At 45.2% G+C, this 143,580-nt stretch overlaps 5 protein-coding genes and 3 long non-coding RNA genes across 19 annotated transcripts; 3 read left to right on the top strand and 5 right to left on the bottom strand.

The window, feature by feature from the left end:
- Window positions 1-12,063: 12,063 nt before the first annotated feature.
- Window positions 12,064-17,866, bottom strand: LOC137349039 (uncharacterized). The gene is made up of 4 exons (XR_010969213.1): window positions 17,693-17,866; window positions 17,211-17,335; window positions 16,031-16,146; window positions 12,064-14,349 (listed from the first exon to the last, which is right to left on the bottom strand). It is a non-coding gene; the product is annotated as an uncharacterized lncRNA (long non-coding RNA).
- A 91-nt stretch (window positions 17,867-17,957) lies between these two features.
- LOC137348491 (uncharacterized) lies at window positions 17,958-28,642 on the top strand. Its single transcript, XR_010969116.1, has 3 exons — window positions 17,958-18,084; window positions 23,747-23,983; window positions 24,936-28,642. It is a non-coding gene; the product is annotated as an uncharacterized lncRNA (long non-coding RNA).
- Window positions 28,643-46,544: 17,902 nt separating this feature from the next.
- LOC137348608 (zinc finger protein 271-like) lies at window positions 46,545-117,776 on the bottom strand. The gene is made up of 7 exons (XM_068013890.1): window positions 117,528-117,776; window positions 116,936-116,992; window positions 116,398-116,535; window positions 115,440-116,215; window positions 88,462-88,499; window positions 87,735-88,377; window positions 46,545-49,351 (listed from the first exon to the last, which is right to left on the bottom strand). Exons 1-7 carry the CDS (start codon window positions 117,774-117,776, stop codon window positions 48,601-48,603), a joined length of 2,652 nt encoding a protein of 883 aa, XP_067869991.1. The 3' UTR covers window positions 46,545-48,600.
- Window positions 49,378-55,906, bottom strand: LOC137349038 (uncharacterized). The gene is made up of 3 exons (XR_010969212.1): window positions 55,749-55,906; window positions 54,834-54,949; window positions 49,378-49,826 (listed from the first exon to the last, which is right to left on the bottom strand). It is a non-coding gene; the product is annotated as an uncharacterized lncRNA (long non-coding RNA).
- On the top strand, window positions 55,961-61,073 carry LOC137349034 (zinc finger protein 271-like). Of its 7 annotated transcripts, none has more exons than XM_068014291.1 (4): window positions 55,961-56,014; window positions 57,034-57,119; window positions 58,510-58,591; window positions 59,349-61,073. In XM_068014291.1, exon 4 carries the CDS (start codon window positions 59,780-59,782, stop codon window positions 60,923-60,925), a length of 1,146 nt encoding a protein of 381 aa, XP_067870392.1. In that variant the 5' UTR covers window positions 55,961-56,014; window positions 57,034-57,119; window positions 58,510-58,591; window positions 59,349-59,779; the 3' UTR covers window positions 60,926-61,073. The 7 variants fall into 7 exon arrangements, with proteins under 7 accessions (XP_067870392.1, XP_067870395.1, XP_067870394.1 ...); XM_068014288.1 differs by lacking the exon at window positions 55,961-56,014 and adding an exon at window positions 56,195-56,265; XM_068014289.1 differs by lacking the exon at window positions 55,961-56,014 and adding an exon at window positions 56,217-56,577.
- Window positions 78,761-139,161, bottom strand: LOC137349037 (zinc finger protein 664-like). 6 transcript variants are annotated; one of them, XM_068014306.1, is made up of 5 exons: window positions 136,783-139,161; window positions 132,167-132,280; window positions 89,456-90,325; window positions 82,147-82,235; window positions 78,761-78,831 (listed from the first exon to the last, which is right to left on the bottom strand). In XM_068014306.1, the coding sequence occupies exon 1, from the start codon at window positions 138,159-138,161 to the stop codon at window positions 137,697-137,699; it is 465 nt and encodes a 154-aa protein (XP_067870407.1). In that variant the 5' UTR covers window positions 138,162-139,161; the 3' UTR covers window positions 78,761-78,831; window positions 82,147-82,235; window positions 89,456-90,325; window positions 132,167-132,280; window positions 136,783-137,696. The 6 variants fall into 6 exon arrangements, with proteins under 6 accessions (XP_067870407.1, XP_067870405.1, XP_067870410.1 ...); XM_068014304.1 differs by lacking the exon at window positions 78,761-78,831 and having other exon boundaries at window positions 81,946-82,235; XM_068014307.1 differs by lacking the exons at window positions 78,761-78,831; window positions 82,147-82,235; window positions 89,456-90,325 and adding an exon at window positions 116,185-116,535 and having other exon boundaries at window positions 136,783-138,489; window positions 138,980-139,161.
- LOC137348424 (zinc finger protein 79-like) lies at window positions 97,398-98,292 on the top strand. Its single transcript, XM_068013734.1, has 2 exons — window positions 97,398-97,535; window positions 97,585-98,292. The coding sequence occupies exons 1-2, from the start codon at window positions 97,398-97,400 to the stop codon at window positions 98,290-98,292; spliced, it is 846 nt and encodes a 281-aa protein (XP_067869835.1).
- On the bottom strand, window positions 123,117-131,164 carry LOC137348607 (gastrula zinc finger protein XlCGF71.1-like). Its single transcript, XM_068013889.1, has 4 exons — window positions 131,015-131,164; window positions 125,661-125,856; window positions 124,617-124,680; window positions 123,117-123,342 (listed from the first exon to the last, which is right to left on the bottom strand). Exons 1-4 carry the CDS (start codon window positions 131,162-131,164, stop codon window positions 123,117-123,119), a joined length of 636 nt encoding a protein of 211 aa, XP_067869990.1.
- Window positions 139,162-143,580: the final 4,419 nt, after the last annotated feature.

The following is a 143,580-nucleotide window of genomic DNA, read 5'->3' as shown; positions in this document are numbered from 1 at the left end:
GTTCTCTAGCTTTGGGGCAGGTGGGGGTGCTAACTGGTGTTTTATACAGTTCTAGCATAATCTCCCAAATACGAATAATGGAAAGAATCCCGTATGCCTTCTTGTCCACCTTATCTATCTGTCCTGCTACCTTCAGCGATCTGTGGACATGCACTCCAAGGTCTCTCTGTTCCTGTACGCTTTCCAGGATCCTACCACTCACTGTGCATTCTCTTGCCTTGTTTGTCCTCCCCAAATGCATTAACTCACACTTCTCTGGGTTGAATTCCATTTGCCAATTTTCTGCCCAGTTGACCAGTTCATTGATATTGTCCTGGAGCCTACAGCTTTATTCCTCACTGTCAACCACACGACCAATTTTTGTATCATCTGCAAACTTCTTAATAATGCTGCCCTACACTTAAGTCTAAATCACTGATATATACCACCAAAAGCAAGTGGCCTAGTGCTGAACCCTGTGGAAACCCAATTGGAAACAGACTTCCAGTCAGGATTCACTTCTGGATGCGATTAACAGCAGCAATAACAGCAGAATCCAATCACCGCAGTCACTTGTGAACTTGCTGGTGTCTCAGCAGTGTGTTTGAGTTAGCAAAACCTTTCCCACACACCAAGCAGGTGAACAGCCTCTCCCCGGTGTGAACTCGCTGGTGTGTCAACAGATTGCTTTTGCTTTTAAATCTCTTCTCACAGTAAGAACACTCAAAAGGTCTCTTATCAGTGTGAACAAGTTGATGTACAGTGAGGTGGGATGTCGATGTGAATCCCTTCCCACATATGGAGCAGGTGAACGGTCTCTCCCCTGTGTGAACTCGCTGGTGTATCAGAAGGTTGGATAATCGAGTGAATTCCTTCCCACACACGAAGCAGGTGAATGGTCTCTCCCTTGTGTGAACTCGCTGGTGTATCCGAAGATTGGATAATTGAGTGAATCCCTTTCCACACTCAGAGCAGGTGAACGGCCTCTCCCCTGTGTGAGTACGTTGGTGTTGCAGCAGCTCATTTTTACTTTTAAACCTCTTCTCACAGTCAGAACATTCAAAAGGTCTCTTATCTGTGTGAGTACGTTGGTGTCTCAGGATGTGGGACGACTGAGTAAATCCCTTTCCACACATGGTGCAGGTGAACGGCTTCTCCCCACTGTGAACTCGTTGGTGTCTCAGCAGGGTGGATGAATTCATGAATCCCTTTTCACAAATGGAGCAGGTGAATGGCCTCTCCCCAGTGTGAGTACGTTGGTGTTGCAGCAGGTCATGTTTACTTTTAAATCTCTTCTCACAGCAAGGACATTTAAAGGGTCTCTTATCTGTGTGAACAAATTGGTGTCTCAGGAGGTGGGTTGGCTGAGTGAATCCCTTCCCACACATGGAGCAGGTGAACGGCCTCTGCCCAGTGTGACTGCGTTGATGGGTTTCCAGCTGGGAAGGGTAATTGAATCCCTTCCCACAGTCCCCACATTTCCATAGTTTCTCCATGGTACGGGTATCCATGTGTCTCTCCAGATTGGATGATCAGTTGAAGCCTCAGCCACACACAGAACAAGTGTACAGTTCTTCGCCACTGTGAATGGTGCGATGCTTTTTCAGACTGTGTAACTGGTTAAAGCTCTTTCCACAGTCAGTGCACTGGAACACTCTCACTTGGGGGTGTGTGTCTCAGTGCTTTTCCAGTCACCCTGATGTTTGCAACCTTTTCCCACAGACAGAACAGTCAAACATTTCTCCTTCTACATTCAAAGGCTGATGAAATTCAGGTCCAGATGAATTGAGTGGCTCTGTCAGATCCTGATGTGATCTTTGGTTTGAGTTTCCTGCGTGCAAATCTACCCCTTCTAATTCCCTGTAAAAGGAGATTACATAGAATACACAGTATACAAACAGGCCATTCAGATGAACTAGTCCGTACAGGTGCTTATACAAACATGCAAAAGAAGAACAGGAGTAGACTGTCCACCCTTCGAGCCTGCTCTGCTAATCTACAAGATCATGGCTGACCTGTTTATGGATTCAGCTCCACTTTCCTGCCTGTCCCCGATACCCTTTGACTTCCTTGTTTGTCAAGAATCTGCATTCCTCTGCCTTAAAAACACTCAATGACCCTGCCTCCGCCGCTCTCCGGGGAAGAGAGTTCCACAGACTCACAACCCTCAGACAAAAAAAATTCTCCTAATCTCTGCCTTAAATGTGAGACCCCTTATTTTTAAATTGTGCCCCCTAGTTTTAGTCTCTCCCACAAGGGCAAACATCCTTTCAACATCCACCCTGTCAAATCCCTTCGGGATCTTATCTGTTTCAATAAGATCACTTCTCGACCTTCTGAACTCCAATGAATACAGATCCAATCTGTCCAACTTTTCCTCATATGATAACCCGCTCAGCCCAGGAATCAGTTGAGCGCACCTTCTCTGAACTGCTTCCAATGCAATCATATCCTTTCTTAAGTAAGGACACCAAAAGTATACACAATACTCTCGATGTGGTCTCACCAATGCTCTGTGCAACTGCAGCAAAATATCGCTACTTTTATATCCCATTCACCTCATGTATCTGATTCCCATTCCATCTACCTAATTTCAGCCTTTCAGCAGACCTTTTTATTCTCTTTTCTCTCATGTTTTCATCCAGTTTCCTTTTGAAAGCATCTCAACTATTTACCTCAATCACTTCCACATTCTACCCACTCTCTGTGAGTAAAGAAATCTCTCCTTATTTCCCGATTGGAATTATCAGTAACTGTATTCATGGCCCCTGGATTTGGATTCACTCACAAGTGGAAACATTCTCTCCACATCTACTCTGTCCAACCCATTGATAATTTTAAAGAGCTCTATCATGTCACCGCTAAGTCTTCTGTTTTCGGAATATAAAAGCTCCACCCTGTTCAATCTTTCCCAATCGCTGTAATCTCTCAGTTTACTGAATCCATCACTGTCCCTCACCAAGACTTGTACAGGATGGCGGCCAGTGACGCCGCTCCCCCGGGCCTGTGGCCTCTTATTCGGGGCCTCAGGCCTACCCCTGGTGTTTATAAAGCTTCCCAGCCCACCCAAGGCTCCAGTTCATCCCCTGCGCCCACAATCTCCTCCCGCCTCAGCCCGACTCTCACCCGTTGCAAAAGCGTCTCCAGCACTCCGATCAAAATGACACTGCGCCTGCGTGCTGGACTCCTGTATTGTGAATGGGGCAGGTTCACGTCCGCGCGGAATGGTGGGTAATCCGCCTGCTCAGAGTAGTCAGCCATCTTTGTAAGGGGAGACAAATAGGTCCGAGTCAACCAACAGAAAAGTTGATATATACTGCATAACATTTTGCCCATTAAGAACGGCAAATAATGTACATCCCAGCCTGCAGAAGATAATTCTATTTTTTTTTAACAAAACAAGCAATATGATTGGAAATTACAATATGATTGGAAATTACAGAGAGGTGCAAAAATTATAGGGTAGTTTTAATGGGGGACTTTAATTATCCAAATATAGACTGGGATAATAGTAGTGTAGAGCGCAGTGAAGGACACGAATTCCTCGATTGTGTTCAGGAAAATTTTCTACAACAACATGTTGCTAGTCCATCGAGAAAGGAGTCACTGCGAGACCTGGTTTTTGGGAAGGAGGTGGGCCAAGTGGATAAAGTACTAGTAGGAGAGCATTTAGGGGATAGTGATCATTGTATCATAAGGTTTAGGCTGACTATGGAAAAGGACAGAGAACAATCCAGGGTAAGAATAATTAACTGGGGGGAGGCCATCTTCATGGGGTAAGAATGGAGCTGGCGAGAATAAATTGGAGTCAAAAGCTGGCAGGAAAACTGGTAGATGAACAATGGGCTAGCTTCAAAGAGGAGATAGTTCGGGCACAGTCGAGGTATGGGGAAAAGCAGAGCAAACAAATCCAGAGCTCCCTGGATGACAAAAGAGGTCGAGATAAAGATAGAGAAGAAAAAGTGTGCTTATGACAGATGCCAGGTAGAAAATACTATCGAAAATCAGGCTGAATATAGAAGGTCCAGAGGGGAAGTGAAAAAGCAAATAAGAGAAGCAAAGAGAGAGAATGAGAAGAGACTGGCAGCTAGTATTACAGGAAATCCCAAAGTTTTCTATAAGCATATAAATACGAAAAGGGTGGTAGTAGGAGGAGTGGGGCCGATTAGAGACTAGAAAGGAGGTTTATACATGGAGGCAGAGGACATAGCTGAGATATTAAATGAATACTTTGCATGCAACCCAGGCAATGTTGCAAGAGGAGGTAAGTCAGACACTAGAGGGGTTTAAAATTGATAAAGAAGTATTAGTTAGGCTGTCTGTACTTAAAGTGGATAACACACCAGGACCAGATGAGATGCATCCAAGGATACTGAGAAAAGTGAGGGTGGAAATCGCAGAAGCGCTGGCCATGATTTTTCAGTCTTCCTTAGACTAAGGGGTGGTGCCAGAGGACTGGAGAATTGCAAACGTTACACTCTTGTTCAATAAAGGGTGTAAAGATAAGCCCAGCAACTACAGGCTGTCAGTTTAACTTCGGTGGTGGGAAAACTTCTGGAAAAAATAATGTGGAACAAAATCAATAGTCACATGGACAAATGCGAGTTAATTAAGGAAAGCCAGCATGGATTCCATTTAGGAAAATCATGTTTAACTAACTTGCTGGAGTATTTTGAGGAGGTAACAGAGAGGGTTGATGAGGGCAATGCTGTTGATGTGGTGTACATGGACTTTCAAAAAGTATTTGATACAGTGCCACACAACAGACTTGTGAGCTATAATAAAAGCAAAATACTGCAGATGCTGGAAATCTGAAACACAAACAAGAAATGCTGGAAATACTTAGCAGGTCTGGCAGCATCTGTGGAGAGAGAAGCAGAGTTAACATTTCAGGTCAGTGACCCTTCATCAGACTTGTGAGCAAACTTGTAGCTCATGGAAGAAAAGGGACAGTAGCAGCATGGATACGAAATTGGCTGAGTGACAGGAAACAAAAGATAGTGGTTAATGGATGGGCTGGTGGAACATTTGTAGAGGAGTTCCCCAGGGATCAGTGTTGGGACCCTTGCGTTTCCTGATACATATTAATGACCTAGACCTTAGTTTACAGGACACAATTTCAAAGTTTGCAGATGATAAGAAAATTGGAAGCATTGTAAACTGTGAGGAGGATAGTGTAGAACTTCAAAAGGACATAGACAAGTTGGTGGAATGGGCAGACAGGTGGCAGATGAAGTTCAATGCAGAGAAATGTGAGGTGATTCATTTTGGTAGGAAGAACACGAAGAAACAATATAGAATAAAGGGCACAATTCTAAAGGAGGTGCAGGAGCAGAGGGACCTAGGTGTATATGTGCATAAGTCATTGAAGGTGGCAGGACAGGTTGAGAGAGCAGTTAATAAAGCATACCGTATCCTGCGCTTTATTAATAGGGGCATAGAGTACAAGAGCGAGGAAGTTATGTTGAACTTGTATAAGACACTAGTTCGGCCTCAGCTGGAGTATTGTGTCCAATTCTGAGTGTCGCACTTGAGGAAAGACGTGAGGGTATTGGAGGGAGTACGAAGAGACTCACGAGAATGGTTCCAGGGATGAGGAATTTCAGTTATGAAGATAAGATTGGAAAAGTTAGGACTGTTTTCCTTGGAAAAGAGAAGGCCGAAAGGTGATTTGATAGACGTATTCAAAATCATGAGGGGTCCGAACAGAACAGATAGAGAGAAACTGTTCCCACTAGTGAAAAGATCGATAATGAGAGGGCACAGATTTAAAGTATTTGGTAAGGGAAGCAAAAGTGACATGAGGAAAAACTTTTTCACGCAGCGAATGGTTAAGGTCTGGAATGTGTTGCCTGAGAGTGTGGTGGAGACAGGTTCAATTGTAGCATTCAAAAGGGAACTAGACAGTTACATGAAAAGGAAGAATGTGCAGGGTTATGGGGAGAAGGCAGGGGAATGGGACTGAAGGAATTTCTCTTCGAGCGAGCCAATGCAGACACAATGGACCGAATGGCCTCTTTCTGCACTGTAACAATTCTGTGATTCTGTGTTCTTCTCAGGAGGGCGGCACAGTGGCGCAGTGGTTAGCACTGCAGCCTCACAGCTCCAGGGACCCGGGTTCGATTCTGGGTACTGCCTGTGTGGAGTTTGCAAGTTCTCTCTGTGTCTGCGTGGGTTTTCCCCAGGTGCTCTGGTTTCCTCCCACAGCCAAAGACTTGCAGGTGATAGGTAAATTGGCCATTGTAAATTGCCCCTAGTGTAGGTAGGTGATAGGGAATAAGGGATTACTGTAGGGTTAGCATAAATGGGTGGTTGTTGGTCGGCACAGACTTGGTGGGCCGAAGGGCCTGTTTCAGTGCTGTATCTCTAAATAAAAAAATAAATAAATAAAAAGTTGTGTCCATTTTTCTGTGGGGCAGTGTCGCTTCATTTCGCCTGACTGAATGGCACTGCTGCAGTTTTGCCCCGAACAAAGGTGGCAACGATGGGGCAGGGTTATCAAAACCCAAAACAAAAAACAAAGTGACTCCTGGCAACGCAGCGGCGCACTGGTGTTGTCAGAGCACTTTTTGAGTACAGGAGCAACGATGTCTTACTGCAGCTATACAGGGCCTTGGTGAGACCACATCTGGAGTATTGTGTGCTGTTTTGGTCTCCTTATCTGACGTTCATGCAATGGAAGGAGTGCAAAGAAGATTTACTGAGTTGATTCCTGGGATGGCAGGATTGGCGTATGAGGAGAGATTGGGTCGACTAGGCCTATATTCACGAGAGTTTAGAAGAATGAAAGGGGATCTCACAGAAACCATTTTAACAGGGCTAGACAGGCTAGATGCAGGGAGGATGTTCCCGATGGCTGGGGAGTCCAGAAGCAGCAGTCAGTCTCAGGATACGGGGTATGTCGTTAGATACGAGATGAGAAGAAATTTCTTCACTCAGAGGATGGTGAACCTGTGCAATTCTCTACCGCAGAAGGCAGTGGAGGCCAAGTCATTAAATATATTCAAGAAGGAGATAGATATATTTCTTAATGCTAACGGGATCAAGAGATATGGGGAGAAAGCGTGAACAGGGTACTGAATTAGATGAGCAGCCATGATTTTTTTGAATGGCGGAACAGGCCCCGAAGGGTCGAATGGCCTACTCCTGCTCCAATTTTCTATGTTTTTCCGAACTGCGCACATGCGCGAACGGTCTACTGCGCTGAGATGCTGAGCATGCCCAGCCTACGTCTTGCCTTGCCAGCAAAACGCTAACTGGCGCATGTGCAGAAAAACACTCCCCACCCCCCCACCACCCCCGGTCACCTACATCAGGCCGCTCGCTACTCGCTCCCTCCCCCCTCCCCACCCTCCGTCCGCTCGCTCCTCCCACCCCCTCGCTCCCACTCTCCTGCCCCTCGTTTCCCCAACCCCCCCCCCCCAAATCCCTCCAAGACACTAGCAGTCGGTCGCAGGCCACTTCCCTCCTCTTAGCCACTCGCTCCTCCGGGTGACTGGGCGATGATAAACAGACTGCGACAGGAAGGGACAGAGCAAACAAATCTAAGAGTAAGTCAACAGATAATGCTAGATGCCACTTAACACTAACCACACTGTAGGACGGGTATAAAGGAAGAAATAATGGCAGCTTGTCAGAAAGGTACAGCGATAATTATGAGGGATTTTAACCTACATATAGACTGGAAAAGTCAGATGGGCAGAGGTACCCCAGATGAAGAGTACATAGAATGTTTTCGGGATAATTTCTTGGAACAATATGGTCTGGAGCCAACCTGACAGCAGGCTATACTAGACCTGGTATTGTGCAATGAGATATGATTAATTAATGATCTCATAGTTAAGGCACCCCTAGGTATCCGTGATCATAATATGATTTAATTTTACTATCAGTTTGAAGGAGAGAAAAGTGAGTCCAAGACTAATAACCTATCAAGGCTCCTTAGACAGCACCTTCCAAATCCGTGATCTCTGCCATCTAGAAGGACAAGGGCAGCAAATGCATGGGAACACCACCACCTGCAAGTTCCCCTCCAAACCACACACCATCCTGATTTGGAACTTTATCACCGCTCCTTCACTGTCGTTGGGTCAAAATCCTGGAACTCCCTTCCGAACAGCACTATGGGTGTACCTACCCCACATGGACTGCAATGGTTCAAGAAGGCAGCTCACCACCACCTTCCCAAGGGAAATTTGAGATGGGTAATAAATGCTGGCCTAGCCAGGGACGCCCACACCCCATGAATAAAAACAAAATTATCACATTTCTGTTTGTGGGAACTTGAAATTGTTGCCATATTTCTGACATTTCAACAGTAACTACACTTGGCTGTAAAGCACTTTCGGATATCCTGTGTTTCTGAAAAGCGCTACAGAAATGCAAGGTTTTTGAATTTCTCCTTCATTTACAGACACTTCCTGAGAGTTTCCAGCATTTCGTGTTACTCCCAGAGTTTGTCGCTTATCTGTGCTTACCGGCCCGGGTGAACCCGGGAGCCACCTCCCCCTGGGTTTATTAACCCGCTCCCTCCACACCTCTTACCTGCCAACTCATAATGCCTGCGTGATTGACATGAGCTCCAGACCAATAGAAAGGGCTGGACGGGACTGGAGGACCGAGGTGGTGGTTGGTCCTCCAACCAGTGTTTGTAATGGGCGGGGCTGAGCCCAGATGTCCCTCATTGGCTGAAACTCTGCATCATTTTGAAACCTAATTTATCTCAAACTCCAGGAGTAAACTAGTCCTTTTTGTTGTGGCTTTAAACAGATGAAACCCTGTGGGTGTGGTGCAAACATTTCAACATTTGTTAGTGAAATGGATTCATTCAAGACAGACAGCAGGGATTATTTAAGTGAATAACACAGTTTAGTGAGAAAGGAAATGCAGTGGATGTTGTGTAGATGGATTGTCAAAAGGTGTTTGATAAGATGCTGGACAGGCAGCTTGTTGATAAAATTTAAACTCATGGTATTAAAGGGGAGTGGGACAGCGTGGATGGGAAGTTGGGTAAAGGGCAGAAAAGAGACAGTAGTGGTTAATGAATGTTCTTCAGACTGTCCCCAGGGTCAGTTTTGGGACCAATATAGAGAAATGATCTGGGCTTGTGCACATGGGGCATATGATCAAAATCTCCAGACAACTTTAAAATAGGGAACGTGGGGAACGGTGAAGAGGAATGTAAGTGACAGGTTAATAAATGGGGCAGGTAGATATCAGATTAAATTTAACACAGAGAAATATGAAGTGATACATTTTGAGAGTTATTAAAGATGAAATGAACACTAAATGGTAAAGGTTTAAAAGTAGTAGAGGAGCAGACCAGTAAAGAGCTGGAAGATTCTAGCTAAAACCTTATCTTATTAATTAGCAGACTGAGAGTCCAGTGTGAGCATCTTTAATACAGTATAAGAAATATAAGCTGAACAGATTCTCTGTCCTCTACTATATCTTATATTGATCCATCAATCAGAGTAAACATGAAAGTCCCACGTGTCCACAGTCACTTACATGAGGTCAGCCCACTGGATGGAACCTCGGGTTCCATGAGCTTGATTTCCAGTGTCTCCAGTCCCTTACAGCAGTATCCCCTCACTTGTATATCCTGTCGTGATCCAGTTGTGGATCCTGACTCTTGTTTGTCTTCTCTGCTGGCTTTTGGCAGGAAGTGAGGAAAAGACAGCTGGAATTTCTCTAATCTATGATTTACAAGGACACATTCCCTGGTTCCCAGCAACTTCAGTAACTTTATTATCCCTAAACTACCCTGCCTACTGTTAATTTTGTTATTTCTTACAGTTTCACAACTATAGATATAAACATCACACATTATATATTGCTCAATCTGGTTTAGGTTTATATTGTGGTTAGTAACAAACAAACCCAGTCCTTTCTCCTGATCTGATTACACTTTCCAATGAGTCGATTCTGTGGAATGGAATGTCTTATCAGTGTTGCCATGGTGACCTGGCTGCAGTGAGGCAGCTGTTTGAGTTTCTAACTCAGACTAAACTTCTCTATCCCAGAATACACATTATATCAGACATTTGATATCAATGTATTTTAGACACGTTACGTTCATATTTTCGAAACCTACAAGGGGTTCAGATACACAAACCTTTAAAACCGGATGGACAACTTGGTAAAGTGGTTAAAAAGCACAACGGGATCCTAGGCTTTATAATTAGGGGTGTAGAGTACAAAAGGACAGAGGTCACGTAAACCTATACAAATCATTGGTTAGGCGGCAGTTGGAATATTGGGTGAAGTTTTGGGATCTTACACCAGGAAGGACGTCAAGACCATGGAGAGGGTGCAGAAGAGATTCACTGAGATGATACCAGGGAAGAGAGGCTTTAGTTATCAGGAGAGATTGGAGAAATTAGGGCTCTTTTCATTAGAACAAAGGGTCATTGGAGATCTGAGGGAGAGGTCCAAAACTTCATCAGGTAAATGAGGAAAATGTATTCCCAGTAGTCGGTGAGTCAGTAACTAGAGGACCTCAATTTCAAATCATCACCAAAAGGTGCAGACACAGGGATGAAATATCGAGCAGACTGTACAAAAATGTTCCAGACACTCACTGTCCCTCCAGATCTGTGACCGAGGAGAAACTGATGGGTTTATCTCATCTTTAGTTTATAGTGATGGATGTCAGCGTCAGGGAAATAGAAATGGGAAATTCTGAGTACCTGGTGTCTGCTCGAAGCATTCTCCAGTCAGATACACATTGGGCTGTATACAGAGTAAAGCTCCCTCTACACTGTCGCATCAAACACTCCCACGGCAAGTACACCACAGGTTAGATACAAACGTGGGACTAGAAGGTTCTTATTTTGGCTTTGAGACCTATGCCAGCTGTTGGTAAATCAGATAATGCTCCCTGTTTTATATTGGGGCCTGGGACTGCAATTTGTTTATGTGAAGCCCATGTTGCCCCACCGTTTATTAACCCACTCCCTCCAGCCTCCTCTATCCTGTTCCATTTCTCGCACGTTTGCTCTCACCCTTTCCCCATCTCCCAGAAGCACTATAGGGTTCCCCTTGTCCTCACCTTCCACCCTACCAGCATCCACATTCAACACATCATCCTCCATAATTTCCCTCAACTCCAGCGTGATGCCACCATTAGACACATTCCCCCTCCCCTTTCAGCATTCTGGTGAGACCCGTTCCCTCCACAATACCCTGGTCCAAACCTCTATCATGTCCAGCACAAAGGGTAGAGACAAGGCAAGAGAGAAAGGCATGAATATGGGAAAAGATAAACAGACTGCAACAGGAAGGGACAGTAAGTACAAATTGAACAGTAAATCACTAGATAAAGGCTAGAGGTTACGAAAGTAATAAAAAGGACAAAACTAAAAGCTCTGTATCTGAATGCACGTTGAATTCGAAACAAAACAGATGAACTGAAAGCGCAAATGGAAATAAATAAGTTCGATCTGATAGCCATTACAGAGACAGGACTGCAGAAAACATCCTGCAGTTCCTTCTTTATCTGGAGATCAAATGTCTGTTGAAAATTGTACAGCAGTTAACAAGCTCCTGTGAACTCCTCCACCTGCCATTTTAATGCAGGTTTTGACCAAGTCATTTCAAATGAGTTTATTTTAAATGAGTTAATGACTGCCTGAAAACGGTAGACTCAGGACGGTCGCACAAACATGTTAAATCTTCATAGAATCAGAACCACGGTCATTTTCAGACTGGAAACTTGGCATTTTACTTTCAATCAGGAACAGATCACAGTTTTACACCAATCTCTGGTTTGACAGCACGTTTCCAGCATTCACCTGTTGTTCTTCCTGACTCTAAACACAGTTGTAAAGGAGCCTTCTGTTCCGTGCCCAGGAGCTCTGAACCATGAATGAGCGCGGCTGGGACACATTTCTTCCACACCCCAGGATTAACCAGTATCGGGACTTTGCTGTCAGTGAAGAGAGTCCAGAAAGACCAAAGTGCCATTTGTTCCTCTCAGTGTGACCCTGAAGGACTGTGTCCAGGCTGAAGTTCTGTTCCTGCCGTACGATCCTCCCCCAAAATTGTTCTTTGAGCTCCAGCTGGATGATGCAAGACACTCAGGTGGGAAAGACAAAAATCAACAACACTGTGTTTAAAACAAAGCTGATTTATTTCAAATCTATCCAAAATATTAAACTTCAGCCCAGGTAGAGAGGTAATTAACATCAGGGGAAACAAACCCCAACTGTCAGAACAGGAACATAGAAAACTAGCAGCACAGGAGGCCATTCGGCCCATCATTTCTGTGTTGGCCAAAAAAGAACTTTCCAGCTCTTGCTCCTTGGCCCTGTAGGTTTTATTCATTCGTGGCATATGGGTGTCACTGGCTATTTATTGCCCATCCCTAATTGCCCTTGAGAAGGTGGTGGTGAGACGCTTTCTTGAACCGCTGCAGTCCTTGGGGTGTAGGTACACCCACAGTGCTGTTACGAAGAGTGTTCCAGGATTTTGACCCAGCGACAGTGAAAGAACAGTGATATAGTTCCAAGTCAGGAGCTGTGTGGCTTGGAGGGGAACTTGCAGGTGGTGGTGTTCCCATGCATCAGCTGCCCTTGTCCTTCTAGATGGTAGAGGTCGTGGGTTTCGAAGGTGCTCTCGAAGGAGCCTTGGTGAGTTGCTGCAGTGCATCTTGTAGATGGTACATAGTGCTTGCTGCCACTGTGCATCGGTGCTGGAGGGAGTGAATGTTGAAAGTAGTGGTGAGGGTGCGAATCAAGCGGCCTGCTTTGTCCTGTGGGGAGGCAGTGGCGTGGTGGTAATATCACCGCACTAGTAATAGAGAGGACCAGGCTATTGGTCTGGGGACTGCATCCCACCACGGCAGATGGTGAAATTTGAATTCAATTCATAAATATGCAATTAAAAAGCTAGTCTAATGAAACTATCATCGATTGTTATTAAAAACCTATCTGGTTCACTAATGTCTTTTAGGTAAGGAAATCTGCTGCCCGTACCTGGTCTGGCCTACATGTGACTCCAGACCCACAGCAATGTGGTTGGCTCTTAAATGCCCTCTGAAATGGCCTAGCAAGCCACTCAGTTCAAGGGCAATTAGGGACGGGCAATAATGCTGGCCTAGCCAGCAACGCCCACAACCCATGAACAAATAATAAAAAAAGGATGGTATTGAGCTCGAGTGTTATTAGAGCTACACCCATCCAGCCAAGTGGAGAGTATTCCATCACACTCCTGACCTGTGCCTTGTAGATGGTGGACAGGCTTTGGGGAGTCAGGACATACCTGGGCAATTTTCCACATTGCCAGTGTTGTAGCTGTACTGGAACAACTTGGCTAGGGGTGCGGTAAGTTCTGGAGCACAAGTTTTCTTCATTATCAATCATATGACCCACTGCTGTTACCACCTGCAAACATCTTAATCAGAGCCCCTACATTTAAGTCTAAATCATTGATATATAACCAAAAAAGTAAGTGATCTGGTGCTGAACCCTGTGGAAACCCAACTGGAAAAAGGCTTCCGGTCAGAATTCAATTCTAGCTGTGAATAATAGCAGCAGAATCCAAACCATGCAGTCACTTGTGAACTTGCTGGCGTCTCAGCAGAATGGATGATCGATTAAATTCCTCTCCACAAATCGAGCAAGTGAACGGCTTGTCCCCAGTGTGAATGTGCTGATGAAGAATCAGCAGGAGGGATGAATTACTGAATCCCTTCTCACACACAGAGCAGGTGAACGTTCTCTCCCGAGTGAGAATTCGCTGGTGTGTCAGATGAAATGACTGAATGAATTCCTTCTTAGAAATGGAGCATGTGAATGGCTTCTCCCCTGTGTGAATTCGCTGGTATCTCAAAAGGTTCAGTGAGTCCCTTCTCACACTCAAAGCAGGTGAACAGTCTCTCCCCGGTGTGAACTTGCTGGTGTGTCAGCAGGTTGGACGCTTGATTAAATCCCTTTCCACAAATGGAAGAGGTGAATGGTCTGTCTCCAGTGTGACTGCGTCAATGAGTTTCCAGCAGTGATGGGCAACAGAATCCCTCCCACAGTCCCCACTTTTCCACGGTTTATCCGTGTTGCGAGCAACCTTGTGTCTCTCCAGGTTAGATATCAGCTGAAGCCTCGTCCACACACGGTTCTCCCCGCTGTGAATGGTGTGATGTTTTCACAGGCTGTGTAAATAGTTAAAACTCTTTCCAGTCACTACATTGGAACACTCTCACTCAGGGGTGTGCATCACGGTGCTTTTCCAGTCACACTGACGTTCAAAATCTTTTCCCACAGACAGAACAGACAAACATTTCTCCTTCCACATTCAAAGGCCGATGATATTCAGATCCTGACGTGACCTTTGGTTTGAGTTTGAGTCTGCAAATCCTCCCCTTCTAATCGCCTGTAAAAGGAGTTTACAAAAGTCATCACTGTCAGTATAGGATAGAAATTCAGAACAGACAAATCTAGTTTCTGTGGAACATTTTTTCCTCTCTTGTTCCCCCAAACCTGTAAATCCTCGTCCCGCACAGTCTCCCTCCTCCCTGTGCTGAAATCCAAACCCATCGCACTATACCAGGGAGGCGGTGGCATAGTGGTATTGTCACTGGACTAGTAACCACAGTACTGCTCTGGATTTGAATCCCACCACAGCAAAAGGAGGAATTTGAATTCAATAAATAAATCTGGAATTAAAAAGTTAGTCTAATGATAGCCATGAAACTATTGTCATAAAACCCATCAGGATCACTAATTCCCTTCAGTGGAGTCATTCTCACTGAATCATACCCACTTCTGCCCTTATGATGGAGAGAAGGTTATTGATGAAGCAGCTGACGAAGATTAGGCCTAGGACGCTACCCTGTCGAACTCCTGCAGTGATCTCCTGGAGCTGAGATAATTGACCTCCAACAACCACAACCATCTTGTGGTACGATTCCAACCAGCAGAGAGTTTTCCCAGGTTCCCATTAACTCCAGTTTTGCTCGGGCTCCTTGATACCATATTCGGTCAAATGCTGCCTTGATGTCAAGGGCAGTCACTCGCACCTCACCTCCAGTTCAGCTCTTTTGTCCATGTTTGAACTAAAACTGTCGTAAGGTCACGAGCTAAGTGGCCCTGGCGGATCTCAAGCTGTCAGTGAGCATGTTATTGTTGAACGATTGCTGCTTGATAGCACTGTCGACGACACCTTCCATCACTTTACTGATGATCAAGAGTAGACTGGGGCGGTAATTGGCCGGATTGGGCTTGTCCTGCCTTTTGCATACAGGACATACCTAGGCAATTTTCCACATTGCCAGGAAGATGCCAATTTTGTAGCTGTACTGGAACAGCTTGGCTAGGGGCGCGGCAAGTTCTGGAGCACAGGTCTTCAGTACTATTGCCCGAATGTTGTCAAGACCATAGCTTTTGCAGTATTCAGTGCCTTCAGTCGTTTCTTGATATCACGTGGAGTGAATCAAATTGGCTGAAGACTGGCATCTGTGATGCTGGGGACTTCACGAGGAGGCCGAGATGGGTCATCCATTCGGCACTCCTGGCTGAAGATTGTTGCAAATGCTTCAGCCTTATCTTTTGCACTGATGTGCAGTTAATTGTCCACCACTATTCACGATTGGATGTGGTAGGACTGCAGAGCTTAGATCTGATCCATTGGTTGTGGGATTGCTTAGCTCTGTCTTTTGCCTGCTCGGATCACTGCTTGTTCTGTAAAAGATCAGAAAAGTACCTCCTCCCTCACTATACCAAATTCCCACACTTAGCATTTTCCTGAGTTCAGCTCTCTGTCTCGCAGGACTCAGTCGAGCAGATCTTTGTGCTGCTTATTTTGAGTATTAGCAAAACCTCCTGTATTTATACTAGCTAGAATTCCAGAGACCCGAGACAGGCCGTGCTGACTAGGGAACCAGTTCTGACTAGCTACGTAAGTAACTAACTGTGCAGCTGACACCAGCAGGCAGCTATTTTACCATTGAATAAGACTGAAAGGAACTACAATTTAATGTTAAAATCAAGTTAAATGCAAAATGGAAACTTGACTAGATTTTAGAAAGAGATCAACCATTGAAATTTCCACTTACCAAATTCTCAAATTAAACACTCTGTCACACAGCACTCAGTCGTAGATATGCTGCATTAATCCAGAGCCTGTGAGTTCGAATCCTGCCATAGCAGTCTGAGAATTGAAAGTCAAAATCTAGAAATAAAAAAGCTGGTTGTCAGTAGAAGTGACCATGAAGCTGCTGGATTGCCTAAGAGCGTTCATTTATACAGCGCCTTTCCCGATGGGACATAGATAGGGTAGTTAGGAAGAAACATTTTCCCTTAGCGGAGGTGTCAATAAGTATGGCGCATAGATTTAAGGTAAGGGGAACGAGGATTAAAGGGGATATGCAAAAAAAAAAATTCACCCAGTGGGTGGTTGGAATCTGGAACGCATTGCCTGAAGAGGTGGTAGAGGCAGGAACCCTCACAACATTTAAGAAGTATTTAGCACTTGAAACGCCACAGCATACAAGGCTATGGGCCAAGTGCAGTAAAATGGGACTAGAATAGTTCGGTGCTTGATGGCTGGCTCAGACACAATGGGCTGAAGGGCCTGTTTCTGTGCTGTATAACTCTATGACCCTAGGGCGTTCCAAAATACTTTACAGCCAATTAAGCACCTTTATAATTTGTACTAAATCTAATAATGTAGGATAACAAGGTCCCACCAGCACCTTCTCAAGGGGTGACTAGGGACAGGGTAATGTGAGAAACGTAGCCCACTTGATAATAATTTACACCAAGTCAAACTCTGAAGAAGTAAGTTTATTTAACGTTCTTGCAAGATCGGGTGTCCTACAAGCAGGCACACCGATCAACATATTCAGTTCATGTTTATACAATACAAATCCATTTGTCCACGCCTTTATTTTACATTATTGGTTATAACGTATTATGACACTAACCTATCCTATGGTTGCTACAGTCTCCTCCTCTGTTTACTTCTCCCCCTACTCTAACTTTCTAGCCCCTAACTCTTGTTTTTGTTTTACCTTATTTGGCTCTCCATTATGTGTTTTAACTTGCAGCTGTCAACCTTTATCTTAGTGGGGCAGTTTCTTATTCACTACATCCTTTGTTCTAACTCTTGCTGTTTCTCTGTTATCTGCCTAAGCACAATTTTTAAGTGATGTACTGTCCCAAGGTCTGTACTTACATACCCTTATCAATTCTCTTTGTCAGTGATGTACTGTCCCAAGGTCTGTACTTACATACCTTATCAGTTCTCTTTGTCAGTGATGTACTGTCTTAAGGTCTCCACTTACAGACCCTTATCAGTTCTCTTTTTCAGTGATTTCATTATGTTGTGCACAAATGACTTCTTGGTAACTTTCCACAAGCTGTAGAAACAACATTTCAGTATTTCTTATTCTCACAGGTAATAAATACCAGCTTTACCAGCGATGCCCACATCCCAAGAATGAATTAGTAAAAACTTGCAGCCAGTCCTTTCCTCAAAGGGACTGGTGGAAAATCTGAAACCCACCCACTGGAGACACCAAAACCCATCCAAGCTCAGTAATTATCAACCAGGTTTTCTCCCACCCATTGCCTCCCCCTCAAAGGCTGTTACATTAAAGTTCCAGTGTTTTGGGTGGCCCCAGTCAGAGTGGTGTCCTCCCCAGTAGAGAAGCCAGGCCTGCCGGCTGCCACTCGAGCCCCAGGCTCTCCCCGCGGCCTTGCTCCTGGCCGCTCACCTGCTGCTGCTCAGCTCGAGCTGGATGGCCCACCTGTGCCGGCGCGCGCCGTTACCAAGCCCCGCCCCCGCAGCCATGGCAACGCCAGCAACCGTTTCCCGCTCAAACTTCTCGATGCGGAAAGAAATCCTCTAACATTCGCAATTTGCGCACGCGCAGCTGCCCCGGTCGGGGTGAAACGTTAAACCCGCCCCCATCTTTGTTCGGGGCAAATCTGCACGAACGCGATTAAAGCAGGAGAAATGAAGCATCGCAGCCCCACAGAAAGATGGACGCCACTCCCGAGAAGGATATTTCACAATGTTGCTTTTGTTTTGTAAAAAGAAGTATTTATCTTTTGCAAACTGTGGTGAATCTTATTTATAGTTCTTCTTGGTCGAAATATTATGCAGGTATATTTTAATTTTAGTGTTGATTTACTTGTTCCCATTCGTCTCTCTTTCCAAAGATGTCTGAAATCTCTGAACCTGCCTTTGGGGTTTTCAATGAAGGGTTGGTTGACATCCTTCCATCTACAGAAAGATGATGGACTCGCAGCAAACAGTACATTTAAGTGGGGTGTCTTCTCTTGGTTTATCTTTGCTGGTGGCTGTGAAGGCTAATCCTTAAGAGGCAGATTCTGCCACAAGTGCTGCAGGTGAAGCAAAATACTACAGATGCTGGAAATCTAAAATAAAAACAGACAATGCTGCAAATACTCAGCAGGTCAAGCAGCATCTGTGGAGAGAGAAGACCTGAAACGTTAACTCTGCTTCTCTCTCCACACATTCTGTCTGACCTGCTGAGTCATTCCAGCACTTTCTGTTTTTATTTTATATTGACGCTGTGAGTTGTTTTTGAAGTTGTCAAGCTGCTGCAGCATCGTGGTCGTGCACACCAGTCCACAGGATGTGTCGCCATTTCCCTCTTTCGCCAGCTAGTGACTCCCAGGTGCGATAGTCAACATTAGGGCCCTAATGTCACACTTGCAAACATCCTTGAAACAGAGATTTGGGCACCCCACTGGTTGTCTGGCCCTGGCTACCTCACCCGACAGAACGTCCTTGGATATGCAACTGTCGTTCATCCTGCAGACATGCTCGATCCACTATGTTTGATTAGTTTTTAGTTTTAGAGATACAGCACTGAAACAGGCCCTTCGGCCTACCGAGTCTGTGCCGACCATCAACCACCCATTTATACTAATCCTACACTAATTCCATATTCCTACCACACCCCCACCTGTCCCTATATTTCCCTACCACGTACCTATACTAGGGGCAATTGCTAATGGCCAATTTACCTATCAACCTGCAAGTCTTTGGCATGTGGGAGGAAAACGGAGCACCCGGAGGAAACCCACGCAAACACAGGGAGAACTTGCAAACTCCACACAGGCAGTACCCAGAATTGAACCCGGGTCACTGGAGCTGTGAGGCTGCGGTGCTAACCACTGCGCCACTGTGCCAACACACTTGGGAGTTCTACCTTTGAGAGGACTGTCATGTTTGTGATTTTGTCCTGCCAGGATATACCCATTAATGCACTGCAGACAAGAAGATGGAAATTATTGAGATTCTTTTCCCGGTAGCTGTAAGTTGCCCATGTTTCACAGCCATACAGCAGGATGCTGAGAACACAGGCCTTATAAATCATGAGCTTGGTCCTAAGGGTTAGCTTGGTGTTATTCCATGTGCATTTCGCAAAGGTGGTAGCTGCTTTCCCAATGCATGTATCAAACTCTGCATCAAGGGACTGATTGTCTGTCACCATGGACCCAAGCTAGCATAATTTTCTAACCACTTCCAATGGGATGTTATTTAGTGTGATCAGGGGCAGTGATGCAACACCTTGTCCATGACCACAGTTTTCTTGACCCTTATAGTCGAGGAGAACAAGTTATAAGCATGGGAGAGACAGTCCATAATTCTTGGTATCTGAGTTTCCGTGTGAGTGACTAGCACAGCATCATCAGCGTAGAGGAATTCTCTGATCAGGCAGAGACAGAAGAATTTATAATGGGGAATGAGGAAATGATAGAGAAACTAAACAAATCCTTTGTGTCTGTCTTCGAAAAATAGGAGGAGTAGGCCATTCGGCCCTTCGAGCCTGCACCGCCATTCAATATATAGATTCTGGAATGACTCCTGCAGATTAGAAGGTACAAAATGTAACTCCACTGTTTAAAAGAGGAGAGAGAGAGAAAATGGGGAACTACAGACCTGTTAGCCTGACATCAGTAGTAGGGAAAATACTAGAATCTATGATAAAGGATGTGATAACTGAGAAAACATTAGAAAATAATGGTAGAATTGGGCACAGTCAACATAGATTTATGAAAGGGAAATCATGTTTGACAAACGTGTTAGAGTTTTTTTGTGGATGTAACTAGCTGAAGAGATAAGTGAGAACAGTGGATGTTGTGCATTTGGATTTTCAGAAGGCTTTCGATAAGGTCCCACACAGGAGATTAGTAAGCAAAATTTGAGCACATGGGATTAGGGGTCTACTCCAAATGATTTGGGATATTATCAGTAAGTTTCCAGGACAAATCATGTTGAATCATAGAATGGTGACAGCACCGAAGGCGGCCATTTGGCCCATTGAATCTGTGCCGGCTCTCTCTAAGAGCAACTCACATAGTCCCACTCCTATGCCTTTTTCCTATAGCCCTGAAATTTTTTTCTGTTAGTGAAATTGTCCACTTCACTTTTGAAGGCCTCAATTGAATCTGCCCCCAACACACTCTCACGCAGTGCATTTCAGATCCTACTGACTGGCTGTGTAAAAAAGTTTATCCTCACATTGCCGTTGCTTCTTCTGCCAAACACCTTAAATCCGTGTCCTCCAGTTCTCCTGCCTTCCACCAAGAGGAACAGTTTCTCCCTCTCTACTCTGTCCAGACTCTTCATGATTATAAACAAATCTCCTCTCAACTTTCTCTTCTCCAAGGACAACAACCCCAGCTTCTCCACATGAAGTCCCTTATCACTGAAACCATTCTTGCAAACATTCAAAAGCGAGATTCTACAGGCATAGTGTAGGCATGTCCACACAAAATTAAAGGGTGGTATGGCCAAATCTAGAGCCCCCTGGTTATCTAGAAGCTTACAGGGTATGCTGAAACAGAAAAAGAAGGCTTATGACAATGACAAAACTCTTAATGCTTTAGAAAGCCTTGAGGAGTATAGAAAGTGCAGGGGTGAAGTAAAAAAGGAAATTAGAAAAGCAAAGAGAGGACATGAAAAAATATTGGCAGGTAAAATCAAGGAAAACGCAAAGATGTTTTATCAGTACATTAAGGGCAAGAGGATAACTAAAGAAAGGGTAGGACCTATCAGAGATGTACAAGGGAACTTGCAGGTGGATGCAGATGATGTGGGCAGGGTTCTGAATGAGATTTTTGCCTCTGTCTTCACAAAGGAGAGGGATGATGCAGACATTGTAATAAAAGAGGAGGCGTGTGAAATATTAGATACGATAAGCATAAGGAGAGAGGCAGTATTAGAGGGTCTGACATCCTTGAAAGTAGATAAATCTCCAGGGTCAGATGGCTTGCATCCCAGGTTGTTAAAGGAAGCCAGGGAGGAAATAGCGGATGCGCTGAGGATCATCTTTAAATCCTCACTGGATACGGGCAAGGTGCCAGAGGATTGGAGGGTATGTGAAGGTTATACCATTGTTTAAAAAGGGTGTGAGGGATAGGCCAAATAATTATAGGCCGGTCAGTCAAGCCTCGGTGGTGGGTAAATTATTAGAATCAATTCTGAGGGACAGGATAAACTGCCATTAGAAAGGCACGGACTGATCAGGGATAGTCAGCATGGATTTGTAAAGGGAAAGTCATGTCTTAATAACTTAATTGAATTCTTTGAGAAAGTAGCAAGAAGGATTGATGAGGGTAGTGCAGTCGATGTAGTCTACATAAATTTTAGTAAGGCATTTGACAAGATCCCGCATGGCAGACTGGTCAGTAAAATTAAAGCCCATGGGATACAGAGAAATGTGGCAGGTGGGATCCAAAATTGACTCAGTGAGAGGAAGCAAAGGGTAGTAGCGGACGGATGCTTTTGTGAATGGAAAGCTGTTTTCAGTGGTGTTCCACAGGGCTCAGTGTTGGGTTCCTTGCTGTTTGTGGTATATATTAATGATTTGGACTTAAATGTGGGAGGCATGATGGGGAAATTTGCTGATGACACAAAATTTGGTTGTGTAGTTGATAGTGAAGAGGATAGCTGTAGACTCCAGATGATATCAATGGTTTGGTTGAATGGGCGGAAAAGTAAGGAGTCACTCGTCCTACATGATGAGGTTTTTTATCACAAGGTTGGCTCTAATTTGACTTGGGTCACACCTCTCTGCCTCAGAAAAGAATTAATTTTATTTATACATTAAATTGGGGACAAATTTCCATTTCTCGAGTCCTCGATATGTTACATAATTATTATTGGTGGCTGATGATACACCAGGATGTCCATCACCACCTGAACCTGTGTCTCATCTGTGCCCAGATGAATCCAGACCCACCAAAAGAAAGTTCTTAATGGTGAACGATTACCCGAGGAAACATTGCAGATTGATTAAAGTGGCCCATTACCCACAGTAAAAGGAGGGGTAGAAGCTTTGAAGCTTACCCAGCCTGTAAAAAATGCTGGAGTAACTACAGCTAAAATCTTGAGGGAACATATCTTTACCAGATGGGGTTTTCTGAAAAGAACAGAGAGTGATAATGGTTCTCATTTCACAGCAGAAGTAATACAACAGCTCTGTCGTCTTGTCAGTGTGGAACAACATTTCCACATCCTGACCACCCAGAGTCTAGTGGGATGGTCGAGCTCTTTAATCACTCTATAGAAACAGCACTGGACAAAGCTGTCAGGAAGGTCACTGCCTTGCCTGGTGCCTTAGTGACCATTCGCACTGCTCCTGTTCACTCCCCCGGTCACAGCCCATTGCAGCTCATGACAGGTCGGCAAATGCAGATTGTGCCCCCACCGGGGTCCCACACCCCATTCTTACTCGTCAGACTCACGGCCAGTTTCTCCAGAACCTCCAACAAACCTTAGCATTGTCCCTGCTACACGCAGTGGAGGAGATGGTGCTGCCCATCTCAACACCACCAGGGAAAACTACCCCACTCGTTACATTAACTGCTCAATGGGAGATGAAGTAATGTTACATTTTTTTTTGAAGGGGTAGGGCTGGGAGGTCAATTGGGAAAGTCCATACGATGTTCTGGATAAAATGGGAGAAATAAATCTTAAATTGACTATTGAGAAATGAGGGAAGGAGGCTCAATATCTGTGGTGCCAGGGAGATCAGTGTAAATTGTACAAAATGAAAAGATCAGGTAACTCGATGGAGAATAAAAACTGTGTTTGATTTTATCCAAATGGGACAAGATGTGGATGGCCATAGTGCTCCTGGACCGTGTCCAGGTTGACTATCTGTTCCTACCATATGATCTTCCCCCCCCCCCCACCCCCCCATAGTGCTCCTGGACCGTGTCCAGGTTGACTATCTGTTCCTACCATATGATCTTCCCCCCCCCCCCACACCGCTGATTGTCCTTTCTGAACTCCAGCGCAGGTGCTGCTATACACTGAGGTGGCAAACAAAAAAATCTGCAACATTGTGTTTCAAACAAAGCTGAATTATTTCAGATTTATTCTGAATAATAAACTCTAGCCCAATTTAGGGTGGCACAGTGGCGCAGTGGTTAGCACCGCAGCCTCACAGCTCCAGCGACCCGGGTTCAATTCTGGGTACTGCCTGTGTGGAGTTTGCAAGTTCTCCCTGTGTCTGCGTGGGTTTCCTCCGGGTGCTCTGGTTTCCTCCCACAGCCAAAGACTTGCAGTTGATAGGTAAATTGGCCATTATAAATTGCCCTTAGTATAGGTAGGTGGTAGGGGAATATAGGGACAGGTGAAGATGTGGTAGGAATATGGGATTAGTGTAGGATTAGTATAAATGGGTGGTTGATGGTCGGCACAGACTCGGTGGGCCGAAGGGCCTGTTTCAGTGCTGTATCTCTAAAATCAAAAAAAAAATTATGGATGTTATTAACGTCAACAGAAACAAACGGCAACTGACAGAATGAACATGATTCAGTTCTGGATGTGATTATCGGCAGCAATAACAGCAGAGTCCAATCCCTGCTGTCACATGTGAACTCACTGGTGTGGGATAACTGAGTGAATGCCCTCTGACACACGGAGCAAGTAAATGGCCTCTCCTCAGTGTGAATGGGCTGGTGTGCCAGCAGCTCATTTCTGCTTTGAATGCTCTTCTCGCAGTCAAAAGACTTGAAAGGTAAACTTGATGTGAACAAGCTTCTGTGCGAATTTTCATTAGTTTCATCCCAATAGGATCACGGGGGGGGGGTGGTGTAACATACTTGCGGGAGCAGTCCGCCAAACGCCCTGACGCCGAAAAGGCCCCGGCTGCATTTACCGGCGGTGGCGAGGCCTCGGTGCTGCCCATCCGCCCGCTTGGCGGCAGGGCTTTCATTTACAGATTTAAATCAATTCAAATGAAATGGACATAAACTCGCCTGGAGTTCGGAGTTGAGACACTTGTGGGGACGGGGGGGGGGGGGGGGGGGGGAGTGAAATTATCAGGGGGGGCGCGGGCAACGAGGAACACACTTTTTATTGGCTGTGGGGATGGTGGGAAGGGGTGAAAGGGCAAATGTGAGAAGGTTGAGGGGGGGAAATATGGATCAGGAATAAAATAAGTTTTCTGAAAATAGGGTAACAAAAATCCATTGTGGGGGTGGGGATTTAATTATTTATTAAAAGCAAATGAAAACGAATATCCCTGTAAGAATGTACATTTTTGCTCAGGGCTTGAAGCCCTTTAAAATTGGCGCTGGCGACTGCGCGGTGGTGCCGGACACCTTTGCCTGTGATGGAGCAGCCGCCCCGCCCTCTCCATTTAAATGAGCCCCCGTGCAAAATATCGTGGGAGCTCAGAGGCGGTGCTTCCGTGCGTGAAAGCCACTGACTTCATAGCGCGCCACACACAGGGGCTGGAGAACTGAACCCGGCCAGAGTAGAGGGAGGGAAAAAAACTGGCAGTGGAGGAAAGAGATGGTGCGATGGGTTTGGATTTCAGCACAGGGAGGAGGGAGAGTGTGTGGGACTGGGATTTACAGTTTTGGGGATAACAAGAGAGGAAAAAATGTTCCATAGAAACTAGAATTGTCTGTTCAGAATTTCTATCCTGCACTGACAGTGATGACTTTTGTAAACTCCTTTTACAGGGTATTGGAAGGGGAGGATTTACAGATGGGAAACTCAAAGCAAAGATCACATCAAGATCTGACAGAGCCACTCAATTGACTAGGACCTGAATATCATCAGCTTTTGAATGTGGAAGGAGTAATGTTCATCTGTTCTGTCTGTGGGAAAAGATTTCAAACATCAGTGTGACACACCCGAGTGAGAGTGTTCCAGTGCACTGACTGTGGAAAGAGCTTTAACCAGTTACAGAAGCTGAAAAAACGTTGCACCATTCACAGTGGGGAGCAACCGTACCCGTGTTCAATGTGGATAAGGCTTCAACAGATCATCAAACCTGGAGAGATACAAGGACAGCCACGCCATGGAGAAACCGTGGAAATGTGGGAACTGTAGGAAGAGATTCATCCAACCTGCTGACACACCAGCGAATTCACACTGTAGAGGCCATTCACCTGCTCTGTGTATGGGAAGGGATTCACTCGGTCATGTGATCTTCTGACACACCAACTTGTTCATTCTGATAACAAACCTTTTACATTTTCTGACTGTAAGAGATTTAAAAGAAAAAAAGGATCTTCTGAGAAACCAGCGAGTGCAAACTGGGGAGAGGCCGTTCACCTGCTGTGTCTGTGGCAAAGGATTCACTCAGTTATCTGCTCTGCTGAGACACCAAATGGTTCACAGTGATAAGAGACCGTTTAAATGCTCTGACTGTGAGAAAAGCTTTCAAACCAAAAGTGATCTTCTGACACACCAGGGCACTCACACTGGGGAGACGCCGTTCACCTGCTCCGTGTGTGGAAGAGATTCACGCAGTCAAAGCAGCTTTTGTCACACCAGCAAGTTTACTCTAATAAGAGGTCTTTTAAATGCTCTGACTGAGAAGAGTTTAAAAGCAGAAACCACCTGCTGAGACACCAGCAAGTTCACGCTGGGGAGAGGCTGTTCACCTGCTCCGTGTGTGGGAAGGGATTCACTCTGTCATCCAAACTGTTCAGACACTAGCGAGTTCCCAAGTGACTGCATGGGTTGGATTCTGCTGTTATTGCTGCTGTTAATCACATCCAGGACTGAACAGTGTTGATTCTGATAGTTGGTGTTTGTTTCTGCTGATGTTAATGATCCCTATAACTGGACTGGAGTTTAATATTCTGGATATATTTTGCCTAAATCAGCTTTCTTTCCAACACATTATGTCAACTATTTGATGTCCCCGAGATAAGAATCACAGAATGGTTACAGCGCAGGAGACTATTCGGCCCATCTTGTCCATGCCAGTTCTATGCAAGATCAACTTGCCTAGTCCCACTCCCCCACCTTTTCCCCATAGCCCTGCACATTTTTTTCTCTTTAGATAATTGTCCAATTCTCTTTTGAAGGCCTCGATTCAGTCAGCTTCCACCACACTCTCAGGCAGCACATTCCACTCGCTGTGTAAAATAGTGTTTTCTCATGTCGTTGTTGCTTCTTTTACCAATCACCTTAATTCGTTGTCCTCTGGTTCTTGATCCTTCTGCCAATGGGAACAGTTTTTCCCGATCTACTCTGTCCTGACCTCTCGTGATTTTGAACAACTCTATCAAATCTCCTCTTAACGGTCTCTTCTTTAAGGACAGCAGCCCCAGCTTCTCCAATCTATCCACGTAACTGAAGTTTCTCATCCCTGGAACCATTCTCGTGAATCTTTTCTTCATCCCCTCGAATGTCTTCACATCTTTCCTAATGTTTGGTGCGCAGAATTGGACCAGTATTCCAGTTGAGGCTTAAACAGTGTTGTATAAAGGTTCATCATCACTTCCTTGCTTTTTCTACTCCATGCCCCGATTTATAAAGCTCAGGATCTTGTATGCTTTGTACACCACTTTCTCAACCTGCCCAGCAACCTTTGTGCACATATAGCCCCAGATCCATCTACTCCTGCACCCCTTTTAGAATTGTACCCCTTTTGGTATATTACCTCTCCTCATTCTCCGCCCGCCCCCCACCCCCAAAACTGTATCACTTAGTACTTCTCTGCATTAACTTTCATTTGCCACGTGTCCACTAATTCCACCAGCCTCTTATATCCTCCTCACAGTTCACGATACTTCGAAGTTTTGTGTCATGCACACATTTGAAATTGTGCCGTGTACATTCAAGTCTAGGTCAATAATATATAGCAAGAAAAGCAGTCGGCCTAATACCAACCCCTGGGGAACCCAACTACATACCTTCTTCCATTCCGTAAAACAACCGTTTACCAGTAATTTCAGCCAACTTAGTATCCCTGCTGCTACTGTCCCTTTTATTCCATGCACTTTAACTTTGCTGACAAGCCTGTTATGTGGTACTTTATCAAATGCCTTTTGGAAGTCCATGTACACCACATTAACAGCATTACCCTCATCAACGCTCTCTGTTAACTCATCAAAAACTCAAGCAAATTAGTTAAAACACGATTTGCCCTTCAATCCGTGCTGGCTTTCCTTAGTTAATCACATTTGTCCATGTGCTGTTAATTTTATGCTGAACTATTGCTTCTAAATGCTTTCTCATCACAGAGTTAAACTGACAGGCCTGTAGTTGCTGGGCTTTTCCTTACACCCTTTTTTGAACAAGGCTGTATCATTTGCAATTCTCCAGTCCTCTGGCACCATCCATGTATCTAAGGAGGATTGGAAGATTATGACCAGTGCCTCTGCAATTTCGAGCCTTACTTCCCTCCATATCCTTGGATGCATCTCATCCAGTACTGTTGACTTATCAACTTTAAATATAACCAGCCTTTCTAAAACCTTGTCTTTATCAATTTTTAACCCATCTAGTGTCTCAACTACTTCTTCTTTCACTAAGACTTGGGCAACATTTTCTTTCTTGGTAAAGTCAGATAGAAAGACCTCATTTTGTACCTCAGCTATGCCCTCCACCTCCATGCATAAATCTCCTCTTTGGTCCCTAATCAGCCCCACTCCTATTACCACCCTTTTACTATTTATATGCCTATAGAAGACTTTTGTGTTCCCTTTTATCTTAGCTACCAGTCTCTTCTCATACTCTCTCTTTGCTGCTCTTGTTTCTTTTTTCATTTCCCTTCTGAACTTTCTAAATTCAGCCTGCTCTCAATTATATTATCCAACTGACATCTGTGATATGCACCATTTTTCTGCTTCATCTTACTCTCTATCTCTTTTGCCATCCAGGGAGCTCTGGATTTGTTTGTCCTACCTTTCCCACTTGTGGGAATGTACCTTGACTGAACCCGAACTATCTCTTTAAAAGCAGCCCATTGTTCAGTCACTGTTTTACCTGTTAATCCTTTATTCCACTTTACCTGGACCAGATCCATTCTCATCCCATTGAAGTTCATTATTTTTATTCTGGATTGCTCCTTGTCCTTTTACATAGCTAAGCTAAACCTTATGATACTATGATCACTATCCCCTAAATGTCCACTTCATCCACTTGATCCACCTCATTTCCCCAGAACCAGAGTTGGACTGGAAACATAGTGAGCAGAATATTCTCCTGAACAGACTTCAGAAACTCTTGCCCCTCTCTGCCCTTGACACTATTACTATCCCAGTCTATATTTGGGTAATTAAAGTTCCCCTATTAGAACTACTCCATGATGCTTCCACGTCTTGTAATTTCCTTGCAAATTTGTTCCTCTATATCATTCCCATTAGCTTGTGGGCTATAGAATACACTCAGCAGTGTAATGGTATCTCTTTTTTTTAGCTCTAATAAAATAGATTAAATGGATTAATTGAAATCCTGTTATTGACTGTTCCATTTTTTGGGCATTTTCTCATCTGTTAAAGACTTTTTTGCACATTTCCTGACATCAGGACAAAGCATTTTACAGTTAATGAAGTTCTTTTGAAGTGCAGCCACTGTTGTAATGCAGGAAATGCAGCAGCTAATTTGTGCACAGCAAGCTCCCACAGACAGCACTGTGTTAAGGCCCAGATAATCTGTTTTAGTGATGTTGATTGAGGGATATTTATTTACCAGGACTCTGGGAAGAACTCCTCCTGATCTTTGAAATAGCGTCAATGAATCTTTCATACCCATCAGATGAAAATCTCATCTGAAAGTTGGAACCTCTGACAGTGCAGTGCTCCCTCAGTACTGCATTAGAATATCAGCCGAGGCATAATGCTCAAACCTATAGATGTGGATCTGAAATCACAACGTACTGAATCAGCGATGAGAATGCTACAATGGAGCCATGACCAACACCTCATCATTACTCTAGTTTATGTTGGTCATTCTCAGGGACAAGTCTCAGCTCCCCATACATTCGATAGTGTCTCTGCTAGCCTTGGTATCCAGGGAAGGTATTGGTAACACACCCGGGTACCTGACCTGGGAGTGTTTGATGGAACAGTACAGAGGGAGTTTTACAATGTATATAACTAGTGCTGTGCCTGCTGTGGGAGTGTTTGATGGGACAGTGTAGAGGGAGATTTGCTCTGTATCTAACCTGTGCTGTAACTGACTGGAGAATGCTTCAAGCAGACACTCAGTGCTGAGAATATCCCATTCCCTGGTACTAACAGCCATCACCACAATGAGAATAACATAATAATAACACAATAAAGGTTTGTGTTTCTGAACCCCTTGTAGATTTAAGAGATATTAACATAACAGGTCGCCATGGCAACACTAATCAGACATTCCACAGAATCAATTGATTTGTAACTCTGATCAGATCAGCAGAAAGGACTGGGTCTGTCTGTTATTAAGCACAATATAAACCTAAACCAGAGTAGATTAGATGATAATGTGTGATATTCATACCTATAATTGTGAAACTATAAGAAATAACAGAATTAACAGTAGGCAGGGTAGTTTAGGGATAACGAGAAAATTACTGAAGAAAAGTAACTGCTGGGAACCAGGGAAAGTGTCCTTGTCAACCACAGATTAGAGAAATTCCAGCTGTCTTTTCCTCACTTCTTGCTAAAACGCAGCAGAGAAGACAAAGAAAGAATCAAGATTTCAGACATCAGTGAAAAGCACCGAGACACACACACCGGAGTGAGAGTCTTCCACAGAAAGAGCTTTAATCAGTTACACAGCCTGAAAAAAAGATCACACCGTTCACAACAGGGAAAAACTGCACACATGTTCTGTGTGGATGAGGCTTCAACTGATCATTCAACCTGGAGAGACATAAGGACACCTGCACCACAGCGAAACCGAGGAAATGGGACTGTGGGAAGGGATTTAATTACCTATCTGAGCTGGGAACTCATCAACGCAGTCACACTGGGGAGACGCCGTTCACCTGCTCCGTGCGAGGGAAAGGATTCACAGTTACTCAAGTTCCACGTACATGTGCGAGTTCATAATGGGGAGAGGGCATTCACCTGCTTCATATGTGGGAAGGGATTCACTCAGTTAGCCACCCTCCTGACACACCAGCAAGTTCACACTGATAAGCGACCTTTTAAATGTTGTGAATGTGAGAAGAGTTTTTAAAGCACAAATAGGCTGCTGACACACCAACACTTTCACACTGGGGAGAGGCCGTTCACCCGCTCCTTGTGTAGGAAGGGATTTACTCAGTCACAACACCAGCGAGTTGCCATGTGACTACAGGGGCTGGATTCTGCTGTTAATTACATCCTTTGTTTCTGCTAATGTTAATAAGCATTATGACTGAGCTGGAGTTTAATATTCTGGAGTTCCGATGAAGGGTCACTGACCCGAAACGTTAACTCTGCTTCTCTTTTCACAGATGCTGCCAGACCTGCTGAGTGATTCCAGCATTTCTTGCTTTTATTTCAGATTTCCAGCATCCGCAGTATTTTGCTTTTATTTTAATATTCTGGATCCCTTCAAATAAATCAGTTTTACAAGTAGTCGTTTGGTAGTACAGAACTTGAGAATTGCTGAAAATAGAGACATGTTGTTGAAGCTTTTCATCTTGCACTCATCAGGGCAATCCACAAGAATAATCAATGTAAGGGAAAACAATAACTTATACTGCATGAGAAGAGAGTGCTGATTGGTTGGCAAGTGAACTCTGGTAAAGGCATTGCCATGGAGAATGCACCAGTTTCTGGTGACTGACAGTTAACTGCCAAGCTTTGTTTAAAATGTAAACCAGGCAGCTTGACTCAGATTGGTCAAGGCATTGCCCCGAGGACTTTGTTTTTGTGTGTCAGTTTTTGTGTAAGCACACTGCATGTTAGGAACAGGAGTAGTCCATTCAGCTCATCGAGTCTGCCCACCATTCAATGTTATCATGGCCGATCGTCCACATATTGTGTTCTATATTTCTCCAAGAGGAGACTAATTGATGTCCTGTTACTGACTTCCAGTTTTGGACCTTTTCTACTTTTGAGCTCTGGATTATTTCAGTTGTCATACCTTCAGTTACTCATGGACGTGTCCCAGCTCCCAGACCTTCCAAAGTGCCTCTCCTAGCCTTGGGACCCAGGGAAGGTATCAGGGACACACCTAGGATCACTAAGTACAAAACCCAGTGTGTTAATCACTTTCGGCTACTGGACTTAGCCCGTGTCCCACAGCATCTCTCTCACCTTCAATGGGTGGATAGAGCATCACACCTGCAAACCTACTCAGGAAATATATTTAACAGGAGCCTGCAGGCTGATGAGACTCTGTTAAGCTGCCAGTGTGCTGCTGTACTGCTCTGTACTTTACCTGTAATGGAAAATGACTGAACCTTTGTCCCAGTGTAACCTTTGCTGCTCTGAAATGTGGGTGTAGATTAATGAGCCTCACATCCTTGCTCATGTCTGCTGTAATCGTTTAGAAAGGGGATGTGTAAAGAGATGGTCTTTGTACAGAGATGTGAAACAAGGAAACGGTATCTCTGTGTGATAGTGGCACAGTCTTGTGCTCACTGTCAGAGCAAGGCACAGATATCATTGTGGTTCTGGCTTGAGCAGGAGCAGATCACAAATGTAGTGAACAAGTTAAATATGAATATCACCAGTGTCGCTGCTGTTCGTTGGATCAAACCTGAGGAGGAGAGAGCTCTGAATCCAAGATCTAAGCTCTGCAGTCCTGCCACATCCAGTCATGAATGGTGATGGACAGATAAACAACTAACTGGAGGAGGTGGCTCCACAAATAGTCCCATCCTCAATGGCTTAGATCTGATCTGTTGGTTGTGGGGTCACTTAACTCTGGCTTATCGCATGCTGCTTCCACTGTTTGGCACGCAAGTAGTCCTGGGTTGTAGCTTCACCAGGTTGACACCTCATTTTAAGGCATGCCCGTGCTGCTCTTGGCATGCCCTCATGCACTCTTCAATGAACCAGGGTTGGTCCCCTGGCTTGATGGTAATGATAGAGTGGGGGATATGAAGTTACAGATTGTGGTTGAATACAATTCTGCTGCTGCTGATGGCCCACAGTGCCACGTGGATGACCTGTTTTGTGTTGCTAAATCTGTTTGAAATCTATCTCATTTAGCATGGTGGTGGTGCCACATCACCCAATGGAGGGTATCCTCAATGTGAAGACGGGACTTCATCTCCACAAGGACTGTGCAGTGGTTACTCCTACCAATACTGTCATGGACAGATGCGTCTGTGGCAGGCAGATTGGTGAGAGTGAGGTCAAGTATGTTTTCCCTCTTGTTCGTTCCCTCACCATCTGCCGCAGACCCAGTCTAGCAGCTATGTCCTTTCGGACTCTGCCAGCTCGGTCAGTAGTGGTGCTACCGAGCCACTCTTGGTGATGGACATTGAAGTCCCCCCAGCCAGAGCACATTCTGCGCCCTTGCCACCCTCAGTGCCTCCTCCAAGTGCTGTTCAACATGGAGGAGTATTGATTCATCAGCTGAGGAGGGGCAAGAGGTGGTAATCAGCAGGAGGTTTCCTTGCCCATGTTTGACCTGATGCCATGAGCCTTCGCGGGGTCTGGCGTTGATGTTGAGGACTCCCAGGGCAACTCCCTTCCGGCTGTATACCACTGTGCCGCCACCTCTGCTGGGTCTGTCCTGCCGGTGGGACAGGACATACTCGGGGATGGCGGTGTCTGGGACATTGCCTGTGAGGTATGATTCCGTGAGTATGACTGTGTCAGGCTGATGCTTGACTACTCTGTGGGATAGCTCTCTGCTTCACTTTCAGTCAGGAACAGATCACAGTTTTACACCAATCTCTGATTTGACAGCACGTTTCCAGCATTCACTGTTGTTCTTCCTGACTCTAAACACAATTGTTCAGGAGCCTTCTGTTCCATGCCAAAGAGCTCTGAACCACGGAAGAGAGTGGCTGGGACACATTTCTATTTGTGGACTTTACCCTCAGTGAAGAGAGTTGAGAAAGAACAAAGTACCGTTTGTCCCTTTCAGTGTGACCCTGAAGGACTGTGTCCAGGCTGAAGTTCTGTTAATGCCATACGATCCTCCCCCCAGATTGTCCTTTCTGAGCTCCAGCTGGGTGATGCTAAACACTCGGATGGGAAAGAGAAAAAATCTACACTGTACTTAAGACAAAGTTGATTTATTTCACATTTATTGGGAATATTAAACTCCAGCCTAGTTATTGGGGTTATTAACATTAGCAGAAACAAACTCCCATGTTCATTCAGTCCTGGATCTGATTAACATCAGCAATAACAGCAGAATCCAACTCCTGCTGTCGCATGTGAATGTGCCTGTGTTTCAGCAGATTGTTTGACTGAGTGAATCCCTTCCCACACACAGAGCAAGTGAACGGCCTCTCCCCAGTGTGACTGCGTTGGTGTGCCAGCAGATTCCACTTGCTTTTAAAGCGCTTCTCACAGTCAGGACATTTAAAAGGTCTCTGATCAGTGTGAACAAGTTGGTGTGTTGTGAGGTTGGATGACTGAGTGAATCCCTTCCCACACACAGAGCAGGTGAACGGTCTCTCCCCTGTGTGAACTCGCTGGTGTGTCTGTAGGTCAGAGGAATCAGCGAATCTTAGCTCACACTCAGTGCACGTAAACGGCCTCTCCCCAGTGTGAACGCGCTGGTGCCTCAGAAGGTGGGATGGCTGAGTGAATCCCTTCCCACACACAAAGCAGGTGAACGGCCTCTCCCCAGTGTGAGTGCTTTGGTGTCTCTGCAGATCCTTCTTACTTTTAAAACTTTTCTCACAGTCAGAACATTTAAACGGTCTGTTATCAGAATGAACCCGCTGGTGTGACAGGAGGTTTGATAAAACATTAAATCGTTTCTCACATTCAAGGCAGGTGAATGGCCTCTCTCCGGTATGAATTCGCTGGTGTGTCTGGAGACTGCATGACTGAGTGAATCCCTTCCCACACACAGAACAGGTGAACGGCCTCTCCCCAGTGTGACTGCGTTGATGAGTTTCCAGCTGGTATGGGTAACTGTATCCTTTCCCACAATCTCCGCATTTCCACGGTTTCTCCGTGGGCAGGGTGTCCTTGTGTCTCTCCAGGTTGGATGATCAGTTGAAACCTCGTCCACACACAGAACACTTGTATGGTTTCTCCCCGTTGTGAATGGTGTGATGTTTTTTCAGGCTGTGGAACTGGTTAAAGTTCTTTCCACAGTCAGTTCACTGGAACACCCTCACTCAGATGTGTGTGTATGTCTCAGTGCTTTTCCAGTCACATTGATGTTTGAAATCCTTTCCCACAGACAGAACAAACATTTTTCCTTCCACAGTTGAAGATCAATGATATTCAGGTCCTGATGAACTGAGTAACTCTGTCAGATTTTCATGTGATGTTTGGTTTGAGTCTGCACATTGTCCTCTTCTAATACCCTGTAAAAGGAGTTTACAAAAGTCATCACTGTAAGTACCTGATCAAAATTCAGAACTGCCAATTCTAGTTTCTGTGGAACGTTCTTTCATCTCTTGCGCCCCCAAAACTGTAAATACCCTGGGCTGAAAGCCAAACCCATCGCACCATCTGTACCATTTTTCCTATGATCGACTTTTCTCCCTCTCCTGAAGGTGCTGATACTGTTTGGGTTCAGTTCTTCAGTCACTGGTTCCCTCTCAATTTTCCTCTTAAGGTGCTGACTCTGTCTGGGTTCAGTTTCACACTCACTTGTTCCCCTCTCTCTCCTCCTCTGAAGGTACCGACTCTGTCTGCATGTATGTGCTCTCTCCCTCCTTCAACACTCTGGCCTTCCCTGTACACTGTAATATCTCCAAGTTTTACTGATGGTCACTCCCTGACCAGTTTCCATTTGCAGATGCTCCATAGAACTATAGAAAAAGTACGGCATAGAAGGAGGCCATTCAGCCCGCTGGCTGAAAGAAAAAACGAGCTGCCCAATCTATCCCACCTCCCAGAACCTGGTCCACAGTCTCGCAGGTTACAGCAGTTCAGTTGCAGATCCAGGTACCTTTTAAAATAATTGAGGGTTTCTGCCTCCACCATCGTTCCATACACCCACCACCCCTCTGGGTGAAAAATATTTTCCTCATGTCCCCTCTAATCCTTCTATCAATCACCTTAAATCTGTGCCCCCTGGTAATTGACCTCTCCTCTAGGGGAAACAGGTCCTTCCTGTCTTCTCTATCTGGGCCCCTCATTATTTTGTTCACCTCTGTTCAGTCACCCCTCAGCCTCCTCTGTTCCAAGGAAAACAACCCTAGCCTATCCAATCTTTCCTTATTGCTGCAACTTTCGAGCCCTGGCAACATTCTTGGAAATCTCCTCTGTACTCTCTCCAAAGCAATTATGTCCTTTCTGTAATGTGGTGGCCTGACCAGTCCCCATTTTTCTTCCATTTACAGATGCTCCTCGACGAGCCCCATTTCTCCTCCATTTATAGACGCTCCCTGCCTCTCGGATTTTGGAACAGTTTCTGTTCTCAGCTCTTTGTTGAGATTCAGGCCGGAGGGAAGCGGTGGAAGCCGCGGCTGGGGGTTGATCTTGTTGTTTGCTGTGATCTCGCTGTTTAGATTGCCTCCTGGCTCCGCACTCGGTCTGTCTGCAGCCTGTGAACCCCGGGCTTTCTTAACCCGGCTCCCTCTCACCTGCTGGAACCACGCTCCCAGTCGCAGGCCCTGCCGCCACGCATGCTCAGATCACACCGCTTACGCATCTGATTGACGGGAGCACCGGGCCAATAGAAAGAGGAGGGGCGGAACTGGAGGCCCGAGCAGGCGGTGAGTCCTCCAGCCATTCGGATTTTGCGACCGCCCCCCTAGTGGGCGGATCCCATAGCGGACCTCCAGCCCTGCCATTGGTCAGAAGCTGCCGTCAATCATCCGGGCATTGTGAGCTGCCTGGTGAGAAGTCGCTGGCGCAAGTGGGTTGATAACCAAGGGTGGGGAGCGGGGTTTACAAATACCGAGAGCAGCCCCAGGCCCGAATATTAAACACAGAGCATTATTCACTCTCCGTATCCGCCGCTTCCGGCTACTCTCTGACCTCAACCAGCACGAAAGGACCGAGAGCCTCCGCATGTGCGTGATACACCCGGTCACTCCGCGACAGATAGTGCAGTTTCTGAAGCGCACGGGATTATGGGCAATTTAGTAGCCATGAGAGATCGATGCTCAGTGAATCGTTCTGTGAATCTGGGGAAGTCACGAGATTCTGCTACCATAGGATTTGTATAATAAGAAAAAACAAGTTCCATCTCTTACCATAACGCACGATGTGATAATTGTTAGCTACACACACACTGTTTATCAGTAAGTCTGTAACAGACCAATTCTTCCTGTCTCCCCAATGCCTGTCCACCGTCTACAAGGCACAAGTGTGATGCAATACTGTCCACTTGCCTGGATGGATGCAGCTCCAATATGACGCAAGAAGCTCGACACCATCCAGGACAAAGCAGCTTGCTTGATTGGCACCCTATCCGCCACCGTTAACATTCACTCCCTCCACCACCGATGCACAGTGGCAGCAGTGTGTACCATCCACAAGATGCACTGCAGCAACTCACCAAGGCTCATTCGACAGCACCCTCCAAACTCACGACCTCTACCACCTAGAAAGACAAGGGCAGCAGATGCATGGAATCATCACCACCTGCAAGTCCCCCTCCAAGCCACACACCCCGCTGGCTTGCAGCGATATCATAATTCCTTTACTGCCACTGGGACTCTCTACCTTACAAATGAAAAAAAATACATCATTCATGAGATGTGAGCATCGCTGGCAAGGCCAGCACTTATTGCCCTTGAGAAGATAGTGGTGAGCCACCTACTGGAATTGCTGCAGTCCATGTGGGGTAGGTACAACAGTGCTGTTGAGAAGGGAGTTCCAGGATTTTGACCCAGCAACAGTCAAGGAACGTCGATATAGTTCCAAATCAGGATGGCGTGTGGCTTGGAGGGGAACCTGCAGGTGGTGGTTTTCCCATGCATCTGCTGCCCTTGTCCTTCTAGGTGGTAGAGGTCGTGGGTTTGGAAGATGCTGTCAAAGGAGTCTTGGTGAGTTGCTGCAGTGTATCTTGTAGATGGTACACACTGCCGCCACTGTGCATCGGTGGTGGAGGGAGTGAATGTTTGTAGATGGGGTGCCAATCAAGATGGGCTGCTTTGGCCTGGATGTTGTTCAGCTTCTTGAGTGCTGCTGGAGCTGCACCTATCCAGGCAAGTGGAGAGTATTGCATCACACTCCTGACTTGTGCCTTGTAGATGATGGACAGGAGGTGAGTTACTCGCCACAGGATTCCTAGTCACTGACCTGCTCTTTTAGCCATTGTTTTTATATGGCTACTCCAGTTCAGTTTCTGGTCAATGGTAACCCTCAGGATGTTGGTCGTGGCACAGAAAGAGGCCACTTGACCCACCATGGTGTGCTCCGGCTGAAAAACGAGCCACCCAGCCTAATCCCTCTTTCCAGCCTTTGGTCTATAGCCCTGCAGGTTAACGGCACTTGAGGTGTATATAAAGACATCTTTTAAATGAGTTGCGGGTTTCTGCCGCTGCTACCCTTTCAGGCAGTGAGTTCCAGACCCCTACAATCCTCTGGGTGTAAAAGTCTTTCCTCATCTCCCCTCTAATATTTCTACCAATCACTTTAAATCCATGCCTCCTAGTCACTGACCTCTCTGCTGAGGTAAGTACACCCTTCCTATCTACTCCATTCAGGTCCTTCACAATTTTGTGCATTTCAATCAAATCTCTCCTCAGCCTCCTCTGTTCCAAGGATCGTTAATCAATTTTTGATTTCAATGGAGAGGGTGCAGAGGATGTTGCCTCGACTGGAGCATTTCAGTTATGAAGACAGACTGGATAGGCTGGGGTTGTTTTTCTTGGAGTGGAGAAGGCTGAGAAGGGGCCTGATTGAGGTATACAAAATTATGAGGGGCATTGATAGGATAGATAGGAAGAAACTTTTTCCCTTAGCGGAGAGGTCAATAAGTAGGGGGCATAGATTTAAGGTAAAGGGCAGGAGGTTTATAAAGGAGTTGAGGAAGAATTTTTTCACCCAGAGGGTGGTTAGAATCTGGAACACACTGCCTGAAGGGGTGGTAGAGGCAAGAACACTCACAACATTCAAGAAGTATTTAGACGAGCACTTGAAACACCATAACATACAAGGCTACAGGCCAAGTGCAGGGAAAGGGGATTAGTTAGGATGCGTGCTTGATGGTCGGCGCAGGCGCGTTCTGTGCTGTAAAACTCTATGACTCGAAGGAGAACAACCCCAGCCTATCCAACCTTTCCTCATAGCTGCATTTTTCCACTCCTGGCAACATCCTTGTAAATCTCTTCTATACTCTTTCTAGTGCAATTACATCCTTTCTGTAATGAGGTGACCAGAACTGCACACAGTACTCAAGTTGTGGCCTAAACAATGGGTCATACAGTTCCAGCATAACCTCCCTGCTTTTGTATTCTATACCTCGGTGAATAAAGGAAAGGATTCCCTATGCCTTCTTAATCAGCTTGTCGACCTGTCCTTCAGGGATCTGTGGACATTCATTCCAAGGTCCCTCACTTCCACTACACCTCTCAGTATTCTCCCATTAATCGTGTATTCCTTTGCCTTGTTTGACCTCCCCAAATGCATCACCTCAAACTTTTCCAGATTAAATTCCATTTGCCACTTTTCTGCCCACCTGACCAGTTCACCAATATCTTCCTGCAGCCTCCAGCTATCCTCCTCGCTATCCACAACACAACCAATTTTTGTGCCGTCTGCAAACGTCTTGGTCATGCCCCTACATATTTATCCAAATCGTTAATATACACCACAAAAGGCAGGGGACCCAGTACTGAGCCCTGCTTAACTCCATTGGAAATAGCCCTCCAGTCGCAAAAATACCCATCAACAATTAACCTTTGTTTCCTGCCACTGAGACAATTTTGTACCCACCTTGCTACATTTCGCTGGATTCCATGGGCGTTTACTTTTTTAACCAGTCTGCCATGTGGGACCATGTCAAAAGTTTTGCTAAATTCCATGTAGACCACATCAACTGTACTACCCTCATCTATCTTCCTTATTACTTCTTCAAAAAAATTCAATCAAGTTGGTCAGACGAGATCTTCCCTTAACAAATTCATGCTCACTATCCTTGATTAATCCGTGCCCTTTTAAGTGACAGTTTATCCTGTCTCTCAGAATTGATTCCAAATGTTTGCCCAATACTGAGTTTAGGCTGACTGTCTGTAATTATTCTGTCTATCCCTCTCTCCCTTTTTAAACACAGGTACAACATTAGCAGTCCTGCATTTCTCTAGTACCACACCTGTATTCAGTGAGTACTGGAAAATGATGGACAGACCTTATGCTGTTTCCTCCATGGATTCTTTTAACAGCCTAGGATGCATTTCATCTCGCCCTGGTGATTTATCAACTTTCAAGGATGCTAATCCCATTACTACTTCCTCTCTCCTTATGTTTATCACATCCAATACTTCACACTCCACTTCCTTGACAACAATATCTGCATTGTCCCCCTATTTTGTGTAGACAGATGTAAAGTATTCCTTAAGCAGCATACCAACATCTTCCACCCTTACATGTAGGTTACCTTTTTGGTCTTTTATGGGCCCTACTCTTTCCTTAGTCCTCCTCTTACTTCTAATGTATTGATAAAACATCTTTGGGTTCACCTTGATTTTGCTTGCCAATATTCTTTCATGCCCTCTCTTAGCTTTCCTAATTTCCTTTTTGATTTCACCCCTCCACTTTTGATACTCCTCTCAGCTTTCTGTAGTATTGAGTTCTCGGTGTTGGACATAAGCTTTCCTTTTCTGCCTTATCTTACCCTGTAAGCTCCTTGACATCCATGGGGCTCTAGATTTGGCTATCCCACCCTTTTTCTTTGTGGGAACATGTTTACTCTGAACCCCTTGAATCTCCCCTTTGAATGCCTCCCACTGTTCTAACACTGATTTACCTTAAAGCAGCTGTTTCTAGTCCACGTTCGTTAAATCACTCGTCAGCTTAGTAAAATTGGCCTTGTCCTAATTGAGAACTGGCTCCATCTCTGTCCTTTTCCATAATTGTGTTAAAACTGACTGAATTATGATCACTACCACCAAAATGCTCTCTCACTGCCACTCTTTCCACCTGCGCATCTTCATTTCCTAAAACTAAGTCTAAAACTACACTCTCTCTTGTTGGACTTGCTACATACTGGCTAAAAAAGTTCTCCTAAATGCACCTCAAGAATTCTTCACCCTCAGTTCCTTTCACATTAAAACTGTCACAGTTAATATTGGGGTAATTAAAATTGCCTACTATTTCATGCCCTTCTCAGAGATTTGCCTACATATCTACTCTTCTATCTCCCTCTGACTGGTTGGGGGTCTATTGTACACTCCCAGCAGTGTGATTGTCCCTTTTTTGTTCCTTAGCTCAATCCTTGTGGCCTGATTTGATGAACTTTCCAACACATCATCCCTCCTTACAGCTGTACAGAGATGGTGTGAGTGACTGTAAAGCACAGAGCACTCCAAGCACAAACATTTAAAAAAAATTAAAAACCAAAACAGTGGGTAAGCATAGGGGAAACAAACTGAAAAACCTATTCACAGGAATCAGAGACCTTTTACATATAACGACTGAGAAGTGCTTTAAAAAAGGATCTGCTGAAACACCAATGCACACACTGGGGAGAGGCCATTCATCCGCTGTGGGCATAGGAGAGAATTCACTCAGTCATCCACCCTGCTGAAACACCAGCAACTTCACAAGTGACAGCGGGGATTGGATTCTGCTGTTATTGCTGTTGTTAACCACATCCAGAACTGAACCATGTTCATTCTGACATTTGGGGTTTATTTCTGCTGTTAATAACCCCTATAACTGGGCTGGAGTTTAATATTCTGATAACTCTCAAATTATTTAATGTTGATTCAAACATAATTTGTCAATCCTTAATTTCTCCAAGGGCAGCTCAGTGGTTAGCACCGCAGCCTCACAGCTCCAGCGACCCGGGTTCAGTTCTGGGTACTGCCTGTGCAGAGTTTGCAAGTTCTCCCTGTGACTGCGTGGGTTTTCGCCAGGTACTCCGGTTTCCTCCCACAGCCAAAGACTTGCAGGTTGATAGGTAAATTGGCCATTATAAATTGTCCCTAGTATAGGCAGGTGGTAGGGGAATTGAGGGAAGGTGGGGATGTGGTAGTAATATTGATTAATGTAGGATTAGTATAAATGGGTGGTTGATGGTCAGCACAGACTCGGTGGGCCGAAGGGCCTGTTTCAGTGCTGTATCTCTAAATAAATAAATAACGGTAGACTAATTGATGTCCTGTTACTGACTGTTCCATTTTGGGCCTTTTCTCCTTTCTAACTTGAGATTATTTCAGTTCTCATACCATTAGTTACTCTTATGGACAAGTCCCAGCTCCCCATACCTTCCAGAGTGCCTCTGCTAGCCTTGGGATCCAAAGAAGGTATCAGTAACACACCCGGGATAATGAACACAAAATCCAGTCTGTAAATCACTTTCAGCTACTAAATATAGCGTGCGTCCTAGCATCTTTCGCACCTTCGATGAATAAAGCATCACACCTGCAAATCGGGTTTAAATTTAAATCCACTCGGGAAATGTATTTAACAGAAGCCTTTTAGGTTAATGAGACTCTCTGAAGATGCCAATATTAGAAACCCACAACTAAACCTGTAGATAATTAGTTCAAATCATTTAATTCACTTGTTTAAAATTAAAGTGGGATTTATATTGTGGCAATTTTTACATATCCAGCTAAATTAACATTTTTGCTGCATAGAAGTCAGCCTTTTCCTCATACTTGTAGTAAGGAGATGGTGATATCACAAAAAGGGAAGATCAGGCTTTAAGTCAGTACCTGACTCGCACCACGATGAGTCTGATTTCCTTCCACTCTGGTTAATGTTGTTCTTATCCACCAACAGCTTCACGGACCCTGATTGGAAATGACTGGGAACATTGGTCCAACTGTGTTCTGTATGAAGTCACAGCCCTGGACTCATCTTGGGCGTTGTGTTGACCTTGGAGTAGTTGCTACTCTGTGTCTGAAGTGGAGAATCAATGTCAGTGTAATAGAAAACTGAGCGAGATAGACAGATAGAGAGAGACAGAAAGAAAGAGTGAGATAATCAGAGTGTGAGCCAGGCCGATGGAGAGAGAAAGACAAAGAGAGTGAGAGAGAGAGAAAGAGAGAAAAAGAGTGATAGACTGAATTTCAAAACTTGAGATGGATATATTTTTGTTGGGTAAGGTCATTAAAGGATATGGAACTGAACTGAGTAAATGTAGTTGAGATATTGATCAATCATGAGGTTGCTGAATGATGCAACAGCTCGAGGGGCTGAATGGCCTCCTGTCTTCCTCTATTTTATAGGATCAATGAGACTGATGCCCTGAAGCTCCTCTCAATACTGGGGCCTTCTATTCCTAACAGTTATGGAGCAAGGTGATATGATCCCACTGTAGATCACCAAAGCAAAAGAATCGAATTTACCGACCGGCCCAATAGATAAACCAAACTGACAAGATTTCACTCTTAAAAACTTTAACACTCAAACCAGGTACACTTAAAGATTACACATTAATTATCAGATGCAACAAAGGTAGATCTCTCAGATTTACTGGGCAGTCTGCTCAGCAAAGATGGCATCGAATAGTCAAAGTTCCTCAAAACCATGAACTTCTTCCAGTGGATTTCCAACTCCTGTCCTCCAAGATGCAAACACAGATGTATTGCCTTCTCGTCAATAGCGAGCGTTGCAGTCTTCCCTATGATGTTTCGGTCTTGTTATCTCAATGTCCTCAGTCCTGTCCACACGAGTTTTAATGGCGTGGTTCCACCCATAACTTTAAGTCACTGAAAACAGCTGTAGCGACTCATATTTACAAGGGTCAGTTCCCAAAAACAAGTCTTCCCTTTTTGTAGCCTGTCTTTTGAAAAACCAACAGCTTGTCTGGAAGAACAACAGCCTGCAGCTTGCTCCCATACTGCAGACCTGGGAACTGACCATTGACTAGCTCTGGTCACATGACTCTTTCATTTAACCTGGCTCTGACTACCCAGAACTCTGAAGCTTTTAGTTTCATTTTCCAGTAAATCACGGTCTCAAAAGAAAACAAGCTTTGACACCAAAGTCCTTGCGCCTAACAGTACATTCAACAAGTCAACTGTTCAGATAAAAGTCTACGCACGAAGGGTGGTCTAGACAGTACAACAACCTCCCCTTCATAGATACATGATCCCGACTGCAAGACGATAGTGAGTCCGGGGAGAATGATGTGTGGATATATTGTGTTGTCATTGTATTGATAATCCTCCCCTCAATAAACAAACCAGCCCCAGGAGTGAAATATGAAACATGAAATTTAATATGTATCAAACCAGATCTGGGATGGTCTTCCTCACACATGGCTGTCAAGATGGCCCAGGTTATTGGGGCTGGTGGAGCTGGACAAAGCCTAACCCAGCACCAACAGGACAGGACAGTCCCACTGGGAAGTGATATAAAGCTGAATTTACACTCACGTGTATCATTTTCATTGTTTAATTAATTTTACAATGAGACTCAGTGGATATTTCCTGTCAAGTTAGCTTTCTGCTGAAGGGAGGATAAAAGTTTTCATATCACTGACTACATCAATGTCACTATATCGGACAGTCCTGGAAAACGTTCCTGCAAATCCCTTTAACAGTACACTGATGAGCTTTACATGCCGAAATGTAAATGTACAAGGAGTTTATAGTATAATTTAGGTGGTGGGGGAGTTCTGTAATTATTAACCCATTTGAAAAGGGATCCTTCAACTTTGAGAATCACTGCTGTCGATTTATAACTCTATGTATTCACTGTAATTCTCTGTAACTCTACGTTACTATGTATCTGACACCTGATGTAGCTGGAAAAGCTTTTACTATTACCACAATTGTGCACCATCTCTTAGCTTCTCTAATGGCTGTTTTTGATCTCCTTCAATTGTGGGTGATATCTGTCCCTATTCTCCTGGAAACAGAATTCATCTTGCTCCAAACTGGGTTCAATGTAAGATAGTACGGGGAGTCAGGCATCATTCATCCTTATACCTACACTGGCAGGTAAAACCCGAGACAGTTCCTTAGTAAGGATTCCTCTGGTTCCTCACCATATATTTGTCAGGATACGGAAACTCAGCTTTCTTACAGTCCACTCCTGCAGGCCCCACTCTGAGCCTACAACCTTCAGCAGGTGGAGTTTCACAGCGAGAGTGATCCCAGAAAAACTGTTGGGATTGCACCTTCATGGATGTTCCGGGTCATTTATTTTTAGTTATCCTAGTGTCTAACACTCACACATCAATAAAACAGGGAATTCGTGGAAACACACTGCAGGTCCTTCTTTATCCAGAGAAAAATGTCAATTGGGTGATTGTCCCAGCAGTTAACAGGCTCCAGTAAACTCCTCTGTCTACTGTTTTAATGCAGGCTTTAATATATTTATTTTAAATGAGTTAACACTTGTCTTAAAAAGATGGACTGTCACATAAACATATTAAATCTTTGTAGAATAATTACCGCAGCCTTTTTCAGACTGGAAACTTAAACCTGCCATTTCACTTTCAGTCAGGAACAGGTCACAGTTTTACACCAATCTCCGATTTGACAGCACGTTTCAAGCATTCACTGTTGTTCTTCCTGACTCAACACTGTTGTAAAGGAGCCTTCTGTTCTGTGCCTCGGAGCTCTGAATCATGGAAGAGACCGGCTGGTCACATTTCTTACACACTCAGGATTAACCAGTATCGGGACTTTGCTGTCAGTGAAGAGAGTCCAGAAAGACCGAAGTGCCGTTTGTCCCTCTCAGTGTGATCCTGAAGGACTGTGTCCAGGCTGAAGTTCTGTTCCTGCCGTCCGATCCTTCCCCCAGATTGTCCTTTCTGAGCTCCAACCAGGTGATGTTAAACACTCAGGTGGGAAAGACAATGTGTTTAAACCAAAGCTGATTTATTTCAAATCTATCCAGAATATCAAACTGCAGACCAGTTAGAGGGGTAAATAACAGTAGAAACAAACACCCTCTGTCAAAATAGAAACATATGAAATTAATAGCACAGGAGGCCATTCAGCCCATTGTATCTGGACCAGCAGAGAAAGAGCTCTTCAGCCTAATCCCACTTTGCAGCTCTTGCTCTGTAGTCCTGCAGGTTACAGCACCTCAAGTGCATATCCAAGTGTTTTTATTTTAAATGTGATGAGAGTTTCTGCCTTGACCACCCTTTCGGTGAAACTATTTCTCCATTCCCCTCTAATACTTCTGTGAATTACTTTAAATCTATGTCCCTGTTATTAACCTCGCTAAGGGAGATAGGGTCCCCCCCCCCCCCCAAAATCCACTCTGTCTAGGCCCCTAAGGTTTATACACCTCAATTAATGTTTTAAAATCCATTCATGGGATGCAGGTGTAGCTGGCTAGGTCAGTTTTTATTGCCCATCCCTAATTGCCTTTTGAGACAGTGGTGGTGAGCCACCTTCTTAAACCGCTGCAGTCCTTGGGGTGTAGGTACACCCACAGTGCTGTTCGGAAAGGAGTCCCAGGATTTTGACCCAGCGACAGTGAAGGAACCCCAATATAGTTCCAAGTTAAGATGGTGTGTGGCTTGGAGGAGAACTTGCAGGTGGTGGCGTTCCCATGCAACAGCTGCCCTTATCCTTCTTAGGTGGTAGAGGTCATGGGTTTGGAAGCTGCTAAGGAGCCTTGGTGTGTTGCTGCAGTGTTTCTTGTAGAAAGTACGTCAGTGGTGGAGGGAGTGAATGTTTGTGGATGGAGTGCCAATCAAGTGGGCTGCTTCGTCCTGGATGGTGTCAAGTTTCTTGAGTGTAGTTGGAGCTGAACCCATCTAGGTAAGTGGAAAGTACTGCATTACACTTCTGACTTGTGCCTTGTAGATGGTGGACAGAATTTGGGGAGTCAGGATGTGTGTTATTCGCCAGAGGATTCCTTGCCTCTGACCTGCTCTTGTAGCCCTGGTGTTTATATTGCTACTCCTGTTCAGTTTCTGGTCAATGGTAACCCCCAGTGATTGTAATGCCATTGAATGTCAAGGAGAGATGGTTAGATTCTCTCTTGTTAGAGATGATCATTGCCTTGCATTTGTGTGCACGAATGTTCCTTGCCACTTACCAGTCCAAGCCTGAATATTGTCCAGGACTTGCTGCATTTGGGCACAGTCTGCTTCAGTATCTGAGGAGTCGTGCATGGTGCTGAACGTTGTGCAATCGTCAGCGAACATCCCCACTTCTGACCTTATGATAGAAGGAAGGTCATTGATGAAATAGCTGAAGATGGTTGGGCCGAGGACACTACCCTGAGGAACTCCTACACTGATGTCCTGGAGCTGAGATGATTGACCTACAACAACCACAAACATCTTCCTTTGCGCTAGGTATGACTCCAACTAGTGGAAGATTTTCCCCCGATTTCCATTAACTCCAGTTTGCTAGGGCTCCTTGATACCATGCTTGGTCAAATGTTGTCTTTATGTCAACAGCAGTCTCCTCTCAGCCTACTCTGTTCCAAAGAAAACAACCCCAGCCTAACCAATCTTTCCTCAAAGCTAAACCTCTCCAGTCCTGGCAACATCCTCACAAATCTCCTCTGTATCCTCTCTGGTGCGATCACATCTATCCTGTAATGCAGTGACTAAACTGTGTGAAGTACTCTCGCTGTGGTCTAGCTGGTGTTTTATTCAGGTCTTGCATAGCCTCCCTGCTCTTAAAACTCAGAAAATGTTGGAAATATTCAGCAGCTTTGGCAGCATCTGTAGAGAAAGAGTGTTAACATTTCAGGTCTGTGACCTCTCATCAAAGGAAATTGCTGAAAGTACTCCCTGCTCTTATATTCTATGCCTCAGCTAATAAAAAAATTCTTAAATCACCTTATCTTCCTTACCTGCTACCTTCAGGGATCCGTGGACATCCACTCCAAGGTCTCTCTGTTCCTCTACACTTCTCGGTATTCTGCCAGTAATATTGTATTCCCTTACCTTGTTAACCTTCCCCAAATGCATTACCTTACATTTTTCCAGATTGAACTCCATTTGCCTCTTTTCTGCTCACTTGACCCGTCCATTGATATCGTCCTGTAGTCTACGGCTTTCTTCCTATCAACCAGAAGGCTGCAAATGTCTTAATCATGACCCCTACATTGAAGTCTAAATCAATGATATATACGGACAGTGATATAGATATAATACTGAGCCATGTGGAACCCCACTGGAAACAGCCTTCCTGTCACAAAAGTACCTTTTGACCATTATCCTTTGCTTTCTGATGCTCCAGCTGACGACACTTCCTGCACATATGGTTGTCCAGGACACCAGAAGTGTCCTTGAGTTGCCACATGGAACAGATGTACACTCCACTGGACTGAGATGCCCTGCCATGCCTTTATTTATTAGACTATTAATTCTCAACTGGAATAAACTTAAGATTTAAATAAATTAAGATTCATCAGCTACTCACTGGTCAGCTGCTTCCTTTGTGCTGACGTCACTTTATTTTATTTGAGTTTAACAAATGTTTTACTTAACTCTTATCTATATACCTCAGATTTTAATTTACTGAAAACTTCAGAACCCTTTATTGCCACTATCCCTGGTTATTTAACTTTATCCCTTAAATCTGATTAATTGAACACTGACTGTAATTGTACAATAAATCAAATTGGCCTTAGTTGTATGCTAATTAATTGACTGAGTCTTACTTCATAGTTGATTAAATGCAGTGACCAGAACTGTACACAGGTCTCTAGCTGTTGGGGACGGGGTTGTCTAACTGGTGTTTTATACAGTTCTAGCATAACCTCCCTGCTCTTATACTCTCGGCCTCAGCTAATAAAGGAAAGTATCCCATATGCCTTCTTGACCACCTTACCCAGTTGTCCTGCTACCTTCAGGTATCTGTGGACATATACGCCATGGTCCTTCTGTGCCTCTACGCTTTTCAGCATCATCCAACCACTCACTGTGCATTCCCTTACCTTGTTTGTCTTCCCCAAATGCATTACCTCACACTTCTCCAGGTTGAATTCCATTTGCCACTTTTCTGTCCATCTGACCAGTTCATTGATATCTTCCTCCAGTCTCCAGCTTCCTTCTTCACTATCAACCACATGACCAATTTTTGTATCATCTGCAAACTTCTTAATAATGCTGCCCTACACTTAAGTCTAAATCACTGATATATACCACGAAAAGCAAGCAGCCTAGTGCTGAACCCTGTGGAAACCCAACTGGAGACCGTATTCCAGTCAGGATTCAGTTCTGGATGTAATTAACAACAGCAATAACAGCAGAATCCAATCCCTGCAGTCACTGGTGAACATGCTGGTGTCTCAGCAGTTTGTATGAATTAGCAAATCCCTTCCCACATGCAGAGCAGGTGAATGGCCTCTCCCCGTTGTGAACTTCCTGGTGTGTCACCAGACTTCCTTTACTTTTAAATGTCTTCTCACAGTCAGAACATTTAAAAGGTCTCTGATCAGTGTGAACAAGTTGGTGTTCACGGAGGTGGGATTTCGCTGTGAATCTCTTCCCGCACACTGAGCAGGTGAACGGCCTCTCCCCAGTGTGAATTTGCTGGTGACTCAGCAGATGCCTTTTACTTTTAAATTTCTTCTCACAGTCAGAACATTTAAAAGGTCTCTGATCAGTGTGAACAAGTTGGTGGGCAGCGAGGTAAGATGGTCGTGTGAATCCCTTCCCACACAAGGAGCAGATAAACGGCCTCTCCCCAGAATGAATAAGTTTGTGTTGCAGCAGCTCGTTTTTGCTTTTAAATTTCTTCTCACAGTCAGAACATTTAAAAGGTCTCTGATCAGAGTGAACAAGTTGGTGTGCAGTGAGGTAGGACGGTCGACTGAATCCCTTCCCACACACAGAGCAGGTGAACGGTCTCTCCCCAGTGTGAACTCGTTGGTGTCTCAGAAGCTCGGATGAATCAGTGAATCCCTTCCCACATTCAGTGCACGTGAACGGCTTCTCCCCAGTATGAAGCTGCCGGTGTCTCAGAAGGTGGGATAATCGAGTGAATTCTTTCCCACACTCAGAGCAGGTGAACGGTCTCTCCCCAGTGTGAATGCGCCGATGAATTTCCAGCTGGGAAGGGTAACTGAATCCCTTCCCACAGTCCCCACATTTCCATGGTTTTTCCGTGGCGCAGGTGTCCTTGTGTCTCTCCAGGTTGGACAATCAGATGAAACCTCGGCCACACACCAGAACACCTGTACAGTTTCTCCTTGCTGTGAATAGGGCAATGTTTTTTCAGGCTGTGTAAATGATTAAAGCTCTTTCCAGTCAGTGTGCTGGAAGACTCTCACTCAGGTGTGTGTGTATGTCTCGGTGCTTTTCCAGTCATACCGATGTTTGAAATCTTTTCCCGCAGATAAAACAGTCAAACATTTCTCCTTCCATATTCAAAGGACAATGATATTCAAAGGACAATGATATTCAGATCCTGAAGAATCGAGTGACTGTGTCAGATCTTGATGGAATGTTTGGTTTGAATTTCTCGTCTGCAAATCCTCCCTTTCTAAACCCTTTTAAAAGATGATATAGAATGACATAGAATACACAGTACACAAACAGGCCATTCAGTCCAATTACTCTGTACAGGTGCTTATACACCTCACATCTCTGCTCCCATTTCATCTACCTCATTTCAGCCTTTCAGCAGACCTTTCTATTCCCTTTGCTCTCATGTTTTCATCTAGTTTCCTTTTGAAAGCATCTCAACTATTTTCCTCAACCACTTCCACATTCTACCCACTCTGAGTAAAGAAATCTCTCCTTATTTCCCTGTTAGATTTATTAGTAACTGTATTCACAGCCCTTAGATTTGGATTCATTCACAAGTGGAAACATTCTCTTCATGTCCACTTTGTCCAGCCCATTGATAATTTTAAACAGCTTTATCACGTCACCGATAAGTCTTCTGTTTTCTGAATAAAAAAACTCCAACCTGTTCAATCTTTCCTGATGCATGTAACCTTTCAGTTTACAAAAGCCATCACTGTCAGGCCAAGATAGAAATTCAGAAGAGACAAATATTTCTCTTGCCACACCACCCACCCCGGCCCCCCCAACGTCCCCATAACCCTTGACTCCCTTGTCTTATCAAAAATCTGTCTACCTTAGCCTTGAATAAATTCAATGACTCAGCCTCTACTGCTTTCTGGGGAAAAGAATTCCACAGAATAACAACCCTCAGAGAAAAAAGTTTCTCCTCATCTCCGTCTTAAAAGGGAGACCACTCATTCTTAAATTGTGTCCCCTAGTTCTAGTCTCCTCCACAAGAGGAAACATCCTCCCGGTATCCACTCTATCAAGTGCCCCTCAGGATCTTATATGTTTCAATAAGATCATCTCTCATTCTTCTAAACTCCAATGGGTTTCGGCCCAACTGGTTCAACCTTTCTTCATAAGATAAGCTCTTCATCCCAGGAATGAGTTGATTGAACCTTCTCTGAACTGCTTCTAATGCAATTAAATCCTTTTACAAATAATGAGACCAAAACTATCCACACTACTCCAGATGTGGTCTCTCCAAGGTCCTGTACAGCTGCAGTAAAACTTCCCTACTTTTATATTCTATTCCCTTGCAATAAACACCAATATTCCATTTGCCTTCCCAATCACTTGCTGTACCTGCATACGAACATTGTGATTCATGTACCAGGACACCCAGATCCCTCGGTAGCGCAAAGTTCTGCAATCTCTCTCCATTTAAAGAGTATACTGCTTTTCTATTCCGGCCAAAGTTAACAAGTTCACATTTTCCCACATTATACTCCATCTACCAAATTTTTGCTCATGCATTTAACCCATCTATATCCCTTTGCAAACTCTTTCCTCCTCTTAACTTACTTTCCTTCTTATCTTGGTGTCATTGGCAAATTAAGCTACCATACATTCGGTCCCTTCATCCAAGCCACTGATGTAAATTGTAAATAGTTGAGGCCCCAGCACTGATCCCTGTGGCACTCCACTGGTTACAGCTTGCCAACCCGAAAGATGCATTTATTCCTTTTAGCCTGTGTCGGTGGGATATTAACCTGGGCCTCTGGATAACCAGTCCAGTGACATTACCACGATGCCACTGCCTCCCACCTACAGGAGTGGGATGGATTACTCTCCACTTGCCTGGATGAGTGTGGCTCCAACAACACTCAGGGAGCTTGACACCATCCAGGACAAGGCAGCCTGCTTGATCGGCACCCCACCCACCAACTTAAACATTCACTGCCTCCACCACCAACGCACAGTGGCTGCAGTGTGTACCATCTAAAAGATACACTGCAGGAATTCACCAACACCTCCTTCGACAGCACCTTCCAAATCAGTGACCTCTTCCATCTAGAAGGACAAAGGCAGCAGACCCATGCGAACATCTGCAAGATCCCCTCCAAGCCATACATCATCCTGACTTGGAAATCGCTGTTCCTTCACTGTCACTGGATCAAAATCCTGGATGTCCCTGTGGGTGTACCCGCACCAGATAACCTTTAACAATTCAAGGTAGTTCACCACCACCTTCTCAAGGGCAGATAGGGATGGGCAACAAATGCTGGCCTTGCCATCCATGCCCCACATCCCAAGAAATCAAGCAATTACAACAAAATCTCCTCTGCACCCTCTCAAGGACCTTCACATCCTTCCTAAAATGTGACTGGATTCAATACTCCAGTTGGGGCCTAGCCAGAGCTTTATCAAGGTTGAGCATAACTTCCCTGCTTTCATACTCAATGTTTCAATCTCTGAAGCCCACGATCCCATATGCATTACTAACTAACCTCTCACTATGTCCTTCTACCTTCAAAGATCTATGCATATGAACCCACAGGTCCCACTGTCCTGTACACTCTTTAGAACTGTGCCATTAAGTATATATGACCTCTCTCTGTTCCTTCTGCCAAAATGCATCACCTCACACTTCTCTGTATTAAATGCCATCTGCCACTTGTCTGCTCATTCTGCTCATCTAGCTATGTCTTGTTGCAGTCGACTGGTATCATCCTCAGTTTGCCAAACCTCCAAGTTTGGTACATTTGCCCCCAATACACTCTATGAATTCATCCTCCAGACTATCTTTGCCAATTTGATTAGTCCAATAAGATTAAAATTGCCTACGATTATTGCAATATCTTTCCTACAAGCCCCCATTATTTCTTGATTTATACTCTGTTTTACAGTGGAGCTACTGTTAGGGGGGCCATAAATGAGTCCCACCAGTGACTTCTTTCCTTTGCTATTTCTTATCTCCATCTTGATCGTCCGAGCCAAGATCATTTCTCACAACTGTACTGATCTCATCCTTTATTAACAGAGCTACTCCACTTCCTTTTCCTTTCTTCCTATCCTTTCAAAATGTCAAATACTCTTGAACATTTAGTTCCCAGCCTTGGTCACCTTGCAACCACATCTCTGAAATGGCTATCATATACAAATAGAAATAAATGGGTAGGGACGATATCAACTTATCCATCTTGTTATGAATGCTGCGTGCATTCAGATAAAGTGCCTTTAATTTTGTCTTTTTATCATTTTTCCCTACTCTGACCGTATTTTCTGGTGCACTCTCACTTTTGTCCGCTCTCTCCCTTCCTGTCACACTCTGATTATCATTGCCCGTATTGCTACCCTGCAATATTGCCTTGCCCTTTTTCGTTAACTTTGTAAATTTTCCCTCACTTGAACACTTCCCCCCCCCACCCCGCCCCCCCTATTTAGTTTAAAGCCCTCTCCACCGCCCTAGTATTACCATTTGCCAGGACACTGGTCCCAGCGCAGTTCATCTGAATGCTGTCACAATGGTACAGCTCCCTCTTTCCTCAGTACTGATGCCAGTGACCCATGAATTGAAACCCATTTCTCCCACACCAATCTTTGAGACATGCAATCAACTCTCTAATCTTATTTACCCAAAGGCAATTTGCTCATGGCTCAGGTAGTAATCCGGAGATTACCACCTTTGTGGCTCTACCTTTTTATTTAGGCCCTAGCTACTCATACTCCTTCAGAAGAACCTTTTTCTTAGTCTTACCTATGTCATTGGTACCCACATAGACCACGACAACTAGATCCTTCCCCTCCCACTCCAAGTTCCTTAGCACCGGGCGGGCAACACAGCGTTGAGGACTCATGCTCTACGCTGCAAAGAACAGTATCTATCCCCCTAACTATATTGTCCCCTACAACTATATTTCATTTTACTACCCCCCCGCCCCCCCACTTGAATGGTCCCCTGCAGCACGGTGCTGTAGTCAGTTTGCTGTCCCTGCTCTCGTCCACACAAGCTGCAAGAACCTTGAACCTGTTGGACATGTGCAAGGGCTGAGGCTCCTCCAGTGCTACTTCCTGGATCCCCATACTTACCTCACTCACAGTCACACCCTCCTGTTCCTGACCACGGAGCAAATCTGAAGTACAAAGTGTCCGGGTGACTTTCCCCATCGCTGTATCCGAATCTCGGATTCGAGCTCATCAACTCTGAGCCAAAGTTCCTCACGCTGCAGACACTTACTACAGATATGGTTGCAGTGGATCACACTGGTATTCACTAGCTCCCACATGCTACAGCTGCAACACATCACCTGCCCTGCCACGTCTGTTGTGTTTTATATAACTAATTAGGTTTCAAGGTTAGAAATATCAATAATAATTTGTAGCTTAATTTAATTAGTTAACATACAAATTTAATAAAATACTTTTATCTCGCCTGTACAAGTTTAAACTACTGACCCAGTTTAGAAAGGAGAAAAACCTTAAAACTCACAAACCAATCACCTACATGCTCCCTAATTAACGCCTCTGTGCTTGAGCTCTCAGGTCTCAGAGTCTCCAGCTCCCTCTCCTGGATCACTGCTTATTCTGTAAAAGACAGCATCTCCTCCCTCACTGCATCAATTCCCACACTTAGCAAATTCCCAAGTTCTGATGAAAGGTCACAGACATGAAATGTTAACTTTGCTTCTCTCTCCACAGATGCTGCCAGACCTGAGTAATTCCAGCATTTTTTATTTTTATCCCAAGTTCAGCACTCTGTCTCACAGTCAAGCAGAACTTTGTGCTGCTTACTTTATGCATGAGCAAAATCTCCTGTATTTATACTGCTAGAGTTCCACAGACCGGAGTCTAAGTAAGGGAAGCAAAAGTGACATGAAGAAAACTTTTTGACGCAGCAAGTGGTTGAGGTCTGGAATGTGCTGTCTGAGAACGTGGTGGAGGCAAGTTCAATTGAACCATTCAAAAGGGAATTAGACATTTATATGAAAAGGAAGGTGGTTCAGGATTATGGGGAGAAGGCAGGGGTACGTAAGTGAGGGAACTGCTTTTTCGGAGAGCCAGTGCGGACACGATGGGACGAATGGCCGCCTTCTGCACTGTAACGATTCTGTGAACTACCTAAGTAACTAATTGTGCAGCTGACACTAGCAGACAGCTTGTTTACCACTGACTAAGACGGAAAGGAAATACAATGTAAATGTTAAAGTCAAGTTAAATGCTCAATGCAAACGTCACTAGATTTTAGAAATTCCCACACTTACCAAATTCCCAAGTTAAACACTCTATCACGCAGCACTCAGTCGTGGTTCTGTTACATTAATCCTGAGGACGTGAGATCAAATCCTGCCATGGCGGTTTGAGAATTGGAAATCAAAATCTGGAATTAAAAAAGCTAGTTGTCAGTAGAAGTGACCATGAAACTGCTGGATTGCCTTAGAATGTTCATTTATACAGCACCTTACCTGACCTCAGGGTGTTCCAAAGCACTTTACAGCCGATTAAGCACCTTTAAAATGTGTACTCATTCTTATAATGTAGAATAATGTGGGCAGCCCAAGCTGCACACAGCAAGATCCCACAAACAGCAATGAGATAAAGGACCGGATAGTCCGCTTTTTCGCAATTAGCATAGAATTGGTTCATTAATGCCCCTCGACGGATGGAAACCTTCCGTCCTTACCCAGTCTGGGCCTGTATGTGACTGAACTCTTACACAAACATGGGTGACTATTAACTGCCCCTGAAGTGGCCGAACGAGCCACTCAGTCGTATGAAACCGGTTCAAGGAGGCGGCCGCCCACCACCAGCACCTTCTCAAGGGGTGACTAGGGACAGGGTAATAAATACCAGCTTTACCAGCGATGCCCACATCCCAAGAATGAATTAGTAAAAACTTGCAGCCAGTCCTTTCCTCAAAGGGACTGGTGGAAAATCTGAAGCCCACCCACTGGAGACACCAAAACCCATCCAAGCTCAGTAATTATCAACCAGGTTTTCTCGCACCCATTGCCTCCCCCTCAAAGGCTGTGACATTAAAGTCCCCGTGTTTCAGTGTTTTGGGTGACCCCAGTCAGAGTGGTGTCCTCCCCAGGAGAGAGCCGAGCCCGGGGCCTGCCGGCTGCCGCTTCCCACTCAAGCCCCAGGCTCTCTCCGCGGCCTTGCTCCTGGCCGCTCACCTGCTGCTGCTCAGCTCGAGCTCGATGGCCCACCTGTACCGGCGCGCGCCGTTACCAAGCCCCACCCCCCGCAGCCATGGCAACGTCAGCGATCGTTAACTGTCCAAAGTTCCTAAAACGAAAAAAATCGTCCGCGCGCCTCCAACCGCAGTTCGCACATGCGCACCGGGCTGAAACGTCTGACGTCCTCAGGAATTTGCAAACCCCGCCCCCATCGTCGTTATTCGGCGTAAATCCGCTTCACAGAAAGATATACGCCACGTTCTGTAAGATGTTTGATAATATTACTTATTTTGTAAAAACAAGCCCTTAGCCTTTCACATTTGGAGTGGACCTCATTTGTAGTTCTTCTTGGGCAAACATTACGCAAGTATATTTTAAATTTACTGTTGGTTAATGAGGAATGTGTTCTCAAACAGGAGCCCAGCGCGCAGGCGCAGTGCTGGACTGTATCTGGAGCATGCGCAGTGTCATATTGATCAGAGCTGTGCGAGAGCTGGAAACGCTTTTGCAGTGGGTGAGAGTCGGCGGGGCGCAGGGGAGGAAGAGAGTCGGCGGGTGGAGGCTTCAGATACAGCTGGTGTAGGCCGCAAGTCCCGAATAAGAACCTCCAGGCCCCGCGTTTGTAGCTCTGGGGCTTTTTCCTGGGAACAGGCCCAGGCCAATGGCCGCCATCTTGGCTCTGCGGGGAGCAGAGCGGAGATACAGTCCAGCACTGGCCTCCTGTTCTGTGAACAGGGCAGATTCCTTTCCTCAGGGAATTCTAGCAGCCGCAAGGGAAGGTTCAGAGACTTCGGCCATCTTTGTAAGGGATGGCTAAAGGGTATAAGTAAGACAACAGTAAAATGAAAATATACCTGCATAAATATTTGCCCAATGAATAACTACAAATGAGGTCCACACCAACTGGGAAGGAATAAAGACTTTTTTTACCAAAATAAAACAAATGTGCGGCCATCTTGGTGACGACACAGTAGGCGGGGCTTCAGGGTCCCAGCGACCAGGAGAGAAAATCATTGACTCATTGATTTGATTCTCACTCTGCACACAGGGGCTGGAGAACTGAACCCAGTCAGAGTGGAGGGAGGGAGAAAACTGGCAGTGGAGGAAAGAAATGGTGCAGATGTGTTTGGATTTCAGCACAGGGAGGAGGGAGTGTGTGTGGGACGGGGATTTACAGCTTCGGAAAAACAAGAAAGGAAAATGTTTCATAGAAACTAGAATTGTCTGTTCTGAATTTCTATCCTGCACCGACAGTGATAGCTTTTGTAAACGCCTTTTACAGGATATTGGAAAGGGAGGATTTGGGACAATGATTTTCTTCTCACTCTGCACACAGGGTGTTTCCCACCATCTCTCCTGAGGGTGCTGGTAAGTGCCAGGGTTACTGTTTGCATCCCACTGAATTGTAACAGAAGTGATGTGAAATTGTTGAACTCTGTCAAAACTCAAGTGTCAAATTGAAAGATGAGCTGCTGTTGAGCTTCATTAAAACAGTGTAGGAGACCAAAGGCGGAGTGGTGCGGAGAATTAAGATGACAGGTGACTAGATGCTCAGGGTCATGCTTGTGAACTGAATGGAGGTGTTCCTAAAGCAGTCACCTAATCTGTATTTGGTCACCCCAGGGTATAGGAGACCGCATCTTGGGCACTGAATACAGTATATTAAATTGAATTTTGTGCAAGTAAATTGCTGTTACGTTTTGAGGGAGTGTTTGGGGCCTTGGACATAGAACCATAAAAAAATTACAGCACAGAAGAAGGCCATTCAGCCCATTGTGTCTGCGCGGCCAAAAATAAAAACTAGCCGTCCAATCTAATCCACCTTCCAGCGCCTGGTCCGTACCCTTGCAGGTTGCAGCACTTCAGGTGCATGTCCAGGCACCTTTTAAATGAGTTGAGGGTTTCTGTCTCCATCACAGATCCGGGCAGCGAATTCCAGACACTCATCAACCTCTGGGTGAAAAAGTTTTACTTCATATCCCCTCTAATCCTTCTCCCTATCACTCAATCTGTGTCCCCGATAATTGACTTCTCCACTCAAGGAAACAGGTCCTTCCTCTCTATCTAGGCCGCTCATAATTTTGTACACCTCAATTAAGTCACCCCTCAGTCTCTTCTGTTCTAAGGAAAACAACCCTAGCTGATCCAATCTTTCCACAAAGCTGCAACTTAAGAAGGTGACAATTTGTGACAAAGCATCGGCGATAACATTGTTTTTCCCAAAATATGTACAATTTTCAAATGATAAAGCTGTAACAACAAACTCCATCTAAATATTCTAGCATTTCGGATTTTAAATTTTCTACAAATGTTAATGGGTTATGATCGGTGTATGTTAGTGTTTCTTTCTAGCCTTGGCGGACTATACTTCGAAATGTTTGAGAGCCAGCAAAAGTCCGAATGTTTCTTTTTCCACAGTGGAATACTTTTTTTTGATGGCAATTTAGTTTTCTTGAAAAGTACCCTACTAACTTCTCTATGCCTGATTTGTCATCCTGCAATATGACTGCACCAACCCAGGTTGCTAGCATCGATCATTATTTTAAAGTGTTTAGCAAAATTTGGAGCAGCCAACACTGGTTCATTAGTTAAGATTGCCTTTAGCTTTTCAAAAGCTGCCTGGCATTCATCTCACCATACTATTTTGTTTTTTTTTGTAGCAAATCGGTTAATGGAGCAGCTACAGTACTAAAGTTCCATACAAATTTTTTGTTAAAAAAAACGCACATCTCTAAAAACCTCACTATTTCCCATTTAGATTTAGGGATATGGAACTCTACTAAGGCCTGCACCTTTGCCGTTTTTGGCAATACTTGCCCTTGCCCCACTATGTGTCCGAGGTAAGTTACTCTTGCTTTTCTGAATTCCCTTTTTTCCAGATTTATCACTAAGTCTACTGCTTGTAATTGTTTAAACAGAATTTCTAGCTGGTTTAAGTGTTACAGTGAGAAGGAAGGAGTTAAAAGGCAAGTATTGCATCTCCTGTGCTTGCTTGGGAAGGGAAGTGGGTGTTGGATGTGTTAGAGGTTTGGACCAGGAGGAACGATCCCACCAATATGCTGAAAGGGGAGGGGAAGATGTCTTTGGTGGCTTCACACTGGAGGTAGGTAAAATGATGGAGAATGATGTGTTAAATGTGGAGGCTAGTGGGGTAGAAGGTGACCACAAGGGGAACCCGATCGTGCTTCTGCGGGACAGGTAAGGGGTGAGAGCAAAAGTGTGGGAAATGGAATGGAACAGGATATAGGAGGCTGGAGGGAGTGGGTTAATAAACCCTGGGTCAATATAGGCTTCACACACACCGAGTGTAGTCCCAGGCCCCAATATAAAATAGGGAACATTATCCAATTTACAGACACCTGGTGTAGGCCTCAAACCCTGAATAAGAACTTATTGGTCCCGTCTTTACACCAAGTGGTGTGACAGCTGTGGGGTTTCTCCCCGTGACAGGCCAGGGTTCACAGCCGCCATCTTTATAGGTGGAAATGTGCAGCAGGGTGCATGCGCTGCCATCCTGGGCCAGGAAGCAGGAGGAGAGAATGTTGTCAATTTCTATCCTGGACTGACAGTGATGGCTTTTGTAAACTCCTTTTACAGGGGCTTAGAAGGGAAGATTAAAGACGGGAAACACAAACCAAGCAGCAAATCAAGATCTGACAGAGTCACAGGATTCATCAGGACCTGAATATCAGATCTCTGTGGGAAAAGATTTCAAGCATCAGTGTGACTGGAAAAGCACCGAGACACACACACCTGAGTGAGAGTGTTCCAGTGCACTGACTGTGAAGAACATTAAACAGTTACACAGCCTGAAAAAACATCACACCTTTCACAACAGGGAGAAACCATACACGTGTTCTATGTGTGGCCAGGGTTTCAAGTGAGCTTCCAACCTGGAAAAACACGAGGACACCTACACCACAGAGAAACTTTGCAAATGTGGGGACTGTGGGAAGGGATTTGATTCCCCATCCCAGCTGGAAACTCATTGGCGCGGTCACACTGGGGAGAGACCATTCACCTGCTCCATGTGTGGGAAGGGATTCACTCGGTCTTCTGACCTTCCGAGACACCAACTTGTTCACTCTAATCAGAGACCTTTTGAATGTTCTCACTGCGAAAAGAGATTTAAAAGTGAAAAGGATCTACAGACACACCAGCGAGTTCACACTGGGGAGAGACCGTTCACCTGCTCTGTGTGTGGGAAGGGATTCACTCGGTCATCCTCTCTGCTGAAACACCAGCGAGTTCACACTGGGGAGAGGCCGTTCACCTGCTCTGTGTGTGGGAAAGGATTCACTCAGTCATCTGATCTGCTGACACACCAGCGAGTTCACACTGATGAGAGACCTTTTAACTGTTCTGACTGTGAGAAGAACTTTAAAAGCAGAAACGTGCTGCTGAAACACCAGCGTGTTCACACTGATGAGAGACCTTTTCCATGTTCTGACTGTGAGAAGAGCTTTAAAAGCAGAAATGAACTGCTGAGACACCAACGCATTCACACTGGGGAGAGGCCGTTCACCTGTGCTTTGTGCGGGAAAGGATTCACTCGGCATTCGAACCTGCTCGCACACCAGTGCACAGGAGAGAGGCCGTTTACCTGTTCTGACTGTGGAAAGGGATTCATTTATCCATCCATACTGCTGACACACCAACTTGTTCACACTGATCAGCGACCATTTAACTGTTCTGACTGTGAGAAGAGCTTTAAAAGTAGAAATGAGTTGCTGAAACACCAACGCACTCACACTGGGGAGAGACCGTTCACCTGCTCCGTGTGTGGGAAGAGATTCACGAATGCATCCCACCTGCTGACACACCGACTTGTTCACACCGGAGAGAGGCCATTTACCTGTTCTGACTGTGGGAAGGGATTCACTTATCAATCCACCCTGTTGTCACACCAACTTGTTCACACTGATCAGAGACCATTTAAATGTTCTCGCTGTGAGAAGAGCTTTAAAAGTAGAAATCATCTGCTGAGACACCAACGCACTCACACTGGGGAGAAGCCTTATACCTGTTCTAACCCTGAGAAGACATTAACCAAGTCATCCACCCTGCTGGGACACCAGGTTCACACCGTGCAGAGACCATTTACCTGCTCTGTGTGTGGGAAGGGATTCACTCAGTCATCAAACCTGCTGAGACACCAGCAAATTCACAAGTGACTGCAGGATTGGATTCTGCTGTTATTCGCATTCAGGACTGAAACATGTTCATTCTGATAGTTGATGTTTGTTTCTGCTGATAAACTCCAGCACAGTTATAGAGGTTAATATTCTGGATAAACGTCAAATAAATCAGCTTTATTTCCAACACAGTGTGTGGAGTATTTGTTTCCAGGAAAAGAGGAGACTAATTGAAATGCTGCTGTTGACTGTTCCATTTTGGGCCTTTTCTCCTCTGTTAAAGAAAGACTTGTATTTTTGTAGCTCCTTTCATGACATCAGGACGTCTCAAAACACTTTACAGCCAACGATGTTTCGAGGGAGCTTTACCCCAAATGGCCAAGTCCAGCTCCTATTTCTTATGTTTTCTGTATCTGACCCGTGCTGTACCTGCCCGGGGAGTGTTTGATGGGACAGTGTAGAGGGAGCTTTACTCTGGATCTAACCTGTTTTTTTTTTTCTTTTTTTTGAAGGAAGGCTTTACACCACAAGCCCCTTTTTTTTTTGCTTCGGAGGGCCTTTATTCCCCAGGCCCCTTTTATATATTTTATGTCGAGGGGGCCTTTATTACGTAGGCCCCATGGATCTAACCTGTGCTGTACCTGCCCTGGGTGTGTTTGATGGGATAGTGTAGAGGGGGCTTTACTCTGTATCTAACCCTTTTTTCTTTTTAAGGTGGCCTTTATGCCCCAGACCCCTTTTATTTTGTCGAGTGAGCCTTTATTCCTTTGGCCCCGTTTATACGCATTTTAAATAAATACCTTTATTTAAACGGATAAATAAAACAACTCAAATGAAAATACAATTCTCCACAACTATGATGCACTCCAGCCCCTGTAGTGCCCACCAGTGGCGGAAGGCCTTGAGCAAGCCAGCAGACATCTCATGCTCCCTTTCTAGGGAGACCTGGCCATGAATATAACCTCGGAAGTGGAGCAGGCAATCAGGGAAGATGGACCCACCCCCCCCCCCCCCCCCCCACCCCACCTAGGCCCACTGCATAGACCTGTGAACTGCCACCTTGGCGAGGCCCAGGAGCAGACCGATGAGGAGATCTTCCTCTCTGCCAACCCCCATTCACATTGGATGCCCAAAGATCAGGAATGTGAAGCTGAAGTGCAAACAAAACTTGAGGAGCAGACCCTTTTAAATACTCAGAGGGGCTGCAACCTTGTACACTCCACACAGACATGATATACGGACTCATCAGAAATTACAGGCAGCCTGAGAGTCCGTTAACCTACTTAAAAGTCTATTGCACAGGACTGCCCTGTGCAGTGCATGCCACCCTAATCCCTGATATAAAGGGGGAGGACTCCCACATAGAGAGACCTCCATGGGGATTCTCCTCGCTGGACGATGGCATAGACCGCCACACTGTGTCTGGGTGGCAGACGACAGCAAGGGAGGGAGTGTGGAGGAACAGCCCATACAGGAAACCACTCCACACACTGGAATGGCACAGAGGGCATTTCCGAGAGGCGGCTCAGGTCGTGTGGGACCGGCTGCTGCGGAGAGTTTCAAGTCCTGGATCTGATGAGCAGTGCCGACCGAGTGGGTGTCAGCTTGGTCTGGAGCACTCTGCCTGCCTGGGCCCCCTCAAGAACTGCAGTGAGGGGCGTTCCGGAGGCTTCAGCTACCCCTCCAGCTGTTAATTCATCCCCAGAGTCAGCTGCCTGGAGTCCTCACCGCCGCCGGCAGGGGAACGCCCTGACTGGAGGCGACCATGTTCCAGACTCTGAATAGATTACATCGAAAGACAGGCAACTCCCTCAGAGGCGTGGCCGGGGGTCGACAACATGTCCGTACACAGATGCCAATGTCCGTGATAAAATCTTTGAGGTCTGTGACTGGTAATTTCCGGGATGAGAAATTTCCCATTGGCTTCTTTCCAACTAGACCAACTTTAAAAAGAAAAAAAATCACAAGTGCCAGTTTCAGAGCTGACTGGTGCTGAGAGCAGAGACAGCGCCTCTGAACCTTGGGCAACTTGATGGTTTTCTGGTGGATTCCGATTTTTTTTTTTAAAAGCCTGCTGAAAACCCCAAACTTGTTTGAGGTTCAGAAACACAGTTTCTGTTCGAAGTACCTGTCACCAACCCTGAAGCTGCTCAGCTGAGAGTTCCCGTTCTCTCTAACTGCCAGAGAGAGGGAGGGGGTGGGGCGAGAGACAGAAAAATGGGGGACAGGGAGAAAGAGAGAAGGACGGGGAGAGAGCGGGAGACAAAGAGAGGGGGTGACAGGGAGAGAGAGAGACGGGGACAGAGAGAGGGCACAGACAGAGTAAAGGAGGAGAGGAGAGGGGAGGGGACAGAGTAGGGGGGAGGAGAGAGAGGGAGGCAGAACAGGAAAAGGGGGTACAGGGAGGGAGAAAGAGAGGGGACAGAGAGGGAGTGATAGGGGAGAGAGAGACAGGTGGATAGACAAGGAAAGAGAGAGGGCAGCAAGAGGGGGAGACAACACGGGAATACAGAGAGGGAGGTGGCGAGATAGGAGGGAGAGAGAGCGATCAAGATCACTCCTGACAGATGGGCATCTATCCGGAATACTCAGCATCGCTACATCAAGTATGTGAGCAAACATTGACTACTGTGCAAGCAGAAAAAATGCCAAGTATCTCACTAAATCAGTGTCAAACATAGTGAAGAGAGAGTAAGTCAATAAATTAGTCTTATTTAAAGCTTCTTGACTAAAATGCACATTTGTTATTTTGATTAATTGTAAAATAAAATTTTAATGCCTTTATCTTTCTGAAATTGTCTCACCAGCCCCTATGCAAGACAAAAATTGTAATGTGGCCCCCACGTGAAAAGGTTGGACACCCCTGCTTCAAGCTTTAAACCTTCTGATTTAAAATAACCTAGCTGCTAGGTTATTTTAAAACACAAGTTTAAAGGCTTGTGTTATGTAAACTCATTTTAAAATGGCAAAAGTCACTTAGGGAATGTCTCTATTTCTGCACTCTGGCTTGCATTACTTTCACCTGGGACACAAGCTCAGTGAGATGTTGAAAGCTGTTGGACTTTTATGTAAATGTTGCAATCCCGCTGCTATGCATTTGGAATTGCATTGTTCCAGAACTTGTATTGAGGGAAAAAGAGGCCAGGAGCCTCCAGAAGTCAGCAATGTAAGCTCATGAATACAATGGTATGGTGTAATGGGGCTGAGTGATATTGGCAAAACAGGATGCTGCTGACCCATATACCATAGTTAGTAAACACTGTATAATAGAGAGCTTTAATAAACCTCAATCTATGATGAACTAGTTCAGATTCCTTAAAAAAATCTATGCTGAATTTGCAGGTTTAAAAACTGTCAGGGAAGACATAGTAAAAATTTATTATGTTTCAATGGCCATGTCAGAAACAGTCATTAACTGATGTTTTTTGCTGCAAGTTGAATTAATGGACAAGTTTTACAAGTATGTCAAAGATCAGTTACTGCAATGTGCATCATTTACTATCCAGTTTGAGGGCAGATAACCTGAGTGGCCAATGTCATTTGGAAGTTGTCTGCATCATATAACTGCATTACATTAAAAGTGCTCCCTTGCTAACAGGTAAGAGATTTGGCTTGGACATAAATTGGTTAGGCTGGAGTACAATATTACAGGTAGTAACTAAACATTTTATAACTGAATAATACATGCAATAACAACCGCTCAACATTTTGCAGAAAAACTTTTTTGTTAATTATCTTGTCAGAGCTGAATCGCAATCGACAGTGATAGACTGAGATATAAGTGAATTTAAGAGAATTGCTTTATTGGAGGAACTGAAGGGCGCTCCTTATTTGTAATTGTGTTTATCTAATTTTGTCACCAGCTTTGGTGAGCAAAAGATATTTTGCCCATGAGAGATTCTGTTGTTTCTATATTTTAGAATCCAGGATCTGGTTTCAGAGCCTGTCAAGATGAATAAACACGTCTTGGCTACCTACCGTTAATCTCTCCGCCCCTTCATGTCCCACTCTGCTTTTCTGTTTTACATGACTCTTCTGAACTGTTATCTGCTTTAACCTATAAAATGCTCTTGATTTGGAGATCACTGCCCTTTTGTTGGCTGCCCTGTCTTCAGATACATATTACAAGCAGGTGGAGAAGTTGCACAAAGAGACCACAATGAGTCAAATTGTCTTGTGAAAACGGCAGTGAGAAATGGTCTGTCTGCCGATTGCTAATCTTTCTACTGTGTCACCTCAATAACCACAATAACAATCCTCCCCTTGAGTATCATGGTTAATTTGCACTCCTGACACTGTGTGTATCCACAGAGGTCATCCAATAAGGTCGATCCAACACCCGTGACATAATGCAGCTCGCTCTATTCTGTCAACAAAAGTAATTTGCATTGGCATTGCACAATATTTTTCTTGCTAGCAAACTAATACAGTTGTGTTGTTCTCCATTGATGTTTGTATGCTTAGCCACTTTATAGGGAGAAATGTGTTTTCAATAGACCTGTGCTTTGATGGCGTTAGATTGGCGATTGAAGAGGTTAAGCAGAATTAAACAATGCATGCAGAATTAAGAAATGTGAATTAGAAAGGCAGCCCAGCAGAATAAGTCAGGATTGGAGAAAGACAGATAAGCTGTTACAGGATTAGGCATTAAAGGATGATAGCCAGGATCTGTACAGACTTTACAATAAAGCAATTAAACGATGGAATGTTCTGACTGAATGTTCGGATGGAATGAAACAGAATAATAGACCCAGGCTGGAGACATCTGGAGTGGGTGCTGATAGGACTAATGGTATATTCATAAGTAGAAACAAGTTGGGAATTTGAAATACATCTCAGCTGAATTTAATGATCAGTTTTAGAATAGAATAGAACAAACAAGCTGATAGGACGGAGCTTAGGATAAGGGTGCGAATGCTGGAGCCGGGGGCCTCGAGGCCCTGTAATCAACCATGTCTGTGGAATGTTGGTATAAGGGGGAAACAGAGAGATAAAAGACAAACAGTTGATAACAGGTTGGAACCATCTGGTATGTGTATTGATAAGGCTGAGGAAGTGTGTTCATCAGAATGCGTAATCAATCAACATCGTTTTAATTGAAGTCTGTGATCAATCATATCAATCATCCCTGGTTGAACACACTGTATGATAAGAACAGCATATATGTCTGTGCTCCTGAATGTAAAGTTCGAGTTCTTCTTCTTTGGCCTCCTTATCTCGAGAGACAATGGGTAAGCGCCTGGAGGTGGTCAGTGGTTTGTGGAGCAGCACCTGGAGTGGCTATAAAGGCCAATACTAGAGTAACAGACTCTTCCACAGGTGCTGCAGATAAAATTGGTTGTCAGGGCTGTTTTGCAGTTGCGTTTCTGTCTTTTTTCCTGCCAACTGCTAAGTCTCTTCGACTTGCCACACTTTAGCCCCGCCTTTATGGCTGCCCACCAGCTCTGGCGATTGCTGGCAACTGACTCCCACAACTTGTGATCAGTTTCACAGGACTTCATGTTGTGTTTGCAGACGTCTTTAAAGCGGAGACGTGGACGGCCGGTGGGTCTGATACCAGTGGCGAGCTCGCTGTACAATGTGTCCTTGGGGATCCTGTCATCTTCCATGCGGCTCACATGGCCAAGCCATCTCAAACGCCGCTGGCTCAGTAGGATGTATAAGCTGGGGATGTTGGCCACCTCAAGGACTTCTGTGTTGGAGATACGGTCCTGCCACCTGATGCCAAGGATTCTCTGGAGGCAGCGAAGATGGAATGAATTGAGACGTCGTTCTTGGCTGACAAACGTTGTCCAGGCCTCGCTGCCGTAGAGAAAAGTACTGAAGACACAGGCTTGATACACGCGGACTTTTGTGTTCTGTGTCAGTGCGCCATTTTCCCACACTAAGATTATTACCTTGGAATACCCGAGGTAGTATCTCTCCCTGTCTATGCTTGAATAAATCGATTGAACCTGTATCTGAGTCTCCTCGTGTGGTGATTGTACCACAACAGTCGGCAGGATGCTCATGTCGGACCATCGGAAGCGGCGCTGCAAACGGGTGAGTATCTTTATCTACCATCCATTGTTAGGGCAGTAAGCATCCCCGAATCAAGGTCCAGGCTAGTATTCAAAGAATCTGAAGGAGGACTCGGGACAGGAGGCGTGCCGGGCAAGGAGGCGGAACTGTGCTGGCGGGACAGTAAGTCCAAAGCCGCACAGAGGTCAGAACCATTTACCACAGGCTATTCCAAAAACGTAGAGCTGCACTGGTCGGGAGTGTTATGGGGGGATAGCAGACCGCACTGAGTTCGGTCAGGAAGCTAGTAAAATGCCAGAGAAGAAGTTGAGTAACAAAGTGCATTTTGACTGGCCAGAGGGCTCCATGACTACGTTTATGGTAGAGCAACATAAAAAAAGCTATGTTTTAGTGAAATTTCAAGTGAGTAAAAACAAGGTACTGTGTCTTTTGATTCGAATGTGTGAATGTTGGAAGCATCCACAAATGAAATGAATGTCCTTGGGATGTATAGCTTGTGTTCTGTAACTCTTTGTTGTCTGGCTTTAATGTTGAAAGCATAAGTCTGTTATTTGTTCTATTTTTACACGTGTATATTTTGTGGGAACTTTGAGTCAAGTTTTGGTTGTGAACTAGTTGAACCTGTGTGTTCCTTGGCATCGGGACAGGGAATTTAACACAGATTTTGGTACTTTGAATTCATAACCCATTACAGAAATCAATTTTCTCAGTTGTTTGGAATTGAATGAGTGTGAAAAAGTATTGTTGAGTGTGTTCATTTCAATTTAAGATTGTGCACCCAGGAATGGGATAGAAAATTGAATTATATTTTTAAGTTAAAGCTTTATTTTTATGTTAAAAGTTGGTTTTGCAACTGTGAAAAGGCAATGAACAATTTTCTAAGCCTTGAAAGTCTGAAGATGTCTGGCAGAAATCCAATTTGAAGTTTCAAACACCCCTTTAATTGGAACATAGTTTAAAATCTGCTTTATTTTGCAGATTAAACGTAAAGACATGTCTTACTTTTTAAGTAGCAAATGTCAGAAATTGGATATTGTTTTAAAGAAGAGAAGGATAAGTAAAGGAGATATGGGAAAGATTAAAGTTTGTGTAACAAACTGGTGTTAAATCTTTTGTTGTAAGAATGTTAAATAACTTTTTCTTTAGTTTTGGGTTTTATTACAGTCATTTGAAAAGGCACCTGAAAAAGGAACAAGAAAAATGACGTAATTTGCCTATTTTTTTTTTAAAGCACGTGCTATTCTGTTCTGTGTGTAGTTAATAAGTATCATAAGTTAATAAGTTTGAATTAAGTTTATACTATTAAGGTTAACTAACCTGTTAAGTTGAGAAAATCTTTTAAATGTTTATTGCCATGAACTGGAATTTGGAATCATCCTGGTTGTATAAAAAAAATCCTTGGATTAGAAACCTCTTACAAAAGACGCTAAAAGTTTGAAAATAATGGGAGTTTAATCTAAAATACTGTCTTTTAATTTTAGTTTTGTTTAGTTTTTTTATTAGTTTAGAGATACAGCACTGAAACAGGCCCTTCGGCCCACCGAGTCTGTGCCGACCATCAACCACCCATATATACTAATCTTACACTAATCCCATATTCCTACCATATCCCCACCTGTCTCTATATTTCCCTACCACCTACCTATACTAGGGGCAATTTATAATGGCCAATTTACCTACCAACCTGCAAGTCTTTTGGCTTGTGGGAGAAAACCCACGAAGACAACCCACGAAGACACAGGGAGAACTTGCAAACTCCACACAGGCAGTACCCAGAATTGAACCTGGGTCGCTGGAGCTGTGAGGCTGCGGTGCTAACCACTGCACCACTGTGCCGCCCCATCTTCTCGAATGGAGATGGTACCCTTTGAAGTTGATAATGTTACAAATGATTTTGTTGTTTTAAAACCCGAAGGATACCAAAAAAAGTTTAAAATGGAGTTTAGTTCTTTTCCATCAGGGAAAAAAAAAAGGTTACATCAAGTGACGCAGCTGAGAATGTTTTGCTCCGCCCCCTTGGAGACAAGCAAAGAAATTAACCTTACTGCACCTATTGTTTTTCCATTTAATTTTTGCATTGCTGAAAGTAAAATTAACCTATTGGGCTTTGGGGCAGAGCCACAATGGATTCTGATCCCGCAGCAAGAGATCCAGCAGCTTTAAGAATTTAAGAACATAACTGCAGACAACAAATGTCACAGCATCTTTATCAATGAGACAAAGTGCTTGGGAAGGAGAGACAGTTGCAAGCAGTTCTGTCTTTAATGTAAAAAAAAAAAATGCAATACCACCAAGTCTGGGTATAAGAAATTGGAATCGATAAACAAAATTAAATTGATATAAGTGGTTATTTAAAGCACTCAGGGAAATCTATCTGACGTTTAAGAGGACAATCAAAGTTTTAGAAAACAAAAAAACAAAAACAGTCTAGGTGGTTCCTAAGTATAAAAAACAAAGTTTCTTTTGGGGAGATATTAAATGGAACATTAATAAAACCTGTCACTCCAGCAACACTGTTATTTGAATTTGGAATAATCTGAGATGTCGAAAATCCAGTGTAATTTAGCAAGTTATTTTTAAGAAATTAAAATGCCATCTAAGATTGAGGGGAAAAAAAAACAAACACAATATGGTAATACCTGGAATCAAGCGGGAATGTTTGATTTATGTTTTAAAGAATTATGACTGTACAGTTTCTCCAGGGCTCATGAATGGAGTAGAATTATAATTAATGGGAATTGGCAATTAGATCTGACTGAAGCAGGAGCTAATTGAAATTCAAACTATTTAGCCTGGAACTTTCCAGTGAAAATCAGGAAAGTGTAGATGAGACTGGTACTTTGATAGTTTTCTCAGAGATATTTGTATCCTTGCCCTTGAGTTTTTAAAAGTCTGGCCATGACCCGAGACATCAAGACCCTGCAGGGGGAGGCAACTGAAAGATCTCAGTCAGACACGACCAGCTCGCCCCGGCATTTTGATCTTTTGATAAGATCACCTGAGAGTTGAGAATGTGGGGTATGATATTGGGATTCCGGTGTAAATCTGCAGGTGTAATTTGTTACATGTAGAGCAATTGAACTGATGACAGGAAGGGCGATGAGACTATCAAGGTATGTCATAGCAGGTAGTGAGGAAGTAGGACCTGTGAGAGAAAGGGTTAAAGGATTTGTGAAGGAGCTGTGCAGACAACTGCATGAGCTGAGGCAGGAGTTTATACAGAAACGAACATGAAAGAGATGCAGGCAAAGGTGCCTGTTGTGGGAGACAAAGTAATGGTCAAGGTAATGCCTGAGAAACTGGGATTTGTGCCTAGGTGGATAGGACCCTACGAGGTAATCATGACCAACGATGCCTGTGCCTGTGTGGACATCGTAGGGAATGGACGCTGGAAACACTAGACGCAGCTGAAACATGTAACTGACTGATTTTGTTTTGCAGAATTTAATCATGGCTGACCAGTGACAACTGGAAGGCCCATTATATCTTACAGAATGGTATCCACTACATTAATACTCCTGGGACCAGGGATTGGTGAAGGCTTGACCCAACAAACAGCCATCGGATTATACTCCATAGTTGAATGGACAGGGAACTCGAATACCCTACAGCTTAACAAACAGCAGACAGCATGCTTCCGTTGTGGCCTTGGGGAGGGAACTGTCAACATCACAAAGGATGACATCCTTCAGCCTACGGATTGGGCCTGCTTCCAATTCTGGAACTTAATGCAAGTATGTATCATTGTCGACGTGACCCAGTACAAGAGGTTGAGGGAGTTTTGTTGGCCCCTTGTACTGGACTGTCTAAAAATCAGATACAATCCCACGTGTAAGGACAAGGCTTTTGAACCAGAGCGTAACAATGTAATGGACATGAGCCATGGCTTTATTTGCCCAAAGCCACCCCAACTCACAACCCCACCCCAACTCACCACCCCACCCCAACTCACCACCCCACCCCAACTCACCACCCCACCCCAACTCACCACCCCACCCCAACTCACCACCCCACCCCTTGCCACAATGACAGCTGATTTAACAAACTAGACACCGACACCAAGGACAGAAGTAACGGCTCCCCTTGTCTGATACTAAACCCTGGGCCAGAGAATGGGCTTGTGCTGACAAAAACTAGAAAGACTTTGTATGATAATGTACACCATGAGCTGGTACCCGTTGTCCTAAACTTTTGACATTAAATTACCTCAGTAGTGTCCAACAGAAACCCGAACATTGTACGAAGCATTAGCAAAACAAGTAATAACACTGGCATAAAAACAAGAAATGCTGGAAATACTCAGCAGGTCTGGCTGCATCTGTGGAGAGAGAAGCAGAGTTAATGTTTCAGGTCAGTGACCCTTCTTCAGAACAGAATTTTGCTTTTATAATAACACAGGCATCTTGGGTCAACGCTGGGGGTGGGGGTGGTGACCAAGGGGTGCACTCCACACTCAGGGGAGCTACCGACAGAAACGTAGCCTATTGAATGATGCTGTTTAACACAGGCACTTCGGTTGTAAATTCTATTGACCTGGCCCGCAGTATACCAAAAGGTCTGGACACTAAGCAACCAACTTAAAATGAACCTAAGACAGGGACAATAGGTTTAGAGTGGACAGCTCGTTATGGACCAAAACCTGATGTGGTTAGCTCAGGATTTGGTTACAGAACTCAAGAGTCACGCACGTTTCATTAATGAATTAATTGGCAAAGGGCGCAACATCTCAGAGGATGCAGTTAGGAACGAAGTCTTGGATGCTTGAGCAGACTCAGGAGGGCTGGAGACAGCTCCACAAGGGCAAAGTGCCCCTGTAGCTATCAAACACCCACTTATCTAAGTTATCCTGTCACCAGAACCCGGACCTGACTGGTTGCCACCTCAGAGATTTAACACGTGTATACAAAATTGATGAAAGATGTATTGTCAATAACAGCCTATTGATAGGTGTGGTCTTGGCAATTCCAGTAATACCAGAATCAATATACAGGAAAACCCTATATGAAGTAGAGAACATTGGGGTAATAAGGGAAGATTATTACATAAAATGTCATAATACACCGCCATATGCCGTAGAATTAGAGGGAAAAATTATAAATACTAATTCAGTTAGGTGTAGTATCGGAGCCTCTGATGTGTTGTGTCTGCATCCTATATATATATAAAACTGAGGAGGCCCAATGTGGGTTTAATGCAGCAGTCAATTGCACAATGGAAGCAATACACGCAGTGATGGAACCGACTCATGTGGCATATGTGGGGAAAGGGAGATATTGTCTACGACACAAGAAGAATATTAGTACGGACAACCGATCCTGTCCTATAACTAATCTCAGGGTGTGTATACACCCACATGTACCAGCGAGGATGGGGAAGGTAGAACTGGTGGAGATATATAAAAGGGAAACTGTCAACTTGCAGGTCATAGACAGCATAAAAGAAAAGCACGCAGTACTTCAGGCAGGTCTCATACTCTATCCCACCATTACCCACACACCTCATAGCCATCAGTGAGGGGTTACAACAGGTACATTGGGTATATTATACCTTACAACAGACTGAAGCACTGGAAGAAGTCGTCCAACAAATCGACGACACTGCATGGTGGGAGGACTTATGGAATTGGGGTTCAAACATACAGATACCCCCTGGGTCAGAATTACCTCCCACGTCTTGGTTATTGCCCAAGTAGTGATGGTTGTGTATTTGACATTCTTAATCCACAGAGTCAGAAGGACACACACAGTGAGACCAGTAATATGGGGACACAAAATCTGGGAATTAAAGCAGTTGTTCATGAGCCCCTTCTGCAGGACCTACCCATACAGACGGTGCTGTCAATTGTCTTTGCAAACCTAAGCTCGGTACCTGACTAGTATCAATGAGTGGCGGAGAGCAAAGAGAGTTGAGCACATCAACGTTCAGGTCTGATGGCCATCTTGGGCTCGGCCAAGGGTCAAAAGGGGGGACAGAAGGGGTTAAGCAGAATTAAGGAATGCATGCAGAATCAAGAAATGTGAATTAGAAAGGCAGCCCAGCAGAATAAGTCAGGATAAAGATAGACAAGCTGTTCCAGGATTAGGGAGTAAAGGTTGATAGGGGAGGCGGTGGCGTAGTGGCAATGTCACGAGACTAGTAACCCAGAGTCCCAGGCTAATGCTCTGGGGACATGGGTTCAAATCCTACCATGGCAGCTAGTGGAATTTGAATTCAATAAATGAAAAAATCTGGAATTAAAAACTACTCTAGCGGTGACCATGAAACCATTGTCGATTGTTGTAAAAGCCCATCAGGTTCACTAACGTTCTTTAGAGAAGGAAATCTGCCATCCTTACCTGGTCTGACCTACATATGATTCCAGACCCACAGCAACGTGGTTGACTCTTGAATGCCCTCTGAAGTGGCCTAGTCCACTCAGTTGTCAAGGGCAATTAGGGATGGGCAACAAATGCTGGCCTTGCCAGCGATGCCTAAATCATATGAAAGAAAAAAAAGCCAGTATCTATACAGACTTTACAATAAAGCAATTAAACTATGGAATGTTTGGACTAATGTGAAACAGAGAATAATAGACCCAGGCTGGAGACATCAGGATTGGGTGCTGATGAGGACTAATAATGGTGTATTCATAACTAGAAACCAGCTGGGAATTGTAAAGTTAGAGTATTACCTTGGAATACCCGAGGTAGTATCTCTCCCTGTCTACGCTTGAATAATTCGATTGAACCTGTACCTGAGTCTGCTCGTGTGGTGATTGTCCCACAACAGCGATAGACATTTTTACAGCTTAATTGTCCCATGTCGTGGCTGAGTCAACAATTTTGTCAAATGTCCGTGGTGCAACATGTCGGTACCTATCCCTGCTCTCAGTTGCTGTGAAAGCGTCTCCAGCACTCGCACAGCTCTGATCAAAGTGACACTGCGCAAGCTCCAGATACAGTCCAGCACCACGCCTGCGCGCTGGGCTCACTTCCACGGGGAATGATCGGACACGTCCGCAGGATGGAAGATGGTCACATACCCAAGGACCTTCTCTATGGTGAGGTGCCCAGCACCAGACGACCAGTGGGCGCCTAAAGCTCCGCTTCAAGGTTGCTTGTGAGTGTGACATGAAGGCCCCAAATGTCGACTATTGCACCTCGGAGTCACTAGCTGATGAAAGAGGGAAATGGTGACACATCCTGTGGACTGGTCTGCACGACCACGATGACCAGTTGCTGCAGCAGCTTCACAACAGGCGCCAATGTCAAAAACAACAACTCACAGAGTCACTCGGCAGCTTCTATCTGCAGCACTTGTGGCAGAATCTGCCTCCCAAGGATTGGCCTTCACAGCAACAGCAAAGGTGAACCAAGAGAAGACACCCCACTTAAATGGATTGTTTGCTGCGAGTCCATCATCTTTCTGCAGATTGAAGGATGTCAACAAACCCGCCATTGAAAACCCCAAAGGCAGGTTCAGAGATTTCAGACATCTTTGTAAAGAGAGACGAATGGTACAAGTAAATCAACATTAAAATTAAAATATACCTGCATCATATTTCGCCCGAGAAGAACTGAAAATAAGGTCCACCACAGCTTGCAAAACATTTTTTTGTTACCAACAAGTAATAGTGTGAAATGTCCTTTTCGGGAGTGGTGTCCATCTTTCTGTGGGGCTGCCGTACTTCATTTCGCCTGTTTTAATCGCATTCGTGCAGATTTGCCCTGAACAAAGATGGCGACGATGGAGGTGGGGTTTGACATTTCACCCCGCGCTAAGCAGCTGCGCGTGCGCGATTGTCGGGGGCGCGCGGAGGATTTGTTCCACATCAAGAAGTTTGAGCGGAAAATGGTTAACGGTCGTCGGCGTTGCCATGGCTGCGGGGGCGGGGCTTTTGGTCCACGGCGCGCGCCGCCACAAGTGGGCCATCGAGCTCGAGCTGATGGTAATGCTGTTGAATTATCAAGAGGAGATGGTCATTGCCTGGCACTTGTGTGGTGTGAATGTTACCAATTGTCAGCCCATTACCAGAATGGATCCAGGAAATGAGTGCTTTTAGCTGCAAGGCTAGGTTGAAGAATCAGGGGTTGCTCTCCTTGGAGCAAAGTAGATTGAGGGGAGATTTAATAGAGTGGTACAAGATTATGACTGGTTTGGATATGGTAGACAAAAAGTTGTTCCCTTGAGGTGATGGTACAATGACCAGTGGACACAGATTTCGGGTTTTGGGGAGAGATGTCGGCGGAATATGAGGGAGAACTTTTTTATACTTCATCTGATAATGACCTGGAACTCGCTGCCTACGAGGGTAGTGGAAGCAGAGACGATGATAAGATTTCAAAAGTAAATTGGATGGGCAATGAGGGAAATAAACTTGTTGGCTTACAGGGATAGAGTGGTGGAGTGGGACTGACTGGATGGCTTTGCAGAGAACCAGCATGGACTCAATGTGCTGAATGGTTTCTTTCTCTATTGTAATGACTGAGTTCAAAGGTGCTTACTCAGTAACGTTGTTGATGTGGCATTTGATACAGTGCTGCACAACAGACTTGTGGGCAATTTTATTTATAATTCGTTCATGGGATTTGGGTGTCGTTGGCTAGGCCAGTATTTATCGCCCATCCCTAATTGCCCTTGAGAAGGTGGTGGTGAGCTGCCTTCTTGAACCGCTGAAGTCCTTGGGGTGTAGGTATTTCAACAGTACTGTTAGGAAGGGAGTGTGGGAAGAGATTCGCTTGTTTGCCTCACCTGCTGACAGACCACGGAGTTTTCATCTGACTGTAGGGGTTGGTTCTGCTGTTGTTGCTACTGTTAATTACATCGAGGATAGACTTATGGCGGCAGGCACATGCACTTGGGTTTCTGCATCAATTGACCATTATTTTTATATCCTGGCCCTTTGGCTCCAATTGCAATTGGATCACATTACTTTCCATTCGCTAATTCCGTCTTTCAATGGCGGAGCTGTTACCCAGCATTCCCGTGGTGCAGAATGTGTCCGATCCTCACTACAGGAGCCCCCAGCACAGCCGCGGTGTGGGCTGTGACTGGAGCATGCGCAGTGCCGATGCTGAAACGATCATGTCAGATCTGCAGCGGCTGAGAAACCGCCGAGTGCAGGAGAGGAATGGAGCCGGCGAGTGAGCGGGGGTCTTCATAAACACCTGGTGTAGGCCTGAAACATCGAATAAGAAGCTACCGGTCCCGTGTTTGCACCGAGGGGTGCGGCACCAACGAGGCTGCTCCCGGTGACACACCTGGATTAATGGCCGCCATCTTGATAGGGGGGCAATGTGCAGCAGGGCGCATGTGCGGCCTCCACGGCCAAGAAGCAGGAGGAGAACAAAGAAGATTACAGCACAGGAACAGGCCCTTCGGCCCTCCAAGCCTGCGCCGATCCAGATCGGCGTTGTGAATTTCTATCCTGGAGTGACAGTAATGCTTTTGTAAAGTCCTTTTACAGGGCCTTAGAAGTGGAAGATTTAAACACAGCAAACTCAGAATCACAGAATTTTTCTCACAATTGTTACAGCACAGAAGGAGGCCGTTCGGCCCATCGTGCCTGCATGAGTGAGCAGTTTACTTAGTGCAGTTCCCCCGCCTTCGCCACATAACCCTGTGCATTCTTCCTATTCAGTAACTACCCAATTCCCTTTTGAATGCTTTGATTGAACTTGCCTCCACCGCACACTCTGGCAGTGGCTTCTGAAACCTAACCACTCACTGCATGAAAACGTTTTCCCTCATGTCTCCATTGCTTCTTTTGCTGATTACCTTAAATTTGTGCCCTTTTGATCTTGATCCTTTCACAGGTGGGAACATGTCTCCCTATCTACTCTGTCCAGACTCCTCATGATTTTGAACACCTGTATCTAATCTTCTCTCAAACTTCTCTTCTCCATAGAAAACAGTCCCAACTTCTCCAATCTATCTTTGTAAATGAAGTTACTCATCCCTGAAACCATTCTTGTGAATTTTTTCTGCACTCTCTCCAATGCTTTCACATTTTTCCTAAAGTGCTGTGCCCAGAACTGGATGCAATTCTCCAGCTGAAGCCAAACTAGTGTCTTATACAAGTTCAACATAACCTCCTTGCTGTTGAACTCTATACCATATTAATAAAGCCCAGGATACTGTATACTTTATTAACCACTCTTTCAACCTGTCCTGCCACCTTCAATGACTTATGCACAGATACACTCAGATCCCTCTGCTCCTGCACCCACTTTAGAAGTGTACCCTTTATTTTATATTGTCTCTCCATGTTCTTCCTATCAAAATGAATCACCTCACATTTCTCTGCATCGAATGTATCTGCCACTTGTCTGTCCATTCCACTAGCTTGTCTGTGTCCTTTTGAAGTTCTACACCAACCTCCTCACAGTTCACAGTGCTTCCTCATGTTTAAGTTGGGACTGTTTTCCTTGGGGAAGAGGAAGGCTGAGAGGATATTTGATACAAGTATTCAAAATCATGAGGAGTCTGGACAGAGCAGATAGGGAGAACTGTTCCCACTTGTAAAAGGATCAAGATTGAAAGGGCACAGCATTAAGGTAATTGGCAAAAGAAGCAGTGGTGACATGTGGAATGTTTTGTATCATCTCCAAATTTTGAAATTATGCCCAACTGAAACAAAGAGAAATGTTTGTCTCTTTCGTATTTCTATCCTGGACTGACAGTGATGGATTCAGTAAACAGAGATTACAGCGATTGGGAAAGATTGAACAGGGTGGAGCTTTTATATTCCGAAAACAGAAGACTTAGCGGTGACATGATAGAGCTCTTTAAAATTATCAATGGGTTGGACAGAGTAGATGTGGAGAGAATGTTTCCACTTGTGAGTGAATCCAAATCCAGGGGCCAGGAATAGTTACAAATAAATCCAACAAGGAAATAAGGAGAGATTTCTTCATTCAGAGAGTGGGTAGAACATGGAAGTGGTTGAGGCAAATAGTTGAGATGCTTTCAAAAGAAAAGTAGATGAAAACATGAGAGCAAAGGGAATTAAAGGGTCTGTTGAAAGGCTGAAATGAGGTAGATGGAATGGGAGCAGACACATGAGGTGTATAAGCACCTGTACAGACTAGTTGGACTGAATGGCCTGTTTGCTGTGTATTCTATGTCACTCTATGTAATCTCCTTTTACGGGGTATTAGGAGGGGATGATTTGCGGAGCAGAAACACAAAACAAACATCAAGTTCTGACAGAGTCACTCGATCCATCAGGACCTGAATGTGATCATCCTTTGAATGTGGAAGGAGAAATGTTTGTCTGTTCTGTCTGTGGGAAAAGATTTCAAACATCAGTGTGACTGGAAAAGCACTAAGACACACACACCTGAGTGAGAGTGTTCCAGGGCACTGACTGTGGAAAGAGCTTTAACCAGTTACACAGCCTGAAAAAACATTTCACCATTCACAGTGGGGAGAACCGTACACGTGTTATACGTGTGGCGCCAAGGCTTCAGATGATTGTTCAACCTGGAGAGACACAAGGACACCCGCACCATGGAAAAACCGTGGCAATGTGGGGACTGCGGGAACGGATTCAATTACCCATCCCAACTGGACATTCATCAGCGCAGTCACACTGGGGAGAGGCCATTCACCTGCTCCGTGTGTGGGAAGGGATTCACTCAGCCAACCCACCTCCTGACACACCACAGATAAGAACCCCTTTAAATGTTTTGACTGTGAGAAGAGATTTAAAAGTAAATGAGCTGCTGAAACACCAACGTACTCACACAGGGGAGAGACCATTCACCTGCTCCATTTGTATGAAGGGATTCACTAAAATCATCCAACCTGCTGACACACCAGCGAGTTCACGCCGGGGAGAAGCTATTCACCTGCTCAGTGTGTGGAAAGTGATTCACTCAGCCGTCCAACCTTCTGAGACACCAACTTGTTCACACAGATAAGAGGCCTTTTGAATGTCCTGACTGTGAGAAGAGATTTAAAAGTAAAAATGAGCTACTACAAAACCAATGTACTCACACGGGAGAGACCGTTCACCTGCACTGAGTGTAGAAAGGAATTCACTTGATTGTCCAACCTTCTGATATACCAGCGAGTTCACACAGGGGAGAGACCATTCACCTGCTCCATGTGTGGGAAGGGATACATAGCGACAGCTCACCTCACTGTACATTAACTTGTTCACACTGATAGACCTTTTGAGCGTTCTTACTGGGAGAAGAGATTTAAAAGTAAAATCAATCTGTTGACATACCAGCGGGTTCACACCAGGGAGAGGCCGTTCACCTGCTCTGCAGGTGGGAAGGAATTTGCTAATTCAAATAATCTGCTGAAACACCAGCGAGTTCACAAGTGACTGCAGGGTTTGGATTCTGCTGTTATTGCTGCTGTTAATCGCATCCAGGGCTGAATCCTGACAGGAAGCCTGTTTCCAGTTGGGTTTGCACAGGGATCAGCACTAGGCTGCTTGCTTTTCGTGGTATATATCAATAATTTAGACTGAAGTGTCAGGGGCCATGAACAAGCAGTTTGCAGATGATACAAATCGGTCGTATTGTTGACAGTGAGGAAGAAAGCCGTAGACGCCAGCAAGATATTAGTGGGCTGGTCAGGTAGGCAGAAAATTGGCAAATGGAATTCAACCCAGAGAAGTGTGAGGTAATGCTTTTGGGGAGGACAAACAAGGCAAGAGAATGCACAGTGAGTGGTGGAATCCTGAAAGGTGTACAGAAACAGAAGGACGTGAAGTGCATGTCCACAGATACCTGAAGGTAGCAGGACAAGGCGGCACATGGGATACTTTCCTTTATTAGTGGAGGTGGTGGTGTAGTAGTAATGTCACTGGATTAGTAATCCAGAGGTCCAGACTAATGCTCAGGGGACATGGGTTTGAATCACAGCAGATGGTGAAATTTGAGTTCAATGAATAAATCTGGAATTAAAAAGCTAGTCTAATGGCGACCATGAACGATTGTTGATTGTTGTAAAAACCCATCTGGTTTACTAATGTCCTTCTGGGAAGGAAATCTGCTGTCCTTACCTGGTCTGGCCTACATGTGACTAGATCCACAGCAATGTGGTTGACCCTTATCTGCTCTCTGAAATGGCCTAGCAAGCCACTCAGTTTCTCAAAAGCATTTGGGGATGGGCAATAAATACTGGCCTAACCAGCACCGCCCACATCCCATGAACAAATTTTTTTAAAGTATAAGAGCAGGGACATTATGCTAGAACCGTACAAAACACCCCCCATCCCCCCACAGCTAGAGAACTGTGTCCAGATCTGGTCTCCACATTAATCAACTATAGGATAAGACTCCATCTATTAATTCTCATAAAACTAAAGCCAATTTGATAACTTTTCATATAATTACAGTCAATGTTCAATTAATCAATCAGATCTTGGGGATAAAGTGAAATAACAAGCGATAGAGTCAATAAAGGGTTCTGAACTTTTCAGTAAATTATAAATGGATATATAGATAATAAACATTCAGTAAAACATTTAAGTTAACTCCCTATAGTATAAAGTGACATCAGCATGAAGGAAGCAGCTGACTGGTGAGTAGCTGATGAGTCTTTATTTATTTAAATCTTCAGTTTATTTTGGTTACGTCAGTTAATAGTCTCATGGCAGGGCATCCCAGTCCAGTGGAGTATACATTCCGTTCCATTTGGGAACTCAAGGACACTTCCCGTAGGAACAGGAAATAGAAGCAGGAGTAGGCCACTCAGCCCATCGAGCCTACTCCCCAATTCAAATAGATTATGGCTGATCATCTACCTCAATGCCACTTTCCGGTGCTATCCCCATATCTCTTGATGTCAGTATCCAGATATCTATTGCTTTCTGTCTTAAACATGCTCAATGATTGAGCTTCCACAGCCCTCTGGGGTAGAAGAATCCCTCTAAGTGAAGAAATCCCTCATCTTAGACTTAAATGGCCTACTCCTTATTCTGAGACTATGTTCCCTGGTTCTAGACTCTCAAGTCTGGGGAAACATCCTATTTACATTGACACTGTCTCGCCCTGTAAGAATTTCGTAAGTTTCAATGAGATCGCCTCTCATTCTTCGAAACTCTAGAGAATACAGGCTCAGTTTCTGCAATCCCTCCTCATAAGACAATCCCGCCATCCCAGGGATTATTCTGGTGAACCTCCGCTGCACTCCCCGCTGGCAAGTATATCCTTCTCTAGATAAGGAGACCAAAACTTTATACAATACTCCAGGTGCAATCTCACCAGAGCTCTATACAATTGAAGCAATACATCTTTACTCCACTACTCAAAACCTCTTGCAATGAAGGCCAACATACCATTTGGCTTCCTAATTGCTTGCTGCACCTGCGTACTGGCTTTTAGTGATCAAGGACGCCCAGGCCCCTTTGGACATCAACACTTCCCAACTTACCACCATTTAAGAAATACCCTGTTGTTCTGTTTTTTTCTACTAAAGTGGATCACCTCACACTTATTCACATTATATTCCATTTGCCATGTCCTTGTCCATTCACTTCGCCTGTCCAAATCTCCTTGACGCCTCCTTGCAACCTCCTCACAACTTCCATTCCCACCTAGTTTTGTGTCATCAGCAAATCTGAAAATATTACAATTGGTCCCCATATCCAAGTCATTTATATAGATTTTAAACAGCTCTGGCCCCAGCACCGATCCTTGTGGTTCCCAAATATAAACAGCTTGCCGTCCTGAGAATGACCTGTTTATTCCTACTCTGTTTCTGTCTGTTAACCAATTCTCAATCCATAGCAGTATATTACCCCCAATGCCATGTGCTTTAATTGTGTTTACTAAGCTCCTGTGTAGAACCTTATCGAAAGCCTTCTGAAAATCCAAATACACCACATCCACTGGTTCTCCTTTATCTACGCTACAGGTAACATCCTCAAACAATTCCCAACAGGTTTGTCAAACATGATTTCCCTTTCATAAATCCATGTTGACTCTGCCCAATCAGATCATTATTTTCTAAATTTCGAGTTATCATGCTTTATAATAGCTTCTAACATTTTCCCTATTACTGATGTCAACCGAACAGGTCTTCAGTTCCCTGTTTTGTCTCTCCTCCCTTTTTAAATAGTGGGGTTACATTTGCTACTTTCCAGTCTGCCGGAACTTTTCCAGAATCTATAGAATTTTGAAAGATAATCACCAATGCATCCACTATCTCTATAGCCATCTCCTTCAACACTCTGGGATGTGGCTCATCTGGTCCAGAGGATTTATCAACCTTCAATCAGTTAATTTTTTGAGTACTACCTCTTTATTAATGCTAATTTTTTTCAGTTCCTCATTTTCACAAGTCCCTTGGTTCCCGAGTATTTGTAGGAGATTTTCTGTATCTTCCTCTGTGAAGACAGACACAAAGTAATGGTTTAGTTTCTTGTTCAGAACTTGAACTTGTTTTGATGAAGGGTCACTGACCTGAAACGTTAACTCTGCTTCTCTCTCCACAGATGCTGCCAGACCTGCGGAGTACTTCCAGCATTTCTTGTTTTTATTTAAGATTTCCAGCATCTGCAGTATTTTGCTTATATTTTCGAGAAAATCATTGATTTGATTCTCACTCTGCACACAGGGGCTGGAGAACTGAACCCAGTCAGAGTAGAGGGAGGGAGAAAACTGGCAGTGGAGGAAAGAAATGGTGCGATGGGTTTGGATTTCAGCACAGGGAGGAGGGAGAGTGTGTGGCACGGGAATTTACAGCTTCGGGGGAACAAGAGAGGAAAAAATGTTCCATAGAAACTCGAATTGTCTGGTCTGAATTTATATTCTGTACTGACAGTGATGACTTTTGTAAACTCTTTCTCGAAAGGGTTAGGAGAGGATTTGCAGACTCTGCATACAGGGGTTTCCCACTGTCTCTCCTGAAGGTGCTGGTATGTTCTGTGGTTACTGTTTAAATCCCATTGAATTATAACAGAAATGATCTGAAATTGTTGAACTTGGTGTTGAGTCCAGAAGACTGAAGTGCCAAATTGAAAGATGAGCATCTGTTGAGCTTCATTAGAAAGTGCAGGAGGCCAAGGGCAGAATGGGAGTGGAACAGCGAATTAAGATGACAGGCGACCAGAAGCTCAGGGTCATGCTTGTGGACTGAATGGATGTGTTCCACAAAGCGGTCATCCAATCTGCATTTGGTCTCTCCAGTGTAGAAGAAATCGCATTGTGAGCAGTGAATACAGTGTACGAAATTGAAAGAAATACAAGTAAATCGCTAAATCACCTTGAGGGAGGGTTTGGGGCATTGGACAGTGAGAAAAGAGGAGTTAAAAGGCAGGTGTTACATCTCCTGTTCTTGCATGGGAAAGGAAGTGGTGTGGAATGTGATAGAGGTCTGGACCAGGGTGTCGCGGAGGGAACGGTCCCACCAGAATGCTGAAAGGGGGGGGAAAGATGTGTTTGGTGGTGGCATCACAGTGGAAATGGGGGAAATGATGGAGAATGATGCATTGAATGTGGAGGCTGTTGGGGTGGAAGGTGAAGGGAACCCTATCGTGCTTCTGGGAGATGGGAAATGGAATGGAACAGGAATGAGGAGGTTGGAAGGAGTAGGTTTATAAACCCTAGGCAAAGCACTGAGTGAAGCCCCAGGCTCCCAGGGAACATTATCTGATTTACAGACACCTGGTGTAGGCCTCAAATCCCAAATAAGAAGCTATTGAGTTTGCACCGTGTGCGGCGGCAGCTGCAGGGCTTCTCCTGGTGACAGGCCCAGGTTAATGGCCGCCATTTTATAGCAAGCAACGTGCAACAGGACATATGCGCGGCCATCCTGGGCCAGGAAGCAGGAGAGAAAGTTGTGAATTTCTATCCTAACTGACAGTAATGGCTTTTGTAAGCTCCTTTTACAGGGGCTTAGAAGGGGAAGAGTTCCAAACAGAAAACTCAAACCAAACATCACGCCAAGATCTGACAGAGCCACTTGATTGTTCAGGACCTGAATATGATTGGCTTTTGAATGTGGGAGGAGAACTGTTTTCACTAGTTATAAAGCCTGAAAAACATCGCACCATTCACAGCGGGGAGAAACTGCTCACGTGTTCTGTTTGTGAACAAACTGATCGTCCAAGCTGGAAAGACACAAAGACACCCGCACCACGGAGAAACCATGGAAATGTAGGGACTGTGGGAAGGGATTCAGTTACCCGTCTGAGCTGGAAATACATCAACATAGTCACACTGGGGAGAGGCTGTTCAGCTGCTACATTTGTGGGGATGAATTCACACAGAAATCCAGCCTTTTGACACACCGCCGGGTTCACACTGGGGAAAGACCATTCACCTGCTCTGCCTGTGGGAAAGGATTCGCTCAGAGTTCCAGCCTTCAGAGACACCAGTGGGTTCACACTGGAGAGAAACCGTTCACCTGCTCAGAATGACTGTGGGGTTGGTTTATATCAGACAGTGGGAGATTGGTGTCAGTGACTGTGGGGTTGGTTTATATCAGACAGGAGGACATTGGTGTCAGTGACTGTGGATGTTGGTGAGGCCACACCTGGAGTATTGCGTACAGTTTTGGTCCCCGTATTTAAAGAAGGATATACTTTCATTGAAGGCAGTTCAGAAAAGGTTCACTAGACTGATTCCTGGGATGAAGGGATTGTCTTATCAAGAATGGCTAAACAGGTTACGCCTTTATTCATTGGAGTTTAGAAGAATGAGAGGTGATTTTATAGAAACATATAAGATTTTAAGGGGGCTTGACAGGGTAGATGTTGAGAAGATGTTTCCACTAGTGGGGGAATCTCGAACTAGGGGACATAATTACAGAATAAGGGGGCACACATTTAAAACTGAGATGCGAAGGAATTTCTTCTCTCAGAGGGTGGTGATTCTCTGGAATTCTCTACCTCAGAGTTGTGGAGGCTAGGTCACTAAATGTATTTAAGGAGGAAGTAGATAGATTTTTGAAATCTCGGGGAGTCGAGGGTTAGGCGGAGCAGGCCCGAAAGATGAGTTGAGGACTAGGACAGATCAGCCATGATCTTATTGAATGGCAGGGCAGGCTCGAGGGGCTGAATGGCCTACCGCTGCTCCTATTTCTTATGTCCTTATGTGAAAGAGGGGAAGAAATTGGGCTAGGGCCAGACAGAAGGTTCCCTGAACGAAAAATTCATGAGGCTGTTTTGTGACTCATCAATGTGAGCATAAAAAAACACGAAGTGAAAAAAACGTGTCAACTGACACTGGTGTTGTTAATAGTCGTTTCAAACCCTAATCGCTAAATTTTTTTAATTCATTCATGGGATGTGGGCGTCACTGGCCAGGCCAGAATTTATTGCTCATCCTTAATTGCCCTTGAAAAGGTGGTGGTTAGCTGCCTTCTTGAACCGCTGCAGTCCATGTGAGGTAGGTACACCCACAGTGCAATTCCTAAACCTAATATTCTCTTGACTACTCACAACCACTAACCCCAAACCCAACCAATAATCTCTAACCCTAATCCCTAACCAAGAACCCCAACCAATAACCACTAACCCCAATCCCAACCAATAACCACTAACCCCAATCCCAACCAATAATCTCTAACCCCAATCCCAACCAATAACCACTAACCCCAATCCCAACCAATAATCTCTAACCCCAATCCCAACCAATAACCACTAACCCCAATCCTAGCCACTAACCCCAACCCTAATCAATAACCCCAATCCCTAACCAATAACCACTAGTCCAAAACACTAACCCCTGACCCTACACCCTCACCAAGGATTATTGACAGGGATCAATGGAGGAGCTAAAGAGCTGATAAAGGAAGAGTTTGCAACAATTCCCTTGATTAAGGAAATAGTGGATGGAAGTTAACAACAAGAGGTTAAATCAACGAGACCATCAAAATTAGCAATGACAATTATAAAGATCCGAACATTTCAAAGACTCTCACATGCAGTATCTGTGGAGAGGTTTTACTCAATCAGATCCAAAAAGGGTGAAATGATACAGTAAATAACAGTTTTCAAATCATATACAAGAGAGATCTATACAGGGGCGGTTCAAAGGAACTCCAGATGGATGTAAAGTGAGACACTATAGTTCAGTCTATGACACCCACAAGCCATGCACTCAAACTGAACAAGCTTGGGGTTTCTTATTCTTTTGTATGGTCAAACCAAAAACCACATTAAATATCAATATCTGAGTCAGAAATCCAGGCCAAAGCTTCCGGTGTAACAGTGTGGATATGGTGTAGGCTGCCTGTGAATCTCCTCTGAGGACAGCGTTTGACAATGTTCTCCAGGGTCTGTTTAGGAGCTCCGCAGTCCCATGATGGAGATGCTTTAATCTTCCTGCTATGGAGAAGGTGGCAGCCGTCACCATGACCGGGTCTGAGGCTGTTCTCGGTTGGACGATGACAGCCTTCTCGTGGCTCACCCTGTTCCATCATCTTAGATCACAACTAACATCATCTCGAAGGACACCGAACTTGTTAAATCAACCTCCTGGTGACAGCAGCAAATTGAGCAAATGAAACTCTCCTCTTCAGGACCAGAGAAAACCACATGTCTGGCCAACCACCCGAATCTGTCAACTTAACATCGAAGGCATATCTCACACAAAATGCCAATGTCTCCAAAGGTTACCCTCCCAACACCTCCCCGCCTCTCTTTCCTCCTTTATGACACTCATTAAAACCTATCCTTCTGACCAAGCTTTTGGTCATCTGATCTAATATCTCCTTAAGTGTCAGAGATTTTTTATAATGCCTCTGTGAAGCACCTTGGGACATTTTATTAAGTTAAAGGTGCTATATAAATATAAGTTGTTGTTGTTTACTCAGGGTTGATGTCCTGGTTCTTCAAGAAACACACATCGAACACATCCTCTAGTTCAACACAAGTAGATATATTACAGGATTTGACCTAACTGTTTTCAATGACCATCCCAATAGGCCAGGCCTATTACATCAAACAAAGGATCGCAGACCCAGTATTGCTGGAGTTTTCACCACAACAATACACGTAGGAGAGTGAACAATCTCCAATGTCTCCAAACCACCACTCATACAATGACCTGACCCACTGCTCCCTCTTCATCACCATCCATCAATCCATCTCAGAGACTTTAAAATCCACCACATAATCTGGGGCAATGTAGACATCGACTATAATGGAGAAGCAATTGTACAGTGGGCTTCACTAGAGAATAATTTCTCCTTTTTGATGCCAAGGGTTGAGGTATATTCCATTCCTCAAGTTGGCAGGGAGAATATAACCCAGATCTATGTTTCCTCTCCAAAGATAGCAAAAGGAACCCAATCATCACCTCCAGAACTGTTCCTGACAAATTCCCCAACAGTTAACACAGGCCCTCAATCATCACCATTGGCATTGAAACTCCTGTCATTACATCAATACCAGAACCACGATGGAATTTCAAAAAAACAGACTGGGAAACCTTCCAAAAGGCAATGACACCAACATCAGGTGGATTCCAGCAACCATCAAATGTCTTCAATAGGTTGATAGGAATGATGAAAGCTTGGGGTTTGATGTGGTAGAAGGTGAACTCGATGAGAACTGAAATAACTGAGAGTAAAAAAAGGTCCAAAAATGAAACAGAACATCAATTAGTCTCCTCTTATCATGGAGAAATCAAATACTCCACACACTGTGTGTTCCAAAATCAATATTTATACAGAATATCAATGTCCAGCCCAGTTTTAGGGGTTATTATCACAGAAATAAATTCCAATTGTCAGAATGAATGTGGTTCGATCCTGAATGTGATTAACAGCAGCAATAACAGCAGAATCCAACACCTGTCGTCACATGTGAACTCGCTGGTGCCTCAGCAGGGTGGATGAACGACTGAATCTCTTCCCACATGTGGAGCAAGAGAATGGCCTCTCCCCAGTGTGAACTCGCTGGTGTGTCAGCAGTGTGGATGACTGAGTGAATCCCTTCCCACACACAGAGCAGGTGAACGGCCTCTCCCCGGAGTGACTCCGCTGGTGATTAAGCAGGTAGGACATCCAAGTGAAACCTTTGCCACATAAAGAGCAGGTGAAAGGTCTCTTCCTGGTGTGTGTGTGTTGGTGTTGTATCAGATCCTCTGTGCTTTTAAAGCTCTTCTCACATTCAGAACATTTAAACGGCTTTTTATCAGAGTGAATAAGTTGGTGTGTCAGAAGGTCGAATGAACGGGTAAATCCCTTCCCACACTGAGAGCAGCTGTACGGTCTCTCCCCAGTGTGAGTGCGTTGGTGTGTCAGTAGATCATTTTTCCTTTTATAATTCTTCTCACAGTCAGAACATTTAAAAGGTCTCTCCTCAGTGTGAACACGATGGTGTGTCAGGAGGTGGGATGAGTTAGTGAATCTCTTCCCACACACAGAGCAGGTGAATGGTCTCTCCCCAGTGTGAACTCGTTGGTGTCTCAGAAGGTGGGATGACTTAGTGAATCCCTTCCCACACACGGAGCAGGTGAATGGCCTCTCCCCAGAGTGACTACGTTGATGAATTTCTAGCTCAGATGGGTAATTGAATCCTTTCCCACAGTCCCCACATTTTCTCGGTTTCTGCCCCATTTGACTGCATTTGTGTCTCTCCAGGTTGGACGATCGGCTGAAGCCTCGTCCACACACAGAACATGTGAACGGTTTCTCCCCACTGTGAATGGGGTTCTTTGCTTCCATGTTCAAAGGCCCATCATATTCACGTCCTGATGAATCGAGTGACTGTCAGATCTTGATTTAATGTTTTGTTTGAGGTTCCTGTCCGCAAATCCTCCTCTTCTAATACCCTGTAAAATGAATTTAAAATAAGTGACAGGGAGTGTGAAGGACAAAAGCAGGTTGTGAAATTGAACTGATGGAATTTGTGGAGCCAGCACGAGAAAAAGCAACCATGAAAGCTGCTGTATTGTCATTAATAACCCAACTGGTTCACTAATGTCCTTCAGAAAAGGGAGCCTGCCACCCGGTCTGGGCCTACAAAAGACTCAGTGGAATAAAAGAAATAGATAGGAGGGGGAGCAGTGGTGGAGAGGAAATTTATGCATATACAACTCGACAAGAAGTTTGACAGAACCTCCCACACCCGCAACCTCCAGCAGCTCGAAGGATAAGGGCAGCAGATGTAATGCAACACCATCACCTCCAAGTTCCCCTCCAAGACACACTATCCTGACTTGGACAAATATCACCGTTCATTGTCGCTGGGTGAAAATGCAGTAACTCCTTACCTAACAGCATTGTGGGAGTACCTTCACCACACGGCCTGCAGCAGTTGATGAAGGCAGCCCAAGCAGATGGTCTTGCTTGTGACACCCGTATCCTAACAATCAATTTTAAATAGCTCAATATCTAAAATGGATTAAATGCCTGCGCAGAAATATTTTTTCCAACTTGCAATACGGATATTATTGGGTCCATCTGTGTTTCTAGACTCGGTTCTGTGAGCAAAGTCTGGAATCAAACAAAAGCAAAATATTGCAGATACTAGAAATCTGAAATAAAAAGAGAAATGCTCTAAATACGCAGCAGGACAGGCAGCATCTGTGGAGAGAAATATAAAGTAAACGTTTCAGGTCGCTGACCTTTCGTCAGCCCGCAATAAACACTTACAGTTACTGACTAATGGCGATCGTAGGTCCCACAATTCTCTGCCCACTAGAAATCGCTCTATCTAAAGCGTTGATTTCTCCAGGTGTTATGAGTGCGCATGCTCCCTAAGTCCAGGCACAGGGCATTCTTGGGCGGCCTCGATTCTGTCCTTTGTTGCGAGTCGGACTCGATGGAAACGGGAGAAACCGGGAAGCGGCGGGTCGGATCGGGGAGGCGCTGCACCATCGGTTTAACGGTGCATCCCAACCTCTTGGGGCCTTCACCACATATCCGCTGGGCCCGACGGCTCTAATTCGGGGTCTGAGAGTCTCTGAGACTCGGTATTTCTGATTCTGCGCTCGCCCCCGCTCTGCTTCCTGGAGCCGCCCCGCTTAGACAAGCCATCTCCGGAAGCGGACCCTTCCTGCGCCTGCGCCTTGCGAACCTTCTGATGAAGATAAGCCATATTCTTTCGCGCGGAGAGCTCTGGATAGGATCATCCACCATTTCTACCTGATTGCCTGGAGGTGAAGTTCGTGCGTCATAATCATAGCAAAATACAATGGTATCAAACAATGAACATTATCCACTCCCATTCCGCATCGGTGTCATTCAAAACTAATATATTATTTGTAACATTTGACTTGAAATAAGTTTCGATTATAAATTGAATCATGTTTCTCTCAATGGCCTCATATTTTTTTTCTTCCTCTGAGCCCCTGAACTCCATTTGGTCGTGTAATGTTGCCAAGTGCTGATTGATTGTCCGGGGAACCAACAGGAAGAGAGCTTAGAGGCCAGAGGGCCAAGGGAGCAGCGGCTTCTGTAACCAATCGCAGTGTTTGAGGGGTGCAACCTGAGTCTGCCAGTCAGGTAAGTCAGTGTGAAGCCCTGTAAAACAATTTATCTTTTAAAAATTAAATCAATATTTCTTTTGTCAACAAAGCAGTTTATCATTTGTCAGTATTTTTTTCCCCCGGTGTTCCTGTTTTGAGTTTCAGACACTTCGGTGCTTTGTGGACCAGATGTTTAACATAAACATAGAAATACTGACATCTGTTCATATCTCACTGTTAGTTAATGATATGGAGATTGACTTTTCCTCATTATGTATCTATTTGTGATATTTAGAGGGACAGTGTCTTACCTTTCTGCACTTTTATTAGTTAAAGTTACATCTTTCCTCTCGCAATGAGTGACATTCTGTACTGAGGAACATGGCTGGTGATTTCAGCCTTTAAATTTCTCCCTCGTTTGTTCAATTCCCTCCTTGACCTTGTCCCTCCCTGTCTCTGTAATCTCCTCCAGGCCTATAACTTGCCAATGTTTCTCCATCTCTGACCACTCTCCACTTCCTTCACCCCACCATTGGTTACCTTGGTCCTAAGATCGTTGACCAAGTTTTTTGCCACATGTCCTAATGTCTCCTTCTTTGGCTTGGTGTCAATTTTTAACTGATTACATTTTTGTGAAGCACTTTGGAATGTTTCACTACATTGAAGGTGCTATGTAAATACAAGTTGTTGTTGGTGTGCTACCATTGGCCTCAGCTTTGCCAAACAGAATCGGCCAGGGACGGCGGCTGAGCTGCTCCCCATGGTTCAAATGCTGACAGCGCAGGATCACAAGCTCAGAATTACCACTAGGCAAGGTGCTGCAGGGTAAACAGTGACTGGGACTGAACTCCACCATCACACAGCACCTTCAGTATAGGATCACAAGCTCAGAAATATCACTTGGCAAGGTGCTGGTGGGTAAACAGTGACTGGGACTGAACCCACCAGCGCACAGCACCTTCAGGAGAAGAAAAGAAGAAAAATCCAAGCCTGCGCGTTACATCCCTGCTGAAGGATATAGGCTGTATTCTACTGTATGGAGCATTCTGGGTAGGATCAGCCGCCATTATCCTCAGTTGGTCCAGCAGCTAAGGAAATATTTGGCCCATCTTGCGAGTGGCAGCTCTTTAGTAGAGCTGTCAAATTAGTCCCACTGCCCTGCTGTTTACTCATAGCCTTGGACATCTCTTCCCTTCAACTATATATTCACTCTCTCTTGAATGTTACTATTGAATCTGCTTCCTCCACCCTTTCGGGCAGTGCTTTCCAGATCACAACTCACTGCATAGAAACTGATTCCACATGTCTCGTCAGCTTCGCTGTTAATCGCCTTAAATCTGTGTCCTCTGGTTACCAGTCCTTCTACTACGAGAAACATTTTCCCCTTATTTAGCCTATCAAAACTGTTCATGATTCTGAACACCTCTGCGCACCTCCTGTTTACCCTTTTTGCTCTACTGAGAACACACGAAATAGGAGCAGAAGTAGACCATATGGCCCATCAAGCCTGCTCCACCATTCAATATGATCATGGCTGATCTTGGGCTTCAATTCCACTTTCCTGCCCACTCCCCAGAGTCCTTAATTCCCTGCGAGACCAAAAATCTATCTATTCCAGCCTTAAATGTATTGAATGATGGAGCATCCACAACCATATGGGGTAGTGAATTCCAAAGATTCACAACCCTTGAGTGAAGTAATTTCTCCTCATCTCAGTCCTGAATGATTGACCCCTTATCCTGAGACTGTGTCCCTGTGTTCTAGATTCTCTGACCAGTGGGAACAATCTCTCAGCTTCTACTCTATCAAGCCCTTTCAGAATCGTGTATGTCTCAATTAGATCACCTCTCATTCTATTAAACTCCAGAGAATATAGGCCCAATTCACTCAGCTTCTCATCATAGGACAAACCCCTCATAGAACCATAGAAAAAATACAGCACCAAAGGAGGCCATTCAGCCTGTCATGCCCATGCCGGCCAGAAAAAAAATAGCCACCCAATTTTATCCCACCTTCCAGCGCTTGGTCCATAGCCTTGTCGGTTACAGCACTTCAGGTGCATGTCCAGGTACCTTTTAAAAGAATTGAGGGTTTCTGCCTTCACCATTGTTCCTGGCAGTGAATTCCAGACACCCACCACCCTCTGGGTGAAAAAGTTTTTCCTCATGTCCCCTGTAATCAGTCTGCCAATCACCTTAAATCTGTGCCCCCTGGTAATTGACCTCTCCGCTAGGGGAAACAGGTCCTTCCTGTCTACTCTATCGAGGCCCCTCATAATTTTGTACACGTCTATTAAGTCACCCCTCAGCTTCCTCTGTTTGAAGGAAAACAACCCTAGCCTGTCCAATCTTTTCTCATAGCTGCAACTTTTGAGCCCTGGCAACATTTTTGTAAATCTCCTCTGTACTCTCTCCAGAGCAATTATGTCCTTTCTGTAATGTGGTGACCAGAACTGTACGCAATACTCCAACTGTGGCCTAACCAGCTTTTTATACAGTTCCAGCATTACATCCCTGCTTTTGATTTCTGTACCTCGGCCGATAAAATCCATATGCCTTCTTCACCACTCTATCTACCTGTCCTGCCACCTTCAAGGACCTGTGGACATGCACTCCAAGGTCTCTCACTTCTTCTACCCCACTCAGTATCCTCAATGTTTATTGTGTATTCCCTTGCTTTATTTGCCCTTCCCAAATGCATTACCTCACACTTTTCTGGATTGAATTCCATTTGCCACTTTTCCACCCACTCAACCAAACCATTGATATCTTTCTAGAACTACGGCTATCCTCTTCACTATCAACTATACAGCCAAGTTTTGTGTCATCAGCAAATTTCCCAATCCTGCCTCCCACATTTAAATCCACATCATTAATATATACCCACAAACAGCAAGGGACCCAACACTGAGCCTGTGGAACGCCACTGGAAACAGCTTTCCATTCACAAAAACATCTGACGACTACTAACATCAACGCAAGCTCGAGGAACAGCATCTCATTTACCGATTAGGCACACTACAGCCTGCCGGACTGAACATTGAGTTCAATCATTTCAGAGCATGACAGCCCCCCATTTTACTTTCATTTTTAGTTATTTTTTTCTTCCTTTTTTTTTTACATTCTTTTTTACATTTTTTACAAACCTTTTTTTTGCATTTATTTTATTTCATCTTAGTTTGTTCAGATTGCTTACCCACTGTTTTTTTTTCAGGTTTGCACTTGCTGCTGTTCAATATTCAGGGTATTTACACCTAATCTGCACTAATGCTTTGTCTTTCAACACACCATTAACATATTGTTTGCCTTTGCTCCGTGACCTTTTGGTCAGCTATGTGGCCTGGTCCAATCTAGACCTCCTTTGTTATCTCTTGCCCCACCCCCCACCTCACTTGCTTATAATCTGTGACTTTTCTAATATTTGTCAGTTCCGAAGAAGGGTCACTGACCCGCAACGTTAACTCTGCTTCTCTTTCCACAGATGCTGCCAGACCTGCTGAGTGGTTCCAGCATTTCTTGTTTTTATTATGATGACTACTAACCTTTGTTTCCTGGCCCTGAGCCAATTCTGGATCCACCCTGCCACATTCCCCTATATCCCATGGGCTTTCATTTTACTGACCAGTCTGCCATGTGGGACCTTGTCAAATGCCTTACTAAAGTCCAGGTAGACCACATCCGCTGCACTACCCTCATCAATCCTTCTTGTTACTTCCTCAAAAAACTCAATTAAGTTAGTAAGACATGACCTTCGCTTAACAAATCCATGCTGACTATCCCTGATTAATCCGTGCCTTTCCAATTGGCAGTTTATCCTGTCCTTCAGAATAGAGTCTAACAATTTACCCACCACCAAGGTCAGATTGACCAGTCTATAATTATTTGGCCTATCCCTTGCATCCTTTTTAAACCATGGTACAACATTCACAGGCCTCCAATTGTCTGGTACCTCCTGTAACTAGTGAGGATTTGAAGATGATCCTCAGCGCATCCGTTATTTCCTCCCTGGCTTCCTTTAACAATCTGGGATGCAGACCATCCAGCCCTGGTGATTTATCCACTTTCAAGGATGTCAGACCCTCTAGTACGTCCTCTCTCATTATGCTTATCATATCTAATATTTCACAATCCTCCTCTTTAACTACAATGTCTACATCAACCCTCTCCTTTGTGAAGACAGAGACAAAAAACTCATTAAGAACCCTGCCCACATCATCTGCATCCACGTATAAATTCCCTTATACATCTGCAAAAGGCCCTAACCTTTCCTTAGTTATCCTCTTGCTCCTAATGTACTGATAAAATATCTTGGGGTTTTCCTTGATTTTACCTGCCAATAATTTTTCATGTCCTCTCTTTGCTTTTCTCATTTCCTTTCTTACTTCACCCCTGCATCTTCAATACTCCTCTCGGCTTTCGAATGTATGAAGATTTTTGTGATCGTCATAAGCTTTCATTTTCTGCTTTAACTTACCCTGTATGCTTCTAAATAACCAAGGGGCTCGAGATTGGGCAGTACCAACCTTTATCTTTGTGGGGACAGGCCTACATTGTGCCTGTAGTATCTTGTGTGGCAACCAGAACTGGGTGTAATGTTGGAGCCTAACCCGAGCTTTTTAACTGTAATGGTGATGGGCCTTCTTCATCGACCTTTGTAGTCCATATGCTGAAGGTACTCACTCACACATGCTGCTCAGTAAGGAGTTATAGGGGTTTCACCCAGAGACAGTGAAGGAATGATGATACATGTCGTGGTCAGGATGGTGTGTGGCTTGGAGGGGAACTTGCAGTTGGTGATGTTTCCATGCATCTGCTGCCCTTGTTCTTCCAGGTGAAACATAGAAACATAGAAAATAGGAGCAGGAGTAGGCCATTCGTCCCTTTGAGCCTGCTCCGCCATTCATTATGATCATGGCTGATCATCCAATTCAACCTGTTCCCGCTTCTGCCTCATACCCTTTGATCCCTTTAGACCCAAGAGCTATATCTAACACCTTCTTGAAAACATACAATGTTTTGGCCTCAACTGCTTTCTGTGGTAAAGAATTCCACAGGTTCACCACTCTCTGGGTGAAGAAATTTCTCCTCATCTCAGTCCTGAAAGGTTTACCCCGTATCCTTAGACGATGACCCCTGGTTCTGGATTCCCCCACCATCGGGAACATCCTTCCTGCATCTACCCTGTCAAGTCCTGTTAGAATTTTATATGTTTCTATGAGATTTCCCCCCTCACTCTTCTGAAGTCCAGCGAATATAATCCTAACCAACTCAATCTTTCCTCATATGTCAGTCCCACCATGCCAGAAATCAGTCTGGTAAACCTCCGCTGCACTCCCTCTATAGCAAGAACATCCTTCCTCAGATAAGCAGACCAAAACTGCACACAATATTCCAGGTGTGGCCTCACCAAGGCCCTATATAATTGCAGCAAGACATCCCTGCTCCTGTACTTGAATCATCTCACTATGAAGGCCAACATACCATTTGCCTTTTTTACCGCCCTTTGCACCTGCATGCATACCTTCAGCGAGTGGTGTACGAGAACACCCAGGTCTCGTTGCATATTCCCCTCTCTGTTTATAGCCGTTCAGATAATAATCTGCCTTCCTGTTTTTGCTATCAAAGTGGATAACCTCACATTTATCCACATTATACTGCAGCTGCCATGCATTAGCCCACTCACTCAACTTGTCCAAATCACCCTGAAGCCTCTCTGCATCCTCCTCACAACTCACCCTCCCACCTTTTTTGTGTCATCTGCAAATTTGGAGATATTACATTTAGTTCCCTCATCTAAATCATTCATGTATATTGTGAATAGCTGGGGTCCTAGCACCGATCCCTGTGGTACCCCACTAGTCACTGCCTGCCATTCGAAAAAAGACCCATTTATCCCTACTCTTTGTTTCCAGTCTGCCAACCAATTTTCAATCCATCGCAATACACTACCTCCAATCCCATGTGCTTTAGTTTTACATGCTAATCTCTTATGTGGGACTTTGTCGAAAGCCTTCTGAAAGTCCAAATAAACCACATCCACTGGCTCCCCCTCATCAACTCGAATAGTTACATCCTCGAAGAATTCTAGTAGATTTGTCAAGCATGATTTCCTTTTCGTAAATCTATGCTGACTCTGTCCGATTCTACCACTGTTCTCCAAGTGCTCTGCTATAAAATCTTTGATAATGGACTCTAGAATTTTCCCCACTACGAACGTCAGGCTGACTAGTTTATAATTCCCTGCTTTCTCTCTACCACCCTTTTTAAATAGTGGGGTTACATTAGCTACCCTCCAATCTGTAGGAACTGTTCCAGAGTCTATAGAATCTTGGAAGATGACCACCAATGCATCCACTATTTCTCGGGCCACTTCCTTAAGTACTCTGGGATGCAGACCATCAGGCCCTGGGGATTTATCGGCCTTCAATCCCATCAATTTCCCCAACACCATTTCTCTACTAATACTGATTTCTTTCAGTTCCTCTCTCTCACTAAGCCCTGTGTAACCCAGCATTTCTAGTATGATAGGTGGTAGAGATTATTTGGATTTGGAAGGTGCTGTTGGCAAATTTATGCAGCGCATCTTGTAGATGATACACTCTGTTGTTGGGTAAGGAGTTATAGGATTTTTACCCAGTGATGATGACGGAATGGTGATATATGTCTGTGACTTGGAGGTGGTGGTTTTCCCATAGCACCTGCTGTCCAGGTGCTCCTTGGTGGTGGAGGCTGCAGTTTTGGGAGATTCTGTCAAAGCTCTGGTCGAGTTGAAGGTGTATAAAGTTCCTCTCCTTCTCCCCTAACCCTCCCCGCTCTCCACTCCTCCTGTAGATACCAGAGTCTTACGTACGCCCGGACCAGGTGGCAGATTTCCTGCCCTGAAAGACATTAACAAACTAGTTGGGTTTTTAACGATAATCCAACAGGTTTCATGGTAACTTTTTTCTGGTCTTGGCTCAACAAATTACCCAATTCATTCATCACAATTACACAACCGGCCTTTGTATTTTTGTGGGTTCTCTCGCGCTCCCTTTTTCCTATTTTAAATTTGTAGACAGGAAACCCGTTTACATCAAGATCTGACAGTCACTAAATTCATCAGGACCTGAATATCATCAGATCTTGAACATGGAAGGGAAAAGCACCGAACACAGCGGAGAGAAACTGTACACATGTTCTTTGTGTGGTCGAGGTTTCAGCCGATCATCTGGCCTGTCGTGGCACAAGCACAGTGACACTGGGGAGAAACCGTGTGAATGTGGGACTGTGGGAAGGGATTTAATTACCTGTCCTAGCTTGAAGCTCATCAGCGCAGTCACACTGTGAAAGGCCGTTCACCTGCTCCGTGTGTGGGAAGGGATTCACTCGGTCATCCAGCCTCCAGACACACCAGCGAGTTCATACTGGAGAGAGAGAGTTTAAATGCTCAGACTGTGACAAGAGCTTTAAAAGCCCATGTTCACTGAGGGAGCACCAGCGCATTCACACTGGTTCCACACCGTTCAGCTGCTCTCACTGCGGGAAGAGGTTCAGGCGATTGTCCAACCTGCTGACACACCAGCGGGTTCACACCGGGGAGAGGCCATTCACCTGCTCTGAGTGTGGGAAGGGATTCACTCAATCATCCAACCTGCTAACACACCAGCGAGTTCACACTCACGAGAGACCTTTTAAATGCCCAGACTGCGGGAAGTGTTATAAAAGTTCTGTGGAACTGACGTGTCATCAACATGTTCACACTGATGAGAGACCATTCAGGTGCTCTCACTGTGGGACTGGATTCAGACGATTATCTGAACTGACTGTACACCAATGCACTCACACTGGGGAGAGGCCATTCACCTGCTGCGTCTGCAGGAAGGGATTTACTCACTCCTCTGACATGCTGAGACACCAGCGCACTCACACTGGGGAGAGGTCGTTCACCTGCTCCATCTGTGGGAAGGGATTTACTCAGTCATCCCATCTCACTGCACATCAACTTGTTCACACTGATCAGAAATCTTTTAAATGTTCTGACTGAGAGGAGTTTTCAAAGCAAAAGGGATCTACTGATACATGAACACATTCATACTGGGGAGAGTCATTCACCTGCTCCGTGTGTGGAAAGGGATTCACTCTGTCATCTAACCTGTTCAGACACCAGCGAGTTCACAAGTGACTGTATGGGTTGATTCTACTGTTATTGCTGCTGTTAATCACATCCAGAAGTGAACCATGTTCGTTCTGACAGTTGAAGTCTGTTTTTTCTGATGTTCATAACTGGACTGGAGTTTAATATTCAGGATTCATGTCAAATAAATCAGCTTTGGTTTAAACACATTGTTGTAGACTTTTGTCTTTCCCACCTGAGTGTTTAACATCACCTGGTTGGAGCTCAGAAAGGACAATCTGGGGGGAGGATCATATGGCAGGAACAGAACTTCAGCCTGGACACAGTCCTTCAGGATCACACTGAGAGGGACAAACAGCACTTTGGTCTTTCTCGACTCTCTTCACTGACAGCAAAGTCCCCATGCAGGTTAACCTTGAGGTCTGTAAGAAATGTGTCCCAGCCACTCTCTCCCATGGTTCAGAGCTCCTGGGCACGGAACATAAGGCTTCTTTACAACTGTGTTTAGAATCAGGAAGAACAACAGTGAATGCTGGAAACGTGCTGTCAAATCAGAGATTGGTGCAAAACTGTGATCTGTTCCTGACAAAGTCAAACGGCAGATTTAAGTTTCCAGTCTGAAAATGACTGTGGTAATTATTCTACAAAGATTTAACATGTTTTGTGATAGTCCCGAATCTACCATTTTAAGGCAGGCATTAATCCCATTAAAATAGACCTGTTTAAAATAAATTGGTTAAAGCCTGCATTAAAATAGCAGATGGAGGTGTTCACAGGAGCCTGTTAACAGCTGGTACAATTATACAACAGACATTTGATCTCCAAATAAAGAAGGATCTGCAGTCATTAGAGAAACCAAGAGATCTTTGGAAAAGAAGATGGTGCACATTATGCTGGTAATCACAAATGATTTTCCAACTACGTCAGGAGCGAGAAGACTTTTAAAGATGGTTTTGGGTCACTGAGAGACGGTTTAGGCCAGATTGAAAAAATTGCCAGGCGATGACAGAGCTGTGGATGCTCCGGATGCTGTGGACAGAGTTAGAAATTGTTCACTGGGATTGAAAAGTAACTCATGAAGTGTAACCTGAAGAAGATGCTTGAAGGGATCCTGAGTGATGCTGTGTTTGATCACTGGGGAAGGGAAGGCATCATTAGAGATACTCAACATGGTCTGGAAAGGACGTTCACTTCTTACAAACCTGTTTGAGTTTTGTTAAGAAATTTAACCTTTTTAGGCCTGATATCATTCTGGTGAACCTGTGCTGCCCCCCCACCGCCCAAGGCCAGTCTCTCCTTCCTGAGGTCTGGTGCCCAGATCTGAATGCAGTATTCCAGATGGGGTCCAACCACTTCTTTACAGCTGTCACATCATCTCCACCCCTCACTGGTTACTAAGTGCTGCTTGCTAAGACTGTTGCTGACTGTGCTGATGATTCAGAGGAGGCTGATCAGATGATCATTGGCTGGGTTGGATCTTCTATACCTCTCATTGAAGGTAACGGAGGAGGGCCACGAGGTTACAAATTTTGCTGGATTCCGCAAGGAGCAGAAAGTTCCCTGTCCCAATGACTACAGGAGCTCAGTGGGCAATGGCGGATGACGTACCCAGGGTTCTCCGCGACCGAGAAAGTCCCTTATCAATGTCTACAGGAACCTAATTCGCACGCAATTGATGGGGGGGGGAGGGGATCTGTGGTCTGAGCATGCGCTCAGTGGCGGCGGAACAGGTGGCTCGGGCGGCGGGCGGAGATTGGAGCCGTGTGTGGGCTGGAAAGCTTCATAAACACCCAGGGTAGACCCAAGGCCCCGGGAGCCGGGTCACTGGACGAAGTTTTGTGAGTGGGATTCAGGGATAATCAAGGAGCTGGGGCTTCCTCCCCGGTGTTAGGCCTGGGTTAGCCAGGCAACCGACCACCATCTTGGTAGATAAAGGCGGGGCTTAATCAGCGAGCAGGGCGCATGCGTGACCGTTTTGGTGGGCGGGGCTTTAGTGTCCAGTGACCAGGAGACTGCATGGTGGGCAGTGAATACAGTAACTACATTGGAAGAAGTACAAGTAAATCTCTGTTTCACCTGGATGGAGCATTTGGGCCCTGAAGAGGGGGAAGGAAGAAAGTGAAAGGGCAGATTTTGCATCTACTGTACCTGTACAGGAAGGTTCTGGACAGGGGAGGGAGACTGGATGGCAGGAGTGACAGAAGCATGAACCAGTGTGTTGCAAGGGGCGGGGGACAGGAGTGGATGGGAAGATGTATTTGGTGTTGATTTTAGCCGGACATGGTGGAAATGGCGGAGGGTGATGTGTTACATGTGGAGGTGGTTGGAGTGGAAGGTGAGAAGAAGGGGAGAATAGAATAGAGTCTGACAGGAACTGGGATGGCAGCAAGTTTAGTCAAGCTAGCTGTGAGAGTCGGTGGGATTATAGTGGATACAGTCCAGCACTGCGCCTACACTTTTGTTCTTTTCCCTTCCATTTTTTCTCCCATCCCCCGGGGTTTTTATGGTAAAGACAGATGCAAAGTATTCATTTAATACCTCAACTATGCCTCCATGCGTTTATCCCCTTTTTGGTCTCTAATCGGCCCCACTCCTTTTACCATCCTTTTCCTATGTATTCCTTTTTATATTAGCTGCCAGTCTCTTTTCATACCCTCTCTTTGCTTCTAGTTGCTTTCCACTTCCTCTCTTAAGCTTCCGATATTCAGCCTGGCTCTTGGTTGTATTATCCAGCTGACATCTGTCAAAAGCACTCTTTTTCTTCTTCATCATCATCTGGGAGCTCTGGATTTCTTTTCTCTACCTTTCCCCTTTGTGGGAATATACCTTTACAGTGCCCGTACCATCTCTTCTTAAAGGTAGCCCATGGTTCAGCTACTGTTTTGCCTGCCAACCTTTGATTCCAATTTATCTGGGTCAGATCCATTCTTACCCCATTGAAGTTAGCTTTCCCCCAGTTAATTATTCTTACTCTGGATTGTTCCTTGTCAGTTTCCATAGCCAACCTAAACATTATGATACAATGATCACTGTCCCCTAATTGTTCCCCTACTGACACTTGACCCACCTCATTCCCAAGAACCATGTCTAGCAGTGTCTCCTTTCTCATTGGACTGGAAACATACTGCTGTAGAATTCTCCTGAACACAGTCTCGGAACTCATGCCCCTCTCTGCCCTTTACACTACTGCTATCCCAGTCTATATTCGGATAAGTAAAGTCCCCCATTATAATTACTCTATAATTCCTGCACCTCTCTGTAATTTCCTTGCAAATTTGTCCCTCTACTTAGTTTCCACTAGTTGGTGGCCTATAGACCACACCAAGCAATTCAATTGCACCTTTTTTCTTTCTCAGCTCCAGCCAACTGGATTCTGTCCTTGACCCCTCTGGGATATCCTCTCTCTCCATCATTGCAGTGTTCTTCTCAATCAAAACTGTCATCCCTCCCCCTTTCCATCCTTTCCTGAATATTTTATATCCAGGAATGTTTGGTATCCAGTCCTGCCCTTTATTGAGCCAGGTCTCCATTATCACCACAACCTCGTACTTCCACGTGGCTATCTGGCCTTCAGTTCACCAACCCACTCAGCTCCTGACCTCATTACAGCCTTGGTTCAAACAAGGACAAAAGAGCTGAGCTCAAGAGGTGAGGTGACAGTGACTGATCTTGACATCAAGGCAGCATTTGACCGAGTATGGCATCAAGGAGCCCCAACACAGCTGAAGTCGATGCGAATCAGGGGGAAAACTCTCCACTGGTTGGAGTCATACCGAGCGCAAAGGAAGATGGTTGTGGTTGTTGGAGGTCAATTATCCCAGCTCCAGGACATCACTGCAGGAGTTCCTCAGGGTAGTATCTGAGGCCCAATCATCTTCAGTTGCTTCATCAATGACCTTCCTTCAATCATAAGGTCAGAAGTGGGGATATTCGCTGATGATTGCACAATGTTCAGCACCACTCGCGACTTTTCAGATACTGAAGCAGTCCGTGCCCAAATGCAGCAAGACCTGGACAATATCCAGGCTTGGGCTGATAAGTGGCAAGTAACATTCACGCCACACAAGTGCCAGGCAATGACCATCTCCAACAAGAGAGAAAATAACCATCTCCCCTTGACATTCAATGGCATTATGATCGCTGAATCCTCCATTATCAACATCCTGGGGGTTACCACTGACCAGAAACTGAACTGGAGTAGCCATATAAATACCATGGCTACAAGAGCATGTCAGAGACTAGGAATCCTGAGGTGAGTAACTCACCTCCTGACTCCCCAAAGTCTGTCCACCATCGACAAGGCACAAGTGGCGGCACAGTGGCGCAGTGGTTAGCACCGCAGCCTCACAGCTCCAGGGACCCGGGTTCGATTCTGGGTACCGCCTGTGCAGAGTTTGCAAGTTCTCCCTGTGACCGTGTGGGTTTTCGCCGGGTGCTCCGGTTTCCTCCCACAGCCAAAGACTTGCAGGTTGATCGGTAAATTGGCCATTGTAAATTGCCCCTAGTGTAGGCAGGTGGTAGGGAATATGGGATTACTGTAGGGTTAGTATAAATGGGTGGTTGTTGGTCGGCACAGACTCGGTGGGCCGAAGGGCCTGTTTCAGTGCTGTATCTCTAAATAAAAAAAAAGTTAGGAGTGTGATGGAATACGCTCCACTTGCCTGGATGGGTGCAGCTCCAACAACACTCAAGAAGCTTGACACCATCCAGGACAAAGCGGCCCGCTTGATAGGCACCCCAACCAAAAATGTTCACTCCCTCCACCAACAACGCACAGTGGAAGCAGTGTGTACCATCTACAAGATGCACTGCAGCAATGCACCAAGGATCCTTAGACAGCACCTTACAAACGCACGATCTCTACCACATAGAAGGACAAGGGCAGCAAATGCATTGGAACACCACCACCTGCAAGCTTCCTCCAAGTCACACACCATCCTGACTTGGAACTATATCACCGTTCCTTCAGTGTCGCTGGGTCAAAATCCTGGAACTCCCTTCCTAACAGCACTGTGGGTTTGCCTATCCTACATGGACTGCAGCGGTTCAAGAAGGCAGCTCACCAGCACCTTCTCAATGGAAATTAGGGATGGGCAATAAATGCTGGTGTAGCCAGCGATGCTCAACCCGATGAAGGAATAAAAACAAAATTATCACATTTCTGTTTGTGGGAGCTTGAAATTGCTGCTATATTTCTGACATTTCAACAGTAACTACATGTAAAAACTATTCATTGGCTATAAAGTACTTTCGGATATAAAAGCAAAAACTGCTGGAAATACTCAGCAGGTCTGGCAGCATCTGTGGAGAGAGAAGCAGAGTTAATGTTTCAGGTCAATGACCTTGCATCAGAACTGGCAAAGGTTAGAAATGTAATAGGTTTTAAGCAAATAAAGTGGTGGAGGGCAAAAGATAACAAAAGGGAAGGTGTGGATAGGACAGAGGGTCACAGAGAATAACTGACAAGAAGGTCATGGAGCAAAGGCAAAGGGTGTGTTAATGTGTGGTGAAAGATAAATCATTTTGTGCAGAGAGGGTGTTAAATGACAAAATAATGAACAGCCCTGGCCAAAAGCACAAACATGAAAAAACAGTGGGCAGGCACATGGTAAAAAATTGAATGCTGAAACAAACTAAAATAAAATATAAAATAAAAAAGGGGGCCAGTCATGCTCTGAAATTATTGAACTCAATGTTCAGTCTGGTAGGCTGTAGTGTGCCTAATCGGTAAATGAGATGCTGTTCCTTGAGCTTGCATTGATGTTCACAGGAACACTGCAGCAAGCCCAGGACAGAGATGTGGGCATGAGGGCAGTGGGGTGGGGTGTTGAAATGGCAAGTGACAGGAAGTTCAGGGTCATGTTTTTGGACTGAGCGGAGGTGTTCCGCAAAGCGGTCACCCAATCTGCGTTTGGTCTCCCCAATGTCGAGGAGACCGCATTGTGAGCAGCGAATACAGTATACTAAATTGAAAGAAGTACGAGTAAATCATTGCTTCGCTTGAAAGGAGTGTTTGGGGCCTTGGATAGTGAGGAGAGAGGAGGTAAAAGGGCAGCTATTACACCTCCTGCGATCATGGGAAGGTGCCATGGAAGGGGAACATAGGACACAGGAACAGGAGTAGGCCATTCAGCCCCTCGAGCCTGTCCCGCCATTCAATGAGATCATGGCTGATCCACGGCCTAATTCCATATACCTGCCTTTGGCCCATATGCTTTAATATCTTTGCTTAACAAAACTCTATCTATCTCAGATTTAAAATTAACAACTGATCTCGCTCCAACTGCTGTTTGTGGGAGAGAGTTCCAAACCTCTACCACCCTTTGCGTGAAGAAGTGCTTCCTAACATCTCTCCTGAACGGTCTGGTCCTAATTTTTAGACTATGCCCCCTAGTTTTAGACTCTCCAACCAGTGGAAATAGTTTATCTTTATCTAGCCTGTCTTTTCCTGTTAATATCTTGAAGACTTCAATCAGATCACCCCTTAACCTTCTAAATTCTAGCGAAAGCAGGCCTAATTTGTGTAATCTCTCCTTGTAACTTAACCCCTGTAGTTCAGGTATCATTCTTGTAAACCTACGTTGCACTCCCTCCAAGGCTAATATATCCTTCCGAAGGTGTGGTGCCCAGAACTGCTCACAGTACTCCAAGTGGGGTCTAACCAGGGTTTTGTACAGCTGCAGCATAACCTCTGTGTCTTTATACTCCAGTCCTCTAGATATAAAGGCTAGCATTCCATTAGCCTTTTTGATTATTTTCTGCACTTGCTCATGGCATTTTAAAGATCTATGCACCTGAACCCCCAAGTCTCTTTGGACGTCCACTGTACTTAACCACTTCCTATTTAGAAAGTACCCTGCTCTATCTACAATGTGCTCCCCTTCTTCCTTTAACACCCTCGGGTGGAAACCGTCAGTTCCTGGGGATTTCTCACGCTTTAGTTCCATTAATTTCCTTGTTACTGATGTTTTACTTACGTTAATTGTATTAAGTCTCTGTCCCCTATCGGCTATTAATTTTTTTGGGACTCCTGGCAAGTTATCCTCCTTTTCAACTGTAAATACTGAGGCAAAGTAATTGTTCAACATGTCTGCCATTTCCCCATTATCAATGACAATATCTCCATTTTCAGCTTTTAGTGGGCCTACTTTGCTCTTGACCACCCGTTTTCCCTTTATGTAACTATAAAATTTCTTCTTATTGATTTTGATGTCCCTTGCAAGTTTCCTTTCATAATCTTTTAGTCGCTCTGATAAGCTGCTTTGTGACCCTTTGCTGGTGTTTGTATCGATCCCATTCAGCCGGATCTGTGCTACGTTTTGTAAGCCCTTTCTTTTTGTTTTATGCTATCCCAAATCTCTTTAGTTGTCCATGGCTGTTTTTTCAGTGAAGTGGAGCTTTTTCCTCTCAGGGGTATATACCCGCTTTGTAGTTCATTAAATAGGTGGTGGGGGTAATGGAGGAGTGGACCAGGGTGTCGCAGAGGGAACGATCCCTTCGGAATGCTGACAGGAGGGGAGGGGAAGGGTAGTGGCATCACGCTGGACATGGTGGAAATGGCGGAGGATGATCCGTTAGATGTGAAGGCTAGTGGGGTGGAAAGTGAGGACAAGAGGAAACCTGTAGCGGTTCTGGGAGGGAGGGGAAGGGGTGAGGGTAGAGGTGCAGGAAATGGGCCGAAGCCAGTTGTGGGCCTTGTCAAACACAGTGGGGTGGGGGGGGGGAGGGTGGTGGTGGGAAATGTTGGATATGTTGTGGAAGGTTACATCATCAGAGCAGATGTGTCGGAGATGGAGAAACTGGGAGAATGGAATGGAGTCCTTACAGGAGGCAAAGTGTTAAGAAGTGTAGTCCAGGTAGCTGTGGGAGTCAGTGGGCTTATAATGAATATTACTGGACAGCCTATCCACAGAGATGGAGACAGAGAAGTCGAGGAAGAGAAGGGAAGTGTCGGAGATGGACAATGTAAAGGTGAGAGAAGGGTGGAAATTGGAAGCAAAGTTGATAAAGTTTTCCAGTTCGGGGCAGGAGCAGGAAATGGCACCGATACAGTCATCAATGTACCAGAAAAAGAGCTGGGGGAGGGGGCCTGAGTAGGACTGGAACAAAGAATGCTCGACATATCCCACAAAAAGCAGGCATAACTAGGACCCATGCGGGTACCCATAGCGACACCTTTTACTTGAAGGAAGTGCGTGGAGTTGAAGGAGGAGTTGTTCAATGTGAAAACAAGTTCAGCCAGGCGGAGGAGGGTGGTGGTGCATGGGGCCTGGTTGGGCCTCTGTTCAAGTAAGAAGCGGAGAGCCCTCCAACCGTCCTGGTGGGGGATGGAAGTGTAGAGAGATTGGATGTCCATAGTGAAGAGGAGGCGGTTAGGGCCAGGAAACTGGAAATTGTCAAAATGATGTAGGGCATCAGAAGTTGTGGATTTAGGTGGGAAGAGACTAGACCAGGGGAGAAAAGATAGAGTCAAGATAGGAAGAAATAAGTTCAGTGGGGAAAGAACAGGCTGAAACGATGGGTCCGCCGGGACAGTCCTGATTGTGGATTTTGTGAAGGAAGTAGAAGCAGGCTGTCTGGGGTTGTGGGACTATGAGGTTGGAAGCTGTAGAGGGAAGATCTCCGAAGGAGATGAGGTCAGTGACAATCCTGTGGACAGTAGCTTGATACGGATAACCTGTGTTCATGAAAAGTGCTACAGAAATGCAAGAAATTTCTCCTTAATTTACAGATGCTTCCTGAGAGTTTTCAGCACTTGCTGTTACTCCCAGAGTTTGTCGTTTACACTGTGCTTTCCAGCCGGGGTGAACCCGGGTGCCACTCCCCATGGGGTTTATTAACCCGCTCCCTCCACACCTCTTGCTTGCCAGCTCACAATGCCTACATGATTGACATGAGCTCCAGACCAATCGAAAGAGCTGGGCAGGAGTGGAGGACCGATTTAGTAGTTGGTCCTCCAACCAATCAGTGTTTGTAATGGGCGGGGCTGAGCCAGGATGTCCCTCATTGGCTGAAACTCTGCATCATTTTGAAACCTAATTTATCTCAAACGCCAGGAGTAAACTGGCCTTTTCTGTTGTGGCTTTAAACAGATGAAACCCTGTGGGTGTGGAGCAAACATTTCAACATGCGTTAGTGAAATGGATTCATTCAGGATGGACAGCAGCGATTATTTAAGTGAACAACACAGTTTAGTGAGAAAGGAAATGCAGTGGATGTTGTGTAGATGGATTGTCAAAAGGTGTTTTATTTGGTGCCAGACAGGAGGCTTGTTGATAAAATTAAAGCTCCCGGTTCAATGCATCGAGCGGCTGACCGTCTTCCAGCAGCTCTCACTGCTGCTGGCGACGTCCAGGCCGGTCATCCTCGGCAGTGACTTCAACTGCATCATTGATGCAGCTGGACGATCCGGCAGAGACGATAGCAAACTGGACGCTACGTCCAGATTCCTAATAGAAACAGTTAAAGATGCCAAACTGCACGATGTCTTCAGCAAATCTGCAGACGGAGCGCAGCATAGATACACCCGGTCAAGATCGGACGGGTTTGCCCGTTCCAGGATTGACTTCCTGTTTGTGTCCTGTGCTGTCACGGTCGGATCCACCGACATCAAACCAGTGTTCTTCTCCGACCACTGCCTCTTACTGGCCGACTGTCACTTACAGGACGACCAGCGGGTTGGCAGGGGGACGTGGAAGCTCAATATTACACTGCTAACTCCAGAGAACATTGAGGAACTCAAAAGGGATTACAAAGGTTGGCGAACCATGAAACCCCTCTTTGAGTCTCCAGTTCACTGGTGGGAGGTGATCAAGGAGAACATCAAGAGGTTCTTTATCCTCAAAGGTGTTCAGAGGGCGAGAGAGAGACAGAGGGAAATGTCCTGACCCCAGAAAAGTATGCAAAATCTGCTCCGGCTGCAGTCGATAGGGGTCGAGGTCAAGGAGGATCTCCAAGAGGTGAAGAGCCAGCAGGCCTTGCTCTTTGCCATGGAGGCCTCCAAGATCATCTTCTGGTCCAGAGTCTGCTCCATTGAGCAGGATGAGACGTGCTCGCGTTACTTCTTCCAAAAGGTACACAGAGAGCTCTGTGATTAGCAGCCTGAAGGAAGAGAATGGCTCAGTAACGTCTTCGCAGTTCGACATACTAAGGATCAGCAAATCCTTTTATGCTGGGCTGTATGACGCGAAGCCCACAGACAGCAGAGCCTCCCAGTCCTTCCTGTCATCTATCACGGAGTTCTTAGATGACAGCATGAGGGAGAGACTGGACAAGCCGCTAACTCTGGACGAGCTGACGAATGCCGTCGAGTCCTTCGAGATGAGTAAAACTCCCGGAAGCGACGGCTTACCGGTCGAGTTGTATTCGGCCCTGTGGGACTGGGTCGGCCCGGACCTGCTGGAAGTATACGAGAGTATGCTCCTGGCCGGCAGCATGTCAGAATCCATGAGGAAAGGCAGCACCATCCTCATCTACAAGCAGAAGGGGGAGAGGGCAGAAATCAGAAATTGGCGGCTCATCTCACTGCTTAATGTTGACTACAAGATTCTGTCCAAAGTCATAGCCAGTCGAGTCAAGTCTACTTTGGAGTTGGTGATTCACCCTGATCAGACCTGTACTGTACCCGGCAGGAAGATCTCTGATAGTCTCGCGCTACTCAGGGATACAATCGCCTATGTGCGGGACAGGAGGGTGGACACCTGCCTCATCAGCCTGGACCAGGAGAAGGCTTTTGACAGGATATCGCACACCTACATGATGGACGTGCTTTCTAAAATGGGGTTTGGGGAGGGAATCTGCAATTGGATCCAACTGCTCTTCACAAACATCAGTAGCGCTGTTTCAATCAATGGGTGGGAATCGGAAAGTTTCCCGATCCAATCTGGAGTCAGACAGGGCTGTCCTCTCTCCCCGGTCTTGTTTGTTTGCTGTAATGAACCCTTTGCTGAGTCTATTCGGAAGGATGCGAGCATAAGAGGGGTGACAATCCCGGCAGTGGAGGCACTCAGGTTAAAACCTCCCTGTACATGGATGACGTCGCCATTTTCTGCTCGGATCTGCTGTCTGTGCGCAGACTGATGAGCATCTGCGACCAGTTTGAACTGGCCTCGGGAGCCAAAGTTAACCACGGCAAGAGCGAGGCCATGTTCTTTGGGAACTGGGCTGACCGATCCTTTGTCCCCTTCACCGTAAGGTCAGACTACCTGAAGGTGTTGGGATATGGTTCGGAAGGGTTGGGGCGTGCACCAAAACCTGGGAGGAGCAAGTAGCCAAGGTACAACATATGCTGAGAATGTGGGGGCAGCGATCTCTCTCCATTGTGGGTAAGAACCTGGTCATCAGGTGCGAGGCGCTCACGTTGTTGCTGTACATGGCGCAGGTCTGGCCCATACCCCACTCCTGCGCTGTGGCGGTCACCTGACCCATTTTCGCTTCATCTGGGGATCCAAAATGGACCGGGTCCGGAGGGACACGACGTTCAAATCTCTGGATAAGGGCGGGAAAAATGTACCAAACGTGGCCCACATCCTGATGACCACCTTCGTGTGCGGCTGCATCAAGCTGTGTGTAGACCTCCAGTACGCAAACTCCAAGGGTCACTACGTGCTGAGGTTCTATCCGTCCCTGGTGTTGCGAAGGATGGGCCTGGTCACATTGCCGCGGAACGCTCCAACCAGTTGGACTGTGCCGTACCACCTATCCTTCGTGGAGCAATTTCTGCGGGAAAACACCTTTGACCACTGATCCATCAGGTAGTGGTATGAATAGAATGTTCTCAAGGCCCTATGGGAAAAGGAGACGGTGGACCCTATCGGATGGTTCCCCGAGCAGACCGCCAAAGTCATTTGGCGGAATGCCTCATCACCAGAACTTTCAAACAAGCACCAAGATGTAGCTCGGCTGGTGGTGAGAAGAGCCCTCCCCGTTAGATCCTTCCTGCACGCCCAAAGTCTCACCCCCTCCGTACAATGCCCCCGTGGTGGCTGTGGTAGGGAAGACACGGTTGCCCACCTCCTTCTGGAATGTGTCTTTGCAAAGCAGGTGTGGAAAGAGATGCAGTGGTTTTTGTCGAGGTTCATCCCAAGCAGCTCTGTAACACAGGAGTCTGTGCTCTATGGGCTGTTCCCGGGGACGCACGCCGAAACAAACATCAACTGCTGCTGGAGGACTATCAATTCGGTGAAAGACGCCCTTTGATCTGCCCGAAACTTGCTGGTCTTCCAGCACAAAGAGTTGTCCACGACCGAATGTTGCAGACTGGCACATTCCAAGGTCCAGGAGTACGTGCTGAGGAACGCACTAAAGCTTGGGGCAGCCGCAGCAAAGGCTCAATAGGGAAAGACCACTGTGTAAGGTCCCCCCACCAAGCTGAAGGGGCTGGATCCATGGGAAAGCCCTTGAACTGTATCGGGAAAATTTCGTGTGCTATAAAATGTAAAAATGTCTATGGCATAACAAATAAAATGGAAGGGTTGTGAGGCAACTCATGATTGTATTGAAGGAAACTGATCACCTTTGCACTGTTTGTAATTTTTGACTTGGTGCTGTTTGAAACTGTTTGGTAATGTATTTTTGACAGATTTTTATGAATAAAGTATATTTTGGAAATTAAAAAAAAAACTGATGGTATGAATGGGGAGTGGGACAGAGTGGGTAGGAAGTTGGGTAAAGGGCAGAAAACAGACAGTAGTGATTAATGGATGTTCTTCGGACTGTCCCCAGTGTTGGAAATGAGAACAGAGAAATGAGCTGGGCTTGTGTGCATGGGGCATAAGATCAAAATCTCCAGATAACTTTAAAATAGGGAGTACTAAAATGGGGGAACTGTGATGAGGAATGTAAGTGATTCAGTGTAAATACACAGGTTAATAAATGGGGCAGGTAGATATCAGATTAAATTTAACAGAGAAATATGAAGTGATACATTTTGTAAGTTATTAAAGATGAAATGTACACTAAATGGTAAAGGTTTAAAAGTAGTAGAGGAGCAGACCAGTAAAGAGCTGGAAGATTCTAGCTAAAACCTTGTCTTGTTTAATGAGCAGATTTGAGAGTCCAGTATTAGCACCTTTAATACTGTGTTAAGAAATATAAGTTGAACAGATTCTCTGTCCTCTACTGTATCGTATATTGATCCATCAATCAGAGTAAACATGCAAGTCCCATGTGTTCACAGTCACTTACACGAGGTCAGCCTGCTGGATGGAACCTCGGGTGCCCCGAGCTTGATCTCCGGTGTCTCCAGTCCTGACTGCCCCTTTACAGCAGTACCCCCTCATTTTTATACCCTACAGTGATCCAGCACTGGTCCCTGACTCTCTGTCTTCTCCACTGGGTTTTAGCAGGAAGTTAGGAAAACTCAGCTGGAATTTCTCTAATCTGTGATTTACAAGGACACATTCCCTGGTTCCCAGCAGTTACTTTTCTTCAGTAATTTTCTTATTATCCTTAAACTACCCTGCCTGTTAATTCTGTTGTTTCTTACAGTTTCACAATTGCAGATATAAACATCACACATTATATATTGCTCAATTTGGTTTAAGTTTATATTGCCGTTAATAACAGACAAGCCCGGTCCTTTCTCCTGATCTGATTACAGTTTCCAATGAGTCGATTCTGTGGAATGGAATGTCTTATCAGTGTTGCCATAGTGACCTGGCTGCAGTGAGGCACCTGTTCGAGTTTCTAACTCAGACTAAACTTTTCTATCCCAGAATACATATATCGGACATTTGATGTCAATGTATTTTAGACATATGATGTTAATATCTTTGAAACCTGCAAATGGTTCGGATACACAAACTTTTAAACGTTGGAGGACAAGTTGATGAAGTGGTTAAAAAACACATTGGGATCCGAGGCTTTATAATTAGGGGTGTAGAGTACAAAAGGACAGAAGTCATGTAAACCTATACAAATCATTGGTTAGGCTGCAGTTAGAATATTGGGTCAGGTTTTGGGGATCTTACACCAGGAAGGACGTCAAGGCCATGGAGAGGGTGCAGAAGAGATTCACTGAGATGATACCAGGGAAGAGAGGCTTTAGTTATCAGGAGAGATTAGAGAAACTGGGGCTCTTTTCATTAGAACAAAGTCATTGGAGATCTGAGGGAGAGGTCCAAAACTTCATCAGGTAAATGAGGAAAATGTATTCCCAGTGGTCGGTGAGTCAATAACTAGAGGATCTCAAATTCAAATCATCACCAAAAGATGGAAACACAGGGATGAAATATCGAGCAGACTGTACAAAAATGTTCCAGACACTCACTGTCCCTCCAGATCTGTGACCGAGGAAAAACTGATGGGTTTATCTCATCCTTAGTTTATAGTGATGGATGTCAGCGTCAGGGAAATAGAAATGGGAAATTCTGAGTACCTGGCGTCTGCTCGAAGCATTCTCCAGTCAGATACACCATGGGCTGTATACAGAGTAAAGCTCCCTCTACACTGTTGCATCAAACACTCCCACAGCAAGTACACCACAGGTTAGATTCAAACGTGGGACCGAAAGGTACTTATTCTGGGTTTGAGACCTACACCGGATGTCTGTAAATCGGATAATGTTCCCTGTTTATATTGGGGTCTGGGACTACACTCAGTTTGTGTGAAGTCCGTGTTGCCCCAGGGTTTATTAACCTGCTCCCTCCAGCCTCCTCTATCCTGTTCCATTCCATTTCTCGCACGTTTGCTCTTACCCCTTTCCCCATGTTCCAGAAGCACGATAGGGTTCCCCTTGTCCTCACCTTCCACTCTACCAGCATCCACATTCAACACATCATCCTCCATCATTTCCCTCACCTCCAGTGTGATGCCACCACCAGACACATCCTCCCCTTCCATTTCAGCATTCTGATGGGACTGTTCCCTGCATCATTCCCTGATCCAAACCTCTATCATGTCCAGCACAATGGGTAGAGACAAGGCAAGAGAGAAAGGTATTAATATGGGAAAAGATAAAAAGACTGTGACAGGAAGGGACAGTGAGTACAAATCTAACAGTAAATCAGCAGATAAGGCTAGAGGTTACGAAAATAATAAAAGGACAAAACTTCTTTGGGCCTCCTTATCTCGAGAGACAATGGATACGCGCCTGGAGGTGGTCAGTGGTTTGTGAAGCAGCGCCTGGAGTGGCTATAAAGGCCAATTCTGGAGTGACAGGCTCTTCCACAGGTGCTGCAGAGAAATTTGTTTGTCGGGGCTGTTGCACAGTTGCAACTAAAGGGCTCTGAATCTGAATGCACGTAGAATTCGAAACAAAACAGATGAACTGAGAGCGCAAATAGAAATAAATAAGTACGATCTGATAGCCATTACTGACACGTGGCTGCAGGAAACACGCTGCAGGTCCTTCTTTGTCTGGAGATCAAATGTCTGTTGTATAATTGTACCAGCAGTTAACAGGCTCCCGTGAACTCCTGCACCTGCCATTTTAATGCAGACTGTGACCAAGTTATTTGAAATGGATTTTAAATGAGTTAACGCCTGCATGAAAACAACTCAGGACTGTCGCACAAACACGTTAAATCTTAGTAGATTAATTACCACAGTCATTTTCAGACTGGAAATTTAAACCCGCCGTTTCACTTTCAGTCAGGAACAGATCACAGTTTTACACCAATCTCTGATTTGACAGCACGTTTCCAGCATTCACCGTTGTTCTTCCTGACCCTAAACACAGTTGTAAAGGAGCCTTCTGTTCCGTGCCCAGGAGCTCTGAACCATGGAAAAGAGTGGCTGGGACACATTTCTTACATGCCTCAGGATTAACCTGCATGGGAACTTTGCAGTCAGTGAAGAGAGACGACAAGACGAAGGTGCTGTTTGTCCCTCTCAGTGAGATCCTGAAGGACTGTCCAGGCTGACGTTCTGTTCCTGCCGTATGATCCTTCCCCAAGATTGTCCTTTCTGAGCTCTAGCCAGGTGATGTTAAACACTCAGGTGGGAAAGACAAAAATCTACAACACTGTGTTTAAAACAAGAGATGATTGATTTCAAATCCATCCAGAATATTAAACTCCAGCCCAGTTTGAGGGGTTATTATCAGCAGAAACAAACCCCAACTCTCAGAACAGAAACATAGAAAACTAGTTGCACAGGAGGCCATTCGGCCCATCATTTCTGTGCTGGCCAAAAAAGAACTATCCAGCCTATTTCCACTTTCCAGCTCTTGCTCCATAGCCCTGTCAGTTTTACTCGTTCGTGGGATGTGGGCACTGCTGGCTAGACCAGCATTTATTGCCCATCTCTAATTTCCCTTGAGAAGGTGGCGGTGAGCTGCCTTCTTGAACCACTGCAGTCTTGGGGTATAGGCACACCCACAGTGCTATTCGGAAGGGAGTTCCAGGATTTTGACCCAGCAACAGTGAAGGAACAGTGATATAGTTCCAAGTCAGGATGGTGTGTGGCTTGGAGGGGAACTTTCACATGGTGGTGTTCCCAGGCATCTGCTGCTCTTGTCCTTGTAGATGGTAGAGGTCGCAGGTTTCAAAGGTGCTGTCAAAAGAGCCTTGGTGCATTGCTGCAGCGCGTCTTGTAGATGGTACACAAACTGCTGCCACTGTGCATCGGTGGTGGAGGGAGTGAATATTTGTGGACTGGGTGCCAATCAAGCGGGCTCTTTTGACGTGGATGGTGTCGAGCTTCTTCACTGTTGTTGGAGCTGCACCCATCCAGGCAAGTAGAGATTATTCAATCACACTCCTGATTTGTGCCCTGTAAATGGTGGACAGGCTTTGGGGAGTCAGGACATACCTGGCAATTTTCCACATTGCTGGGTAGATGCCACATTGCCATTGTAGCTGTACTGGAACAGCTTGGCTAGGGGTGCGACAAGTTCTGGAGCAGAAACTTTATCAACCATACGACCAATCGTTATCAGCTGCAAACTTCTTAATCAGAGCCCCTCCATTCAAGTCTAAATCATTGATACATAACCACAAAAGCAGCCTAGTTTTGAGCCCTGTGGAATCCCAACTGGAAACAGGCTTCCAGTCAGGATTCAGCCCAGGATGCAATTAACAGCAGCAATAACAGCAGAATCCAAACCCTGCAGTCACTTGTGAACTCGCTGGTGTCTCAGCAGAACAGACGATTGATTAAATCCCTCTCCACAAATGGAGCAGGTGAAAGGCTTCTCCCCGGTGTGAATGCGCTGGTGTCTCAGCAGGACGGATGAATTAATGAATGCCTTCTCACACACGGAGCAGGTGAATAGCCTCTCCCCAGTGTGAATTCGCTGGTGTGTCAGAAGGTGAGATGACTGAGTGAATTCCTTCCCACAAACGGAGCAGGTGAATGGCTTCTCTCGAGTGTGAATTCGCTGGTGTATCAGCAGGTTTGATGAATGAGTGAATCCCTTCCCACACACAGAGCAGGTGAACGGCCTCTCCCCAGTGTGAATGCGCTGGTGTGACAGCAGGTGGGATGAATCAATGAATCCCTTCTCGCACACACAGCAGGTGAATGGCCTCTCCCCAGTGTGAATTCTCTGATGTTTCAGCAGGTGGGCTGACTGAGTGAATTGCTTCCCACACACAGAGCAGGTGAACGGCTTCTCCCCAGTGTGAACCCGCTTGTGTCTCAAAAGGTTGGATGCTTCAGTGAATCCCTTCCCACACATGGAGCAGGTAAACGGCCTCTCTCCAGTGTGAACTCGCTGGTGTGTCAGCAGGTGGGAGGACCGAATGAATCCCTTCTCACACACGGAGCAGGTGAATGGCCTCTCCCCAGTGTGAATGCGACGATGAGTTTCCAGCTGGGATGGGGAAGTAAATCCCTTTCCACAGTCCCCACATTTCCATGGTCTCTCCGTGGTGTGGGTGTCCTTGCGTCTCTCCAGGTTGGACGCTCACTTGAAACCCTGTCCACACACACACACACACAGTGGGTGTACAGTTTCCCCCTGCTGTGATTGATGTAATGTTTTTTCCAGTCAGTGCACTGGAACACTCTCATCGGGTGTGCGTGTGTCTTGGTGCTTTTCCAGTCACACTGATGTTTGAAATCTTATCCTACAGGCAGACAGACAAACATTTTTCTTTCCACATTCAAAAGCCGATGATATTCAGGTTCTGGTGAATTGAGTGTCTCTGTCAGTTCTTGACGTGATGTTTGGTTTGAGTTTGAGTCTGCAAATCTTCCCCTTCTAATACCCTGTAAAAGAGATTTACAGAAGTCATCACCATCAATACAGCATAGAAATTCAGAACAGACAATCCTAGTTTCTATGGAACATTATTTCCTCTCTTGTGCCCCCAAAGCTGTAAATCCTCGTCCCACACACTCTCCCTCCTCCCTGTGCTGAAATCCAAACTTATCCCACGATACCGGGGAGGCGGTGGTGCAGTGGTATTATCACTGGACTAATGACCCAGAGAATACCTCCAGGGACATGGGTTCAAATTCCACTATGGCAGAAGGTGGAATGTGAATTCAATTCATAAATCTAGAATTAAAAAGCTAGCCTAATGATGGCCATGAAACCACTGTTGATTGTTGTAAAAACCCATCTGGTTCACTATCTGCCATCCTGACCTGGCCTAGCCTGGCCTACATGGACTCCAGATCCCCAGGCGATGCGGTTGACTCTGAAATGGCTGAGCCAGCCACTCTGTTGTATCAAAACCGCTACAAAGTCAATAAAGAACGAAACTGGATGGACCACCCGGCATCGACCAAAGCACCGGAAATAACAACAGAAAACCGAGCCCTGTGGACCCTGCAAAGTTCTCCTTCTAAAATCTGGGGGCTTTGTGCTAAAGTTGGGAGAGCTGTCCCACAGACTAGTCAAGCAGCAGCCTGACATAGTCATACTCACCGAATCATACCTTACAGACAATGTCCCAGACACCACCATCACCATCCCTGGGTATGGCCTGCCCCACTAGCAGGACAGACCCAGCAGAGGTGGCAACACAGTGGTATACAGTCAGGGGTTGCCCTGGGAGTCAACATCGATGCCAGACCCCATGAAGTCTCATGGCTTCGGGTCAAACCTGGGCAAGGAAACCTCCTGCTGATCATCACCCCCCCCCCCGCCCGCCCCAACAGCTGATGAATCAGTACTCCTCCATGTTGAACAGCACTTGGAGCAAGTGGACTTGCACTTGGAACAGCACGGAGGGTGGCAAGGGCACAGAATGTACTCTGGCGGTACTCATCACCAAGAGTGACTCGGTAGCACTATTACTGGCCAAGTCCAAAAAAGCATAGCTGCCAGACTCGGTCTGTGGCAGTTGGTGAAGGAACCAACAAAATGGAAAAACGTACCTAACCTCGTCCTCACCAATCCGCCTGCTGCAGATGCATCTGTCCATGACCGTATTGGTAGGAGTGACCACCACACAGTTCTTGTGGAAACGAAGTCCCGTCTTCACACTGAGGATACCCTCCATTGTGTTTTATGGCACTGCCACCGTGTTGAATGGGATCGATTTCAAACAGATCTAGCAAAGCAAAACTGGGCGGCCATGAGGCGCTGTGGGCCATCAGCAGCAGCAGCAGAATTGCACTCGACCACAATCTGTAACCTCATGGCCCGGCATATCCCCCACTCTACCATAATCATCAAGCCAGGTGACCAAATTGGTTCAATGAAGAGTGCAGGAGGGCATGCCAGGAGAAGCACCAGGTATACCTCAAAATAAGATGTCAACCTGGTGAAGCTACAACCGCGTGCCAAACAGCGAAAGCAGCATGTGATAGACAGAGCTAGGCGATCCCACAAACAACAGATCAGATCTAAGCTCTGCAGTCCTGCCAGATCCAGTTGTAATTGGGGGCAGGCAATTAAACAACTAACTGGAGGAGGTGGCTCCACAAATATCCCCATCCTCAATGATGGGGGGAGCCCTGCACAACTGTGCAAAGGATAAGGCTGAAGCATTTGCAACAATCTTCAGGCATCTCAGCCTCCTACTGAGGTCCCCAGCATCACAGATGCCAGTCTTCAGCCAATTGGATTCACGCCACGTGATACCAAGAAACGATTGAAGGCATTGGATACTGCAAAGCATTTGGACCCTGACAACATTCCGGCAATAGTACTGAAGACTTGTGCTCCAGAACTTGCTGCACCCCTAGCCAAGCTGTTCCAGTACAGCTACAACACTGGTATCGATCCGGCAATGTGGAAAATTGCCCAGATATGTAATATACACAAAAGGCAGGAGAGATCCAACCCGGCCAATTACTGCCCCATCAGTCTATTCGCGATCATCAGTAAAGTGATGGAAGCTGTTGACAACAGTGCTATCAAGCAGCACTTGCTCAGCAATAACCTGCTCATTGGCGCTCAGTTTGGGTTCCGCCAGGGCCTTTCAGCTCCTGACCTCATCACAGCCTTGGTTCAAACATGGACAAAAGAGCTGAATTCAAGAGGTTAGGTGAGAGTGATTGCCTTTGACATCAAGGCAGCATTTGATCGAATATGGCATCAAGGAGCTCCAGCAAACCTGGAGTCAATGGGGATCAGGGGCAAAACTCTCCACTGGTTGAAGTCATACCTAACACAAAGGAAGATGGTGGTGTTGTTGGGGGTCAATCATCTCCGCTCCAGGACATTAATGCAGGAGTTCCTCAGGGTAGGCCCAATCATCTTCAGCTGCTTCATCTCTGACCTTCCTTCAGTCATAAGGTCAGAAGTGGGGATGTTCAGTGATGATCGCAGTGTTCAGCACCAATCGCGACTCTTCAGATACTGAAGCTGTCTGTGTAGAAATGCAGCAAAGCCTGGATATTGTCCAGGCTTTCCCTGATAAGTGGCAAGTAATATTCATGCCACACAAGCGCCAGGCAATGACTATCTCAAAGAAGGGAGAATCTAAGCAACTCTCCTTGACATTCAATGGCATCACAATCACTGAATCTCCCACTATCAACATGCTGAGGGTTACCATTGACCAGAACCTGAACCAGAGTAGCCATATAAATGGCCTGGCTACAAGAGCAGATCAGAAGCTAGGAATCCTGCAGTGAGTAATGGATGCAGCTCCAACAGCACTCAAGAAGCTCAACAGCAACCAGGATAATGCAGCCTCCTTGAATGGCACCCCATCCGCAAACATTCGCTCCCTCCACCACTGATGCACAGTGGCAGCAGTGTGTACCATCTACAAGATGCACTGCAGCAATGCACCACGGTTCCTTAGACAGCACCTTCCAAACCCATAACCTCAACCATCTAGAAGAACAAGGGCAGCAGATGCATGGGAACACCATCACCTGCAAGTTCACCTCCAAGCCACACACCATCCTGACTTGGAACTGTATCACTGTTCCTTCACTGTCACTGGGTCAAAATCCTGGAACTCCCTTCCTAACAGCACTGTGGGTGTACCTACCTCACATGGACTGTTGCCGTTCAAGACGGCAGCTCACCACCATCTTCTCAAGGGAAATTAGAGATGGGCAATAAATGCAGGTCTTGTAATGTCAGTTAACTTGGGCAGCATAAGATGTGCACAGCAAGATCCCACAAACAGAAAAGGGATAAAGGACCAGATAGACCGCTTTTTCACAATTAATGTAAAATTGGTTGTTTGATGTCCCTCGAGGGATGGAAACCTGCTGTCGTTACCCAGTCTGGGCCTGTATATGTGGCTGAAATCTTACACTAACATGGGTGACTATTAACTGCTCCTGAAGTGGCCGAACGAGCCACTCAGTCGTATGAAATCGGTTCAAAGAGGCGGCCGCCCACCACCAGCATCTTCTCAAGGGGTGGCTAGGGACAGGGTAATAAATACCAGCTTTACCAGCGATGCCCACATCCCAAGAATGAATTAGTAAAAACTTGCAGCCAGTCCTTTCCTCAAAGGGACTGGTGGAAAATCTGAAGCCCACCCACTGGAGACACCAAAACCCATCCAAGCTCAGTCATTATCAACCAGGTTTTCTCGCACCCATTGCCTCCCCCTCAAAGGCTGTGACATTAAAATCCCCGTGTTTGAGTGTTTTGGGTGGCCCCAGTCAGAGTGGTGTCCTCTTCAGGAGAGAGGCCAGCCCGGGGCCTGCCGACTCCCACTCGAGCCCCAGGCTCTCTCCGCGGCCTTGCTCCTGGCCGCTCACCTGCCGCTGCTCAGCTCGATGGTCGACCTGTGCCGGCGCGCGCCGTTATCAAGCCCCGCCCCCACAGCCATGGCAACGCCGGCGACCGTTAAACCGTCCCACGTTCAAATTTCCCGATGCGAAAAAAATTCACCGTGCGCCTCCGACAACCGCCACTCGCGCATGCGCAGCTGCTCCGCTCGGGAGAAATGACAAACCCCGCCCACCATCTTTGTTCGGGTCAAATCTGCACGAACGCGATTAAACCAGGAGAAATAAAGCATCGCAGCCCTAGAGAAAGATGGGCGTCACTCCGGAAAAGGACATTTCATAGGGTGGCGCAGTGGTGAGCCTCACAGCTCCAGCGACCCGGGTTCAGTTCTGGGCACTGCCTGCGAGGAGTATGCAAGTTCTCCCTGTGACCGCGTGGGTTTTCGCCGGTGCTCCGGTTTCCTCCCACAGCCAAAGACTTGCAGGTTGATGGGTAAATTGGCTGTTGTAAATTGCCCCTAGTTTCGGTAGGTGGTAGGAGAATTGAGGGAAGGTGGGTTTGTGGTCGGGGACATGGGATTAATGTAGGATTAGCATAAATGGATGTTGTTGGTCGGCACAGACTCGGTGGGCCGAAGGGCCTGTTTCAGTGCTGTATGACTATTAGTACTTGTTCTGTAAAAAAAAAGCTTGGGTGGATCTTATTTTCAGTTCTTCTCGGGCAAAATATTATGCAGGCACATTTTAATTGTTATGTTGATTTACTTGTACCCATTCGTCTCTCCTTACAAAGATGTCTGAAATCTCTGAACCTGCTTTTGGGGTTTTCAATGGCGGGTTGGTTGACATCCTTCCATCTCCAGAAAGATGATGGACTCACAGTAAGCAATACATTGAAGTGGGTTGTCTTCTCTTGGTTCACCTTTGCTGTTGCTGTGAAGGCCAATCCTTGAGAGGCAAGTTCTGCCACAAGTGCTGCAGGTGAAGCTGCCGAGTGACTCTGTGAGTTGTTGTTTTTGACATTGGCGCCAGTTGTGAAGCTGCTGCAGCAACTGGTCATCGTGGTCGTGCAAACCAGTCCACAGGATGTGTCACCATTTCCCGCTTTCATCAGCTAGTGAATCCGAGCTGTGATAGTCGACATTTGGGGCCTTCATTGTCACAATTGCAAGCAACCTTGAAGTGGAGCTTTAGGCGGCCACTGGTCGTCTGGCCCAGGGCACCTCATCATACGGGAGGTCCTTGGTCATGCGATCATTTTCCATCCTGCGGATGTGTCTGATCATTCCCCATGGAAGTAAATGTGCCTTATTCACACTACAGGAGCCCAGCGCGCAGGCGAGGTGCTGGACTGTATCTGGAGCTTTTGCAGTGTCACTTTGATCAGAGCTGTGAGTGTGCTGGAGACACTTTCACAGCAGCTGAGAGCAGGGATAGGCACCAACATGTTGCACCACAGACATGTGTCAAAATTAGTGACTCAGCCACGGACATGGGGCAATTAAACTGTGTATAAAATCCATAGCCAATCTAATGCCACCAAAACACACCAATTTAAAACACATTTCTCCCTCTAAATAAAGTAGGTAAGGATACAAACATTAATGGAGAACAGCACAACTATATCAGCTAGCTAGCAAGCAAAATAGCAATGCCAATGCAAATTACTTTTGGTGACAGAATAGAGCTAGCTGCATCATGTGACGGGATGGTAGATAGACCTTATCGGATGACCTCTGGATTCACACTGTGTCAGGATGCAAATTCATCCAATAAATCATGATACTCAAGGAGAGGATTGTTATTGTGGTCTTTGAGGTGAGGCAGTAGAAAAATCAGTAATAGGAAGACGGATCATTTCTCATTGCTGTTGTCACAAGATAATTTAACTCATGATGATCTCTGATGGTGCAACTTCTCCACCTGCTTGTTATATGTATCTCAAGACAGGGCAGCCAATAAAAGGGCAGTGATCACCAACTCTGGGGAGTTTTATGGGGTGAAGCAGTTAGCAGTTCGAAAAGTCAAGTATAACAGAAAAGCAGGGTGGGACAGGAAGCGACAGAGAGATTAACGGTAGGTAGCCAAGTTTTTTCATCTAGACAGGCTGTGAAACAGGTCCTGGATTCTAAAATACAGAAACAGAATCTCTCATGGATAAAATGTCATTTGCTCACCAAAGTTAGCGACAAAATTAGATAAACACAATTACAAACAAAGAACGCCCTTCAGTTACTCCAATCAAGTGATTCTCTTAAATTCACTTATGTCTATACCTCAGTCTATCACTGTCAATTCCGATTCAGCAGCAACAAACCCCAACTGACAAAAATATTCAACAGTGTATTTAAAACAAAACTGATTCATTTCACATTTCTCCAAAATATTAAACTCCAGCCCAGTTATAGTGGTTATTAGCAGGAGGGAAAAAAAACTCCATCTGTCTGAATGAACATAGTTCAGTCCTGAATGTGATTAAAAGCAGCAATAACAGCAGAATCTGACCCCTGTGGTCACTTGTGAACTTGCTGGTGAGTCACCAGGTTGGATGAATGAGTGAATTGCTTCTCACACATGCAGCAGGTAAACGGCCTCTTCCCAGCATGAACTACCTGGCACATCAGCAAGTTGGATGAACCTATGAATCCCTTTCCACACATGGAGCAGGTGAACAGCCTCTCCCCAGTGTGAACTCTCTAGTGTTTCAGCAGCATGGAATACTGAGTGAATTCCTTCTTACACATGGAGCATGAGAACGGCTTCTCCCCAGTGCGAAGCCGTTGGTGGGCCAGCAGGTTGGATTTTTGTGTGAATCCCTTCCCACAGATGGAGCAGGTGAATGGTTTTTCCCAGTGTGAATTCTCTGGTGTCTCAGTAGGCTGAATGACTGAGTGAATTATTAGTGCAATAGAGAGGGATGACCTAAGTTCAGCAGACCAGGATGTCGAAGCAGTTTGGGTAGAGATGAGAATGTTTTCGGGATAATTTCTTGGAACAATACGTTCTGGAGCCAACCAGAGAGCAGGCTATACTAGACTTGGTATTGTGCAATGAGATCCGATTAATTAATGACCTCATAGTTAAGGCGCCCCTGGGCAGCAGCAATCATAATATGATTGCAATTTACATTCAGTTTGAGGGAGAGAAGAGTGGGTCCATGACTAGTACTTTAAACTTAACTGAGGGCAATTATGAGGGCATGAAAGCAGAGCAAGCTAAAGTGAACTGGCAAATTAGGTTAACAGATAGGTCAATAGAGATGCAGTGGCAGACATTTAAGGGGATATTTCAGAATACACAGAATAGATACATTTCAACAAGAAAGAAAAATTCCAAGAGTGGGACCCACCATCCGTGGTTATCTAAAATAATTAAAGACAGTATCATACTTAAAGAAAAAGCCTATAATTGTGCAAAGATGGGAGGCAGGTCAGAAGATTGGACAGAATATTAAAAACAGCAAAGAATGACTAAAAGATTGCCGAGGAAGGTAAAATTAGAGTACGAGAGAAAGCTAGCTACAACTATAAAGACATAGTAAGAGTGTCTATAGATATTTAAAAAAGAAAAAAGTTAAAGTGAGCGTTGATCCTATAGAAAGTGAGTCTGGGGAATTAATAATGGATAAAAAAGAGATGGCAGATGAATTGAACAAATATTTTGCATCGGTCTTCACTATTGAGGATACAAGTAACATTCCAATATTTGCTGTGACTCAGGAAATGGAAGGGAAGGAGGAACTCAAAAGAATTACAATCACCAGGGACGTGGTACTGAATAAATTGTTGGAGCTGCAGGCTGACAAGTCCCCGGGTCCTGATGGACTTCATCTTAGGGTGTTAAAAGAAGTGGCTAGTGAGATAGTTGATGCATTAGTTTTAATTTTCCAAAATTCCCTAGATTCAGGGAAGGTTCCATTAGATTGGAAAATAACAAATGTAACTCCTTTATTCAAACAGGGAGGGAGACAGAAAGCAGGAAACTACAGGCCAGTTAGCTTAATCTGTCTGAGGAAAAATGTTAGAAGCTGTAATTAAAGACGTTATAGCAGGGCATTTAGAAAAATTCAAGGTAATCAGGCAGAGTATAAACATGGCTTTGTGAAAGGGATATCATGTTTAATCAATTTATTGGAGTTCTTTGAGGGAGTTACATGTGCAATGTTACAATTGTTACAATTTATATAAATGACTTACATGAAGGGACTGAAGGTATGGTTGCTAAATTTGCTGATGACACAAAGATAGGTAGGAAAGTAACCTGTGAAGAGTACATAGGGAGCTATAAAGGGATATAGATAGGTTAAGTGAGTGGGAAAAGACCTGGCAAACTGAGTATAATGTGGGAAAGTATGAAATTGTCCACTTTGGCAGGAAGAATAAAAAAACATATTATCGAAATGGTGAGAGATTGCAGAGCTTGGAGATGCAGAAGAATCTGGGTGTCCGAGTGCATGAATCGCAAAAGGTCAGTATGCAGGTACAGCATGTAATTAGGAAAGCTAATAGAATGTTATCGTTTATCGCGAGGGGAATTGAATACAAAAGTAGAGAGGTTATGCTTCAGCTATACAGGGCATTTGTGAGACCACATCTGGAGTACTGTGTACAGTTCTGGTCTCCTTATTTAAGGAAGGATGTAAATGCGTTGGAGGAGGTACAGAGAAGGCTTACGAGACTAATACCTGGAATGGGTGGGCTGCCTTACGAGGAAAGATTGGACAGGTTAGGCTTGTATCCGCTGGAATTTAGTAGAGTTAGAGGCGACTTGATTGAAACATATAAGATCCTGAGGGGTCTTGACAGGATGTGGAAGTGGAGGGAATGTTACCACTTTTGGGAGAATCTAGAACTAGGGGTCACTGTTTAAAAATAAGGGGTCGCCCATTTAAGACAGAGATAAGAAGAAATTTTTTCTCTGAGGGTTGTGAGTCTTTGGAATTCTCTTCCTCAAAAGGCGGTGGAAGCAGAGTCTTTGAATATTTTTAAGGCAGAGGGAGATAGATTCTTGATAAGCAAGGGGGTGGAAGGTTATCGGGGGTAGGTGGAAATATGCAGTAATCAGTTCAGCCATGAACTTATTGAATGGTGGAGCAGGCTCGAAGGGCCGAGTGGCCTACTCCTGCTCCTAATTCGTATGTTCGTATCCCTTCCCACAAATTGAGCAGGTGAATGGTCTCTGCCCAGTGTGATTTCTCTGATGTTTCAGCAGGGTGGATCACTGAGTGAGTTCATTCCCACACATGGAGAAAGGGAAAGGCCTCTCCCCTGCATGAACTTGCATGTGCCTGTGGAGACTGGATAATCTTGTGAATCCCTTCCTGCACATGGAGCAGGTGAACGGCCTCTCCCTAGTGTGAACTCGCATATGCCTGTGGAGACTGAATAACTCTTTGAATCCCTTCCCACACATGGAGCAGGCCTCTCCCCAGTGTGACTACGTTGATGAATTTCAAGATGGGATGGGTAACTGAATCCCTTCCCACAGTCCCCACATTTCCGTGGCTTTTCCATAGCACGAGTGTGCTTGTGTCTCTCCAGTAGAAGCCTCGTTCACACACAGAACTAGTGTCTGGTTTCTCCCTCCTGTGAATGGGACAATTTTTTTTTCAGGCTGTGTAACTGGTTAAAACTCTTTCCACAGTTAGTGCACTGGAACACATTTGGGTCCACAACTGGCTCAGTGCCAGGAAGCAAAGGATAATGGTCGACGGGTGTCTTGTGACCGGAAGGCTGTTTCCAGTGGGGATGCACAGGGCTCAGTCCTCAGTCCCTTGCTTTTTGTGGCATATATCATTGATTTAGACTTAAATGTAGCGGCAAGATTAAGAAATTTGTTGATGATCCAAAAATTGGCTGTGTGGTTGAGTGTGGAAGAAAGTTGTAGACTGCAGGAAGATATCAATGGACTGGTCAGGTGGAAGAAAAATGGCAAATGGAGTTCAATCCGGAGAAGTATGAGGTAATGCATTTGGGGAGGGCAAAGAAGGCAAAGGAATGCAGAGTGAATGGTAGGATCCTGCAAAGTGTAGAGGAACAGAGGGACCTTGGAGTGCATGTCCACAGATGCCTGAAGGTGGCTGGGCAGGTAGATAAGGTGGTTAAGGCGGCATATGTATATTAGTCAAGGACAGAATATAAGAGCAGGGAGGTCATGCTAGAACTGTATAAAGCATAGTTAGACTGCAGATGGAGAACTGCGTACAGTTCTGATCATGTTACAGGAAGGACGTGATCACACTGGAGACGGTAGAAAGATTTATGAAGATGTACCAGAAATAGAGAATTTCAGCTACGAGGAAAGATAGGATAAGCTGGGGCTGTTTTCTTTGGAACAGGCGAGGCTGAGGGGGTGATTTAATTGAGGGGTATAGAATTATGAGGCGCCAAGATAGTGAATAGGAAGGATATATTTTTCCCTAAGCAGAAAGGTCAATAGTGAGGGGGGCATCGATTTAAAGTCATTAGGAGAAGGATTAGAAGGGAAGTGGGAGAAATTTTCACCCCAGAGGGCGATGGGGCTCTGAAACTCACTGTTTGAAAGGGAGGTCGAGGTAGAAACCCTAATCACATTTTTAAAAAATCTCTCAGTATCTACCCTGTCAAGCCCCTTCATAATCTTGAATGTTTCAATTAGATTCTTCGAAACTCCAGAGAATAGATTAGATTAGATTAGAGATACAGCACTGAAACAGGCCCTTCGGCCCACCGAGTCTGTGCCGACCATCAACCACCCATTTATACTAATCCTACACTAATCCCATATTCCTACCAAACATCCCCACCTGTTCCTATATTTTCCCTACCACCTACCTATACTAGTGACAATTTATAATGGCCAATTTACCTATCAACCTGCAAGTCTTTTGGCTTGTGGGAGGAAACCGGAGCACCCGGAGAAAACCCACGCAGACACAGGGAGAACTTGCAAACTCCACACAGGCAGTACCCAGAATCGAACCCGGGTCCCTGGAGCTGTGAGGCTGCAGTGCTAACCACTGCGCCACTGTGCTGCCCATTTTACTCAGCCTCTCATCCCAGGGACCAATCTACAGTCAGGGGGCCTATAAACTACTCCCACCAGCATTTTCCGACCCTTGCTATCCCGAATCTCCACCCATGCTAATTCTACTTCCTGATTTTCTGAACCAAGATCCTTTCTCACTCATGTCCTTTTGTCATCCTTTAATATCAGGGCCAGTCCTCCTCCTTTTCCATTCTCTCTGTCTTTTTGAAATATCACATACCCTGGAATATTTATTTCCCAGCCTTTGTCAGCTTGTAATCATATCTCTGTGATGGCGATTAGCTCTAAACCATTTATCTCTATTTATGACTCAAGTTCATCTATCTTATTGCGGATGCTCCATGCATTCAGATAAAGTGACTTCAATTTTATTTTTAACTACTATTCCCTGCAGGGTCCTTACTCTCTGAAGCACTGTTACCGTTAAACTTTCTGTCCCTTCCTGTCCCACTCAGCTTGTCTTTACCCACATCAATAAACTTTTCGATTACCTCAACTTTCATCTTTGGATTTCTAAATTTCCCTTCATCCAAACCCTCCTCTGCCTCTAATAGTTGAAAGCCATTTTTGTCCCGACTCTGACCATATTTGCTGGTACACTCTGTCCCTTCCTGTCACACCCTAGTTGCCATTACCCGTATCGCTACCCTGCACTATTGCCTTGTCCTTTCGCTTTAAATTTTCAAATCTGCCCTCACATGAACCCACACTTCCTCCACCCACCCCCGCTACTTAATTTAAAGCCCTTTCTGCAGCCCAGCCCTAGTTATACGACTTATCAGGACTCTGGTCCCAGCACAGTTGAGGTGAAGACTGTCCCAACGGTACAGCTCCCTCTTTCCTCAGAACTGATGCCAGTGACCCATCAATTAGAGTCATAGAGTTTTACAGCACAGAAACGGGCCCTTCGGCCCAACGCGCCTGCACCGACCATCAAGCACCTGTCCAATCTAATCCCATTTTCCAGCACTTAAAACGCCATAGCATACAAGGCTACGTGCCAAGTGCTCATCTAAATACTTCTTAAATGTTGTGAGGGTCCCTACTTCTACCACCCCTTCAGGCAGTGTGTTCCAGATTCCAACGATCCTCTGCGTGAAATTTTTTTTCCTCCACTCCCCCCTAAACCTCCTTCCCCTTACCTTAAATCCATGCCCCCTGGTTACTGACCCCTTCACTAAGGGAAAAAGTTCCTTCCTATCTATCCTATCAATGCCCCTCAATTTTGTATACCTCAATCAGGTCCCCCCTCGGCCTTCTCTGCTCAAAGGAAAACAACCCCAGCCTATCCAGTCTCTCTTCACAACTGAAATGCTCCAGCCGAGAAAACATCCTGGTGAATCTCCTCTGCACCCTCTCCAGTGCAATCCCATCCTTTCTATAGTGTGGTGACCAGAACTGTACACAGTACTCCAGCTGTGGCCTAACCAGCATTTTATACAGCTCTAACATAACCTCCCTGCTCTTATATTCTATGTCTCGGCTAATAAAGGCAAGTATCCCGTATGCCTTCCTAACCACCTTATCTACCTGTGCTGCTGCCTTTAGTGATCTAAGGACAAGTACTCCAAGGTCACTCTGACCCTCTGTACTCCCTAGGGTCCTACCATCCATTGTATATTCTCTTGCCTTGTTAGTCCTCCCAAAGTGCATCACTTCACACTTCTCAGCATTAAACTCCATCTGCCACAGCTCCGCCCATCTATATCATCCTGTAATCTAAGGCTTTCCTCCTCACTATTTACGACACCACCAACTTTCATGCCATCTGCAAACTTACTGATCATACCTACTATATTCACGTCTAAATCATTAATGTACACTACAAACAGTAAGGGTCCCAGCAACGATCCCTGCGGTACCCCACTGTTCTCAGGCCTCCATTCACAAAAACAACCTTCGACCATCACCCTCTGCCTCCTTCCACTAAACCAATTTTGAATCCAATTTGCCAAATTACCCTGGATCCCACGGGCTCTTACCTTCTTAACCAATCTCCCATGCGGGACCTTATCAAAAGCCTTACTGAAGTCCATGTAGACTTCAGAGAGATCTTGGTGTCCAGGTGCATAAATCCCTGAAGGTTGCTACCCAGGTTAATAGGGCTGTTAAGAAGGCATATGGTGTGTTAGCTTTTATTAGTAGGGGGGTCGAGTTTCGGAGCCATGAGGTCATGCTGCAGCTGTACAAAACTCTGGTGAGACCGCACCTGGAGTATTGCGTGCAGTTCTGGTCACCGCATTATAGGAAGGATGTGGAAGCTTTGGAAAGGGTGCAGAGGAGATTTACTAGGATGTTGCCTGGTATGGAGGGAAGGTCTTACGAGGAAAGGCTGAGGGACTTGAGGTTGTTTTCGTTGGAGAGAAGGAGGAGGAGAGGTGACTTAATAGAGACATATAAGATAATCAGAGGGTTAGATAGGGTGGATAGTGAGAGTCTTTTTCCTCGGATGGTGATGGCAAACACGAGGGGACATAGCTTTAAGTTGAGGGGTGATAGATATAGGACAGATGTCAGAGTTAGTTTCTTTACTCAGAGAGTAGTAGGGGCATGGAACGCCCTGCCTGCAACAGTAGTAGACTCGCCAACTTTAAGGGCATTTAAGTGGTCATTGGATAGACATATGGATGAAAATGGAATAGTGTAGGTCAGATGGTTTCACAGGTCGGCGCAACATCGAGGGCCGAAGGGCCTGTACTGCGCTGTGATGTTCTAATTCTAATACATCAACTGCTTTACCCTCATCTACACATCTAGTCACCTCCTCGAAAAATTCAATCAAATTTGTTAGACACGATCTCCCCCTGACAAAGCCATGCTGACTATCCCTGATTAATCCCTGCCTCTCCAAGTGGAGATTAATCCTGTATCTCAGAATTTTTTTCCAATAATTTCCCTCCCACTGATGTTAGACTCACTGGCCTACAATTACTGGTTTATCCCTGCTACTCTTCTTGAATAATGGTACCACATTCGCTGTCCTCCAGTACCTCTCCTGTGGCTAGAGAGGATTTGAAAATTTGTGTCAGAGCCCCTGCTATCGCCTCCCTGAAACCCATTTCTCTCACACCAATGTTTGAGCCATGCATTTAATTCTCTGATCTTATTTACCCTAAGCTTGTGGTTCAGGTAGTAAGCCAGAAATTACCACCTTTGAGATTCTGCTTTTTTAATTTAGCCCCTAGTTGCTCATACTCCCTCAGCAGAACCTCTTTCTTAGTCCTACCTATGTCTTTGGTACTCACATGCACCCGAACAACTGGATCCTTCCCCTCCCACTCCAAGTTCCTCTCCAGCCGCAAGGAGATGTCCTTAACCCTGGCCCTGGGCAGGCAGCACAGCCTTCTGGACTCATGCTCTTGGCTGCACAGAACAGTATCTAGCCCCCTCCAACTACATTCCTTTTACTCCGAAGTTCCGAAGAAGGGTCACTGACCCGAAACGTTAACTCTGCTTCTCTTTCCACAGATGCTGCCAGACCTGCTGAGTGGTTCCAGCATTTCTTGTTTTTATTTCAGATTTCCAGCATCCGCAGTATTTTGCTTTTATTCCCTTTTACTCCGCCTACTTGAATAGTACCCTGCAGCATGATGCTATGGTCAGTTTGCTTATCAATCCTGAAGTCCCTGCTCTCTTCCACACAAGCTGCAAAAACCTCGAATCTGTTGAACAACTGCAGGGACTGAGGCTCCTCCAGTGCTACGTTCTGGATCCCCATACACTCGCAAACACATCCTCCTGTCCCTGAGCGTGGACCAAATCTGAAGTACCTAGCCTAAGGAGTGTGACAGCCTCTTGAAACAAAGTGTCCAGGTAACTTTCCCCCTCCCTAATGCATCACAATGTCTGAAAATTGGACTCCAGCTCATCAACTCTGAGCTGAAGCTCCTCGAGCTGCAGATATGGTTGCAGTGGATCACACTGGTATCCATCAGCTCCCACATGCTACTGCTGCAACATGTCACCTGCCCGTCCATCTTTATTGGGTTTTGTTGAACTAGTTAGGTTTCAAGTTTAGAAATAGCACTGATAATTTGTAGTTATATTAAGTAGTTCAAATAGTAAAGCCAAAAATTTAATAAAAGACTTTTATCTTGTCAGTACCGGCTTAAACTGCTGCTTACTTTGTGCATTAGCAAAACCTCCTGTATTGATACTAACGAGAATCCAGAGACCTGAGTCAGGCCCTGCTGACTGGGGAACCAGTTCTAACTAGCTACCTAAGTAACTAACTGTGCAGTTGACACTAGCAAGCAGCTTGTTTACCATTGACTACGATAGAAAGAAACTACAATTTAATGTTAAAGTTAAATGCTGAATGGAAACATGACTAGATTTTAGAAAGAGATCAACCCCCTTGAAATTCCCACAGTGGCGCAGTGGTTAGCACCGCAGCCTCACAGCTCCAGGGACCCGGGTTCAATTCTGGTTAATGCCTGTGCGGAGTTTGCAAGTTCTCCCTGTGTCTGCGTGGGTTTTCTCCGGGTGCTCCGGTTTCCTCCCACATGCCAAAGACTTGCAGGTTGATAGGTAAATTGGCCATTATAAATTTCCCCTAGTATAGGTAGGTGGTAGGGAAATATAGGGACAGGTGGGGATGTGAAAGGAATATGGGATTAATGTAGGATTAGTATAAATGGGTGGTTGATGGTCGGCACAGACTCGGTGGGCCAAAGGACCTGTTTCAGTGCTGTATCTCGAAATAAATAAAAAAACTTACCAAATTCCCGAATTAAACACTGTCACACAGCACTCAGTCGCGGTTCTGTTACATTGATGCAGAGGCCGTGAGTTCGAATCCTGCCATGGCAGTTTGAGCGTTGGAAGTCAAAATCTGGAAATAAAAAAGTTGGTTGTCAGTAGAAATGACCATGAAGCTGCTGGATTGTCTAAGAACATTCATTTATACTGCACCTTTGCCGACCTCAGGACATTCCAAAGTGGTTTACAGTCAATTAAGCACCTTTAAAATGCGTACTCACTCCTGTAACGTAAGGTAATGTGGGCAGCCCAAGCTGCACACAGCAAGATCCCACAAACAGCAAAGGGATAAAGGACCACATAGCCCGCTTTTTCACAATTAGTGTAATATTGTTTCGTTAACGCACTTCGAGTGATGTAAACCTGCCAACCTTACCCGGTCTGGGCCTGTATATGTGACTGAAGTCTTACACTAACATGGTTGACTATTAACTGCCCCTGAAGTGGCCGAACGAGCCACTCAGTCGTATGAAACCGGTTCAAGGAGGCGGCCGCCCACCACCAGCACCTTCTCAAGGGGTGACTAGGGACAGGGTAATAAATACCAGCTTTGCCAGCGATGCCCACATCCCAAGAATGAATTAGTAAAAACTTGCAGCCAGTCCTTTCCTCAAAGGGACTGGTGGAAAATCTGAAGCCCACCCACTGGAGACACCAAAACCCATCCAAGCTCAGTAATTATCAACCAGGTTTTCTCACACCCATTGCCTCCCCCTCAAAGGCTGTGACATTAAAATCCCCGTGTTTCAGTGTTGTGGGTGGCCCCAGTCAGAGTGGTGTCCTTCCAAAGAGAGGGGCCTGCCGGCAGCCGCCTCCCACTCGAGCACCAGGCTCTCTCCGCGGCCTTGCTCCTGGCCGCTCACCTGCCGCTGCTGCAGCTGAGCTCAATGGCCAACCTGTGCCGGCGCCCGCCGTTACCAAGCCCCGCCCCCGCAGCCATGGCAACGCCGGCGAACGTTAAACGTTTCCGCTCGAACTTCCGGATGTGGAACAAATCCTCCGCGCGACTCCGACAACCGCCACTCGCGCACTGCTGCGCTCAGGGAGAAACGTCACACCCCGCCCCCATCATCGCCATCTTTGTTCGGGGCAAATCTGCACGAATGTGATTAAACCAGGCGAAATGAAGCATCGCAGCCCCATAGAAAGATGGACGTCACTCCCGAACAGCAGCTGCGATCAGGGAGAAATGTCTAAACCGGCTTCACAATACGACAGAAAGCTGAGGTGAAATCAAAAAGTAATTTAGGAAAGCAAAGAGAGGGCATGAAAGAATATTGGCAAGCAAAATCAAGGTGAACCCAAAGATGTTTTATCAATACATTCAGACTAAGAGGTTAACTGAGAGAGTAGGGCCCGTAAAAGACCAAAAAGATAACCCATGTGTCGGAGCAGAAGATGTTGGTATGGTTCTTAATGAATAATTTGCGTCTATCTTCACAAAAGAGGGGGTGATGCAGATATTGTAGTTAAGGAGAAGAAGCGTGAGGTATTGGATGTGATAAACACAGGGAGAGAGGAAGTATTAATGGCATTAGCATCCTTGAAAGTTGATAAGTCTCCAGGGCCAGATGAAATGTACCCCAGGCTATTAAAAGAAGCAAGAGAGGAAATAGCAGAGGGTCTCACCATCATTTTCCAGTCCTCATTGAATACCAGTGTCGTGCCAGAGGATTGGAGAATTGCTAATGTTGTACCTCTTTAAAAAGGGAGTGAAGAATAGACCGAATAATTACAGGCCCATCAGTCTAACCACAGTAATGGACAAAGTATTCGAATCTATTCGGAGAGACAGGATAAACTGTCACTTAGAAAGGCACAGGTTAATCAAGGATAGTGAGCATGGATTTGTTAAGGGAAGAGCTCGTTTGACCAACTTGATCGAATTTTTATAGTAACAAGGAAGATAGATAAGAGTAATGCAGTTGATGTGGTCTACGTGGAGTTTTGCAAGGCTTTTGACAAGGTCCCACGTGGCAGACTGGTTAAAAAAATAAAAGTACATGAGATCCAGGGAAATGCAGCAAGCTGGATACAAAATTGGTTCAGTGGCAGGAAACAAAGCATAATTGTTGATGGGTGTTTTAGCGACTGGAGGGCTGTGTCCAGTGGTGTTCCACAGGGCTCAGTACTGGGTCCCCTGCTTTTTGTGGTATATATTAACGATTTGGATGTAAATGTAGGGGGCATGATAAAGAAGTTTGCAGACAAAACAAAAATTGGCCAGGTGGTTGATAGCGAAGAGGATAGCTGTAGACCGCAGGAAGATATCACTGGACTGGTCAGGTGGGCAGGAAAGTGGCAAATGGAAATCAACCTGGAAAAGTGTGAGATGATGCATTTGGGGAGGTCAAATAAGGCAAAGGAATACACGATAAACGGGAAAGTACTGAGAAGTGTGGACGAAGTGAGGGACCTTGGAGTGAATGTCCACAGATCCCTGAAGGTAGCAGGACAGGTCGATAAACTGATTAAGGAGGCTTATGGAATCCTTTCCTTTATTAGGCGAGATATAGAGTCATTTATGGCACAGAAGGAGGCCATTCAGCCCATCAACTCCATGCTGGCTTTCTGCAGAGCTATCCAGTCAGTCCCACTCCTCGGCTCTTTGATTGCACTCTTCTATGGGAAGTATATCCTTCCTTGGGTAAGACCAGGTGCAATCTCACCAAGGTTCTATATAATTGCAGCAAGATTGCTTTACTCTTGTACTCAAATCCTCTTGCAATAAAGGCCAACATACCATTGACTTCCCATCAATGCTGCATCTGCGTGTTATCTTTCAGTGACTTATGAACAAGGACACCAAGGTCCCTTTGGACATCAACACTTTCTAATCTCCCACCATTTAAGAAATACTCTGCATTTCTGTTTTTCCTACCAAAGTGGATAACTTCACATTTTTACACATTATATTCCATCTGCCATGTTCTTATCCACTCACTTAGCCTGTCTAAATCCCCTTGAAGGCTCTTTACATCCTCCTCACAACTCATTCCCAAGTTTTGTGTCGTCAGCAAACTTGGAAATAATACATTTGGTCCCAACATCCAAATCATTGATATAGATTGTGAATAGCTGGGACCCAAACAATGATCCTTGCAGTACCCCACCAGTCACAGCTTGCCAACCTGAGAATGACCCATTTACTCCTACTCTTTGTTTTCTGTCCGTTAACCAATTCTCAATAGAAAATATAATATAGAATATAAGAGCAGGGAGGTTATGCTGTACACCTCATTGGTTAGGCCACAACTCGAGTACTGTGTGCCATTCTGGTCACCTCATTACAGAAAGGATGTAATTATGCTAGAGAGGGTACAGAGGAGATTTACAAGGATGTTGCCAGGACTGGAAAAATGCAGCTATGAGGAAAGAATGGATTAGCTGCCATTGTTCTCCTTGGAAGGAGGCTGAGGGGAGATTTGATTGAGATGTACAAAATTCTGAGGGGCTGGATAGAGTGGATGGAAAGGGCCTATTTAGCTGAGCAGAGAGGTCAGTGATGAGGGGGGCGTAGATTTAAAGTGATTGGTGGAAAGATTAGAGGGGAGATGAGGAAAAATCTTTTCACCCAGAGGGTGGTGGGGGTCTGGAACTCACTTCCTGAAAGGGTAGTAGAGGCAGTCATCTCAACTCATTTAAAAGGAGTCTGGATGTGCACCTCAAGTGGCATAACCTGCAGGGCTACGGACCAAATGCTGAAAAGTGGTATTAGCCTGGGTGGCTTGTGTTTCAGCTGGCGCAGACACAATGGGCCAAGTGGCCTCTTTCTGTGCCGTATACCTACTATGATTCTCTGATTAACTGTTTTTCTGCTGGCACATTCAGGTGCGAAAGACAAAATTCTACAATAAGCTTAAACGAAAGCTGAATTATTTGACGGATATCCACAATATTAAACTCCAGCCCGGTTATGGGGTTCAGATCAGAAACAAACCCTGATGATCAGAATGAAGATGGTTCAGTTTCGGTTGTGATTCACAACAGCAGAGTCCAACTCCTGCAGTCAAATGTGAACTGGCTGGTGCCTCAGTAAGTGGAATGAACGGGTGAATCCCTTCCCACACACAGAGCATGTAAACGGTTTATCTCCAGTTTTACGAACAGAATTGAGAAAGAACTGAAACCATAATTCCCTTCCCTTTACTGTCCATAAATCGGTGTGTTTTTTGAAAAGAAAGATGCATGTTTCTCAACCTGTGTGTGTGACCAATTTGAATAACCAGCAGCACGCTTTTGGTGGGTTTAAATAAAGAGAATTCTTTTTATTCACACATTGGGAGGTGGTGGCGTAGTGGTAATATCATTGAACTAGTGAACCAGAGGTCCAGATTACTGTCCTGGGAACACAGGATTAAATCCCACCACAGCAGCTGGTAGAATTTAAATCCAATCAATTAATAAAAATCTGGAACTGGAAGCTGGTCTCAGTAATGATGCCATGAAACCATCAACGATTGTTGTAAAAACCCATCTGGTTCACTAATGTCCATTAGGGAAGGAAATCTGCCATTCTTACCTGGTCTGGCCAACATGTGACCCGCGACCCATAGTAATGAAGTTGACACTTACCTGCCCTCTGAAATGGTCTAACAAGCCAGTCGTTCAAGGGCAATTAGGGATGAGCAACAAATGCTGGCCTTGCCAGCGACGCCCACATCCCATAAAAGAATTTTTAAAAAGTTCGACCCGAAAGTCTGACGCTACGTCACTCAGTCACACACTCGAGAAAGAAAGCTGTTAAAAGGACAGTGCACTTTCACAAACTATTGCTTTGTTTGCAATTTGTAAGTCACGTGATTCAACTTGTTGTGGGGAAAAGGTATGCATTGCACGCCCGGTGAAGAAGGCGTGTTCACTCCTGAAGTGTAGTTAGTTTGGATTCGATAGCCAGAGTTGTATATCGAAGTCGTTGCAAGATTCTTTCGAAGAGGTGGATTTTCAGCAGGTCACGACCTTAGTTGCTTGTAGTCTCATCACGAGGAGGTTGGTTTTCTGTACTGGAGAACTGAAAAGGAACAGGCTTGGAGAGCTTAAGATGTTACAGCCTCCAGTTCTCTTAAGGCACGATGGTACGGCCTGGTCTGCTTGCTGCTTTTTTCTGCAGTCCGTATTTTAAAAGGAGACCATCATGGCTGCCCCATCATGTAACCAAATATGGTGGGGGTCCAGGTTGATTAGCCTCATTCTGGTTTATTCTGAGACATTCACCCTGAGGAGGGTTAAGACAATCTTCTTTGCTTCAGGAGAAACCATTCACTTCAGGCATGTCTCCTGATGGTTTCAAGATGGGCATCGATGACACCTCATAGCATGGAAGGTATCTTTTTGTCTTTTTGAGACAATGAGTCAGTTTTTGAATACTCAGGCTGAAGTTCAGCTGATCTTCAGTGGCCATCTTTGCTGTCCATTGTGGTTCATTAAAACAAAAGGAAAATTCAGTTCCAGAAGATGCTATGCTGAATAGTCCATGTTAAAATTTATGACTAGGGCTTGCCTCTACTAGGCATGACACGGGCGTGAACTCGCTGGTGCCTCAGTAAATGGGAGGAACGAGTGAATCCCTTCCCACACACAGAGCAGATAAATGGTTTCTCCCCAGTGTGAATTCGCTGATGCCTCAGTAAATGGGAGGAACGAGTGAATCCCTTCCCACACTCTGAACAAGTGAATGGCCTCTCCCCAGTGTGGACCCGCTGGTGTGTCAGCAGATCCTTTCTGCTTTTAAAGCTCTTCTCACAGTCAGAACATTTAAACGGTCTCTTGTCAGTATGAACTTGCTGGTGTTTATAGAGGATGGATGACTGAGTGAATCCCTTCCCACACACACAGCAAGTGAATGGTCTCTCCCCAGTGTGACTGCGTCGATGAGATTGCAGGTCTGACGGGTAATTAAATGCCTTTCCGCAGTCTCCACATTTCCAAGGTTTCTCCATGGTGCGAGAGTCCATGTGTCTCTCCAGGTTGGACAATCAGTTGAAGCCTCATCACACTATCTCCCCGCTGCGAATGGTGCGATTTTTTTTCAGGCTGCGTAACTGGTTGAAGTTCTTTCCACAGTCAGTGCACTGGAACACTCTCACTCTGGTGTGTGCGTCTCGGTGCTTTACCAGTCACACTGATGTTTGAAATCTTTTCTCACAGTTGGAACAGACAAAGATTTCTCCTTCCACAGTTGAAGTTCAATGATATTCAGGTCCTGATGAATTGTGGCTCCATCAGTTTTTGATGTGATGATTGGCTTGAGTTTTCTGTCTGCAAATCCTCCCCTTCTAATCCCTGTAAAAGGAGTTTACAAAAGTCATCACTGTCGGAACAGGATAGAAATTCTGAACAGACAATTCTAATGTCTATGGCACATTTTTTCCTCTCTTGTTCCTCCAAAGCTGTAAATCCCCATCTCACACACTCTCCCTCCTCTTTGTGCTGAAATCCAAAGCCATCGCACCATTTCTTTCCTCCACTGTCAGTTTTCTCCCTCCCTCTACTTTGACTGGCTTCAGTTCTCCAGCCCCTGTGTGCAGAATGAGAATCAAAGCAATGAGTCAATGATTTTCTCTGCTGGTTACTGGGGCCCTGAAGCCCCGCCCAATCTGTGGCGTCACCGAGATGACTGCGTATGCGCTCTGCTCCCCGCTGGACCAAGATGGCGGCCATTGATCTGGACCCATTCCCGGGAAAAAGCACCGTGGCTGCAAACACGGGATCTGGAGGTCCTCATTCGGGGTTTGCAGCCCACAACAGGGGTTTCGAAAGCCTCCCCGCTCACCCGCCGACTCTCACTCGCTGCAAAAGCGTCTCCAGCGCTCGCACAACACTGATCAAAATGCAGTTGGGAACAGAAACCTAAGGCCCCACCCACTCATTGTTCTGTCCCAGGATGGCCGCGCATGCGCCATATTGCCCCTTATAAAAAATAGCGGCCGTTAATCCGCGTTTATCACCGAGAGAAGCCACGCAGGACATGCACGTGACTCCCAAACGACCAATGATTTTCTCCCTCGGGAGCAGTTGGGAACAGGAACCTGAAGCCCCGCCCACCGGGTGTTGCTGTTTATTAATGGGGATTGGTGGACAGCACCAGGTGTTTGCGGGGCCTCCCCATCCCTTCTTCCCGCTGATGCGACTCACATCTATCGCGCCAAATTAATTACAATAATTGTTTTGATGTGAAATAGTTTAGTTTATAAATTGAATCCTATTTCTGTCATTGTATTTCCCAACTCAGATTCATGACCTCATTTGTTTTCTTCCTCTGAGCCCCTAAACTCCCTCTGACAGGGTCATGTTACCAAGAGCTGATTGATTGTCCTGGGAAACAACAGGAAGAAGCTCAGAGGTCGCAGGACCAAGGGAGCAGCGGCTTCTGGAAGCAATTGCGGCCTGCCAGTCAGGTGAGTCAGTGTGAACCCCTGGCAAACTATTTATCCTTTCAAAGTGAAAACAACGTTTCTTTTATCAACAAAATACTTTAACATTTGTCAGTATTTTGTTTTCCTGAATTACTATTTTGAAGGTGTATGGGATACTTCCCTTTATTAGCCAAGGCCCAGAGAGTAAGATCAGGGTAGTAATGCTGGAACTGAAAAAACACTGGTCAGCACTGCCCCTACACCCCAACAGCCAGAGAATTGTGTACGGATCTGTTTCCGCATTAAAGAAGTGTAAAGTCAGCCAAGAGCGACGCCTCAATTCATTCCATCTTCGCTGCCTCTGGAGAATCCTCGGCATCAGGTGGCAGGACCGCATCTCCAACACAGTAGTCCTCGAGGCGGCCAACATCCCCAGCTTATACACACTACTGAGTCAGCGGCGCTTGAGATGGCTTGGCCATGTGAGCCGCATGGAAGATGGCAGGATCCCCAAGGACACATTGTACAGCGAGCTCGCCACTGGTATCAGACCTACCGGCCGTCCATGTCTCCGCTTTAAAGACGTCTGCAAACGCGACATGAAGTCCTGTAACATTGATCACAAGTCGTGGGAGTCAGTTGCCAGAGCTGGTGGGCAGCCATAAAGGCGGGGCTAAAGTGTGGCAAGTCGAAGAGACTTGGCAGTTGGCAGGAAAAAAGACAGAAGCGCAAGGGGAGAGCCAACTGCAAAACAGCCCTGACAACCAATTTTACCTGCAACACCTGTGGAAGAGTCTGTCACTCTAGTATTGGCCTTTATAGCCACTCCAGGCGCTGCTCCACAAACCACTGACCACCTCCAGGCGCTTACCCATTGTCTCCTGAGACAAGAAGGCCAAAGAAGAAGTGTAAAGTAAGACTAGATGAAATAATTAGCATAAAACTAAAGCTAATTTGATAATTTAACATAATTACAGTCTGTTCAATTAATCTTATCTAAGGATAAAGTGAAATAACAAGTGATAGTGACACTAAAGGGTTCTGAATTTTTCAGTAAATTAAAATCATATCTAGAGAATAGTTAAGTAAAACATTTTACGTTAACTCCATCAAATAAAGTGACATCAGCACAAAGGAAGCAGCTGACAAGTGAGCAACTAATGAATTTGTATTTATTTAAAATCTTAAGTTTATTCTGGTTAAGTCAATTAATAGTCTAATAAATAATGGCAGGGCATCTCAGTCCAGTGGAGTGCACATTCTGTTCCATGTGGGAACTCCAGGACACTTATGTCTTGGACAACCTCATGTGCAGGAAGTGTCTTCAGCTAGAGCAGCAGGAAGCAAAGGGTAATGGTCAAGAAGTGTTTTTGTGACTGGAAGGCTGTTACCAATGAGGTCCTACATGATTCAGTACTATAGCAATATCAATGTCAGTATATATCAATGATTTGGACTTGAAGATAGGGGGCACGATTAAGACATTTTCAGCCTTGTGGTTGATGGAAGAAAGCTGTAGACTGCAGGAAGATATCAATGGATTGGTCAAGTGAGCAGAACAGAGGCAAATGGGGTTGAATCCGGCGAAGTGTGAGGTAATGCATTTGGGGAAGGTTAACAAGGCAAGGGAATACAATATAATAATAGGATACAATGTAATAAAGGGAATACAATATTACTAATAGAATACTGAGAAGTGTGGAGGAACAGAGAGACCTTGGAATGCATGACCACAGATCCCTGAAGATAGCAGGACAAGTAGATAAGGTAGTTAAGAATGCATACTAGATACATTCCTTTATTAGCTGAGGTATAGAATACAAGAGCAGGGAGTATTTCCAGCATTTTCTATTGATGAAACATCTCTGACCTGAAACGTTAACTCTGTTTCTGCTTCCGGAGATGCTGCCAGACCAGCTGAGTATTTCTAGCATTTTCTGTTTTTATTGCAAGAGCAGGGAGGCTATGCTAGACCCGAATAAAACACTAGTTAGATCACGGATAGAGTACTGTGTACAGTTCTGTCACTGCATTACAGGCAAGATATTACACTGGGAAGGGTGCAGAAGAGATATATAGAGGATGTGCCAGGAATGGAGAATTTTAGCTATTAGGAAAGATTGGATCGGCTGGGGTAGTTTTCTTTGGAATAGAGGAGGATGAGGGGAGATTTAATTGAGGTGTATAAAATTGAGAGGCCTAGACAGAGTGGATAGGAAGGACCTTTTCCCTTAGCAGAGAGTTCTCCTAACCAGAAGACATAGATTTATAGTAATTTGTAGAAGCATTAGAGGGAAATGGATAAATCATTTCACCCAGAGGGTGGTGGGAGTCTGGAACTCACTGCCTGAAAGGGTGGTAGAGGCAGAAACCCTCATCACATTTTAAAAAGAAAACACACCTGGATATGCACTTGAAGTGCTAAAACCTAAAAGTCTACAGACATAGAGCTGGAAAGTGTATTAGGCTGGATAGCTCTTCCTCGGCTGGCACAGATACAATGGGCTGAATGGCCTCCTCTGCTATAAATTTTCTATGTCTCTATTCTGGCAGTTGGGGTTTGTTTCTGCTGAAGTTAATAACCCCTCTTCCTGTGTTGGAGTTCAATATTCTGGATACATTTGAAATAAATCAGCTTTGTTTTTAAACACTTTGTTGCAGGTTTTTGCCTTTCCCATCTGAGTGTCCCAGTCACTCTTCCATGGTTCAGAGCTCCCGGGCACGGAACAGAAGACTCCTTTACAACAGTGTTTAGAGGCAGGAAGAACAACAGTGAATGCTGGAAACGTGCTGTCAAATCAGAGATTGGTGTAAAATTGTGATCTGTTCCTGACTGAAAGTGAAATGGCAGGTTTACGTTTCCAGTCTGTAAATGACTGGTAATTATTCTATGAAGATTTAACGTGTTTGTCTGAGCTGTTAACTCATTTAAAATAAACCCATTTAAAGTGTTGGTGAAAATCTGCATTATAAGAGCAGTTGGAGGAGGTCATAGGAGCCTGTTGTCTGTTGTATGATTGTACAAGCAGTTATTTGATCTTCAGATAAAGAAGGACCTGCAGTGTTTCCTGCAATTCCCTGTTTTAGTGTGTTTGCACGCGGGCGTGATACCATGCCTGACTCCTAGACTGTCTGACATTGAACCCAGTTTGTAACCAGATGAATTCAGTTTACAGGAGAATAGGGACAAATCACCTACAATTGAATGAAACAAAAGCAGCCATCAGAGAAACTCCGATATAAAAACAAGAAATGCTGGAACCACTCAGCAGGTCAGAGAAACTCAGATCTTTGGAAAAAGATGGTGCACGATTGTGGTCATAACAGCAAAAGCTTTTCCAGCTACGTCAGGAATGAGAAGGTGGTTAAAGATGTTTTAGGGCCACTGAGAGACTGTTCAGGACAAATTGAAACAAATTGTCAGGCTATGACAGAGCTGTTACAAAGCGTGCCAGAACCTCTGATTCGGAGAGAAGCAGCGGAAGAGGAGAGCATTCAAAAAGCGCGCCAGAACCTCAGAAGCAGGAGGTTTGGAGGCAAATCAAAAAGTGACGTCACAATCAACAGGGCGTGGGGAAACAAAGCAAGCTGGGGTGGGTGTATCGGTAAGCTTTTAATTTAATCTTTTAATTAAATAAAATAAGACTTGATCAATTCATTAGTACAAAAACTCAATATATATACATGCACACACAGTATTAGTTCAGATTAGGAGCTGGGTGATTACAATTCTTTCAATCGTGGGAGTGTAACAGCAAGTGTTCTAATAGTATGAACACCGTGCAGGACTACAAGTATTAATTACAATTGATTGTTTAAACAGGCACTTTTATTTTAATTTAAATCAAACATCGCATCAAACATCCTAATTAATTAAATGGAATAGAGATGGCTGGGCAGCCAATGTGTTGCAGCTGTCATATGTGGGAGCTGGTGGACGCCGGTGCGATCCACGGTGGCCGGATCTGCAGAAAGAGTTGGCTGCACGAGGACCTTCGGCTCAGAGTTGATGAGCTGG

This window comes from Heterodontus francisci, chromosome 34 (genome assembly GCF_036365525.1).
Source record: "Heterodontus francisci isolate sHetFra1 chromosome 34, sHetFra1.hap1, whole genome shotgun sequence".
NCBI lineage: Eukaryota > Metazoa > Chordata > Chondrichthyes > Heterodontiformes > Heterodontidae > Heterodontus > Heterodontus francisci.
This window is presented reverse-complemented; position numbering and strand designations above follow the sequence as displayed.

Excerpts from the sequence above, each read along its gene's own strand:
- LOC137348608 (XM_068013890.1), bottom strand. The coding sequence starts at position 117,776 with ATGGAGGGTATCCTCAGTGTGAAGACGGGACTTCGTTTCCACAAGAAC. Across the intron at positions 116,993-117,527 it reads TGGTGATGAGTACCGCCAGA|AGTGGCTGGCTCAGCCATTT; the intron begins GTACATTCTGTG and ends TTGATACAACAG. Across the intron at positions 116,216-116,397 it reads AAATGTTTGTCTGTCTGCCT|AGACGCAAGGACACCCACAC; the intron begins GTAGGATAAGAT and ends TCCAACCTGGAG.
- LOC137348424 (XM_068013734.1), top strand. The coding sequence starts at position 97,398 with ATGGAAGGGAAAAGCACCGAACACAGCGGAGAGAAACTGTACACATGT. Across the intron at positions 97,536-97,584 it reads AACCGTGTGAATGTGGGACT|TCACACTGTGAAAGGCCGTT; the intron begins GTGGGAAGGGAT and ends TCATCAGCGCAG.
- LOC137349037 (XM_068014306.1), bottom strand. The coding sequence starts at position 138,161 with ATGGACTCTCGCACCATGGAGAAACCTTGGAAATGTGGAGACTGCGGA.
- LOC137348607 (XM_068013889.1), bottom strand. The coding sequence starts at position 131,164 with ATGGGGATCCAGAACGTAGCACTGGAGGAGCCTCAGTCCCTGCAGTTG. Across the intron at positions 125,857-131,014 it reads TGCTGCAGGGTACTATTCAA|TCACACTGGGGAGAGGCCTG; the intron begins GTAGGCGGAGTA and ends TCATCAACGTAG. Across the intron at positions 124,681-125,660 it reads GCCTTTCCCTTTCTCCATGT|GTTACTTTCCTACCTATCTT; the intron begins GTGGGAATGAAC and ends TACTCTTCACAG.
- LOC137349034 (XM_068014291.1), top strand. The coding sequence starts at position 59,780 with ATGTGTGGGAAGGGATTCACTCGGTCTTCTGACCTTCCGAGACACCAA.